The sequence below is a fragment of the Chaetodon auriga genome, chromosome 16 (genome assembly GCF_051107435.1).
Source record: "Chaetodon auriga isolate fChaAug3 chromosome 16, fChaAug3.hap1, whole genome shotgun sequence".
Lineage (NCBI taxonomy): Eukaryota > Metazoa > Chordata > Actinopteri > Chaetodontiformes > Chaetodontidae > Chaetodon > Chaetodon auriga.
Window position 1 is genome coordinate 17,684,389 of NC_135089.1, and position 107,120 is coordinate 17,791,508.

General features: G+C 42.5%; 3 protein-coding genes across 5 annotated transcripts in view; 1 reads left to right on the plus strand and 2 right to left on the minus strand.

Moving 5' to 3' along the window:
• Positions 1-9,878, minus strand: part of grb2b (growth factor receptor-bound protein 2b) — a 29,621-nt gene extending 19,743 nt beyond the window's left edge. Inside the window, exons 1-2 of the mRNA XM_076752987.1 lie at positions 9,724-9,878; positions 7,876-8,129 (exon numbers count right to left, since the gene is read on the minus strand). Coding sequence (XP_076609102.1) covers positions 7,876-7,953 — 78 coding nt within the window. The 5' untranslated portion in view covers positions 7,954-8,129; positions 9,724-9,878. The remainder of the gene's footprint in view (positions 1-7,875; positions 8,130-9,723) is intronic.
• Positions 9,879-11,254: 1,376 nt separating this feature from the next.
• mchr1b (melanin-concentrating hormone receptor 1b) lies at positions 11,255-13,981 on the plus strand. Of its 2 annotated transcripts, XM_076753112.1 has the most exons (3): positions 11,255-11,324; positions 11,478-11,577; positions 11,862-13,981. In XM_076753112.1, the coding sequence occupies exons 2-3, from the start codon at positions 11,511-11,513 to the stop codon at positions 12,863-12,865; spliced, it is 1,071 nt and encodes a 356-aa protein (XP_076609227.1). In that variant the 5' UTR covers positions 11,255-11,324; positions 11,478-11,510; the 3' UTR covers positions 12,866-13,981. The 2 variants fall into 2 exon arrangements, with proteins under 2 accessions (XP_076609227.1, XP_076609228.1); XM_076753113.1 differs by lacking the exon at positions 11,255-11,324 and having other exon boundaries at positions 11,433-11,577.
• Positions 13,982-20,099: 6,118 nt separating this feature from the next.
• On the minus strand, positions 20,100-79,732 carry usp43b (ubiquitin specific peptidase 43b). 2 transcript variants are annotated; one of them, XM_076752853.1, is made up of 16 exons: positions 78,795-79,732; positions 73,651-73,797; positions 56,380-56,483; positions 49,726-49,818; positions 45,542-45,677; positions 45,059-45,203; positions 38,351-38,513; positions 36,195-36,306; positions 29,373-29,476; positions 27,371-27,448; positions 27,120-27,249; positions 24,638-24,980; positions 24,275-24,433; positions 23,623-23,793; positions 22,219-23,358; positions 20,100-21,749 (listed from the first exon to the last, which is right to left on the minus strand). In XM_076752853.1, the coding sequence occupies exons 1-16, from the start codon at positions 79,419-79,421 to the stop codon at positions 21,739-21,741; spliced, it is 3,663 nt and encodes a 1,220-aa protein (XP_076608968.1). In that variant the 5' UTR covers positions 79,422-79,732; the 3' UTR covers positions 20,100-21,738. The 2 variants fall into 2 exon arrangements, with proteins under 2 accessions (XP_076608968.1, XP_076608967.1); XM_076752852.1 differs by lacking the exon at positions 20,100-21,749 and having other exon boundaries at positions 22,063-23,358.
• Between the last annotated feature and the right edge of the window lie 27,388 nt (positions 79,733-107,120).

A 107,120-nucleotide genomic window follows, 5' to 3' on the forward strand; every position in this document is an offset into this window, starting at 1 on the left:
GAGGGAAGGGGTGGGGGGGCCTTCAAAGAAAGTGTTGAAGTAACTGGCAATAAGCTCCATCTTCCTCTATATCTCAACCCCAAAAGAGGGATAACATGTCTGTCACAGGGTGACTTCAAAGATGTTTTACAGCACCAAAAATAATTTACTCTAATTCTCTTGCATGTGGTGTTTTCACTAAATTCCAACCATTTGTGTCAGACAGAACTGGGCTTCTGCTTCTCTGTGTAAAGTCAGTGCTGTAATGTGGTGGGTGCACACTGCAGAGTTGCTGGAGTCTGCTGAGGAGACACAGGAAGTTGCTGGGGGTTGGAAGACACATCAAACAGGATGTGAAACAGCTAAGCTGTGGTATTAGCACACACAGATACAAGGACACACTTGAGTTAGGACAGACTAAAGAACTTTACCACAGATTCTCACCCCAATTTGACTCTGGGCTTGAAACGGTTTGGGGTAGCAGGATGAGTGGATCCAATATAGCTTTTACTATTCTGCAGCACTCCAGTTTTAATGTTTTTCCTTGACCATGCAAGCCTCTTCACAAAGTCTGGTTTTGTTTGTAGTGTTTTAGTTTTATGTTGTTTCATCGCAATTTCAATCTCAATATTTAATTTCTCGGTACAGTAATAGTTTACATTTACAGCAGTTTGACATTTGCCTCTTATACTCTTATAATCACTGTCTTACTGTTCCATAAAGGCCTTGGCTCTATAGGTAATCTATTGGAAAGCGCTCATTCAATCCCTGGGTCGACTATAATTGGAGTTTTATGGCATACTGTTTCATTAGTGGCTGCAATATAACAGACTTTAAATTATAATTGCTTTGAATCTGTGGACGACAGTTTGCAGAAGTAGCGAGTCGGAAAGACGGATCTTAGATCATGCTACATGGGCAGAGTTCAAAGATCTGTTGATGGGAACTAATTCTGTCGGCTAGCAGTGCTGTTAATCTTTATTTATTTAAGGAGGAAATGAGAACAAGTGCACAGTGCTCAGGGCAATGGCCAGATTCTACTGTGGCCTGCACTTGCCTGCTGCATTGCCTCTAGATCTGCTTTCTGACGGAGAAAGTGAGCAGAATAATACCAGGCTAAGCACAGAAATTGACTGACGCGATTACAAGTGTTCAAAAATGACTGAACAGCTGGATGATTTGTATTAAATTTATGCTTGTGACAAAACCATCTATGTATTTGAGCAAAGAGACCTGTCAAAGACCTGTTTCAGTCCTACTGCTCTGTTCAAATGTTGCAATAACAGGTCATGTCTCATAGATCTGAAACCTGTTATAACAGTGGATCTCTAACTTCAATAAATGACTTTTCACTAATCTTAGTTAATCCTCTCCAATAATGATCTACTGAGGTCGAATATTACTTGTAAGGAGGTCAGAGTGATTTTTCCATGGCCTGTTACATTTCAAGAGCACATTTCAACTCTGAGTATGTCAAGTAGTAATGTTAAGAAGTGTGTGTGTGTGTGTGTGTGTGTGTGTAGATCTCGCGGTTCAAAGTCAACTTTTGTATGTGCATGACATAGTTGAGCAGCAGCACAAACGGCACAAAAAACTTACAGTATACAGTTCAAGAAAGTTCTTTGCTCTCGCAGTTGCAATTTCCCGTTTTTGTCTACGCATGATGGGAGATCACATTATGAAACTCGTCTGCATTATGCAAACTTGTCATGGGCCCACACACATTTGTACTTCAAGATATTTTACATACAAGCCCACACTTCGATGCTTTTTATATATTTCTATATATCCGGAATTTAAGACTCAAATAACAATCAGGCTCTATGTTGAGATTAAGGGAGAAGTTAAAACAGTTAAACAGCTTGAAACTGTCTGTAAAGATAAAACAGAAAGGTGGTTGCAACAGCTCTGTGTGCCATTTGCTGATAAAGAGCAGAAGTTACACGTAGAGTAAAAGCACACACACCTAATTACAAGATTAGATATATTGTATGAAAGATTAAATGGCTCTGACATTAAGGATACTGGATTCCTAAAAAGGCGAGCTAATGGCTAACCAACAGCTGTTTTTCATATGAAGGACGACTTGGTGACGGGTTGGAGCCTCTGTTGTACTGTAACAGTTTGCTTCACTACTCATGAACTGGCAAATGAGACAAGTAAATGTTCGGGTATGACTCAAGCTTGCAAAGTAAGACGGGAGCCTGGACTGGTCAACCAGTTGTGAGTCACAATGACACAGTGCTTGCTAACTGGCTGACAGTTGTGGACTACATATCTTGGAGGCACTGGACAAGACAGGCTTCCTTTCATCTAATAAATGTCCTTTTCTGTGTTGTAACACGGTTACATTCTGAATACAAGCACAAGTTGCTGAACAAAGAGTATTCAAATGTGTGTAGAGATAATAACGGATTTAGCATCACCTCCTTAATTGGAATGCTGGATAAAACGGAAATTCCCATAAGACATTTAATATCATTTTCATCTTCCTAAATGCTGGACAAACAAACACTTTGTAATCACCCACCTTTGTGGGTATTTTGACAAGTGATAAAAGCATCAGCATGCACACATTTCAGGATGATTAAACAGTTGGACACAACAGGATTTCGTGTCCCTAAAACAACCTTTCTATCCCTTCAGTGGCAAACACTGGATAAATGCTTACATAAAAGGCCTTTATGAAAGCAACTGAAACAAGGTGGAACATTGCTGTGTGGCATCAAGCCAGAGCTGGAACTGCCTAATATTTGGGCTTCATCATAGAGAGTTTTAGTGAGTCTCTCAAACTGTAACCATACTGCTGGTGCTGATCATACTTGCCACATAGCCCACTGTGTCTTCAAACCATACTGGCTTCCTTTCAACTATGTATACTGAACGGAGATTTTAAAAAAAGAATTACAATCGCTGGAATGTTGACGACAGTACCCAAGTGCCTATTTCTGTGGAGTAGATGGACGAAGTGAAAAACAGATGTTCGTGTATGCCAATGTGGGGCCCAGAGTTAGCAACACATCCACCGTCTCCCAGTGACACTGAAAATGGTGAGAAGTTAAGGATGCTACATACAAGGGAAGCCTTAACACGGGCTTGCTCTCTCATCAGAGGGACCCTTTGTCCTAAGAGCAGAGCTGTTTAGTATTAGTATCAGCAGACACATAGCACCGCTGATGGAAGCAAAGGAGCCACTGTGACAACACTACACCTCAGAAAAGGTTTCTTGAAGATGTACTACTTCAAATGCTTGTGCATAGCATGCTGTACAGCATCAGGTAGAGTGACAAACAGTTCTAAAAAAAACAAAACAAAAAATAGAGCCAGCATGTTTTTACTGTTTAAGTTTGTAAATCTGCCTATGTTCTTTTATATGTGGTAATGTTGTCAATTGACAGAGGGATTTAGTTTAGTATTATTGATGTTTAAACAACCGTTATGTAACCAAATAGCTAACTGGTCTAAAAAGCAGAGTGCAAAGAGCAAAGCGAGATAGTGAGAGAGAGACACAGACCAAACCGATGCAGGTTTATTTTGCACTGATTGCTTTGAAGTAACTAACTAATGCAGAGAAATTAGCAGGAAGAAATGTGTAGCAGCCACAAAGGTAGCAGATGCACACAGTGTATTGGTCTGTTGCACCGCACAAGATGATCTTCAGTACTTTGGAGACCAGGGTATTTTAAACTTTAAAATAATTAACAACAAAAAATGTGCAAAAATGAGCAGGTCTTCTCAGATTGATTGGTTGAATCAAAAATCAATGCTTACAGATGACCAAATGATATTGAGCTGAGGCCATATAGTTTCATGCTAAATAAGGTGTAGCGTGGGTCCACCTGTGTACCAAGATGTTTCAGAGTATGACAGGAGCTTGTTCCGTCCTGTTTCTCCGAAGTTACCTGAGGGGAAACATTCAGACTTGAGACTAATGTATGGGTACTGTGAGGAGGAACAAAAGAGGAAAATAGGATGAAAGAAATGGAGAGGGGAGATGGAATCTGACAGACATCAAGCTGATGCATTCTGTCTCAAAAAGTGAACTAGTCCTTTGGGCAAAGCAAGCAACAAATGATTCAGATGAAATGTGGACAGTGCTAGAGGCAACATTCATGCAGGCTTTCCTTCCCCATTTTAGATTCAGCCTTTGTCCAGAAATAACCTGTAAAGCATTTTTTGTAGCTCTTAAGGTTGTGCACTTACAGTACATTACCCACTGGCTGGGTCAAATATGGAAGGGCAGGACATGTGAATATCTTTTTTAATATTAATGCAAGGCTGCAGAGTGCAACATATACGTTGCATATATGTCGTGCGGCGAAGAAACAAATCAGTCTATGTGATCAATGAAATTACTGCAGTACCACCTGTGCGATACAGCTTTGCAATGTGTGTGTGTTAAACAGTCGGAAACTGTGCTAAACACTCAATTGCACAGAGGTCTTTTCATTTTTAAACACCATTTTAGAATGAAAACGTAGATGTAGCCAGAGCTGCTTGTTTGTGTATGAGGTGAATCAACGCTGCATCGACATTCTACTTGGTAGTTGTGCTCTATCATGCACTTAAAAACCACGTGCCTGTCTACGTAGAGTCACTATCCAACACCGCAAGTCATCACCACTCACTGAATTTCCAACCAACTTGATTTGATTTGTTACAAGTGACATGGAATTATGATACAGGACACTTGATTAAATTAAATGTGGGTTTTCATACCAAAATACTTTCTCTTGTGTTGATAGTAGCAGTAATACTTTTAGAATATTTTAAATGAACTTATTATATATGTCTCAGTATATTCTTTTTTCTTATTGCAAGTAAACTGGCAGACATGATAATTTGGAAATAAATGAAGACTTGAAATAACATAAATAAAAAATATAATAATAATAATAATAATAATAATAATAATAATAATAGTAATAATAATAATATTTCTATTGCATTTCCTACTATTTGAAAGGGTTAGAGACCTGCAACAATATGGTGTTGGCAGAGATGTACTTCACAAGTGGGACGCGCTATGTACTGTGTGTGTCTATGAGCGACTTGAGCTAGATAACATGACTGCCAACAGACAATGACTCGTTAAAATTGTAGGGCGCATGTAAATCACAAATAAGAGAACAAAAGCAGTTTACAGATTGATGCTTTATGATAAAGAAATTTACTGAGATTTGAAGTGCACTGTACAGCAAACTGTTTGTCTGAAAAGATTTGGACGCTGCCCTGTATGCACCATTAATGTTTCTTGTCAGTCACATAGCTGTTTGTGATGGGCCCGCACTGCTAATGTTTGCTTTGTGAGATGGTATCAGACATTTTACACTCACAATACAAATTTGTGGCTTATGCTATGAAACTTTAAGCCTCTGTAGCACGCGTGGTATGTTTACAAAAAAAAAAAAAAGTAAACTGGAAAGACATTGTGTGTAGCACTGATTGGCACCAAAGTCATACATTTTAAAACTTCACTCATAATGACAACTGCACGTGTTAATATTGCATGCCAGATGTCAAGTGGGACTGGTGGTATGATTTATTCTGTGAGACAATTAAGATATGGAAAAAAAGGCTTTGTCTGATATGGCTCTGTCTGTAATTACAAAATTAATTAAGTCACATCATTCAGTGTAGATTCTGTCAAGCTTCATAGTGCCAAGTAGAGCTTCATACACAGGATAAGACTGAATCTGAAAAATGAAGCTGTAGTGACTTTCATTTGAACACAAAATGCTCCATGCTTTTTATGTAGCCACACATACTGAGGCTTTGGGGAACAGAATCTTTGTGAAGGAGTTAGAAAACGCCTTGAAGCATCTTGCACGGAAGAGAAAAAAAAAAAAGAAAAAAAAAAGAGAAAAAAAAATCAAGAATTGAGAGCACCAGCACACTACACGTATAGGGAACTGAGAAGTACATTTTAGGCTTTCAAAATTTACCAAAATTAAGCAAGACATTAAATTGTAAAACATATAATACAAAATATTCAGTTTAGTCTAAATTACCCAGGCACCAGCATGAACATCTCATCTTTAATGATGTCAATTAAAGGAAAAAATCTGTGGCATTTCCCACTAACATCTTGGCTGGAACTCGGCCATTTGGTAAAAAGCCTGAGCTTTTCCAACGAGACAGCTAGCTGGTGAAAGTACTGAACTTTCTCTTCTCATATGCAAATTTAATAAGAACTCATATTTAAATCAGTGTTTCCAGAGGTACTTTTCTTTCCCACCCTTGAGGCCCCCCTAGAGAGATAAGAAATCTCTACAAAACTCCCAAAACAGCACACATCCCCTGATAGAACAGTCAACTTATCCATGACAGCTCACTTTTAAATTTCACATACATATCTATACAATAGTATAAAATCAAGGTATTCCACCACATTGATGCGAACTGTAAAGCAGTCTTGTATGCTGCCAAGTCATTAACATAGGGACAGTTTCATCTCACGTGGACTGAAAAGCAGAAGGTTCTGCAGAGTTAAGGTCAAAATTTTGTCTTAAGACAGTAAAACTATTTGGAGGAGATTTATTTGCTGCTCACTGCTGATCCCTTATCACTAGCTACAGTTCTCTTTTTCCAGTCTGCATTCAGCAAAATTAGTCATGGGCTTAGCAGTAATGATGACAGCATTCATATTCTAATTTGGATAATTAACTTTGGAGGAATAAATGAAATGAATATTACTAAATCCAAAATGTTGTGTGTTATATTGCATCACAACAATTTTCCAACTACCTGCATGTCTGGTACAGCAGATGTTGCCTGTAAAAACAATTAATTGTTATGATCAAAACAGAATGACAGGTTACACTGAAAATACTCACAGATCTGTGGTTCTTTCAAAATGTATCTTTTACAAAAGGAGTTATTCACTCTGTGGGCTCTTGTTCTTTACTAAAATGACTGACCTTAAAGCCACGAGGGGAAAAAAGGGATTCTTACAGTCATGCATTATCAAAATGATGTTTAAAACTGAGTATTTAGCTGCAGACATTTTCCTAGAAAATAAGGAAATATGAAGGTTTATCTATTTTTTCTGCACTGTCACCCCTGCATCCTGCCCATCATGGCTATGACTCTAAACAGAGGGATTATGATGATCGCATTTAAATCCTAAGAGAATCATTGTGTAGGAAAATTGCAGTATGTACTTTCTAATATCTTGACTGCCTCATCAAGGTCAGAGAATGGCACAAACACGTTTCAGGCAACCAGAAGGCATAATGCTTTGAATAAGCTGCTCATGCCTGGTGATCTGGGCAAGCCTGGGGTTTCACAGAGAGCACTAGAGGGAGTTCATAATGGAACAAAAACCTTGCATCCTTTGCCTCTTTAATCACTAGACCTTCTGCAGTGCAGTTGCTCCTTTAAAGTATATACAATAGGCAACACAGCATCTAAGCTTAAAACGATGTTGTGTTGTCACATATAATCACCATGTGCACCATCACATGATACAGCAGTGTTTTGGATTTTAGGCTGTAGGTCAAGCCTGGTGATCTTTTTCTCTTTTTTATATGTGGGTTTAAGTTTGACAGATACATATGGCAAGTGTGTGACTGTGAAAAAATTGAAAAAACAAAACAAAACAACACAAACAAACAAACAAAAATACTTACTCAATTTAAGATACAGACTTACTGCTGTAGCTTTATTTGGGCGATGATTTTAATTCTACAGATTTTATTTGTGTTCAGTAAAAATGATATTACTGTTTGAAACTCACTCACTCCCACACCTGATGGTACTTTCATTTAACACAGGACAGATATGGTTACCTACACAGGAAATAAACCTACAGCAACAAAATATTTTCTGGCATGTCATACTTATGAGTAATACAGACAAGCCTTAACATTAAACGATCAACTAGTTGTCACTTACCTTGAGGATGTCTCCACGCTTGAAACTAAGCTCATCATCAGCAGTAGCTTTGAAATCGTATTTGGCAATGGCCTCCATCGTTGTTGTTGTGTGCTGGAAAACCGCTTGGCTGTAGTTGTCTGGCAGGGGCTGAATAAAAAATAAAAACACTTATCCAGGCTTCTGTGGCCAGATGCTTCTCTCCGAGTCTCTCCTCCCGTCTATGACCCGCTCCTTTTGGGCTTAGACCTCACATAAAGGTTACAGTACGGTACCTGCAAACAAGACACAATGTGGTATTCACTCACTCAATTTAAAGGAAAGAAATGTTGAAAGTGAAGCAAATGTTTACTCTGAAACATAAAGACTTTTAAACAAAACGAAATTTTAAACAAAACTGAATAAATAAGTCAAAGAATATCGGGAAAATGTAAATATAAATTTTCCTTAGTCTGTACTCATCAATGCCTCTTAGTTTCACTCATAAAATGTTTTTTTTCTAATTGTTTTCCTGTGATCAGTGGAAAGTCATTTTGTGGTCTAGACGTCGCATGCTTTGTTCTCTTAAGAACTTACAATATCCAAAATATAGCACGCAATCAAAAATGGTCATCTCCGATGGAAAACCTGTGTGAAAAGGTGTCAAGGCCTACTGTCCTCGCTCTTGCTAACCTTGGCAACATTAAGAAGAGGACAAGGATTCTGATCCAAAGTTCACCACCATCAATGGCAATGCTTCCTGACTTTCTGGACAGCCAACGACCTGGCCCGACCACAGATAAGTGAGCAGCTTATTTAAGATGAGCTGACAGTGATACACTGGTTAAAGCCACGGTTACTGAGATAAATAGATAAAGCTAAGTTATCTCATTAAGTTGTTTGCTAACATGCTAGTTGCCGTGTAGCTCTGATGGGTTCACACTAATAACATACAGCTCAACATCCAATAATGCCATTAAAGCTGACAGCCAGCCAGACGACAAAATAAGAATATCAAACCTCGGCCAATTATCTGCAAATACTGACTTGGCTTTTATCGCTTTTTTCCAACCACAATTCGTGTCATCTCGTCACGGATAATCCTACCATGGGTTAGCTAGAACAGTCACAGCAGAAGATGCAGGACTCTTATCTAGAAGTCATTTGACAGTAACGACACAATAAGTCCTAAAAATGGGACAGTAGACATTGTTTACAGTTCCACAACTGTCAACAACTCAACCCATGGCCGATATATCAGAAGACAAATGAACAATAAAGCACGTCAGTGACAGAAGTAACGTTAGTCAAGACAAAGTAATGAAAAAGGAAGCTGAATTCCAAAGGGCGCAGACTGAAATAATCCTCTTTAATTCACGACCGTCTCATGATTTCATTTACTGCCAGAACAGTGTTGGACTTCAACACCTAGCAATAAGCCATTTTGAGCATCTGTCCGCGTTTTTACCGTATCGAACGAGTTCGAGTGGCTCGAGTCCGTTCCAGTCAACAGCCTGCGCCCAGTCCTCCGGAGCGCGAGAGCTAGCATGCCGGCTAACGGTCGAGTAACAATAACTGCGATGCAGCGTGAATATCAAACTTAACCCCATTAATTTATCACAACGGGCAAATTAACGATGACATTACTCAACACAAGTGACCAGTTTCTAATAAACATGAGACGTTTATGAATGCCCGAGGCCTGCAAGCTAGCTTCACGTTGGCAAATGTGAAAGGGAAGAAAACACCTTTTTTTTCATAGCGCAAGCTGTTGTTGCTAGCGGAGTGGCACAGTTAGCCCAGCTAACGTTACTGAACTTGCCTAGCCTGCGTCGCGAAAGGAAAGACTACACAAGTTTTATGAAAAGATAAGGAAAAAAGAAAACTCACCACTCGAGATATTCCGTTTCGATGCTGCCACCGTAACAAACGAAAACCCTGTCGTGTAATTATCCACTCCCCGTTTCCTCTTGAGAGGCAACAAACGTTATACGTCTGATGTCGCTTACACCCCGTCCTCGGAGCCTGAACGTAGCTACTAGCATAAGGTTTACGACGCTTATTTCCGCTTCCTTCCACAGTGCGGGGAGGGCGAGCCTGGCGCTGTGACTGGAGCTCCTCCCTGTCAGTCTGTGCCACTCGTCTGCCAAACGCATCAAATAACAGTCAGTGCCGCCTGAAACTGCCTTTAATTATCCCCTATGATTATTATAAGTATCTTCATACTAATACCTATTATTAGTTGGCCTGTGTACTTCGTGACATAACCCTATCTATCTATCTATCTATCTATCTATCTATCTATCTATCTATCTATCTATCTATCTATCTATCTATCTGTTTTTGCGTTTGAGCCAGTGACATTAGAATTAGAGGGTTAAACCACATGTAATCCCTATCAGTCATTAAATATTTATGACATAAGGCGAGGAGGTATATAAAGCTAGATAAGGCTGGAAGGCTTCAAGATTTATGTGTGTCAAAATGAAACTGTTGCCTCATCAGTGACTTCACTAGTTAGGTGATATAATACACAGGACAATGCACCATATAATGAATACAAATAATAATAATCATATCAATGACAAACTCAAGCTTTATGACTGGATATGTCATAAACAAAGCAGCCAAAAACAAACGCACCTTACACAGGCACTGTTGTTTTTTAACTGATATTTTTGCACCATTTGCCCTCAAAAAAGTAGCTCATATTAAACTTCTTCCCCTTACATGTTGCTCGCTGTTACCTTTATCCCACCACAGAACCCACTATTTGGTAAATAGTTGGCCGTCTTTCCCTGTTTTCATTTTTCGGACATCTGCTTTTAATTCTGAGCGGAGCATTTCATGAAATACTTTGACAATGCTGACACCTAGTGGACAGATTGAACCCCAGGAAAACAGCGTTAGTGTGAAGCACTGGGGGACGACAGCTTGCTCTGCTGCTCCAATCGTGCCAGAAGTTCCCATCAGAAAAGCACAGGCTTATGGGATAAATATAGGGATGTCATGGGGACTGTGTTGATATGAGACAACTGTAAGTTTATATGTTTTAAAGATATAATGGAGCTAACACTGCCATTGAAAAAAAAAAAGCATGGTGTGGCACTGCTATAGAAGAAACGCCTATATTTAGCACAGAGAGAACAGGTCGGCTAAATCTTTTCACACACAAAGGAGACGGCATAAGGAGAGAAAAGCAGCCATGTGTCTTTCATCTGATATCTGCCTTACTGAAGACAGCTCCAGCCTGTCTTTGTCCTGTGGACAGGAGCAACATGTGACAGGCAGAAACGTCAGCACTGGCTCCTTCACTTACTGTCACACATTGTCAGGTGCTGCCACTTTTCAGGCTGGCAGAATGACGAGGTGTGACGTCAGCTCCGCCTTTCCTCTTTAGCTGTCGCGTGCGCTGATGAAGTCCTGGACAGCACAAACATGCGCGCGGCGCTGCATCCCCTCCGGTCAAATCCATAAACTTATACTGCGAGGTGGTTATTTTTTTTTTGCTATTCAAACTAAATGTTGCCCTTTTATTTTTCTAGTTTATGTCTAAGCAGGCTTTATTTCGCTCGAAAACTGTGATGTAAGGTGTAGCTATTGTTATTATTAGTATTATTATTCTCATTATTATCACACTGCAGACTGTTACAGAGGAAGACCAAAAGCTGTTTGGGATGGACTTTTCTTGCATTCCGAATTCATCTTTTCCCTCCATCAGCTCCCCCCAGACTGTAGTAGAAGGTAGGTTGTTTCTTTCTACTCCTTTTAAAATGAACTCATAAGCTGAGCACGCGATGTTAGTACCGTGACGCAAATGCAAAATTGTTGTTAAAGAATTTAGGAATGGCTCAAATTCAGTGCCTTAGAGATAAATTCAAACAAAGGATAATTAGGGAAAAGAATGGCAGACAGCAGGATTTACTGTGTGATATGTGACTGACAGAGTATTCTTAAATCTCGTTGTACACCACGTATAATGACAATAAAGGCATTCTATTCTATTCTGTTTGTATCTTTTTTGGCAGAACATGAGCAATACAACAATGTGCTCATGTCCAGCATCTTTGGTGTCATCTGTTTCTTTGGGATCTTTGGAAACTGCATAGTAATCTACACCATTGTGAAGAAAACCAAGTTCTGCTCCCAGCAAACAGTACCAGACATATTTATCTTCAGTTTGTCCCTCGCAGACCTCCTCTTTCTCCTTGGCATGCCTTTTCTCATCCACCAGCTTGTGGGCAATGGCTCCTGGTGCTTTGGTGGCACCATGTGCACTGTCATCACAGCGCTTGATTCCAACAGCCAGATCGTCAGTACGTACATCCTGACTGTAATGACTCTGGATCGCTACCTGGCCACTGTCCATCCCATCCGCTTCAAACATGTTCGAACCCCCTTTGTGGCTGGGGCGGCGGTAGCTCTGGTGTGGGTCTTTTCTCTGGTCTCCATCACTCCGGTCTGGATGTACACAGGACTCATGCATCTCAAGGATGGCTCAGTCGGCTGTGCCCTCCTGCTGCCCAACCCAGCCACAGATACGTACTGGTTCACCCTCTACCAGTTCTTCTTGGCCTTTGCTCTGCCCTGGGTGATCATCTGTTGGGTTTTCTTCAAGATTCTCCAAAACATGTCAGCTACAGTTGCTCCGCTGCCCCAGCGCAGCCTGAGGGTGCGGACGAGGAAGGTGACCCGTATGGCAGTGGCCATATGCCTGGCTTTCTTCACTTGCTGGGCCCCCTACTACATCTTGCAGTTGGCCCACCTTGGAGTGCAGCGGCCCACCTTTGCCTTCCTGTATGCCTACAACATTGCTATTAGCATGGGCTATGCCAACAGCTGCATTAACCCGTTTATCTACATTGTATTAAGTGAAACATTTAAGAGGCAGTTTATTGTGGCTGTTCGACCGTCCCACAGGGTTTTCAAAGTCGCTCCTGCTCTGACCGACGGCAGTATGAGTTTGAGGTTGGCACCAGACAGCATTCATCCATCTCACTTGCACTCATGTGTGGCAGTGGCTGTGCACTGAGACATACACTTAATCTGGCCATCCTCGACCACTGCCAACCACCAACAAGTCACCACCTGCCATCAATGACTGCTCTCAAGCCCTCAGCAACTACTCCTGTTTTCATGAAGGCATAATGGGACTCTGCTGAACTATAAAGCTGCTTCATGTCCCCAGTGATGATGCAATCTGTGACATCTTAATGCATGTTCAATGTGAGTAATAGTTATATTAAGTCACCCTTTTACCAAAACGAGAAAAATAGATGACCATCTGGCAAATAATATATTTCGACTCCAACAGAAAATCAGCCAACAATGGAAAACAAAAAACACGAGCGAATTCATTATTGAGCATAATGAGTGCCTCAGAGCCCTCTGATGTTTACTCAATCAATCATTGCTGTGTATCTGTATCATCATTTAGATGCATTTTTGATTTGAGGGCCACAAACTCACAAAATAGATATTTGTCCACTGTGTTATTTCCCCCATTCAAAAAACATGAATCACGTTTCTGCAAATCTTGATCTTGATTCTGCACCTCAACATAACAATTTTAATGATGTGAAATATCACTTACACATGGTTTTTAACAGTATTAAAACAGTGTTAGCAGTCTGCAGTCAGTATTGTATTGTTGGATTGCAGAGTTTATAGTGCAAGCCTTTATGTTCGTCTATCACACAGTATGACATTGTGTTGTAACTGTGACCCAGACAGTCATGGCACTAATAGCTGGCCATCCTTTGAACAGAAAACACATTGTCTGTGTGATTCTTAAATTTATGACTTTTTAACTGTTGTAATTCTATCTATATTGTGGCAGAAAAACAGTCTCTTTTAACAGACGGTTTGACGGGTCATTGCATGCATATTTTACAGATGTCTCTGTGGTGTTAACTGGGCATCTTTACTATGATGTGACTACAAAGGAAATGTACTCTTTTTCTTGTCTGTTGTACTCTCTGCATGTTTAAACTCCTGGAGATACACAAGACTGTCCTCACATTGCTCAAAATGAAAGGACTTGTATTGATTTTGGTTGGCAGGCTGTATCTTTAGCAACACATGTTGGTTTGTAAGGTTAAAAAGAAAAGCTTGATTGCTTTTCTAACTTTTTTTGGCAAACATTTTCTTGTAAATGTATGAGGAGAAATCTCAATAAAGTGTTGAACTCAGCTGAAATATCTCAATTCAGTTGTTTGCAAGGTCATATATAAAGTGGGGGGTAGCAGAAATTTACAGACTTAAGAGGATGAAAGCAGCTCTGTTTCCTTTTTGTTTCTCCGGCTTTTCACAGTGGGGGGACTCGGCATTGCTGCTTATCCAAATGCCAGGTGGCAGGAATTAAAGTATCACCCATTATCTTGAAAAACACAGAGGAGTGGAATAAAGCCAGGATTATGTGGCATTGACATGATAATTCCATCATCATGAGGACAACCTCCCTCTCAGAAAAATAATGAAATGGCAAGGCAATTATTTACTTTCCACCCCTGAGAGGGAGCATTGTTGAGTAACAGCGGTAACTAGACATAAATAGGTGAATGTTTCTCTGTCCTTGTGGCACATCGTATTTTTAAAGTGTTTTAGGAAGTAAAGTCAGAACTGCTCATTTATTATTCTGCAAGTGGATATATTGTGTGCATTTCGTGTGTATGCACTGCTGTGAAGCAACACAAGCTAATGAAATAATGATGGATGTTTGCTGAATAAAAAAGTGTATGCTCCAGTAAGTCCACCCACAAAATCAGTGGATGAGAAATGGTGCCAATGATGTAATTCTTCCCATTTTATGCTGCAATTATTTGTTACCAGCGCAGTGCTTATCAGTAGGTACAAGGGAACAGGATGTTAGTTTGGGAATAAGGAGATAACAGTGTGGGAATTTAAAATGTAATTGTATGTAATGTGCTGGTAAAGTATTAGAACAACAACAACAACACAAATCGGGAAGAGTTGAAAAGAAATTTAGGTGGAAAAACTTAAGACTTAAACGAGTTAAAGGAAAAATAACACTTTTCAACAGCACAGGGATACTTCTATAATATTTGGTGGTGAAGTTAGCACAAAGCCACTCTCTATGGGCCCCTCCCGGCATCCACGGCTATTCATTCTAGTATCCGTGTGGGCCCTCCTCCCATCAGGGCCCTGTACACTCAGTCCTCTCTCCCCCCAGTCCCATGCTCCAGTCCCTGGCAAAATGTTGATGTTCGTGTGAACCATAGAGAGCAGCAAGCCATGAAATATCCCTGAGCCAAGCTTTCATGTGCACAGCATGTGAAAAGTCATAGAAGAGTAAAAGATAGAATTAAACCCAATTCACTGATGTAGTGGAGTGTCGATGGATGGATTACTGAACACAGCTTCAGTCTGAAGTGACTGTTCACATTCCTAGTCAGAGAGTCCATCAAACAACTACAAAGACATGCAAAACAGCCACAAAGAGATGGAAAATGAACCTGGGGAGATGCGAAAAGACTACAAAGTGATGCAAAACAACTTCACATGAAGAATGACCACAGAGACGCAAAACATGACAGAAAATGACCATAAAGAGAAGTAGAACAACCACAAAGAGACTCAGAAGGAACACCAGAGACACATGCAAAATGACCACAAATAGACACAAAATGAGATGCAAACCATGACACTAAAAGAGCAAAGAGAAGTAGACCAACCATAAAGAAACACAGAGTGACCACAGAGGAACACAAACTGACCAGCTGCAACAATGAGTACAAAGAAACACAGAGCAACAACAAAGAGACACAAAACAACTCCAAAGATGTCACCTCTTCATTTCAAGTCATCTTGCGTCTCTTTTCAAAATGACAAATGGCAAGAGAGCCTTGAACTGTTCTGTATAAATGATGCTCTGTGGGATTATGGCGAATACACACCTGAAACCTGACACAGTGTGGGTGTTTTGTTCTGCAGAGGCCAGGCGAGACTGACAAAAAGACAGATGGATGGATGAATGACCACAGACATCCGCCTGGTAATGGTTTGAAGTTCCTTTTGCACAATTGCCTCCAAATATATCAACAAATCTGTTAACTCCTCTGTTTCCCTTCCTTGGTTGTTGGTAGAGATTTAATAAAGGGAATCCATAAGGGACAATGGCTTTCATGTGGATTCAACAGCAACACATAGAAACAGCAAGGCTCCCTGATATTTTGAACAGTCATATTCATGCAGTTTGTCTTCAGTTAAGCTGTGATGAATAAGGTTGCCATTTCCACTAATTTGATTTCCACGATAAAGCTTGCAGGATATTATTGCCTTGGTACCACTATGCATTTCATTCTCCTCAGCTCGTTCAGCTCTTAGATGCCAGCATCAAGCGGGTGTTTCCGAGAGCAGCGAGCTCTTCCCAACCTGCCTCTCAAACCAAGGAATTCTTCCTCTGATGGTCTCTATGTAGGTTTGCCAGTTTTCATTTCAAATTTAATTAAGAGAAAACTCATTTTGGCCCATCGCAGACGATCGATAAACGGACAAAATTAGTGCTGCACAACGTTTCCTGTCACTCGCTGTCGAGCTTAACTGATAGGAAAAGAAGAAAACACGACTTTCCTTGTGAAGTCTTATTAAAACATGCTATAATGAATTCTGGTGATATCAGGTGTGTGTCAGTTGTACTTAATTCTTGATTGCTGGTGTTTTAATATACATGCAAAAACAATACACCTTAAAAACTGCATTATTTAGTACAATGGTTTGGACACCTGCAAAGCTTCAGACTTGATTGGAATAGATGTTGGAGTTCATACATATGGGCTCTAATATGAAAACACAAGCAGGTGTCCAGCTGCCCTTTGAGTGGGAATGATGACACCCCTCGGTGATGGTGACAAAGCAGCAACAGCAGTAATGGCCACAGGATGACAAAACACCGGCAGCCATAACACCACTCTCTGCATGAGCAAAGGCAGCAATTTCCCTCTCTATAATGAGTTTGGTGCTTTGGCAGGATCCAATCTCCTCTTCTGCTCTTTCATGCTGGCTCGTCATTGCAAATATGTGTTTTAGTGTAGCCATTAGGTAATTGATGCCACGCCATGTCAGTTAGCCCAGCAGATGATGAGTGGATGTTAAAAAAATGAGCAAATGCTGAACTCCACTGTGTGATCCCTGCCACCGTAGGCAGCATATGTTTTGTCATCTCTGAACATCTAACTAAATAATTAAGAGCACAATACACCCGTCTCTCCGAACAATAACTGATGTGTTAATGAAGGCTAATTAAACAGATGAGGAAGTCCTATACAGTGCTGAAGCATTTCCCCCTTGGCATATCTAAATGGAACGTTCTTGACAATATGAAGACGTGTCTGCGGAGATAACTCAAATCAAAATTAGGATTCTGCACATGATGCCAATCAGCGGCATCAGAGTCCACGTTCAGGCTGATGAAAACCTCTGCAGTGGTGTGCAGTGGGATGCATTCAATCTGTGCCATTAACAATAGGTATCCTCCATTTCCTGTGAATCATGGATCGGCACGTGGAGCTTTTTTGAGATGTGGACGGTGAATTTTCTATCCTCCCATCCATCATGGTTAGATGAAATGAGAAAGACATTCAGCGCCAAGAATAACAGGAAAAGCAGCGAGCAAGTCTGCAGTACTGAAAACGGTGCTTTCACGAATTGACAAGTGAAACGTGCTTTGGCGTCACATTTCACGTGCAGCCTGTGTCATTTTGAAGTTTGCTGGTCCAGTCTCCAGCCAGCCTACATTCAAATAAACACCGTTCTCTGTCATATAGGCCTGCTGTTTCCTGTGACATCAAATAAAGCATCGGAGGTTCAGTGCTGTTTTTCTCCAGCACACCTCCTCTCTATTAGCTTCCATTTTCTCTGGAAATATGACAGTGAAGGCAGTTTTTAGTCCACATTTGATCAGCAGCCCTGCTGTGAGTGCGTTCCTCTTGCTGCAGGATGGGGACTATAATGACAACGGACAGAGTCTGTGTTTACTTTCATAACTTTTATAACCAAAGCAGATGTTGGACCATGTTGGAACAACATATGGGGCATAGGGTGTTATGTTGTCAAGGTGTGTGTAGTATACACGTTCCAGTAAACACAGTAACTGGAAAATAGGTTTATAGCACAAGCTTGCACAGCAGGTCTTCTCCCTAAAGTTGATGATCTGATTCAATTTGGAGCAACCTAAATGCATTCATTTGCATATTAAAGGTTGGCCTTTCAAAACACCCTCCTTAAATGTTACAAATAAGCAACCAAGCAAATATGAAGTAGATAAGGATGCCTGATTGGAGGCTCAATCGGTGTTGTAATGGCTGATATTATGGTCTTATCAAATAACAGACTGAGACTCTTACAGATTAAATGGTTCGCCTAAAGTACATGGGACCAGTAGACCAAAATACATTCTGTGCCTGCAGGAGATGCAGACAGGCTGATTATCCGCAGCATGTCATTTACATTAAGTGTTGACACCAACCTACGGATCATTATATGTTGCTTAGTGTAAACTGTTTTCACACCACGATGGTGATTGCTTTGTGAGAACAGATTACCGGCTAATTGAAAACAATTAAAATAATGACAGAATAGATCATGAAATATCACACTGCATACAGATTTGCTGATTTCTGCTCTATACATGTTGGTGAGTGTGCACCTAGAAGAAAAACACGCTATAGCTGCCAATGATTGCAAGATTTGACAGTGAAATGAATAATTCATCTTTATGGAAATTTTCAGCATAATTGCAGTTTGCTAATCTATCCTGATGTTGGTGCTGCTTAATGTGACCTGAACTCATGTACTTCCCAGGAGGAGTACAGGAATTACAGGAAAGTACAGGAAGTACATGAGAGACATATAGTAAAATGCCCATTGACATTTCAGTCATGTGACTGCATTCATACGTATCAGCATATCCTTATGACAAGGACAATCAATCAACATCAACAGTAAATAAATACAGTACAATACAATATAGTGTACATAGGGCATAGGAAACTAATTTTGAGTGTTATATAGGTATGTGTGTGTTTTAATTACTTGGCTGCCCCCTAGTGTCTTGTTTATATGGCACCCACCTCATTAAGTAACATTTGTGCTTATTTTTTATTATATCTTTCGTGACCTGTTGATTGGATGTGTGTAAGACTTCTGAATAGTATTTATGTCTTTACTTATTTACTACTTAAATAAAGACATCCTCACACATATGAATGTGATTAGACACTCCCTGTTGCTCCTCTGCAGCCACACGTCTCTTTCAGCAGGTCCTTCAGTGCTGCTTTCCACTCATCCACCAGAAGCCCTGGGACTTTCTCTCCTTCCCCCTTCACCTGACTGCCCCACCCAACCACACACCTGCTCTCACCTCTGCTTTGCAGCTGCCTGGACTTCCCTGCCCACCTCCTCGCCTGCGAGTCATTCCATCATCAGCCACTTAAGACATAAAGCAGACTGTCTTAACTCTTTAGCCTCTGGTTTCATAGTGTCTTTCTCTGTTACCATGAGACTGGAATCTGGAACCTGTTTTTGCCTTCTGATGTTTGACTTTGGATTCCTGCGGGCTTCTTATTGCACTTGTTTGTGTGTGTTGGACTGTCTCTTGGTTTTGACCCTTGGTTGCCTTGTGACTATGTGTTTTTGCAACTTCCCCATTAAATCACAAACTGATCCCGTCTGTCTGCATTTGTGTCCATCCTAATTGCACCTGCCACTCGTGACAGTTTCCTCCCATGGGTGTTTGCCTGAGGAAGACCTGTAGTGTATCATTTGTAAAGTGAAGGTAAAAAGGAACTGTGATTCCCATCTGCAGGTACTCCTCCTTATCCTTATTTTTTAGTATCAGCACCAATATGGTGTTACAGTAAAGGGATGAAATCCAGTTCAGTGTCCTTGACAATTTCCTTTTTTCCATTTGCATTGGCATCTACTCTCATACACATCACTCATTTACTCTATTCATTCAAAACACCATGGCCACAAGTCAAGCAGAAGCTGCACTTTAAAAAGCCATGAAATGTCTCAATAGGCTGACCTCACTTCACCTTGTTTCATGGAAACAAGCCTTCATTTGAGCTCTGGAGAACTGCTGTTTCAGCTGATAAGTTGCTTTACATTAGCAGAGCACAATTAATTCAATTACTATTCAATTATTCAACAATTAACTAATTCAAAAGACGCACACCTACCTTGAATCCACAAAAAATACCACAGCCGAATGGTGAAACTTTGTCATACAGCGACTACTCCGAGAATCAACGTGAGAAAAGCTGTGTTTAATTTGCAATCCATAAAACTTGCAGTACATTAAGCAGACATTATGGACAGTCCAGTACAGGGATTTTTGTGTGTTGTGTCCAATTCAACCCCAACTTACAGTCTGTATTAATCTGACTTCATACAGTAACCTGAAACATAAGGTTTTAATCTGGTACTTAAATTACATAATTACACATCAGGTACAAAATGTAGACTTTTAAAAAAGTTAATAAAATATAATATAATCTAGCCATATTTCCCAAATAATGTCAGAGAAACATCCTCCATTTACTATCATTTCATTTTGGTAAAGAGTGTTGTTAAACAGTAATGTTAAATGACACAGCATGAAATGTGAACAGTTACAGTGTCGGCAAACAATCCCCCCTCACTTTGACATTCCCGAGTAAACCCCAGTGACAAATTTACAATGCAGAAGTAAACAAAACAGCGTTGTGCAGATACAGAAACTGTGATTATGGCTGAAGACTGTGAATTAAATATATGTTAGACTGGCAGCAGGAGCATGAACTGCTTCATAATCTGCGGTGGCTACGTTAAAACAGTTAATGTGAATAATGACAGCATGATTACCATTAGGGCTCATCACATCCCTGTCGCTGCAGAGAGAGAAGAATTGTGTGTGTGTGCACAAAGTGTGAATCCTCTGTTCAGAAAACAGCTTCAAATTGAGCTTTGCTTTTGCATATTATCAGCAAGTATTCAAATCCTGCTTTAGTGAAAGAGATATACGGTAAATTCACATTCTCACTCAGCAGAGGTAGCCCTCTTTTATTGCTCTGCAAGCTTTAGGGGTGGTTAATAGATGTTTTTCTTTTTAGTCAGAACAATAACACCTGCTTCTTTCTGATATAGCGCCAACTCATCCTCATCCCTCCACAGAACAAACCCGAACAAAAAAAAAAAAAGAGATTTCACAATTATAAAAATCTGTTTGTTACAAGTTGTCCATTACCTGAAACACAGAAATAAAACCCCGCGTTTTGATAATATGATTCAATGTTATTGTTCCTACATTAGCAAAGTAACTTAGCATGTAAGCTCTGGTCATGTAGCAAAATATAGAATATCTTGTTTCAAAGAGTGCATCGGTAATATAACATGAACATGAGAGTAAAAGACAAAGGAAATGATGAATGTTGTTGTAGCAGCCAATGTACAGTGCAGGTGTTAGTGCTTTTTGCAGTGTCTCACAATTTTACATTATACGTAAATCATAGAAGCTGAATGGGCTCCAATGCATACAGCTTTAACCAGCCACCTTGATTTCCTACCTCCTGAGCAGATGAAAAGTACAATGGGCTAAAAACATACAAATTCACCAAATCACCCTCAACTTTTCAAACACGGATCAGGATCTGAAAAATAAAGGTATTACCAGTGGACTGCTCTGCAAAAGAAAAGGAGAAAAAACACATTACAGCAGTATCTCTCAGTTAACTCAACTCTGCATAGATTTAGTTTAAGACACACACAGGTAGGAACTTATAACAGTACTATGATGGGGAGCGAGAAGACTTTCTTTCCAGCGATGCCTCTTGCTGGGAGCTTCCCTGGGTGCCGTGTGTAGAAATCAGTAGAGAGGTCCTAGTGTTCAACAGTCATTCTGGGCTGTCACAGAGGCACTTATAATGAAAACAAAAAAAACAAAAACAAAAAACAAACTCATCAGTCAAGATAATCAGTAGGATTCACATTAATTATCATAATAAAACAGGCTTAACTTTACACCGGGGCTGTATTTACTACAATTCAAAGCCCTCCACTTATTCTGTAAGACTGAACTCATGCCACGCTGTCAATTACCACAATACCATGACAGCAGCAGACAAGCTTCCAAATCAAGTGCTGTTTACATCGTCATTATATCTTTATTTACAACAGTACAAAGTTTCTGATTCCAACACAAAACTGGTGTGCTATAATTGCTGGCGCCAGAAGCAAAACCTCAACCCTGCGCTCTAATTTGTTCCTATTCGTGCTTGACGCGAGCCAAACCTCAACAGCTCTTGTAATTCTGTATTTAGCACGGTAACCTAGCTTAGCCTGCACTGCATGCTCAAAAACAGGACTAAGGGACAGGTCTGTGCCTACCCAGGGAGGTGGTACTATATCGAGTCCGCTGCAGAGTGGCGTAGCTGGGCTTGTCTGACAGCAGGATGCGGTGGGCTGGAGGGGCCACTGCTTCACCATTCCTCTGCAGGGAGGCACACCTGCGAAATGTCAGATCCAGCTTGGTCTGGATGTTACTGGAGCTGTGAGCACGCTTAATGTCCACCAGGTTGAGATTCCCAGCCTTCCCGTTGACTAGCTGCACCTTGCAGTTCTGGGCGTCACAGCTCGGGATGACACTGGCCTTCCTGTCTTCGAGGGCCACCGTGGCCAGCGTTCCATTGGAGAGCGACAGTTTGGCTAAATCATTGCTTGCCAGCTTTCCCAGTTGCCCGTGACCATTCATACGCCTACTGTCATGCCCCTTGAGTGGTGACCCAGGTATGTCTTTCTTCATGAAACCAGGTTTGAAAAAAGACAAGAGGCTGTCATGGCTGCGGCCCTCCTGTCCCATCTGCCTTCTTCTGTCCTCAGCTTGAATGACCATCTGTAACAAGTCTTTCTGTGGCCTGGAGGTCACCCCTGTTTGGACTTTGGTCCTTCTCAATGTAGAATCTCTGCTTGGGGGTGCACTGTGGCTGATATGACCCACTAGCATGGCCCCTCTCTGAAGCTGGAAGTCCAGGGTCCTGCCCTGGTCCTGCCTTGCTCTCTTGGATGACCTCTGCCTTAGAGAACCATAATCTCTGGCTTTGACATTGCTGCTGTTACAGACTGCATGGCTGATATTTTTCTCCACACAAGGTCTGCTCTGACCTGCTGGAATTTTGGGGGAGTAACAAGTGTCAGAACCGGGTCTGTCTGTACAGCTAAGACTGCTACCGCTCGGTGAGCTGCAGTCATGTCCTATGTCAAAGGTTCTTCCCTGGGCATTCCTTTGCGGTGGGGTGGCCACCAGTGTTATGATGGGGTCTTTGGTACATCGTGGCCGGCGCCCAGACTCCAGGTACTCCACCAGCTCTCCAGGCTGGGTCTGGGCTGGGTGTTTAATGCGGTCCTTGGAGCCAAAAGACCACCGCAGTGGCAGAACTTTACTCAGAGAATCCTTGGGCTTAGTTGGTGATCTCATGCTTACACTCCTGCCTTGGGTCCCACGAACAAACGGCTTAGATTCAAACCCATCTAGAGGAAAAGACACCATACATTACTACTACTAAACATATTAAGGTATATTTAGTATATGCTATATACTAAGTATACCTTTGTCATTGACATTGAGTAAAATATTGGTGTAATTGTGTACAACTAAAGAGAACTGACAACTAAACAATTGAAATGGTGAAACACAGGATGGCTTTAATTTCCAAGGCAGTCACACTATTTCAAGCTTTTTCTATATGTAGGAGTTAATTAAAATGTACTATACAAGCTACACTAGATACCTACTTGTCTCTAGTGTTTTGGGGGGTTCGTCTCCAAACACTGGCAGCTCAGGAGACTCTGGGACCTGTGCAGGCCCCTGAGGTCCAGGGGTGGGTACTCCTGACACGCTGCCTCTTTTACTGCCCCCCGCCAGCCGGACCAGCCAGTGGTCAGAGGCGGACGAGCTGGTGGAACCTGCAAATTTAAAAAAATAATAATAATAAATAAAAAATCACAGTCAGAGAGACAGACAACAACAGACAATGCTGCATCCATACTGCAAAATGAATGCAATCGCAGGGTATCATCAGTATTTCCATCCATCTGTGAATACCCTCATTATGCCTCTGTGCCTTTTTGCTGGGAAAACGTTTTTTTTTTTTTCTCTCTACGACCTTCGTAACCTTCATTTATGGGCATTTATAAGCAAAGAACACACACTGATGTGGCTGCAGTACATCAAACAATTCTGGCAGACTGAAATTACTTAGGGAAAAAATCGCATATTTTTGCAGGCCATACTGTAAATAATGATGGTGTGAGATGTAATGACACTCCCACGCGCCACACTCCCTCCATTATTTCTAGATTTTGCCAAAGGGATGTAAAGCAGATTCCATCTCATCTGACTATTCTCACTATAACAAGCCGCTACAGAGAACATGAAAGGACTAACCGGTGACTGAGGAACTGGCAGACCAGGGGGGGATGGTGTGTCTCCTCTGATAGAAGAGGATGTAGGCTCCACGTGTGCACACCTCCGCCTCTGGAACCGGCTCAGCGCTGCTGTCATCATAACTGTACCACTGGCCATCCACGGAGTTCCTACAGAAGGCTGCAATCACAGCAACGATGGAGAAGGATAAGAAACATGTAACTGGAGTAAATGACAGAAATCTCTTCTAAGAAGTGATTTCTATCTTTTTAACTTCATTGGTTTTAATTATTTTGTCGTCATCTTTTATGTTTTCATTTGAAAGCTGCTAGATAAATTCTCATTACTGCAGGTCTTTCCTCAGAAGGTATAAGTTACTCAGACCTGTGTAATGTCCTCCGTGCATTCCCCCATGGTGGTTGCAAACAGCATACAGATCGTACAGGAAGTCGGGAGGAACCAGGTCGGGTCGCCGGGGCTGTTTCCAGCCGGGCTGGAGAGGGGGCGGATGGGTGCCGTGGCTGCGGTTCACCATGTGAGGAGCCATGTCCAGGCCCGCCAAGGGGAAATGCACGAACGTGGTGAGCTTGTTCCTCCGCTCTCCCACCTGCCTGAAGCGCTTCAGGTGTAGGATGAGGATGTCCGGGAGTGTCCACAGGCTCATCTTCACCATGCCCTGCTGCAGCTGCTTGCAGTGGGGGCACTTCCAGGCATCATCTGGGGCAAGCTGGCGGGGGGACAGGGTGGGCAAGGAGAAGAGATGACAAAGTAGACCCAAAAATGCCATGAACAGAACCCTCTCAGCCTGCTCCTCTATTACACTTCATCCCAGTAAATCCAAGTGAAGCTCTTCAGTGTTTCCTTTTCGTATTCCACTTAATCACAATCTTGGAAATGATGTACGACTGAACACTGGAAATTCACAGCCCTAATCAGCATCACTCGCAACCATGAGCACATTTTGAAGCTGTTGCCATGGCTACTACTTTTGTTCACTTTTCCCGCCTCCTCATGATTACCATCTTGAATATTGAGCAGCAATGATTCACTGTATTCAACAAGGTCACCCACTTAAAGTTACACTCAGGACAAAATTATCTCTTAGCAAACATCCTTTTTCCTCTGTTGGGAGGCGTCATCAGCACATGACATGAGTACATAAATGGGTATTATGGGTATGACCTTCGAATTAAAACAAAAAAGACAGAGAATAATATAATGATATTATGTCTTCATCTAAATGACCCACAGCAGCTTGTTTTGACAACTTTGGCAAATATTTCCACTATTTCCACAAGTTGTGAGGGAAATGCTAATACTGTGATTGCAATATTTATGATTGATATTATTAATAATTTGTACCATCTGGGACTCTTGAAAAAAACATTTGAGGGAAAAATACTAAAAATAAAAATGCTAAAATAAGTATCTATTCATCACTCATACATGTCAGCGGTGCATGAGTAATTGTGGTTTGCTTATTTAACTGAAACGCTGTTAGTTAGCCTGTCCTGGGCGACGCTGGCAGGACCGGACTGATTGCAGACTGACAGCAGTGCGACCCTCGTGCCTGCAGCTCCACTGGGTGGTGACACAAGGTAACAACAGCAGCGGTGTCTCAGTCTGCACAGCAGCTGTCAACTGTGGCTGCTCTGACACATTCTGTGACCAGGTGTCAAATTTCATGAATTGTTTCCTCATTCTGAAACTCAAGTAATCACACCCAATTTTACACATTTGCACACAAAATTCCTTTAAAGCAGACTACAACTGCCTCACTGGGCCATACGACACTAAGCACCTTGTTTAGATTCCTCCACGAAAGACTTATTCCAGGTGAGGAAAGGTGGACAAGGCAGGACATAAAGACGACGTATAGTAGGCTGTACTGTGGATGAGAACGTGTGGCAAAAAATAAAAGCTACCTATTGTAATACGACTGCTTGTGATCACAACAAGACTAGAAGACTCTGTGCAACATATTTTCAACTGAAACTGATGACAAAAGTAAAAAGAAACTGCAAAGACTGTTGTGAAACTAACCAAAAAGTAGCAATTCATGCGGTCTTAGTGTGACACTGAACCAAATGGATGCTTTAACATGACGACCATAACCTACTCAAAACGTGTCTTTGCCTTTTACTGCCTGTGTACACACACACACACTCAACATGTAACGATAAAATCCTTTTTTCCTGGTTAGTTTTTTTTTGTCTTCTTCAGTCAAACAAAGCTCTTGTTATCTTATCTATTGCCCACATGTGCCACATCTGGGCTCTAGTTGAACTTCATTGTGAGTCTTCACATTGTGTGCAGACATTACGAACATGTTAAAAGCCTCTCACACCTCATAATACTGCCACAAACCTTAACTGCCTTAAATAAGCCTTCATTCCAACTTAATGATTTGTTTACACAATAGGGTCTATTCCCCTACACGTTCATCTTTTACCCACGCTAATTTTGTTTGACAAAAAGTGGCAAATATTCCTTTTCAACTATGGTTATTATTACCATCAAATAAAAACTGGTAGAAACTGATATATGTGATATATTCTTGAATGTTTGACTGTTTTTTTAATGTCCACTGTGTATATTGTATGCCTAAACATGCAACTATTTCACACTGTTCCTGTCAAAAAAAATCTAAATGTTCTGGAGAGTTTGGCTCAGAGTTGCCAAAATAAAATGTCTTGTCAATAATTATACCAGCTGCAGAACTGAAGAAACTGTTGTCACCATGATAACTTAGTTACCTGCTTACCCTGCAGAAACATTAAGTAAGGTTGATTAGGTGCGGCCTCAGACACACATGGCTCTTCGTGGAGCCGCTGGTTGTTGCAGGCATCATAGCAGACTTCATTACCTGCTCCTCTTTGGTGTACAGCTGGAAGCACTCATCCAGGGTGCAGCTGTACTGCTGGACGTGCTGCTGCTGCTGATTCCTCACGCTCTCGGCATCCTTCACCACCTCCTCCTGAATGTTCCCAAACAGGCTGTGGCCCAGGACACAATGGTGTGGTTACACAAACCATGCAGACAGTAGTTTTATGTCAGGTTAATAGAGACAAATTATAGAGTAAATAGGTGGTGGTTCGTATTAGAAAGCAAACCGACCAGTCTTTGATTCTGTGCTCCCACTCGATGATGAGCTTCACGTGTGGAGGTCCTCCTGAGCCGCAGAGCTTCAGAGCTCTAGAAGACATGGAAGGTGAAAGGTCATCCAGTGTAGGGGAAGGAGCATCTGCACAAGCTCCATTAACTGGTCCAACATTAGTGTTCTACTTTCTGAGACTGGCTTTTGCATTTACAGTAAATGTGCAGTACCAACAACCTTATCAACCATATTATTATTACCTTATTATTATTATTATTGTTATTATACCTTATTAAGCAGCCATTTGAGTGCACTTGTATTAGGTTTTTTTAACCACTGGGTGTCAGCATTACTACAGTACCAGGAACAATGGATGATATATCCTTGTTGCTTGTGTCTTATTTTGAGTGAGAGTGACGTGTGGGATTGTACTGGGTATACTCCACAGTTCACGGCTGAGCTACACGATTCTCAGTCACATCTTCATCAGATCACATAGTGAGAGGTGGCTGAAAGCTCAGGAACAAGGTAATAAGTGGGTCTTTGATTGAGATGATTTTTTACAAACTACTATTTCAAAAGTCAAGAATGAAATGTCACTCTCATCAGGAGTTAACTTTGGGGATTTTTGGGCGCTATGAGCTCTGAAAACGAAGTAAGGGAATCTAAATGTTAATATCAGCATGCTAATAATATATATATGTGGAAATTGCACAAAAAATGACTAAAAATGCTAATATTCTGATGTTTAGCACGAATAGTCTTTACCATGCTCACCATCTGAGGTTAGCGTGTTAGCGTGCTAACATTTACTCATTAGCAGTAAACACAAAGCTGAGGGTGATGTGAATGTCATAAGTTTTGCAGGTATTTGGTCATAAACTAAATGTTGGACAAATTTAAATTGTGACTCGATAATGCGAAAAGTTATCAGCAAAGTTATTACAAATCATCCTGAGGGGGGACATGAACTACTGGACAAAATTTCATGCAAACCATGCAGTTGCTGCTGAGAGAGCAGCAGACACTGCCATCCACTGAGCCACGTCTTCGAGTGTAAGAAACCCAGTGATGTATATATGACGAGGCACAGAGACACAGTTTACAGAGGCTGACAGGAGTGAGCAGTAGACTAAAACACTTGCGCTAGTGCATTCTTGTACTGTTTGATGTGGGCTGACTTGGGAACAGAGCATATTTCTGAATCATTAGAGTTCAAACACTATCATTGCATTAGTTTCTAGGATACAGTGTGCTGCACATTTGCGTTTCAAAAGATTTCGAAAGCATTTGCCCCCATCAGCACCATTCACCGGGTGAATGAACTGTTCTTAGGCACGACACAAATGGAAGTCCTTTCAAGACCTTGCCAAAAGGCCCCCCTTTGAAAGAGCAATTCACTTCTGCAAGTAAAAGCCATCAGACAGGCATTTGTGAAAAGGGATAAAATGTCTGCACCTTTCAGCCGAGGCTTTAAAATCAGCCTTTACAGCTGGTATGATAAACATGAAGAGAAGATGAAAAATTAAACATCACCTTCAGAGCGTCGGCATAGACATTGCCAATCATCCCAAACTGCTGGACTTTACAGCTTCCACAGTCATATTAGTGTGTAACATGTGTTCATGTCGATATGTCTTCAGTAACCAGCTGCCTGCCTGGAGTTGTAGCCTTTCTCAAGAAACACTATTAGATTAGAGCAGATTGAAATTGCATTAAAATTGATTACATTAGACTAAATTTGAATGAGCCTGTGGGAACACTGGGTCATTTTAGTGTTGAACGTTTCCACCAACACCAGTAATTCTACAACAAAATAACACATTTAAATAATCTAATAATCCTCTAGTCTAATAAAAGAAGAATGCAGTGTCCTGGCAGCCGGTCAGCTCGAAAGATAAGAGTCACTCTGGACTGTTTGCACCTGCAGGGAAACATTATACCACAGCAAACATGGAGGATGTAGACATATTTAGAAATCGGCCCTCCACCTGAATGTTTCGTGTTTTTCGACACCCTCACCTGTCGACGGCGGGGTGGTACAGTGGCCGCCCGTCCTGAGGTGACAGGTAGCTGTAGAATGCTGATCCTCCCACCACTCGGATGTTGAACAGCACTCTTGTGTTCTGAAAGAGGAACACAACAAAAAGAAGTCATCAGGGGTGTTTTTATGCTTTTCATAACCAGCCTATAAACAGCATTAAACTTTCAGGACAGTACGTCTCCCACTTGAAGCCTCCCTCACATCCTCACATACACGTTTCAAACACTGTGGACCCATTAGATCTCACTTTGAGTTAGCTGATCATTGCTGTAGTGTCAACTAAAGTTAAAACAACGCTGGTCTGGAATGTCGGACTTGACACTGGTTTGTCAAAAAGAAGCTGGTACCCCATAGATCTGCAACTTAACTGGGCTGATAAATACAGCACATACCCATACAACCCATTCAGAGCTGCACTGCGGTAGCTATCGCCCTTTTCCATGTGGTTCCAGGTTTACTCAACTAATCGGACATTTGTGGTTTTTAATGAAACGTTTCATCAACTATTTGATAAAATGTCATAACAATCCATGTTCCTTTCAGGATGAATCACTTTTGTGCTCCTCTGGCTTTTCATCTCATGCCATCATTGAAATTTCAAATTTCCCATCAGCCTCAGCTGTGCTTTTGTTTAGTGCCAATTAGCAAATGTTAGCAAGATGACAAAATTGGAACCAGTATACCTGCTTTAGATCAGCATGTTCGCACTGCCATTGTGAGCATGTTACACTACGCTGATGTTAGCCTTTAGCTCAAAGCAGCACTGTGATTAAATACAGCCTCACAGAGCTGCTAGCGTGGCTGTGGACTCTTCTCGTCTCGTTAAGGTCTAAAATGAGCGCTGCCACCACACTGATTCACCACCCTTATGAGAAATGTTGATGCTTGCAGTTTTGTGGTGTTATTTGCCCATCATGGTTTTTGCATAACCGTGATGAGATGGTTTCATTATGGCAAAATGAGAACACATAGCTCAGGATTTAGAAGGAGAAGGAGATGAATTACCCATGACTTTTGCTGTGATAAGTCAAAATGACCGCTCAGTTTAGAGACTTTGGAACATAAAATGTGGGCTGAGATGGTTTTATGAATCCAATATGTGTGTGCAGAAGAAGACTGACTAGCACAGTTTCATATGGTACATGTAAGTGCGTAAGTGCTCCTGTGGCTCAAAGCAGAGAACGTGCAGTTGTCATCGAGCTCCTCTGTTCTTCTCTCCATCTCCACCTGCATGCTTTCATGTCCTACCAAAGGCATGTTACTAACTTAGCTTCTTCGCCAGAGTCTTTGTGCTTTGTCGTCACACAGGTCCTCGTAGTGGTTGAACCTGGATTGTGGATTACAGCTACGTCTCCTGCCATGGCCCTGCCTGACATCCACTGCAACTGCTACTCCTATTTGTCATACTTCCATTATTATTACATCCATAGTGCTGTTTTATGCACATATATCACATACATAAATACAGTAGATCCCTGTCTATCATGCTCTCTCTCTGTCAATGATGAATCAGCCAACATTGTTTAAAACTTGTCAATTGTTTCCGGCACATGCTGATTGGAGTATTGTTTGTCCACTCAGACTCAAAACTATTTCAAAAATGCTGAATTGGGAGTGAGTCTATACAAACGTGGGAATATATTTACACTCTCAAGGTTATATTTAACAAGTCTGCTGTGAACAGGTTAAAGCAACAAAATGACAGAGGAGAACAAAGTGGGCCACCATGAAAAGTGGGCCAAGACCTGCACCTGACATTTTGAGCTCACAGCAGTTCAGCTTGAATCAACATGTAGCACCAAAGTTTTCTTGGCATTCAAAATATTGTTTTCCAGCAAAACAATAATATTAATAAAACCATAGATAATCAGACTACTCTCTCATATCACTCTCAACTGGACTGGAAAGCCCAAGTTGAGAAGAAAAAAGAAAGAACACATAAGAGGCTAATATCTTCTCTTGCTCTGAAGAATGCGTATATTACTCTGAGATCCTGGTAGATTGGAGGTGCTTTAGGAACGAAGGAGCGATTTGCAGAAATGAAACTGATCTCCTCTTGTTTCAGTGAAATCTAGAGTGTAGCTGCTGGCTGAGCTCAAACACAAACACCCACTCTGAGTCCTGCGAGGAAAGCTCGATCCAGCAGGATCTTTCTGATGACAAAGAGCGCACAACAATACTGATGTGCTGAATCCGCTGGAATGCAGAACCCTGAGGGGAAGTTACACAATATTTCTGAATTACTGCCTCCCATATGTAATAGACAGAACTGCTTATAGTAAGCGCCGGTCAGCTGCTGAATACTGCAGCTGATGTTCAAGTACCGTCTTGCTCTCATGCTTGGATTTTGTGTACACATGCAGAGCCGTGTAACTAAGACTATATTATCTTCTCTTCGGCTTTTCAGCATCATGTGTTTATGAACACTGCAGGCATCGAACGTTCCTGCTGTGCTTTTCCAGAGAACTCGTCAACTTTTCTGTGTTTCAATCTGCTGTGTAAAAAAGCTGTAATGCTAGATGACGGGTGTAAACTGAAAATAGGTTTTCTTTTCATTACAGACTTGCTTGGGCTTACTGTGAGTTCCAGTGAAAGGCTTGTGTGTACATGTGAGGACCACCCAAAGAGTCCTTCATATTCCAACTTCTCAGGAAAAGAGGGTTTTTTTTCCCGTAACAATGTTTAAAAAAAAAAAAAAAAAAAAAAAAACAAGGGAAAATTCCTTTAAATAAGATACATTTCCACACTTTTCAAAGGCCTTGCATGGCAAAGATACTGATTGCTTCAACAAGATGATTCAGGTCTACGCCTAACATGATCAGACTGAACTTGGTGCCATTTTCCAGTTATGGCTTAGCTTGACAACAGGCCTGTCAATCTTTGCATTTCTCCACATGTCGAAACAGTGTGCCAGGAGCTCTAATAAGAATGATACTTGAAGAAGTTTGGATGCTTTCTTTTTTCTTTTTTTTTTTAAACAGAAATGAACGGGAAAAGTGCAAGGATTGGGTTAAACAGCATTGCTCTAACACAAGATGCAGACATTAGCATGTCCCGCTAACCAGCTTGCTCCCTACAGTGCTAACTGAGCGTTATTTCAGAGGCCAGGGGCATTTCATACTACATTAGTTTGTAAAGTCAGAGATTAGCACATCCACCGTGCAGTATTTCCTAACTGTGGAACTCGTCGTCGTGTTGTCGTGTTACTTACTGAGTGTAGGCTCACATTAACAGCCCTCCAGCAACCTCAGCCAAAGTTATCTGTGGTAGCGTTACATTCACCAAAAACATGGTTTAGTTTTCATCCTAAAAGCCTTTTGTCTTTTGTTTGAAAATTCAAACAATGACGTCTACATGAAACCTCTGTAGAGCTTGCTCAAAAATGCCAGCTAAGCATAAAGCTATAGCCAGGTTCAGACCAGAGGAGGAAGGAAGCGCCGCCTGCTTCCTTTTGCGCCCATGTTAACCAATGAGCTGTTCAGACAGGACGCCCTGCAGCCCGCTCGTCATCTGCAGCGCTAGTTTTGGTTTTCTGCTCTATTTTCTCGGCGTGCCACGAGCAAATCTGGCAAGACAACACACAGATAATCTATTTTAAAAAACAGAAAAGATCTGAATCAGATAATTGATTGCTTGATGGAGTCTTTTAGTGTCATACCATGTTTGTAGTCTTATTTAAGACCCTTTTACGAGATCCTCTGGACTCTGGACAACAGTGGAAACATTCAAGTCAGCCGGAGACAAACTCATGAGTGTAATCACAGCTGATAAAATCTGTTAAAAACAGTTGTCTTTTCAGCTAATTAAACTGACGGTTGCCAGCTGTCTGAAATGAAGGTCTGACTGTTTTACAGATTATTAATAATTTCAAGGGATGACTCTGCCATCGCTAACTGAGTTGGGACTGAATAAAAGGTCAATTGTGACGGCTCAGACAACACTCCTTTGTATAGTTAAATACTGTGCCGTGTGCGTATGTATGCTTATTTATGAGCACATGTTTATTTTCCACCCCATAAAGGCAGATGAAGAGGAATACGCGAGAGTAACAATGAGTAATATGTGAGAAGAAAAAGGAACAAACGAGCAGATCTGCTCAGGCTCTCTGCTATGTCACCCCTGTCAGCCTGACTGCTGAGAAGTGGAGGGGAAAACCTGTGAAAAGTCATCTCAGCATCCTGTCAGAGGAGTGCATGAGCGTGAGGGCTCCGCGGACACTCGCGGAGACTCCATCGTTGGTCATATTTCCCCATGAGAAACTCCAAGGTTAATCACTTTTTGTGTTGAGTGAGGCTGGTGTGAGGGGAGGGGTGTTTGTGGCATTGTTTGTGCCTGACAAGGCAAAAGATCTCCGATTACAATCCATGCAAACAGAGCAGGGCTTCATTATGTTGTGAGTTGGAGCATTGTGTGCGTGTATTGAGGGATTTCTATTCACCACGCTCGATTCTTGTGCTAAAATGCTCACTCCGACTAAATCTCACATCAAATCCGGAGCAATCAGTCTCGACAAAAATGCCGTCCTACTCCGAGTCAGCGCCGGAGGTCTAGCAGGAGAAGGTGTGAATGTGTGAGAATGCTTGTCTGACTATAAGTACTGTAGATGAATGCGCAGCGATCAGTGTACTGCAGCGTATTATATTTCGAGGTGGGCTTTAGCGGCGCATCAAGCCAGCCGCTGCCAAAATGAAGATGTCAAGTGATGTCAGTAACAGGAAAAATGGCTGTCAGAGAGGCCGTGCTTTTCTGTTTTTGAATCGCGTCTTTGCTGAAGCTAAAATTAGACAGAGGCGGAAAAATCCACTCGTGAGTGTAATTCATTGATGCAAGAAAACTACAGATTCTGTTGAGATGAAAGATTTAGAGCAAACATCTGCTCTGAGCAGTACTCTTTTCTTGGCAGAGGTAGGCTCCAACAAACTGATTATACTGTACAAGCCTGGTTTTAATTAAATGGCTGACAGCATGAGGCACAAAGGAGACTACAGAGCTCCAGCAGAGTTACTGAAACTGCTGCACCTGACTCTTCTCTTCTCCTGGCACGTCTCAAAGAGCACTGAGTAATATGCAGCAAGCTGAGCAACAGTTTTCTTGCTCACCCCATGCTCTGTGTGACTCTTTACTGCAGTTGTGTGTTCACTGGCTCCACAAAGAGAGACACTGATGGGAAATGTGTTTGGTTACATGATTAACAGCACGCTATAGCACACAATCATGTGCTGAAACACCAGCCCAAGTATGCGGTACAAGCGAGTGAGCAAGCAGAAGCAAGCAGGAAAATGGACCCTTTGGCTTGAGAAGTACATAATTGATTTGACAGTGACATACAGATGGGATGCAGCTCGGCAAGCGACGCTGTTTGACTTTTCTAGGATTATATCCCATGTTTTACAGGTAAACAATCATGCTTCTTTTTAGCCATGCATGGAGGCCTGGCAGGGCAACGTCTCACCTTCTGACCCAATCAAATCTCAAAAGCACACAACAGCTTGTCACAGCAATATATTATGTAAATATGTCATGATGTACACTGTGAAAATGGAATCAGGATGGTAACTTGTGATACAAAACCATTAAAAGCTCCAATCTGTGATGGTTTGACTATATAAATTAAAGGTTTATTAACATATAAACCTGTCAAATGCAGCATTTTGTGTGTTTATCAAATGATCACTGTTGAACACATACAGCAGCCCCCAGCAGGGGGGCTGGACATTTTATTTGCATTTGAATCACTGACTGTTCCTAAAAAGTAGTTCCCAACCTCTGCTGTCAGGATATCACTAGATATAATGTCTTCCTGTAACTCTAGCTTTATTCACTTATTCCTAAAGTCCTTTTCACTGCCAGATTCCATCCTGTGTACATTCAGGAAAGAACTATGACTGGAGTCTGTAAAACAGCCTTCACTGAAAAGAGCTTTAACCCCCAGAGACTGACACAGCAAACAGACCAAAACAGAAAAGTTATGTTTCCTGGACAAACATGCCATGGAGTCACTGAAATGATTTCAAATTGACCTCTGCAGAAAGAGAAACTGTTTTGTCCACAATCATTTATTAACACACAAAACAGTGTACGTGTCTCTGTATCAGTGAGACTGTCCCAAACCAGTTAGCCTGACTCTGGTATGGTGTCCCAGTGCGTGCAGCGAGAGGAAACCAATTTCTCTCTGCCTCCAGCTGGCGCTTAAAGCTCTCCCACCTGTACTATGCAACGTCCTTGTGTGGGCACGCTTCGCCCTGCCCCGAGCCAATAAACCTGTCTTGGAACAGGTGCGCCAGCCGGCATGGCAGGAGGGAACCATGTCCCCTCTCTGCCTCCAGCCGGTGCTCAAAACAAGCTCGCCCACGCGACGCGGCTATCAAATATATGTTTTAAACGCGCCATGGAGCAATTTCTACTGACTTATTAGACAGGGCTGTAGCTTTAGTACAAGGGTGTTCTGGTTGTGGCTGCAGTGAATGAATGATAATAATAAACAATAAATAAGAAATTCCTCCGCTTTGTTGTTGATGTTATGACAGTTGCAGTAGATGTCCAGTATGTAACTGCCATACTTTTGTCCTCATAGTCTGTATCTCACTGCAACTTTTGAGTTATGTTTTCATATCAGTCTTTGTCCTTAGACTGGATGTGAACAGATCACCAGCGGTTGGCTGGCAGGGTTTAACCGGAGGACATGGTTTCAAGCATCTGCTCTGCTAAAGAGTCTGTATGTGAGTCCATGTGTGGGTGCAGAGAATTGGATTTCCTTACATGGATCAATTGTCACATTTTCATTAGTAGCTGTCCAGTACCTGTGCCTGAGCTCCATTGATCATCAGGTAATAAAGCTTGCTGAGGATGCTCTGCTGCAGCTGGTCCCAGGAAATAGACCGGTCCTCCCTCATTAGGAATGGAGGTCCAAACCTTTAACAGGAATAGAAAAAGTTCAAAATGACAGCTCACAATAGCTCGACTCATCCAGTCCACATTAACCCTGACTGGTTCACATGTCTACTTAGCCTATTGTGATGTAAATAATCATTTATTAACATTATCAGCAGGAATTCTCATTACAGCACATCTATGGAAGGACAGAGAGATAATAAGGAGTGAAACTAGCCGATGAGGAGAGGGACAATCATCCTTCTGAAAAGATAGATCACATGATACATTAATCATAACACACATTTAATTGAGGGCTGCCCTCTATTGTATGCTTGTGATTTATTAGTGTGAGACCATGTGAGCTTGTGTGTGTACAAGGAAACAAAGACACACACACACACACACACAGCGAATGAGGATGGGTGCTATAAAACTGTAGATTAGACAGTCAGAATAGAAGGCTAACAAATTAAAAGTAAGCTTTGTTGCATCTTGTAAAGGCAATATTTTTTTTTCGATTCTTGCATTTAAACAAAGCAGTAGAAATCAAACTGAGTCATACAGTTTTCCCATTACATCATACAGAAATACCACGGAGATTCTCAAAGTAAATTAGGATGGATTACTGTTCAGGATGGTAACCATTAACATTCTGTGGTGGCTGAGGAGCAACAGCTGCAGCCAGCACGACATGGAAAGAGACAATATCCACAGCAAAATGAGAGGGAAAATGACTTAACTCTGTGGAGCGAGGGGGAAAAAAGCCATTCTTTTTGCTGGTTTGGTTTGTGACAAATGGACATAGCGTGCTAAATGCAAAGGCCTTTACTTTGCGTTAGCTCTAGCTCCTCATACCCACAGCGAGTGTTTCAATTACCTCAACCTACAAATGAATACAAAATTGTTAACTTCCACGAGCAGCAATGCAAAAACAGTGAACATTTGGGCACCACACACGAAATGTGAAACTTTCTTAAATCCTATCTACTGCTATCGATTGGTTTCACAGTTTTAACAAACAGACCAAACCGTGAGTTTTCACACTTCGCTGATTTTCAGAAATGCAACTGTGATGCTCTTCTACAGACAACCAGAGCGAGAAACAAGTATGTGACTCCAATGTCATTTACTTGGCACAGACAAGTCCTCCAGCTGTCAGGGAATGAGAGTGAGATGGGTGGGTGGTCTGATCAACGATGGTGAGGCGTTTGAAGGAGAAACCCAGACACGGATGGGATTGGACTTTGCCACAGCTGTGTTGGCAAGCTCACCTATATTGATCTCTCTGGACTCTGTCAGGGAGACAAATGTCTGATCTCTATATCGTGCCAGATGCAAGATTCCTCTGCTGATTGATTTTGAAACTCATCTCATAGTGAGATGTGTGTCCTTTAATGTGACCTTGACATTCAGAGCATGGCTAGATGTAATGTGGACTGAGCTGCATGTAGAGCTACTGAGAAGCTGTTAACAGTGAAACCAACAAAAACAAAAATAAAAAAATAATGACGGACAACCAAGTCAGAAAAGGCGAAAACCCCGTAAAAGGGTTTGCAACATGCATAAGACTACATACATGATATAATGGTAACAGGCTAAGGCAAAAGCTGCATATCCCAGGCAAAAATCCTGGCATCATCATCACCAGCTGATGAATAAAGGAGACACAGTAGAGCAGTGTAATCCCTGTTTGGCTGCAGATGCTTGATTGTTATCTTCCCAAAACCAAATAAAGAGCAGGACAGAGCTGCTAATGCTAGCTTACACTCACACATTGGCTACCACAGGGTGGATGTTACAGTCCTGAACAGGTATTTTTCAAACATAACCTCTAGTTAGCTGATGACATGCCCCATGGATTTGGATAATGCTTAGTTACTACTGTAGGTAATAACTTGGTTAGTCAGGCGTGCTAACGTTAGCAATTTTTGTTAGAGCAGGCACACAGTTGAATCTTTTCCCTACAATTTTGCTCTTTCTTTTTTTTAGTTTTTGTAAAAGCAAAAAGACAACACCCTCTAGACTCTCGAGATACTGAGCATTTTATCTTATTAGAGCCCCATGAACACCACCATATAATTACCGAACAGCGTGTTGGCCTGCCCCTCCAGCATTGCACACCAACAGCAGAATCTTGACAGGGACGCCTTGGTTGAGGAACTCTGACGACAAAGTCCCCGATGAAGGTAACCTCTGACCCTCAGGACCAGTGGAGTACGGGGACGATGGGAGGCTGTGATGGTAACCTGGCAGAGGAGGAAGGACACGGGAGAAAGTCAGAGCGAGGGTGTGAGGGCAAAGAGGATAGAGGTAGTAAAATGAGTCACAGAAGAGGACAGTTTCTTGATAAATCCTGCTGATGCTGATCATTTCACGCTCTTTTGGTAAACAGCTTACTTTCAGAGATGTTCCACTGATAGCTGACAGCATGAAGTGCACGATATTTCTCTCCTTGAAAGGAAGATGAACTTTTCTCATGCACTGAAAACTCGATCATTGAACTTAACACCTCTCACGAGGAGCGAGGAGGAGAACTGAGATATATAAAGTGGCAAGACAGCAGCTTTCTATTTGGGGAACAGTGATTCATAGGGGAGAACAGATGGACCAATGGCTGCCTGCACTCTCAGCAGGAGGTATTATCTGATGCAGCTTCTGCTCCACATCCTGTCCTGGTGGGGTGCCAAGCAGCACCACTTCTCTTCCGTTCCCCTCGTCTCTCAGAGGAGTGTGACTGACTGAGTGAAAAGCTGAGATTACAAGTTCCTTGTGAAACGTGACGTAAGCAGAGCTGCGCTCCGGTCGCACAGCTGACAGACCTCTGGGCTTAGCATGCAGGTCAGCCCCTCAGAAGTTCACGGTGATAAATCACATGGTAAATTACACTCGCAGACACAGGTATTGATTGACCATGGTGGCTGTGCCTTCTCCAAATGTTTCATTAAATACTGCTGTTTACACCTGAAGCATGATTTGTCACTGACAAAGCAAATGCCACCGCTGAGCATCCTGTTAGTGGGACCCTTTCAAAGTAACAAGCCTCTGTGTTGGCACCAACCTCCTCCTACAGAAATAATTGGGGTGTGAGGACGTTAAGCTGTGCGCCGTATGAAGGGCGAGACCTATTCAAAACTAATCAAAGTCTACATTTAAGCCACCAGAGCTTTAACATTGAAACCTCTGATTGCAGTGTCTTGACCCTGAGAATGAGAGTAATAAGTATGCACAGCTTTTCATTTATTAATGTCGCTCTAATCAAGCAAGTGATAAAACTTGCTTAAATCATGTGCTGCAATTTACATGAGTAGTGACCTCTGACAGCCGTGGGGATGATTAATGGGGAAAAGATTCTCCCTTTAAATGCCCACTGAAACATGTTCATGAAACAGCAGTGAAATGCAGAGGTCACCTCTTGGCCCATCCCGCTAAGATTTATACAGCGATGCCGTGGAGCAGACCACCCCTCGTCTCTCATTAAATCATCTTTTATGGCTCACTGTCAAAAACCGTACTGTTTCTAGACAGTTTTTCAAGGCTTCCCTTGTGATTTTTTTTTTTTTTTACCTTGTTTACGAGATGAATAATGGTGGAAGTATGAGATGTGTGTGTGCTTGTGTTTCCACTTGTGTAGATGTGCTTTAACACTGTCTGTCCACAGCTATGTCTTAAAAGCAGTGCCGTAAAAAGGCATGTGAAAATGTTTAATGCACAAAACCTAGGAAAAGTTAACTTAATTTAGCCTGCCGGTTGATTTTATCTCTAATTATCAAAAAGCCTCTAACTAATTCTAAGAAACCGCAGGAGCCTGTGAAGTCATCGTTCCTCTGCGCTCTCAGGCTTCTTTCATTGTCAAACAGACACACGGGATGAGCCAGACTAAACACAGGCTATGTGAAAGCCCGTAATTAAACACCTCTGCCCCTACAGGGATCGACTTTACCCACAGCTACAGTGCAACTACCCTCCAATCCCATTAGCTGTCTGCACAGTCACATTCAAGGTCTTTCAACAAAAACAGTGGTTAGACAGATACATGCACATGTTTTTTAGACGGAAGCTTATTTTGATTTTCTAATGCAGACTTGTTTTTTTTTTTAAATTTTACACAATACATAACTTACTAAAAAACCCCCCCCAAAAAACAGTTTACAGACTGAGATGCATGTTGCGCCTTTGCCAAAGGAAAGATGAGTGAGATGCGTGTTTGATATGTGATTTAAGGTAGAAAAAAAATAGCTACCACTAGTTTATGGTTATTTTTCCTTTGTGGGACTGAGTAAACATATGTCATTCATATGTAATCTCCTCTCCAAAATTACTTAATTGTCACATTTAATTGTTTTCCTGTTTGAATGGAGCAATGGAGCCCCTGAGGGTTGGTTGGATTTATGATACATGTGGCAAATGTGTCATGCACAAACTGGCGGCGTGTGGCAGGCTGATAAAGAAAGCAAACTCTGCTAATAATATTGTAATACTGCCAGTTATCTGATTTGAGCTAAATCTCTTGTTAAACAAGACTATGAGTCTGTAGGCGAGAGACTCTGCAGGGCTGTCACAGTGGTGCTAAATGCTAATGTCAGCATGTTAACATATAATGGCAATGCTAACATGCAGGTGTTAATAATGTTTACCAAGTTCACATCTTATTTCAGCATGTTAGCATGCCAACATTAGCTGATCAGAAGTAAACACAAAGTACAGCTGAGGCCGATGGGCCGATCATTACTTTTGCAGGTTTAAACTAAAGTATCGGACAATTTGTGACTTGATAATGTGATAGAAACAGGTGAAAGTTAAGGGGTCACCAAAGTCATTTCAATTCATCCTGAGGGGAACATGGATGCGTGAAAATTTTTCTGCCATTAGAGCATTCAAAGTTTGACTGACTGACTGTGAGTCTACCTAAATTACTGCGACACATTGATCAGATTTTGTATATCAGCTGGACCTGAAATATCCTGATTATTTAGAAGCTAAAATGGCCAAAACACTAATACCTTGACAGGTGGAACAAGGGCCACTGGCATGATACAGTACTGTAGCAGCAATAGATGAAACTCCTCATGGCAGGAACGTGCAGAGTGGGAGAGCTCAAGTCACTTGACCTTGTGGTGGTCTCTGCTGTTAATCATGTAAAATTGTTATTGTTGTCTGCAAAAAATAAGCAAAACCCAAACTCCAGTATGAGGGATGATCTCATTTTACTGAAAACTGGGCAGTGAATGAAGAGGAGGAAGAACCTGTTCTCTGTTTGTAACAGAGATAAAAGAATGTGAAATGGATACTTGACTGTGGAAGCCAATTATGTGCTTCCAAATATTCTTTGGCAGGTGATCCTACATTCAAGTCTCGTCTTTGGCACTCCACACAGTGTTATTGTGCTTATTCATTTCTGCACCATCCATTTCCAAACAGAAAAGGCTTCTTTCTCACATGAAACTTGTGAACAACACTTTAAGATTTTATACATTAATTATTTTTAAAGTGAACTTCGATTAATGGTTGCCAGGTGGTATGCACATGAAAATGCTGCAATCACTCAGTACAGCAGGTCGGGTCAAACTTTCTATTTCTTCACATATTGAAGCAGCTCTGTTCTGGATTTAAAGATTTTGGAGGGTGGTGTCTTTTTCCTCAGCCTTTCCAAAACAAACACACAAGAGCATAGAGAGAGAAATTTGGGAGGCCGTGGCTCAGGAGGTAGAGCGGAGACCACCAATCAGAAAGTCAGAGGTTCGATCCCTGGCTCCTGCAACATTAACTAATTGGAATTCCACTGTGCATGTCGAATTGTCCTTGGTAGGGCAAGGTACTGAACCCAAAAATGCTCATGATGCTGTGTCATCAGCGTGTGTGTGAGTGGGTGGATGTCAAGCAACTTTGAGTGTTCAAAGCGCTACATAAGTGCAGTCCATTTAACAAATAAGGAATGAATTAATCAGTGTTTTTGTCTGCTCTAACATAAGCTGCAGTTGTTAACATGCCTGGCTAATTAGCTTACTAGTTACTGCTACTAAACATTGCTTCCAGAGCAGAGGAGTACACCATTAACTAGAGCTAATTCCATTGTTTTGTGGGTTTACGGCAACCAGACGTCCCAGTTTGTTTGTTTCTAATGACCTTCTTTCATAAAGAACCCAACAACACAACAGCAACATGCTGCCTTCATGCTGTTGAAAGGTGCCTTCGGTAGGTGTGCTAAGGGCTGAAATAACTGTCCCCTACACTGATGAAAGCGCCTATGGTGTGTGTGTAAGTACATACATGCGTGCCTGCATGAACATGGGTAAAAAAAATATGGTCTCACTAATGTCTAGTTTTAACAGTAGGACTAGCCTATAGCTCTACAGTTTAATAGAAGAACGATGTTTCTTTATTTACATGTCTTCTTCATAGATCATCAGCCAGTAAGGATGCTGATGACAGGTAACTTTAGCCTCAGGCTTTCAGCATGGTGTCATGTACGTGGCCATTAAGTGCATATCCGAGACCACTTCATAGGGTTCTCATTTTGAAATGCATCAGCTGAAAAATCCATTCAGCATTTTAATCAAATACACGGAGCTAGTGTTGGCTTAATTAGCAACCCAGCCAGGCTAATAAATCCTCTGACAAACAGTTGACATTTTCAGCCTGATGTTGGCTAGACATGAGAGATCTGCTCGTCTGCCTCTGTTTGAAATCAAGCACCTATTGTTTCAAGGATTCCGATGGTAAATCTACCATCATTATAACCTGAACATGTGCTGTGTGAGAAATGAACCAATGGGTGTAGCAACACAAAAGTTACCAATAACCAGTAACAAGACATGCTAGGTTGATCGTTTGCAGCCAACATTTTTCTGACCCCGCACGACCTTGTCAGACAGCCAGCGCTGGGGAATGAATGAAATGATGATTTCAGTGGGTAGACGAGAGGTGATACGTGCAGTGGTGAGAATGTGATGTAAGAGATTAATTTTAAGTACAGCAGGGAGGTTGGGAGTCAGAGTGGGAAGGTCACCTCATCATTAGTTTGCCTCTGGCGAGATCCAAGGGTATTTAATTTTTTCATTCATAGCAGACACTGAACTGCTCTTTACTGAATGCGTCACGCTTTCTCTAACAGTGCGTGAAAACCTTGAAATATACTGAATGCTGGTGAGACTCAATCAATCAAGTGTGTTACGAATAACAAGGAAGCACACTGGTGAAGCATAATAAAAAAGGGTTACGCTAAGATTTCACTCCACGAGATGTGTTGGCTCTGCATTTGTCAAGCAATCAGGGAGCTGCTTTCTCTAAACTCCGTACTTAACATGAGGCGTAATTTAATGCTGAAGGACATAATCCACATTGATGACCATTCTTTAACGTTACCACTGCACATGAAAATGCTTAGCTTACCAGACTCAGCTTTAATGAGACCCCTGATGAGTTTGTTATTCTATCTCATATCGAACCCACAAGACTCAGATTTTAACTTTCATTTAAACATTTATGGACAATTGATTACGGGTGTCTCAGGGATCAGACCGTTTAGATTTAGTAATTACAGGAGGGACATAAAGATCCCATTTTAATGGCTTCAGACACGCTAAAAGCATTACAGATCATTGTTGTGAGTGGATAGAAAAAATGTAATAAAAGGTGCATTTTATACATCAATAGGATCTTGTAATGGCACCGTTTACTCACATGCTATTTTGATTTTATAGCTTTGATTAATCACAGTGAGGCAGAAAATACTTATGGGCTGTAGTTGAGTAAAAAAAAAATAAATTAAGTAACTCAATATTTCATTTATGTACATACATAATTTAAGAGAGCCTGGTGGGATATACATCAATCGGGAAATGCTCTTTTCAATGACGTATCAAAACAAGCTCATGCTGCCTTTTTGGTATCGCATCACTTTGGCTTTGCTCATTCTTTTGTCTGAAGAAAGTTACATAAGAAAACTAAATAATAGAGATGGAGGAAGTCATATGAAGTGGTGCAATGCTTTAGTGGATAAGTGTTGCACATGTTTGACTTCATCGAGTGAATAGATGTTGCATGAGCACATTTCCTAAACGTCACTGTTCCTTTGAAGATGACAATATATTATATGTATTCTCTCAGGACAAACATATCAGTGTGAAAGACAGGACGATCTGCAAAGCACAGAGAAGTGTTGAGTGATGATGAAGAGTTTCCATATCAACCCCTGCAGGCTGAGCCACAAAGAGCCCAGAGGGTTTAGTCTGTGCCAGCATGCAGACTGTCAGGGGGGCCTCCTTTTAGGCAGCACTGCTCTGTGTGGCCACTGAACTACATAAATTGAAGCGCACTAAAAGTCACATTTTTCAGGTACAACAGCAGCAATGACACAGTGCTGGGACTACACTTACAGCCCTGTGAGACAGGACAACAGAGCAGAGCCTATTTGTTTGCACCGCAGAGCGAGAAACAAGGAGATGCTTTGCACTGAAGTACCTCTGGGCACACATTTCACATCACCAGTTGAAAATCAGATGAAATGAAGACATAATTCATGGAGCTCTGTATTAACTTATATACTTCTTAATGTGCTCCCCAATGGCCCCTTGCAGTAAGGTGCACTCCCTGAGGGTTTCATTAAGCAAAGCACATTAATAACATTAGTTTGTTTGTTTTCAGATCTGTGTGCACACCCACAATACAGCAGGGAAAAATATTAATCTAATACCACAAACTGCTTATACTGAAGGACATCCTGTGTTATGTTGTATCTAAAAATAGAGCGTTACACTCTGACTTTACTTCCCGCCTTCAGTCATGCAGCTACCTGAGATCCGTGCAGAGCCTCCTCTGATGTAGAGGGGTGGAGCCTGGAAGGCGTAGATAATATCATTCTCAGCTATGCTGGTCAGATCCTCTTCATCAAAGAAGGAGCGCTGGAAGCCTGTGGAGTAAACCTCTGTCAGGATCACCTGAGGAAAGGCAAATGTACAAACACATACACGTTAGTTTCCTTATCACAGTGCCATTACATATCTTATAATGCCGTGTGAGGGAACTCTGAACCCACTCGATGGAACGCTAACCTTTGCACTATTATTCCCCTTAATCTCAGGTCCAGCTGAATGCAACAGTAAATTTAAGCCAATGGCATGCAAGGAAAGGTCACAAATAGGACCCACAAATCGCTGTAATCACACTTGTGTGGCAGCAAAGGTGAGCTGTGCTGCTCTGTTACAGAAATTTATAGTTTGCAAGAGGAAAATCTAAGAGACCACACTACTTAGTATTTAGTCCTGCCTTATGTTACCTGGTCTGGGGAAAGCTTCCCCTCATCAGCCACCATCCTCCTCAGGCAGGCCACGGAGCCAAACAGAGGCACAGCCAGCCCGACCCGCAGGTACCTCTGTCCTTTGGTGCTGAACACCAGAATCACACACAGCGGCCTGCCACAGATGAAGACACACAATCAGGAATGGTGGGAAACAGAGCGGCCTCTATTTTGATTTCTGTGCCATTCCTAACGGCAGCCCCTGCTACGGACAGGAAGGGACAAAAGAAGACTGTCATGAATAAATCAATGCATTTTAGCATTAATAATAGATCATTAGGACTTAGTTTTATGTGTGCCAAATAATGGAATCTCTATTGCATTTTTAAAAACGGGGAGCACTCGGCTCTGACCTCTCCAGAGGCAGCGCTGACATGAGCAGGGTGCTGGGACATAATGGCTTCTTTGAATAACAGCACACTGAGGAGATGGAGAGGAATCCTATCAGGTACCTGTGGGAGTGTGGCTGCAGCTCGTGACATAAGAAGACACGGCCAAGAGATATTATATGGAGAAGCTGATTTTTGTGTTTTATGTTACTCAAAATAGTAAAAACAATGAAGAGAGATTTATTGATCCATCACAGGGATACTTAGGTGTCACAGCAGCAGAGGGAAGCACAAGAACTTCTGTAGAAAGAACTCTTTTATTTTTAATTTATCTTGGGGAATAAAGTGAGAACATTTTCCCCTTAAAGATAAAAATAAAAGGCAAAGTCACATCACACAAAAACAGAAACGTCCAACCCAGAAAAATGTGCATGAAGTAATTCTGTTTGTGAGTTCTTGATGGTCACACAATGAGGCTCTGAGTGATGCGGAGTGATGGCAGAGGATGTCACGGCGCACAGGTGAGTGCAGAGGACATCCAGCAGCGGGACAGATGACTGTTCACAGTCTGCAGCACAAACTCAGGATAACCTCCACTCTGCAGCCAAGGAGGCTGATCTGCACGCTCACAATGTGTGCACTTGAATACACACTCAAGGTCTACGAAGGTCTGCCACATGTCAGCGAATCCACCTCCAGACTGCTTCAGTTTTAGTAGCACGCACCCTAAATCAAAGATGTATGTTTTTGAACGACCTCAGGTGGGGGCTCCCAACCTTTTTTGCACTGTGGGCCATTTTTCTACTAACTATATCACTGCAGACCTGCTGACCAGCCGACCAGGGATCAGAATCGCTGAGTGTAATAGCTCTATAAACTACAGTGAAAGGGTTTTGACCAGTAGTTCACGTGCTAAGTTCTGATTCAGGCTTAATCTCACTCTCTATTTATCCCCCAAACACATGAGTAAGGCTTCACTCAGTGTCAGAAAGTGACCAAAAAGAGCAGACGAAGGAGTGGGTAACATGAACAAAACTCCACCGTCACCTTATTTGCTCTGTATTTCATTGTACTTACTTACTAAATAAAAAATATACAGATAGACCTCTCAGGAACATTAGTGGCTTCACACAGATTTCATGTGCTACAGCTGGATGCTAAATGGTGGTGATGGACTGGTTATCCGCATACAGATGACTTGTAATTGAATTGTAAATCAGTATATTGTTTTGGGGGAATGATGACAAAAAAATGCAGCACATACTGCACCAGTTTAAGGTAATAACCACGTAAACAGCCTGTAATGGTCCCTGCGGTTATACACTTATTACTCTGCTGTATTTGTTGCCAAATCATGCTTCCTCATGGTCCAGTAGCAAATGTTCATAGGCGCGGTACAGGTCTACAGCCTCGGGGTTGGGAACCTCTGATTTATAGGACCTAAAGGGTTTATTTTCTTCAAGCATATCAGAAATGTATTTTGGCCCTGAGCCACGAAATGATTTAGAAGCTAGCAACACGTCTTTGAAGTTCTGTAACTAACTGGACGCCAGTTTAAAGATTTAACAACATGAGTTATCTCCAAAACTCAACTGGTTCTTGTTAGGCTCACGTAGTATTGTTAAATCTGTATATGTGGAAACTGCTGGACCGACTTGTTTACTTCTGTTCCGCTGATTCCGGTGGGGAACAGGAAACTTCAAAAGAGCACAGTCAAACAGGCTCCGGTAATTGGCAGCACTAATCAAGCCACGGCTCAAGGAGGTATCCCCAATTTATGCTAATTACATTTTTCATACCAGAATGGACAAAAGAGAACAGTGAAACTGCTAAACCCTCTGCAGGGGGACTGGATTGTACCCTCACTGAAGGCTTTTATTTCAGCGCTATATTTGAGACAATGATTACCATTTTCCTGACTTTTTTTGCTTCCATCTCATGAAATAACTTTAAAATGATTTCTAATGGTGACTCCTGTAAATAGCAACATTGCCTATAGATATTTACAGCCCTAATGTGTTACTCAGCTACGAATTTGATTAGTGGCTGCAACCACTGAGCTTGAATATTCAGGCTCTACAGTGTAGTGTAAACAAAATCATCCAACATGCAAAGAGCACATGATCGCCATGGGACAGAGCCCAGTGTTTGGACTGCTGGGCCCAGAAACTGTTTGGTAACAAACAGTATGTGTTTATGGCTTACAGACATGACTTGGCTGGGAGTGAGCTGAACTCTTCACACAGAGAAATGCATTAAAAAAATGCTTCAAAAGGCAACCCATCTGTTTTCCCCTCTGTTTATCCCTTCAGAAGTGTTTTCTCTCACCCTATCTGCCACGCAGTTAAAAGAAAGGATGGTAACTAAATACTCTTGATTTGGCTCACTGTCAGAGCAAAGTTCTTAAAAATAATTTCCCAAATTAGAGAGGATGCTGGCTGAACTTGTGCGAACTCCTTCAAAGGCTCGAAACTAAACAGAAGGAAATAACTAGAGAGAAGAAACCTTGGCACACCTTAAAATAGTGATCAACACACCTCTATGTGTCAGTCATCAAAGAGTCGAGTTTAGCTTTCAGGGACTGTGCTGAGTTAAAGCTGCATTTTAGCCCAAAAATGTTTAGGCTTAGGATAGACATGGTAGTAAACCACTGATGATCACCTTCATGTGTTCAATATGGACCTTTACAATGGCTAAATTAACCATAAACTACTCCTAACAGCCCACCTCCACAGGATGAGAGAGGAGAGGATGCGAGTTGTGGGAGACAAAACATCTGGTTTAGTTTCTACAGCATGAGCAGGAGCACAGGCAAGTCCAGAAACAAGCACTGTAAGGATGTTATGAGTATCTAAGTAAAAGCCAGTGTTTAGACTACTAAACAAAAGCCACAAGTTTGCATGTGTGTGTGTTTGAGAAACAGACGACCACATAATTAAAGTCAGAGAGGTGCCGGCCGGCGCAAAAAAAGAGTGAGTGGGGTCTCCCCGCTTGAAAATGTCAGGATTTCCTGAACTGGCCCTGTTGACCTGTCATGGAGGCTGAGTGGCTGTTGTGATGTGAAGTTGAATACGACATTGTTCCTTGATGTTGCGAGGGTTTTCCACCAGCTTTTCCTTTTTGAGACCAGCCCTACTACTTCACAATTACTTATGTTCCTACTGTATGTGGTGCGTAAACAAAGCTGGGTGTTGTCCAGCCTGTTTTCTTACTTTTTTGATTGCCTCAAGATTATAAAGTTAGTTTGACATGTTTCTTTCTTGCAGAGAGTTAGATGATACTGATCGATACTGCTCTCATGCCTGTGTGGTAAACATGAAACTACAGCCAGCAGCTGGTTAACTTAACTATGCAAAGGTAACACAATACACTCACCAGCACCTCTAAAACTCAGTGAACATGTCATATGTTGTTTGTTTAATCCCAACAAAAGTGTAAAAATGTCAATTACAGGGTGTTTCATGTCAGACTATTTCTTGGCAGAATGCATTAACTTCAGAGCCAAGCCAGCTGTTTTCCAGTCTTTGTGCTAAGCTAAGTTAACCAGCTGCTGGCTGCAGCATCACAGAGTGGTATTGATCCACTCATCTAACTCTTGGCAAGAAATGGAATAAAATGTCAAACTATTCCTGATAGCATGACCTCATTACCTAATGGGCAGTGAATGACCTATTACAGTGTTTGTTAATGTTGTTTTGGAGACAAAGCACAGGTCAATCTATTCTCTAAAATAGATGCAATAGTTTGTTTGGGACAGTTTGTAACTGTCTACCCGAGAGGAATCATGACTTCAGATGATAGACCCAAATCTGGATTAAAGACAGCAGTGCTCACCTGGTCTGGCGAAGAGGAATGGGGAGTGAGATGCAGAGGAACGGGTCAAAGGTGTTGCTCTGTTTCAGACAGTGGGGGCATGTCAGTGAAGATCTGAGGAAAAGAAAGCAGAGTCACATTAGTCTTGAAAAAGAGGCTTGGCGCAGACGTCCAAATTCGAAGTCCTGCCGATTAAGTCTGGCAGGACAGGAGATGGCTTTATCTTGTTATAGAAGTGAACAACACTGTCAAAGTGAACACGGTGTTCCACCCGCTAGCCCTTGATCTGATTGTGAGAACGGAAAAGACGAGTGATGTAACTGGTGAGAATGAGGGAGACAAGGGGTTGAGGTGGGGGGTGGTGGGAAGTACGAGGAGAAGCCCCCTGGGATAATTAGGGTTATAAACGGGAACCAGCAGAAGCAGTTTCCATCTTGTTGCATCACTCTAACCTTTGCTGCTAATGCTCATGTGATGCCATTACGGGATCCCAAGCAGAGAAAAGTGGGCAGCTCTCCTAAGCGATGCACAGGACACTGAAATGTCCAGATGTGTACGGCCGTGATTTTCTTTTCATTTCCATTCATTGGTGATGAGTTCACTTATTTCAATGAATCCCACTTAATATCACTGGAGGGAATAACCAGTATATTCCAGTCAGCTAATTGCCTAAACAATGAGTCAGAGGGCCGGCTGAAGTTAATAGGCTGACTGCAGGAAGTGATTTTGTCTGCAACTAAGTTCAGTGTTTTGTCCAGCATTTAGAGTTAATCTGTGCAGGATTTCCTGGACAAGACTTTGTGTAAATACACAGTAATTACAGAAAGTGAATCTTGAATAGTGGTTTCTATCAACGTCTCTGAGCATCAGTGGGGGTAGACTAACTATGTATACAAGTGGATTGGACATTAACCAATCAGACACATAAAACCAAATATGGCCTTAAATATAAAATTTTTGATGTCCCGCTCCAGTCAAAAATGTGTTTTCTTCTTCTTCTTTCTGCAGTCCAATGTTAGAGCTTCACTATGCAGACTGACGTATGTTCAGAGTTTGACACTATAAGGCTGTTTTCACTTTCATCTGCTGAAAGTGTAAATTTTCTGTGTGCTCATTGAAAATACGATTTTAAGAGGCACACCTACATGGCTGACTTGTGTGACGTGGAAGCATGAAGCACCCACTGCACAAATACTGAGAGCGAACTTTATGGTGATGTAGGAGACATCTAGCGTCCAACCGTTGAACTTGTTAGACGAAAAATATTTGCATATTCATAAATTCAGGAAGCAGCATTTAAAAAATGATTCGACTTTTGATGAATGTGATAAATGCTTTCAAATGCTCTTATAACATACACAATCATTTCTCTGACAATATTTAACCTGGCAGATTAAACTGATGTTAAATTGGTCAATTCTGACTGATCTCTGAGTGGTTTCTTACTTGTAGAAGTGGGGAAATCAGTCACTGAAAACTAGAATTACCACCTTGTGCTTGTCTGTGTCCACCAACCAGTCAAGTTGCAGTTTACAGACCCAGACTCATGTAATGTAGTGAAGACTGAAGCAATTTACAAAAGGTATTAAGTGTATTTTTAGGTGGAATGGATGATATAATTATATTGATATGCTGTCTTCACTTAGAGACCATTTTTCCACAGGGGCACAGAGGACTGATAGAGAGCTTCATCACATGGAGCAACAACAGTCACCTGAAGCTCAACATCAGCGGAACCAATGAGCTTGTGGTGACTACAGTGCTTCAAATATGGATGTTGCTGCAAAGAAGCCACAAACTGAAAAATGTAGATGCTTCATACACATCTGCAAACCGACAGGACAGAAGATCTAAACAATCAGCACAGTTTGAAGGTGGGCGCACAAGATTAGAGTCACCAATTCAGTATCTGACCAAATGTGAAATATGGTCACAATCTGCCTTCTGTTCCTGAGTTAACATTATGACGTCACAGTGAGGCTGACCTTTGACCCTTTGGATATAAAATGTCATCACTTCATTATCTTATCCTAGAAGAGTGTTTGTGTGAAATGTGATAAAATCAGTGTATGAATTCTTACGTTATGGTCAAAAACATGTTTTGTGAGGTCAGAGTGACCTTTGACCATCAAAATCTAATCAGTTCATCCTCGAGTTCAAGAGAATGTTTGTGCCAGATGTAATGAGATTGCAGCCAGGTGTTCCTGAGATATCGCATTCATGAGAATGGGACAGACGGATAAGACAATCTGAAAGCATGTCTCTGGCCACGAACACCCACTTCTGTGTTAAACAGATAAAAACAAATGACACTGGGAGTATAGCCTGACAGGACAGTAGGAGGACAGTAGATAAAAAAAGGTTGGGAACCACTGTTCTAAATCACGCCAGCAGTTAACTGGCTGGTCCGTCCTCTCGGCTTCAATCAACCTTAAATCATTCTGGCGGCCATATTGGAAGCCCAGAGTTTGCAGAAGCAACCTTGTACATTTTACTTCAAAACCAGCTTTTCTGTTCAAAAGGGAAATTAGAAAAAAAAAAAAAAGATTCTTCTGAGTGCAACTCCTCAGTCTTAATATAAAAAGATAACATATGATTGACTCCAGCTGCTCTGACAGTATGCAAAGCACTGTGCTGCACATTACTTGATAATAGACTAATAACCCAGCAGCAATAAAGCACATACTGAGTGCTACGGGAGACTTAAATCTCACATAAAGAAAAATCAGGCTTTCTTCATCACGATGAACGCATAGTGCCATTTAATCAAGAAAATGAACTTATTCATTTCGAATGCCAAATTGACTTTTGGTGTCATGAACCGTGCCTAAAAATACTCCCCAGCCTCTTCCTAATCCTCATATCTTTTTCATTGGCTCTGGAGGGAACATTTTAACTCCCCGAGCTTATGTGTGTTTACATGTGAACTTTCCGACCTTCACACGCCGTCCGACCACGGGAAATTAAGCCATAGATGAACTGCTCAAATGTGTTTTCCTTATAGGAAGGCACCTGACAGACCCAGTGGGGGAGGAGAAGGGGGAGTGAATAAAGCTTTATTCAAGCAAACCCAGCTGACACTGGCTCTGAGTGGATCTCTCCCTCTTGGCAGAGCAGAATGGCTGCCCTACGGATGTCTTATTCTCGCCAGGAAACAGTGAGGGTAACTGCACTCCATGCATACAAATCACACTCAGGCTCCACTAAAACATAGATGCGCCCAGCACTGCTCTAAAACACTTAAAAAGAGAAAAGGAGCAAGGGAAGAGGTGATATTCTGGTGATGCTCTAATGGAGGAAGCGTGCAGTGCTTGAGAGGTACGTATCCTGTCTGGGATGCAGCCATGCTGAAGAGACTGTGAGCTGGATGCTCTGCACTACCACACACTTCCAGAGCTTTGACTTTCACTGAGTAACACATGACCCAGGTGTCTTTCTCTAACTGATTTTCTTTCCTTAGAGAGGCAATTAAAAAAAAAAAAAAACCCCAGTCTCAGTAGGTTAAAATCAAATAGACTGGTAGCTAATTCTTCTCACTAAGCCTGGCAGCTATCCTCTGCTGGGGGGGTGAGTGGTAGTTTATTCACCACACTAATGCGCTGAAAAGGAAAAGGCATGAATCTCAATATGTGTGTCATAACTCTCTGATTGGAATAACAATATACACAATAATCTGACCCACTGCTGTACCAGTTGCTCAATCCTGCAAATCTTAACAAATCAGTCAGCAGATGTGATCAAAACAAAGGACTGATTCACAGACGAGACGCGGGGTCTGTCAGAAAAAGCGGCATCGCGCACATTAAGGCGAGCTGCTTCGAAACAGCACCACGAGCGCAACGCGGAACGCTCGGCTGGCCGTCACTTGGCTTCACTCTAATGAACAATGCTTGACAGACATCTTCATTGCTGTCTCTGCAGACTGCAGCGTGTGACTCACCCGCGTGGAGACAAAAGACAACAGATTTTGATCAAGCAAGGAAATAAATGTGATCAAAGCCGGAAAAGAAGAGCAATGCAATAGATTTACAAATCAGTGATGATAGACTGAATCTTCTGCCACAGAGGTAAGACCTGTGTTTTATGTTGCCCTGAAAGTGACACCAAATTGAAGCCTGAACGTACACTGACCTAAAGTTCAGCTCTGATTTTGGTCCGCTCTAGCATGCGATGACAGATAACACAAATTAAGATCCAATAACTCCTGGCTCGGCTTGCTTGGATTTAACTTGTCTGAACATATATAATGGCTGTGATGATTGCAAAGTGACAAACCAGGCTATTACAAGGATAATTCTCCGGTCCGTCAACCCGGGATGCTGTATCACATCGGACACTGTGTTGGGAAGTGTTATACAGGCAGCGGTGGCGCCTCAGGACTCGGAGGAAAAGAGAGGGACAGGAGTCGAGAAATATTTGTTCAAAGTCAAACGGCAGCAGTGACGATACATTCCCAAAAGCGTTCATCTCCATTTAAAAGCTCGCAGCCTTGAGATGCACGGCTTTTTGCATTGTTAAAACAGACTCAGACTGTACACTTACTGTATATGTTAGAGTTCTTTTGTAAAGTTTGTGCTTAGCCAACCCAGTCATGTATACATATTCCCTCGGTACCATCTCACCCACTTTCCTTGGCTAGCACAGTCTCTGAGTGGGTGAGAGGAACAAATTCTGCCTTCCAGCCTGCGAAGGCTGCTGCTTTCTGTCTAGACACACCCAAGGTGTCACAGCTGAAACATTTGACAGTGAGGGTAGCAATTAAGAGATGCGCTCTGACAGATGTATTACTGGCAGTCGCACAGAGCTGCCAATTTTGCGAGGGAATGGCAGATGGAGGATGGCGCCGACAAACAAGATATTAGCGGTTGAGTCTGGAGGGACTACTTTTAAAAACTGTTTTAATTAAAACATGGATCAGATTTTGGTGTTGAATCTAAGACCTCGATAATCGGTCAGTGTGGTCAGTGGTTTGTAGATGGAGTCCAGATGGTGCTTCTGCATCGGCATCAGGAGCTGGATACAGAAGATACAGCTGCCTGGGGCGAAGAAGTTGGCACCATCAGCGGCCTCTGAATTTTTAAACCGACTGGATAAGATGGTATTCATTGCAACGTACACAGTGCAGTACCCTGTAAAAAGCTGCGAGTAATTGACCACGGTGTAAACGTCTTTTAACATGACCATGCCGTCGACAAATCTGCTGTGTGAGCTTCCTCATGTTTTCTTAGAGGCGAGAAAAAAAACTTGAAAATGGCACACAGATGAGTTGGCCAGATAAACTCGACATCTGAAAGGCGCTCAGCTCCCAGTCGGCCACAGCTGACAGATGCATATATTATGTGAAAAATTAACTGCCTCTTTTATCTCCTGGTTGACTGATTGATGGGAGTCATGAGGACATCCAGCTGCATGAGAAATGGTGACAGTTGGCAGTGAAAATCCTGCTTTTGGGGCTTTGCTGTGTAGAGCAACAGTAACTAGTTTCATCAAGAAAAAACATCTCTTTGTGATCCAAAGGACAGCAGACGAATTCAGAGGGTATTACAATGGTGAGAATACGTGATCATCAGCACAGCTAACAACCAAAATTACTGTATTTCACCGGGCACAAATGGTAAGAAATCTCTCAAAAAGTACTTGTTCTAGAGGGGTTTCTACTTCCCTGGGAGACACAGAGGTTAGGGTACCAGGGTGCCTTTTCATCACACTTTTTTTTAGTACTGCTGCTCTTGCCTGCTTGGTAATTACTGGAGGAGCTGTGTAGATTTACTGGGCTTTAGAGCCAGGCTTCTGTGTCTCTAAGGACCTCTGTGTAAAAGAAATAATGGCAGCCCCATTACATCAGCTGTATCTGGCAGTTACACTATAATCTGATCAATGAAGCCTAAATACCATACAAGCATGGGTGGGCTTTGTGTGGTGGACCTGTCTCTTTGCAGGTGTTACACAAATACATTTCAGCCACTTCTCCAAAGAAACATTGTGTGGCTGTAACATCTGGCTTGGACAAAGCCCAGGGCTGCTCTTGCATGTGTTTGCAGTGGTTGTTTGGGCTGTGACCTTTCTCTTGCAGGGCAGTCTGACATTTAGACCTGACAGTAAAACAGTAGAGCTGCTGTACAGTAAACAAAACTCCCAAGACACTTCATATAATGATGATATAATGATATGGTGCAGGTTGATTTCCTACATATAGATGACAGTACAGCTAATATCAACACAGGATTTAAAAAAAAAAAAAAAAAGTTTTTGAACATATCTTTATTTGCCAACATACCCCAGTCCCCTCCATCTCCACGGTGGCATCTTTCTTAATGGAAATATTATTCTATTAAGATTCATTTTATCAGCGGTAGCATCCTGTCAAGCTAACGTTAGCTTCATGAGATTTTCATGTTTCTAGCTGACTAGTTTAAAATAAGAACCTTGATGGATATTAAATATGCATTTCATGGCTAAATATTTGTGCTTAATGCTCCATTGTCAGGCCACTAATGTTATCCTACACACTGATAGAGCAGCTCCAACACCGGCTCCCTACAATGGGGGAAATCCAGATTCACTGTACAGCCTCACCCGTCATCAAGACATAAGAGCCCTGTTGCTGGTGTTTTTATATTTGTAGATTTCATTTCTGGTAGGTGTGAGTGTGGTATGTCACAAACCGAGACTCACTTGTACTGTGCCTGGAAATGCTCCTGGACAAAGCTGTGCAGGACACTGGGCTGCTGGGACTGGGACAGGTCAGGAGACGGCATCTCCTCAGCTCCACCGGGGCCCTGCAGCACAGAGGAAGGCAGCCATAAACACAACACTGTCACGCTGTTGGGTTTTTCGGAGATCCATCATACACGTACGTCATACATCACGTAGGTTTCTATTGCCCAGGCTGTGGAGTCATCATTCTGAGAGGGAACTCATTCTGTGTATGGAAATGGTGCAAAATTTTTTGGGAATTATTACTGAGGCTCCCGTAGAATGCAGCCTTAGCAATAAAGAATATGAAGAATAGACATATATGACAATAAAGTCAGAGAAATGCTGTGCAAATGTAACAATATGTGTGCCAGTGTTGGGGCAGTGGGGACGGCTCACGGAGTTCAGTCGTATTACCTTGACTGTGTGTAGTGTAGCGGTCATTTGCCCATTTTTAACGCGTCGGGTATCATTTAGGGGTTAGGGTTAGTGGCAATCTTCATCCCCTGCCACCTCAGCTAAAAGAGTGCCAAAAGTAATAACAAACACTCATGCTGTATCACTTTGGACATCTCTGTACAGAATCAACTCCATTTCACACCTTCCATCTGGAGAAATTGCCCTGAAAAACATTCTTTCAGTTACCAAGTGGTTGTGCTTAAAAGGCCATCATGTGGCACGCAAGCACCTTGTTAGCATTTCTCTGCTCTCACGCTATCAATCCCACAATAGCCAGTGTAAAAATCAGGCACTTGAGAGTGCATTAAGCCATCATATCATTTCAGCTGTGCTTTTACTGTGGGCTGGCGGGGCCAAACGGAAATGTGCTCTCCGAACCGTCTCTATTGACACACGCTCTCTCTCTCTGTTTACTATTCCACTGATTTCTAGCTCCTGGTCCCATACTGGCTGCCACTGTTCCCAGGCTGGCAGCTCGACCATGACCTCTGCTAACAAACAGAGCTGAAAGGAGGTTTAGAATTTCTAAAGGGGAGAGGGAAGCGGAGGGCGTGTGCGTCTGAGAAATCAGTGTGTGACACAGACAGACAGGAGAGTCCTTTACAGTTCACCACCATTTCAAATCCCGACTCTATTCTTCTAAGAGCATTTGAGCTTTGCAAAGATCGAGCGCGAGACTGAAACCTGACCTTCCTGCTGCACCGTGCTTCAACAGGCACGTACAATGACAAATGTCCGCCCCCTCTTACTCTCCTCTTTGCATGGATGGCAGAGTTTTTTTTTTATCACTTTGTCATATTGTGCTGAAAAACATCAGGGGGGTTCAGCCCAGCTGATCCTCCTGTTACTGACTAAAACATGCAATGTGTAGTTAAAGTGAGAGAGGTTAACAGTGCACCACTTCAGATTTTCTTTTTTAATCAACTGCACTGACATCAGGTCCTGCTTTTCACATTCTTTTTTCCTCCACATACTGTACTTGGGAATGGATTTCATTGCTATCTATATATAAAGATAACAAAGCAACATTGAGGCCACAGAGTGCAGACACAGCCGGTCTTATCACTTGTCAGAAATCCACGCACAGCTCTGCCCTGGCCAAAGACTGCAAGGCGTCAGCTGTATGTTAACAGTAGCTGTTGAAGATGCGGACATTTAAGCACAGCGAGAAACTTTGACGGGTTACATGCCGAGTGACGTGGTTCTGATAAGGTCTCAGTCATCTAAATGATCACAGCCGGATAGCAAATCCCATGGAACAGGGCTGTGACTGCTGCTGGTCCAAGAAATTGTTTTAGAGGTTGTTAAGTGACCCGGACGGAACAGGGGTCCCTCTCAAGAGGTGGCATGCGCCGGTCTGAAATTGAGATGCTATCTTTGAAATTGGTTGTCAAAAAATACGCCGACTTCAAACTGATAAAATGCAACTAAACAGGCAGGCAACAGACGGGAAAAAAATCTGAGAAGCTATTTTTAGAGTCAGGTCCGACGGGTAGGTGGCGACCATAAAGGGGGGAGTGTAGAAAGCAGAGGGTGTGAAATTCCATTTTTTACCTGTACACACTAATATGTTTCTTCTGTGCATACCGTACAACACCCATTTACACTGAAACGTAGACATTTTGTTGCTTTGGTTTGATTTTTCAATTTGCAGCCTATAACGCATACACACACACCTCTTGCCATGCAGGTTCTACAGTACTGATGCAGCATCATTTCCTGTAACATCAATATACTTAGTAACTGTTTAAATACTTCATGTGCAGTATGAAATTAACAGCCTTTGAATTGAAAAGTTACTTTTCAAATAAAACATATTTATTGACACTAACACTTGGCTTGTCTCCCCTCATTATCACATGCTTGGAGCTGCTTTGTGATAAGTGGGTGCTCTACCAGGAGAAAAATATTGCAGGAGTTAGGAGTAAATTAGCCCATGTTGCTACCTCCTGTGGCAGACACAGTGGCTGCTGACTTGGTTTATCTTGGAGGAGTGTAACTGCAGATTGGTTTGTTGATTTTGGCATAGCTATTTTGGAGCTATTCACCAACCATTTTGGGAGGTGAACGTGGTAGATGCTTCTGTTTGTGCCAGTTACTTCCCTTCAGCATAGTTTGTTGGTGAGGGTAGCATTTGGTCTCCTTTTGACCTACCTGGACTGCAAGATGATACACCAAACCAACCACTGAGGGGAGGCCTTATTTCGGCTTACAGGTCACACTCAAAAACTCAAGAACTAGTTTGCGCAGCGTGCTGTCCAACCATGCCAGAAGGCAAAAGTGTTAATACGGTAGCTGTTCCAAACACTTGAAGACGCAGTGAAGTGCCAATCTTCATAGACGGGGGATAATTCTTTAAATACCGAGATTTCATTCTCTCCTGGAAGGCATTCATAGCGTTGCACTTCTTTGTGCAGCTTCCGAGTTTTGCATGCATTGTTCAATCAGACTGAACTCTGTACAAAACGAAAGAGACGGTAGATCCTTTTGATGGCAGACATATTGAGCCACTTCCAGGATTTGGTATTGTGCATGCTGGCTCACTGGAGAGGCTTCCTGGAACACTTAATACAACAGTGCCATCGTTAATGTTAGTAGCTCGACCTGTGCTTTTCCTGTCATGAAAAGGCTGGACAAGAATGCACGTTGCCTGGTTCCTAAAATAAATCGAGAGACAAAGTCCAATTTTACTACAGCATAACAGGTGCATCCACGTTAAGCTAACAACCCTAAATGACTTCAGACTCCTGAAAAAGACGATAAAAACTCTGCAGCAGAGAGAGGGGTTGTAACAATACACATCATAAACTTCACAAACTTCTATAATGAGGTTTCTGGAATATCAAAATTTATGGAAGAGTGGGAAGTCGTAACTCTGAAGGACTGAAGTTAAGGGCTGAGCAGGGAAGATTTCCCAAAATGAAACGGATCGACACTATTTTGCGGTCAAACCAGTCATATCTGAAAAGGTAACATGGAGAAATATAAACAGAAAAATGCACAGCTGCTAATATTCCAGATATGTAAAGCCAGAGAATTGTCTACCTCTGCCTAATCCATAAGCCTCAATGCCAGGATAGGAGTGTGTGCCAGTGCCCGAGGAGCAAGGAGAAAATTAAAACTCAAATCCCTCACCCTGGCACCTTAGCGTGCTGTAATTGATTTCTGGGATTTAGATAAATGACAAAGATACAGCATGCAACTGAGTGGTGGGCTGGAGCCTGGCCGCTGGCTCAGCACTGTCAGCGGGAGGCCAGAGTTCACAGACTGTGATTTTTAAGCTGACTTGAAGGGGAAGAGAGAGGGGCCAGATTGATGGAGGGAGCCAGACTTGATTAGCACATTGTTGTGCAGCTGGCTGCTGAGGATCAGACAGCTGCCTCAGAAGTGTCATTTTCTTCAAACAATAGAGAATACCAGCTGATATGACTGTATTTTAATAGGAATACCATTCTGAAATATACTGACAGTCTGGGGAATTGTGGTTTTTAGATAGTTATTCATACTGACAGACAAACATGGCAAATGGATTCTTTTTTCCCCATTAATATCAAAATTAATATGAAAATAAATACAATATTGACTAAACAAGAAAATGCTCCTTCTGTTATCTGCTAAGAAATCACTTATTTTATTTTGCTCAGAGAATTTTCCCACACTGAGATCAATGTTATTAAAAAGAGATTTGGCAGCTTTGGAAACAGCACTGCGTTTACTCATTATCCATTTGAGCAGCGAGGATGCAAACACAGATGAGCAGCTCACTACCAAGTCTCTGTTAAATCCAAGACTGTTGACTCCTGGTCATCGGTGCTTCGGCACGAAAGCCTGAAATCGTACAGATTAACGGTGCACTCTGTCCCAGTGGGGAGGCTTTCAATAATTCACCCCAAAAATGTTGCTGGGAGTGATTCATCTCGTCTTCGGAGCTGATCCACTGTAAAGGAACTCAGGCACTCTCACTTGACTGTGGTGAAAATCCAGGAAACGTGGCCCCCCAGCCCTCACAGACCACCTGTCTCATCCTGATGGGTTTTCAGGGACGGAGGGGGAGATAGATCGTCAAAAGACGGTGGGATGGGGGTCGAGCGTTCCCAGTAATGGCCCTGATGTGAATAATTTAAACAAGCCGTGGAAACACACAGGGATGGATGTGTGCTGCTGCTGGAGAAAGCACTATAGTGGAGTGATTGAGAACAAGACTCAACAGCACCTAAATCCCCGCGGTGATCGTAACGGGGAGAGAGAGACGCACGAGGAGAGACAGAGATGTGGGGCAGGCGGAAAGAGGCTGCATATGTGTGTGTGTCGATATATAGACCGATGGAGGCAGAGCGAGAGAAAAAGAGTGTTATTGAGTAACCGGATGACTCAGAAAGTCAAAGTAGTACATGAAGCTGACATACAGAGCGTTGATAAATAATGGACAGTCTCCTTCAACGCTGCCTCCTGTCGCGTGCGCACCTCTCTAAAAATAGTCCCAATGACACTGACGATGGAAGCTTTTCTCTGTGACCCTTTGGCCCATTATTCCCTGTGGCTGATCGCTCTGGGTGGGGTGCGTCTGAATGGTCATGCAAAGTGGCCATACAACGGTGTATGAACTCAGGCTGACCTCAGGGCTGTGAGGGAACGGAGTGCTGCATGTACAGTAGCTATACTGCTATGTATGTTAAGTTCAATCACACTGACAGGACAGGAAGAAGGACAGACTGGCCCTGACCCATGTTAGTACATCCGTCTACAAGCCAGCTACCAGTGAGGTCATATGTGGCATCTTTATAACAGCTTTATTCTGGCATTACACTGCCCTCTGTGACCACCATGGTGACTCGCTGTGAGCATGCATCTGCCTCATAGATTTTGCTCAAACTGCTTTTGAGCAAAATACCAAATTCCTTACAGGCTCCATGGAGCCTGGCCTGCGCTCTGACCTCCCAGTGCCAAGGCACAAACAACACAATGAATTTCTCCCAAAGTGATCAATGGAGTATCACAAAGTCAATTTTGTTCAAAGAGCAAAGATGAGTTGCCAAGAAGTTGAGGCCGCTTTGGAATAAACTGAAGATCATCCGACGTGCTGAAGCTGCCTCACTGAAACTTGAAACATGTGAAATGGTTCTTCAATTTATGCCTCTTTAATTCTGGTCTAAAGCACATGATTACCGAGCAGTTTTTTTTATCCCTGCTAGTAAAGTGTGTCAGTCCACCACTTCGGTCCATCAGCTATTTGATGGATGACATTTTGAACAGACATTCGTGGTCCCCAGAAGATGAAGCCCACTGATGTTGGTGATCCCCTGACTTTTCCTCTGGTGCCAGAGGAGTTTGACATTTTTGGTTTTTAGCAACATGTCTTGACAAGATGTATAACCATAAAATTAGATACAAATATTGATATCTTAATGTCCACTTGTTGTATTAATGTTACACCACATGTTGTGCGTTCGTGGCTCCCCTGATCCCTTGACTCATGGCTCTCTCCATTGCCACATTTGCTGTTTTGAGTGAAATGTCTAAACAACTATGGGGTTGGATTGCCAAGAAATTTGGTTCAGAGATTCATATTCCCCTGCAGAATGACAAATAATCAGCCAATCACCCACTACTGACAACATATTCTGTTACTAAAAACAATACAAGCATTAGCATGCTGACATGCTAAACTCAGATGGTGATGAATATTGGCTGTTTAACATTAGCATGTCAGCACTGACATTCTGAGATTTTTAGCAAGTTGATGTTAGCATACAGCCTTGCAGAAGTGCTAGCATGGCTCACTCCTGTTTTACATTACATTAACTTTGGCAGTGACCAGAGTGCCTTGGTAGCCGAATGGTTTGTGCCACATAATGGCAACGTTGCTGGTTCAGTTCCAGCTGGGGACCTTTGTTGCATGTCAGAACGACATCCATACTCTGGAGCCTCGCTATTGTATGCAATCCCATCAAGACAGCACTTCAGTGAAACTTCACATAGAGTCTGTACAATCAAGTTAAAGATGAGATTTCATCTTGTGCGTGTGCATGAGGGCTCTTTAAGGTAACTGGGGCAAATCGAAATTGAGCCATGGCCAGCTTTGTGATATCAGCGAATATTATGTCGTTCAAAGAATCGATATAATATCACATCGTGATTTACAAGTAGCTTGTTTGGAAAAATGCTCTTGTTCTGTTTTTTCAAAGTTTCACACACTCCGACTTCAACCTAGTTTCATTGGCCAAAATCCCCGCTGTCGTCCTTGACATTTCCTTTATCCCTCCAGTCAGCAGTCAACATAGATGACCTGAGACTTTTTTATGAGGGTGAGATGCGGCACGACTTATATGATCCACAGCACTTTTTTAACAACGATGTCCTCCAAAAGGTTTTGGAAGGACATCGGGGAGCTGCTGGTAGAAATTCAGGAGTATATGTTATAATTCCCCCCCAAAGAAAAGAAAGAAACTAGTTCTTCAAAAGGACAATGCTGATCAATTCCATCTGTACAGCACGTGATGGAAATGTTCAATATGGTTCCAAACTGAAGTGTCAGTCCAACATGAAATTGAAGTATGACGACTTTGACGGTTCTACACTGGCAGCGGGGGAATCCTGTTCATCATGGGAGGCCAGTCAAAGGCAGTTCATTGAATCCTCCTCTCTGAAGGTGAGAGATGAGAGGAGGAAGCCATTGTGGTGGCAGCGTGTATGCTGCCTCTGCTAGCCTGAGAGCAAGAACCTAATGACAAGAGAGCGCAGGCCTCAAAATGAATTTCATCATCGCCAGATGGAAATGAAAAGGCTTTCAACAAGAGAAACGAAATGAGACAGAGGGGAAAAAAACGTGATGGATCAGACAGACATGGTGACAGGAACAAAGACACGAGGAAGCCAAGATGAGAAGCTGGTCAGGAGGGAGGCTCTATTCTTGTGGCCTGAAAAGTCGTGATGCACTGTCAACACACTTCCTGACTGACGGCGTGTGCGCTATAACAAGCAGCCGCACTGAGAGAACTTATGACAACAAGCTGCAAATATTTCTTTGTCTTGGGTGGGATATGAATGAGTCACATCTTAAAAGCAGGACATGAGCAGAGTGTTGACTGATGACTGAATATGACATCGACTTAACCGAAAGCCCTTTACTTACCACTCAAACGATCTGACCTAAGAGTGAGTCACAGAGGACTGACTGAGGCTGCAAACACTGAGTTTGAGGAAATATAATGAACGTAGTAACTTCAGACATGAGAACAATGAGATGAGTCTTGGCAGCTGGTTTCTCAGCACACTTTTCTGAACACTGTTTGTCCTCAGCAGTTTTACTTCAGTGGAAATGACCCAGACTTTATTACCTGTCACTGTCTTCTCTCTGTCAGAGTTTACATGGACTGCTGGGTTTCCACCGTTTCTTACCACTATCCAAAAAATGGTCTGCAGACTCTAAATTGCTCGCAGGTATGAATTTGAGTTTGAGTGACTGTGAGTGTCTGCCTTCAGTACTCCACCTGCAGTGGACCGGCACTTTGTTATATTGTATTTGTCCAGTGCGTGCTGGGATAGGATCCAGCTGTATGAGTTTGTTATACAAATATAATGGTGATGAGAAGGGATGTACCGCATCAGGGCCAATACTGACCTTTTTAATGGAGCTAAAGCTCACTATACATACCCGCTATAACACATCATGTTTGTTAAATTGTAGAAATACCAAAGTGTAAAAACGTCACCGGAGGAGGAGCTGTTTCCAGTCTTTGTGCTAAACTAAGCTCACCAGCTGCTGCTGTGACAGGCAAACGAGTCAATCATAGTTATAGTTCAAACGGGCGAACAGTCGAAGTTATCTTTATTATGCTCGATGCTCAAAACTGCAAAGCTGATTTAAAACAAGTCATGTTTGTCATCCTTAACCGAAACAGCAAGTGGACTTCTAAGATGAAATAAAGAGTGGATGCTGTTTCAATCAGCAAGAGGAATAACAGAAAACCTGGATGTACTTTACCAACTTTCTTGGCAAGGATCCATTTTGGTTCCTGGGAATACATTTCCAGGTCTTTTTGGGATTGGGCACAAATTTTTGGACCCAGGAAGACCTCTACCTTCTACAACCCCGATTCCAAAAAAGTTGGAATGCTGTGTGATCCATAAATAAAACAGATCATCCTGCCATCATTTGCTAACAGCACAAAGACAATCCATTTATTGTTTTACCTCATCAACGTCACTGATTTTTAGAGATGTAGGACAATAAATAACACCAGATAAAGAGCAGCAATCAACAGGACACATTTGTTTCAGTGGAGAAGCGTCGTGTCATATCAGCAACATATAACAAACCATTAAGCTCACTGGGTCCAGTGGAGCCAATCAGTGCCCACTGATGGCATGTTTATCTGCCTCTCGACTGCAGTCCTCCTCTCAAAGAGACAGAGGACACAACACAGACGCTGGCTGCTTAAACTGCATTCTCTTAAAATCTAAAAATAAACTTGGGAGGAATTCACTGGAAATGTTCTTGGTGGATATGACTTTGTGAGACATCTCTTAAGAAGATTTATCCCACCTTTAAGAGAGCAGCAGCAGAGGCTGAGGGGGAAATTAATTCAAATGAAGGCGAGTTGTCCTCCTGAGCCGATGAGGTTTATTATTACCCTCCTGCTTCTGCGGCTGCTGCTGATGACTGTGGTGGCACAGATGAGGAGGAAATGACTCCACACATCAATCAGCAGAGACACACGGGAGCCTCTTGTACCTGCCAGTCAGGTAGAGTTTTAATGGCCATCACAAACAACAGTAAGTATGTTCTGGGTTGAAGGTATAATGCAGAAATCCAAACTTTCCTACATGATTAAAGCTCTCTGTCTAAACTGGCATTTGTTGGTGAGGCCGGATTGATAATTATTGCTTTTTAAAAAATCCATTCATCTTCGCAGGCAGATTCAATTTAACTCAAGATCACACATTAAAACTGGACTTGGCGTGACAGGCACGTCCCGCTGCTTAAATTATATCTATCAACAACTGTTTAAATCATTCCAGTCAGCCTGGTTTCAGCCAATTGAATTGACATGCTCGCTGGAAAGCCTCCACTCAGCAAATCTGAATCACTTAAATTGTTGGGGTCGGCGCTGTCTGCCAATCAGACTCAGCTGGATTGCGAATAATTGTGTGTGAGAGATTTTTTTTTTTAATATGAAATAAAGAATCTGTTGATCGAACTATATTTCTTTGCAAAACAACTTCATTCTTCTCAGGCAAAGCACGTTTGAAGACAAATCTATGAGAGTTCAAACAATGACTCTGAAAGCTTTGTGTGCTGCTGATTTATAGTTTGGAGAATATTTGACTTCTTAAGCAATTACACCATGTAGACTCTCCGAGAAGTCAAAATCCCATAAAAGCAAATGGTAATTTTGTTTCCTTTTATTTTAAAGCTCTCCAGAACTTAATGAGAAAATGCTTTCTGGGTTGGGCTCCCTGCAGAGTGCTGTTTATAGAAATGTCCTTTAACTGTTCTTTAAACCAGCGGTGATGCATTGTGTTGTCTGGAGCAGTCAGACGGTTGCATCTTAATTGTGTCTGTGCCACAGTCAGCAACCCCAGCCAGCAAAACCAGCTCCTTTTTTTAGGATCCAACCTCCATGACTGAGCAAGGTATTGACTATATTTAGATGCATTAAGTTCATTTAACACTCATTTCTACACACAGCAAACTCTCGTCTTAGCATCTGTTGGGGGCTTAAGGCTCTTGGCCAATCAACGCCAATCTGGGTCAGAGGTGACGGAGGACCTCAAACACAGAGTGGTCATATTCGGACCCTTCCCTCCAAGCTGCTTTTCCAGCTGGGTGGATCTGAGCCACAGGAAGCCATTTCAGCTTGGCAGGGCAGACAGAATCAAAGGCAGAGTGGAGAGGAAACACACACGTGCGCGCACACACACACCCAAAAACATTCAAGAATCGCAAGAGAACTCTTCGCATCCAGCCCTGACAAGAGAGGGGAGCGGCACTGACCACACACAGGCAACTGCAGCGCCCGGCTGTGTGTTTAGAGGTGCATTTATGGTCATGTACTGCTAGACTCAGTGAAAAGGAGGATGAAATCTCGATGCAACGTCTGGGTCACTGTCTGCATGCAGTGTCTAATTTCAGTATACAATCACTCACATGATACAAATCAAATGTGCAGGCAGAGGAAGGGAAGGAGAGCACAAGTAATGACCAAAGAGGGGCCACACAGTGATGGTTGTGCTGCTAATCTGGAGGAAGAGGAGGACCAGGCTTATCAGCCCCGATCATGACGTTAAGAGAACACACAGCGCAAACCTACTGACTGAAAGCTGCTCTACAGATGCTCTTCACTTACATCAGGACAGCAATGATTAGCTGAGTATTGTTTTATTGCCATTAATAATCAAACCAATGCAAATCAATGTCAACTGGCAACACAGAACACAAGGGACGGGCAGTATGAGAACGTGCTTTTGGTGTAGTACCGGATTAGGTCACTAGGTGAAGTAAGACCAATTCAGCAATATTGTCGCTAGATTTAGCAACTTCTGATCCTTTTTTTTTTTTTTTGTATCAAACAGCACCGAGCAACAAATTTATCACATGCTTAAATGAATGCATTTCCCCCATTCGTGTTGTTGCATCTTAGCAAGCAAGCTAGCAATACATCACATAAAACAGCAAACTACGATGATTCATGTGTGGTTTTATTGCAGGTTTTACTATGTACCAAGAAACCTGAACAAAACAAACCTTTGATGTCTTGTTTTAATAATAAAAATATCTGATCATAAAAAATGTGTTGTTTTAATATTAACAAACTAATCCAACTACACATTTTTCTCTGCAGTCAATTTGGAGCCTCTTTCTGTGTAACACGATGGTCCACTGCCTTCCATAGATGAAAAATAATCACGCCCAACTGAACACATTGTGACAGCCAGCTAACTCCCCGGACTGAGCAACCAGTTGAGTACAACTGTAGAGCTGTGGCAATCCCATCACCTTGTTATCTGACAGCTGTCCGGGGATGCTGCTATCCAGAGGCTCATGCTAACACCAAACTACCAGCTTCAACAGAGCAAGCTAACAGCTGCTCATCACTGCACGCCAGAAGCTTCAAGAGCATGGTACGATGCTGATGCTGAAGACAAGCACTGCTTTTCAATGACATCAAAACAAAAGTCATTTCTAAGTGACCTTCTTTGGGTGTAAATCCCATTAACATATGCAGGTGATGCACGATTGTATTTGTGCATTTCTCCGAGACATCTGTCCAATCTGAGCAGATGTTTAAAAAAAAGGGGGGGGGGGGGGGTTAGAAAATTATGTACTTCTCTGCCCAGCATGTTCAAACTCATCTAATTTATGTCCTCCAATAAAGCCTGAAAGTTGTGCAGCAATAATATTTTAACTTCGGGCATTTCTTGAAGGGTGACAGAAGAGAGTTAGAGCACCACAGAGTGAAGGCATTAGTTTGTTATTATAATTTCAATGATGTTTTATTCATTGCTCAAATATCTAAGTCACTTGCACTTTGCAGCGATTATCAACTGTTAACACATTTAATAATCCATTAAGGAAATTCCTGACATTTGCATCTCTACTCTCAATATTAAGTTTTGTCCTATTGTCTGGGTGCAGGTGCTGTTGTTCTTATGATAAATTAAGTGTCCAGTTCAGTCTTTTGGTAATCTCCACTCTGTGCAGAGTCTGACCTTGTAACAAAAACTATACTTTTGCGGGAGCAGACACATTTGTAATGGAGAAACATCCACAATCTACCATTTCTACTGCAGGTTTTGCTACGTAGAAGTAATTTCTCTCTCTCTGTTACTCCATCTCTCTGGCTGTCACTACTGCCTACTGTTCCCCCCTCCACTGCCACACGATTGAAGAGAACTCGCTCTCACCTCTCCATCTCTGTACTGGGGCTACACAACAAGTGTCTCTTTCTTCCTGCGACTTACAAAGAGCCGCATTCATAGAGCCAAGAGAGGGAGGGAGAGAGAGAGAGAGAGAGAGAGAGAGAGAGAGAGAGAGAGAGCTGAGAGGGAGAGAGAGAGAGAGAGAGAGAGAGAGAGAGAGAGAGAGAGAGAGAGAGAGAGCTTCACACTTGCACTGTGTTTCCTAAGTAATCATCAACAAACCAACAGAGAATGTACGCCACATGAGTCCAAGCCACGGGGAGTCAACGGTAAATGATTGTGAACTGTCACCCTCCATTACAAATACAAAATACTTCAGCTCCAGCTACTCTGACGCTCACTGCTTGCGACTACATAGACAGCCCAAGGAGACTGTGGATGGAGAGAGGGAGTGAGGGGAAGGGGGGGTGGGGGGTTGTTTCAGGGTCCCTCTTCCTAACTTTCTACTTTCTGTTTGGGCTCTGTCTCCCCTCTGCAAAGTGCTAACTAATAACACATGCTCAAAAACAATTAGCATAGCCCCACAGGCTCCTGAATTAGCAGCATAAGAGGATGGAGCTTGCAGACTCCTTGGCTGAACGTGCGTGGACTGGTAAACGGGCACTGACGCCTCCCATCAGCCTGGCTGTGACCCTGGATGACTCTGCCAGCCAGCCAGCACCACCACAGCTCTTGCAGGGTTGCAGCAGAGGAGATTAACACCAAGGTGAACAACAAACAAGCAAGCACACAAACCATCACGGACCAAAAATGATCCTGAATGGTTCTTAAAAGTTGAAGAGGGGTGTTATTTAGACACTTTTTCTTGCAGCTGGCCTTCTCCTGCCCTCAGTGAGGCCCTCGTTGCCCCTCACAAAGCTCCTTTGTGGGTGGGGCAGTGATAGCAGACTGCATACCACAGCGTTACTGTACATTCTTACAGAGGTACAGTGTGTAAGAGACAAAGCAGAGAATAAGACAAGGAGTAGACTATGATTCACTGGGAGGCAGAATTAGCGGAATGATTTCCCTCCTGCTCCTGATATTGAGCAGAGGCCTATGTGCCTGCATGTTTCCTCACTGATAAAACCGAAATCCATGACAACCTTGGTGTTTGCAAAGAGCCCACACTGGCTGATGGCACAGGGCCTGGACAAACATAAGAGACAACTGTCACAAGAGATTTTCTGCTCTGGACAGAGGCCATAGCGCTGCTCTCCTCTTCACTCTCTCACTCACTCCAAAGGATATTATTCATGCAGAATATTCTGTTACAGCAGTGTGTGCTTCTGAAGTGATCCCTAATTAAACATGTCAGAGGTTTTCAAAAAATGGCACAAAGATTAACAAGGGAATGGCCTAATCATGGACTGTACAGTACAAGGAGGCTAATAAACCATTTAAAGCTAGACTATGCAGGATTTTCCTAAAACACAATGAATAAACTCTCTCAGTCATCACTTATGAGCCACTAGAATTGTGTTGTGGTGTGTTTATCTGCAGAGGCCCTGCCCTCTGCTTGTGTTTTCTTATTTTTGTCTTCTTTTGCCATGTTCGGGATGTTTCTGGCCTGCACCTTTGTGCAGCGGGTGTGTAGGTCCCAGCCAATAACAGCATGCAGGTGAGGTCAGGACTTTAGAAAAAGGTAGCAACCAGGTGCCAGACTGTAAGCAGCCCACATCCAAGAGAAAGCTATGAATATGGTGGGCACAGAACTGAAAAACCTCAAATACAGCGCGGCAAAACGGCAAGTGGACAAAATGAGAGTGACTTTGGGGTTGGCTGTCACTCGCTGGTGAGCACTGAAGGAGAGGATGAGGATGAAGAGTGACATGGAGTTGACCTGTTTTCTGGAGGACAGGGAGGTGCTGGTGGTTAGCTTAGTTGGCTCGCTTGGCCTTTCCACTAAACCAAATGTAACATTCCTACAATAGCAGCTTGCAGTGTTCATACAAGCAGTGCTCTTCTGGTGCAGCGAGGGAGGAAGGGCCAAGTTTGAATGATGTGTTTATTAACAATAACTGAAAAACTGCATAGTATACCTCGAAGTTTTCATACAAAGCTGTACCTACAGCAGTTTAAGACCTACAGGTTATTCCAGGCATCTGTTGACCTGCAACATGTTGCATAAATGCACTTATGGTGCAACGATGAGCTGCTTTGCAAAACATGTCATCCCATCACTACATCATAAACTGCATTGATCACATACTTTGCAGACTTAGTCAGCACAGTGTGAACCACCTCATCTCAGAGATATAGTCACCAAACCTGAACGTTCCCAGGCTTTGCTAATCAACACTCAACACAAAGCACAGCTGAAGCTAATGGCCATGTCATTGTTTTTGTAGGTGTTTGGTCATTAACCGAAGTACTGGGCACAATACCAATTTTACTTGATGATGTTGCTAAATGGAAAGTTAGAGGATTTCCCTGAGGTCGACACAAATGTGTACGCCAAATTTCATGACAATCCATCCAATAGCTGTTGAAACATTTCACTCAAAACCAAAAATGCCAACCTCATGGCAGACCAAGATGAAAAGTCAGGGGTTCATTCAAGTCAGTCTTGGATTTTGAGTATCGCATTTTCAACAAGTAGAACTCTTAGAGCAACCTTGTATGTTGACTAGCATTTGGATTAGAAAATGAGTGTCCCCACCAAGATACTACTGCTTGCGTAGTAGATAATCAAATCACCATGGATAAAGGACTCCCTGTTTAGTTCACACTCAACTAATCATCTCTGATTTGGTAATCTGTTTCTGAATTATCCAACACTCTACCTCTGAGATCCCACGAGCCTTGCTTTCATCCTGCCTCAAATAGTCATGTCTTGTGTTTTACAATTCGAGCTTCTCAACTTTAGCCGTCGTCTCCACTTTTTGTTGGCTTTCACCCAATCAGGGACAGGATTTTGTTCAACGTTAAATCCATTATCTAGTTCTCAATGGGAGGAAGGCTAAATGTTGAGAGAAAGACTCATGCTCCTTATATCAAATAAGTCGAGAAACCATCATATAGCAGGATCCAGGATTATCTTTTTAAAGGTTTATGTCCTCCACACCTCACTGGCTCCTTGGGTGTTAACAAGGTGCGGCGACATTTTCCCTGGGGTGCTGCAGACTCATCATGACAGACCTTATCAGCAGCTCTCCAGTCCTAACCTCCTGTCATGTCCTCTGCGGAGCCATGTACGTTCAAAGACACAGTCCAGACTCCCCCTTACTCCCAAACCTCACCCCATCGCTCACTCTTATCCGGCATTAAAGGGCAACTCACAAGGAGATTTAGTTCATGTGATATTCTGTGTGAACACCAGAAACATACACAACCTGGGGGAGCTGGCAAGTAAGATTTTCATTGATATGGGGAGCTGGACACCCACAGATGATGAAGGTGGACTGTTAAAACAGTCCCACACTCATTTCTGTCACTATCTCTTAAATTGTCTCACTGCCTCAGTTAATCACTCACATGCCAATGGAAGGACTGAGCATTAGCTGCAGTTGAACGGAGGAGCAAACTTCCAGACCAGCCAAAATCCTCAATATAACCTTGGTTGTTCATTCTTTATGTTGTGCATACCCTCCTGTTCTTTTCAGAAAGAACATAGCTTTTCTTTTTATAATTGTAGTATTCAATGCAAGGTTGCATGTGGGTCATACCAGCATCACAGAAAAAGGGATGTCGTATCTTAAATTATCCAATGTATAGCCTTGGGAGTGTAAGACTTCCTGATCTCGATATCTCCCAGTCCCAAAATGATGAAACAACAGAATAAATCTCTGCAGTTAGCGCCTCGGGAGACACAAGGGCACTGAGTTTGAGTAGATTTATTTGCAATGACTCACCAACAGCAAGTATAGCGCTTCTCATAAATTATACCACGAGTTATCACCCCAATAAAGCTACAAAAAAGAAGGATGTCTATTTCAGAAGTAAAAACATGTATTTAATAATACATGAAAATTCTGCCTTAATGGCTCACAGCGGAGCAGTTCAAAGTTCCATTCAAGGAGTATCAGGATGCAGCGCGCCTGCAGGCCTACCTCCAGGAGACGACGTGCTGAGAGAAAATCAAACACCAAATCGCCACACTTGTACTCTGCTTGTCCACAGGCAATGCATTAAGACACGGAACAAGGCTGCACAGCTTCGGCTGCCACACTGGTTTCAGCGGCATGAAAACTGCATTGCAGAATGAATCCTGAGACCCGTAGATAACCTCTGGAGAGTTAACTATAATGTTGCTATCTGTTGAATTATCAAAAACAAAGAAAGAAAACCCACTGAACATCCTCATGAAGGAGACTTGCGAGCTTGATAATAAGCAACACAAATGAGGACGTCAGTAATGTGAAGCACTGGAGGAAAACACCAGAAAACATTTGCCATTGTGTTGTATGTTACTACAGATATGATTGGCTACATTGCTGCATGCAATGCATATTACCTTGAATTCATGCGAGAACGCTGGCTTGAATATGCTGCAATATTCATATGAATTTGAATGTGACAATAGTGGAAAAATGAGATGCACTGGTCTGAGACACTAACCTGTTTAAAAATAACGTGATTTCATGTTAATTAATGTGTCTTAAGTGTGAGTTATCATTCATAAAGTGATCTCGAATCACAAGAACTAATAATGATTTCACCATATATCAAGCCACAGGCGTTCTTGTATAATGCATTACTGCATTTAATCATAATGAGTCATGTATTAGTTATGCATCAATTGAGCATGCAGTTTGAACCTGTATTATAGATGCTACTATGGGGGGGGGGCTGTTTTCTGATCAGTGACACTGGGAGCTTTTCTTAGTGAGAAGCAGAATTATCATGTCGCCTGCTGCTACATGACCCAACAGCCCTGCAGATTCTTACCTTTCCGGGACCTTTGGCCTTGTTGTTGTTGTTGTGGGAGGCCAGGTTGACGTCTTCATGGACGCGGTCCAGCAGCCACAGGAGGAATTCCAGGGCGTCGTGCTGGGAATTACCACGAAATTGTGATCCGTACTTGGACACTATAGTCTGGAGAGGGGGAAAAGCACACATGATGAAAGTGTCATTTTTCCACAGCTACATAATTATTACAGTGTATTTCACAACCGGGGAAGATGGTTCAGTGCTTGAACAGTACTGATGTGAAGTTCTGATGATACAGCCACTTTACAGAGAAACCTGCCAAAACTCGTGACTGTATACATCCTATTCAGATTATCCTAAAATTAACTTGACTGAAAAACAGTAGTGGATTAATTAGCCAAACTAAACTGCCTACTCAGATGCCCTTTCTGAAGAACTGTAGCACAAAAACATGTGAATCTCCAGCACTCGTTTACTGCTTTTGACAGCTGGGGTGTGCTCGCTGGGCAGCTCTACCCCTGCCTTCTCCACAGAACGCTGATCAGAGGAATCCTAGATTTGCAAATTTGCGCTGACACTCTTCACGCTTTCCTCCTCTCCACCTGGCCCACGCTTTGACTGACGCACAGTCATCTCACATTTTGGATTTGCAAAATATGCCTTTGTCTGAAAGTACTGCCTTGTTCTCCTCGAGAAACTCAATTTTGAGATTTTTGACATAAAAAAAAAAAAAGAAGCCGTGAATAACATTCTTCTTAAAAGTAGGTTGAAGACTACTTAAGCTCACATGCGGTATTATGTGATTTCAGATGTGAATGGCACCAAACTCAATTAGGCAGGAATTAGCTGCATGAACCGCAGCTGGCAGCCCGGAGAAGCAAAGGCAGCGATGAGAGATTATAGCAGAGGGAACAGCAGACTGTAATCATCGCTTCATAATGCACTAATATGTGATACGCTTCTTGCTATTACACCATAAGGTGATGTAGGATGTCTGATGATGAGGTCGGAGGCCTGTCACTGAAGAGCTGCTGGTTCAGTTCTCCAAAAGATGGGCAGAGATACCGAATTCAAACCCTCTTTGTAGCATGTAGCTGAATATTCCTCTAGCGCAGCAACTCACACTAAACACAGACCAGACCAGACAAACCCAACTCTTCTTTCAAAACATTAAAAGTGAGCCGTTCAGTATGGCTGGTGCATCAGCTCAGCGAAGTAGAGCTCGGGCTGCATCTTCAAAGTAGGTACTGAGACGTGGTTACTGACAAGTGCAAAAAGTGAACATAAAAATTCATAAACAGAAAAAAAAAAAAAAACTGCTGGTGGAGTCTTGGCGAAGCAATAAGGTTCTCTAATCTCCCCGTCTGATCTTGTCTTGAAAGTGAAAGTGAAGCCTCCTTTGCCTCGTAGACCTCAAAGCTAAAAAGTGATGAGTGTTGTCATCCAGCACTGGATCCTTACAGTACTTTTAACATAAGCTTGTCACAAAATATGAAAAGTTAACCGATATAGAGCTACTTTTATAGCCAATATGACTGGACAGCCGGGTCTCTCTGTTGAGTAATGTTTTCATTACATCAAGAGTGTGCGTGACTTTCTTTTAAACTGCATGTGTGCGCCAATATTTTCACTTTGCTCTTTGCTTTTATTGATGACACACTGAGAACTTTTAGGTTTGCTCTGAATTAAGATATTCTCAAACTTAAATGTATGCGTTGTTTTATTTTCACACACACAGTTTATGTTGTATACACCCACCCAGACTGTAGGTTTAACGTGGCCTAACTATCACGCTTGACATTTAAACAAATGTTTCCAGAATGAGTGCAGTGCAGCCGCTCTGCTTTAAATAAATGCTCTTGAAACATTCAGGGCTGCTTTTGCAAAAAATGCTCTGACATTAACCATGAGAATAATGGACACACACTGGCCTGAAGCTGTTGTGCAGCAAAGTAATAACAGTAATTACCATCAGCCTTTTGAAGGTGGCAATTGTCTCGGTGATATAATTGAGGTGGTGGAAAATGCCGTGTTTTTTTATTGCTCTCTGCGGCATAATGGCCACTGGCCACTTTGTAATGTGGGTAATCATCAAACTAACAGATAAAGAGAAAATAAGAAAACACTCTTCTATCCTCTACATCATTTAGCCAGTGGTAAATATTTCTAACATGTATCCATTACTTTTTATTTAACTTTTTCAAGTGTTTATCTGAACCATTTCAACCATTTACCCAACAGTCTTCACCATTTGAACTGTTTATCCATCACTGTTAGATATCTATTTTAACCATTTATTGGTAACTTGTAGCTAGTTTAACTGCTCAGACTTCTCTGTTTGCTTGCTAACTGGTTTTCTCAGGTTAAAGATCTACTGAAAATAGCGCAACACGATCCAAAATTTGCCTCCATTGATTATCTTATCTATGTGATAAGAGCGAGTCACTTAAGGTGATTAAGGGTGCATGAAGCCGAGCCCTTGTTAGGAGTCACCGCTCTGCTGTACATCTTCCATGAGCTGTCTGACCCACTGCAGCCAGCGACATAGATAATCATTAAAGATCAACATGGAGACGGCAAATATTGACACATACCAGAGCAAGACTCACTGTCGTCACAACATATTAGCTTCCAAAATATGCCCATCGATACACAGCAGAGAGAATGACATTCCTGTCCAGTAATCAAGCCTGCTCAGCCCAACTCCCGTCTTTCTCAGGCCTCTCATGTTATGGAAACTGATAAATTGGCTGTTGAGCAACTGTTTGAGTTTCAGGCTTTGTCCCTGTGCAGGCCCCTCTGTGCAAACACGCCATCCAGCCAGCGGGGGATGCAGAAAATGCACAAGTCCTGTCCAGATCAAAGGCACACATCTGCTCCCAGGTTAAAGAGGCTCAACCAGACATTCACTTGCTATGTCTGAGGCGCATCTGTGAGCGAGGAAGCCCTGGACACTGGGGGATTTAAAACATCCCAAAGCAGCACAGCCATATCTTGTATAAGTGAACATTTATAAAAGCTGCCTCCCTCCTTCCACCTCTACCAGCCAGGTGGTGCTGGAATGTGGCAGAGCGCCAAGTATTCGGCAGGACTTTGTTGTTGTTGTTGTTGTTTTTTTTTCTCCTGCCTGGGACTCTGCAGCCAACTGACCTGCGAGGAGGCCACTGCTGATTCATCAACTTTGAAGAACATTTGATCAAACAAGGATGATTCTACATTCACAGAGGAGGTGCACATGAACAGAGTTATTCATTTAAAATGAAAAGTGCTGCACTGTGTAGCTCCTATTGGAAGGGTAATTGTCAAAAAAAAAAAGAGATCCCATTCAACACTTGCCCATTTATAATTCATTATCAAAATTCCTGTGGCGTGCAGATGGGTGCTATAGGTAGTCCCTTTAATTCATTTTAGTCCGGCTGCTTTAGCTGAATCTGTGCAAAACACGTCACTTTCAGAGGCATGCAACCACTGATAATCAATTTACTACAACAATAGATTAATTGAGCACTTCATTAAAGACTGGTCCTTTTGGAGGAATGTTGCTGAATGGTTTGTGCTGTCTGGAGTTCCTGCAACTGGGAGCTAATTTTGCCTCTCAGACACAAGCCTTGGAGCTATCTGATTATTTTATAATGCCTCCCTTCAGGCAGCTGTGGTATTACCCAACAGGCAATTTCAGAAGGCCTAAGCTGCATGAACTCTGGACCTCCTATGGTGACAAACCACAGCCAACAGAATCAGCAGTGTGTGTGTGTGTGTGTGTGTGTGTGTGTGTGTGTGCTCGAACACAGGAAACGTCTCATCACATAAAAGGCGGAGTGTTTAGTGTTTTTCTTTGAATCTCAGCAAGATGTTTCCGGGCTGCTCCCTCTGATTGTTGTCCTGAAAATATCTGATCTCTGCGCCCTGTGAGACACGAGAAGGAATGAAAAGCGCGGAATTGGGGAATTATTGACAGTAAGGATTCTGGCTGACGGGCAGAGAAGAGCACAGCAGACGGGACGGCAAAAGAGAAAGAGAGAATCAATGTTAAAATTGATCGGGACTGTCAACGCTGCATTTCATATGCGGCTACGAAACTGCCAGCACTTAGATGGCTCTCAGGTGAACTTCTGGCTTCCTCATTATGATATATTCAAGTGTGAGGAAAGTCAGCCTGTACAGCAGGGCAGCAGGGGTCAGTAGCTATACATATACCATTTTCTTACAGCGTAATTAGCATTTCCAAGAATAGGTCCATTGTGGAGTTTCTTTGTTCGCTGCTCCATATTATCTGCTTCTTGCCTTGAACTATGGCTCAGAGAAATCCAGAGCAAAGAGCTGCAAGCAGATAAAGTATGGGTGCCCCCCCCCCCCCCCATCATCAGCGTGGGTAGAGGAGGAAAGCCTGAGGGTCTCCTGATGGGGCTCAGCTCCTGATCCTCAGGGAAGATGATTCTTAATAAATCATCTTCTTCCTGTGCCAATGCATTTCTAAATAAACACCAATGCACAGCTGAGCAGTCATCCACGCTTCACTGCGAGGAAATAAAGGACTAATCTAGTTCCTGCTGCAGCTAGGAAGTGATGATTTACTTAAAATCATCACATACCGACTGGGTTTGTTTAAAAAATTGATGCAGGCTGTGTTTGGATCAATAAAGTTTTTAGCGTTGTCACATAAGGTGTTCTGCTGGGAAAAAAAAAAAGTCCAGCCTTGCTCCGGGGGTCAGGCACCCGCTGACCCCGCGACCTCAGCCTGCAGTGACACAGAGCAGCGGCCTCATTATCACCAGGCAGGAAAACACTGGAGTCACAGGGCAAAGCACTGTACGCTTGTTAGCGCGTGAGGGAGGGAGAATGGTTTCTATACTGCTGGCAATTACAGCAAATGATGTAAGACTTGTGACACCCTTCTTTTTGTCCTACAGTCAGGCCACTCCGTGCACTTCTTACTGCTGTTTATGGCATACTGTGTGCAAAACATGCAATTAAGTTTGACTCAACACTAAGTTCACTCAGCACTGATAATGCAGCAGGCTGTGTTTAGTCAATGATAACCACCTTTTTTTTTTTTATATATTACCTGCACTTCTCATGCCTGAACCTACTCTGCCCTTAAGGTCACATCCACCTGTAGACTGTGTTTCTCAGGCTGACATTTAGTGGGCTTCTCTGTGTACCTTGAAGTCAACAGACAGCTGTGGGGTATACTCCAGAGTCCACAGAGCCCTGACAAGTGATGCCAGCTGCTCCGTGACTTCTCCCTTGGCAAACCGCGTCTCATCACTTCTCACCAGCCCGTTTAGTCTGGTTTGACTCAGGTCCAGCTTGTACCGCTCCAGCCCCAGGTACTCAGCGAGCAGGTCCGTGTTGCTCAAACACTGGACCACGGCGTTCATGAAGCAGGTGTTCCCGTGGTTTTTCAGCCCCAGCACACCTGGGATTTTGTCTCCGTAGTGGTAGAGCAGTTTCTCTCTCCCCGCGCACAGGGAAGAAGACGTGCTCGAAGTGTTTTTCACCGCGCGGTCCCAACACACCTGTGCATCCTCTCTGACGACTCCCGAGCTGGCGCTGAGGGTGCAAGGTGCGCCATTCCGAAACCCCCCATCGTCGTCCTCCGCGTCATGCGCGTCAGCGTCTCCAAAGTGAGTGAAAGTGCCTAAAGTTTTGATGATTCTGTTCATAAAGCTCCCCACAGACTTCAACGATTTCTTTCGGAAAAGCTTCCCGGATTTGGGCTTCTTCTCTTTACGCTTCTCCTCCTTCGACGTCGGCATGTCCTCCTTGACTCTGCTCTGTTTCTCCATGACAGTGCCTCTACTCCCTCGCCCGTCTATTCTCAGACTGATAACTGTGTAAATTCCGACGCCGGTGTGTCACTTCTCTGCCGGGGTCCCCTGTCCGGATAGCGGAGGGAAAAGCGCACAGAAGTGACACCATCGCGGAGCCAGGAGGCACAACGGCACACTGTTATTCCACCCCGCGCTGACAGTAAACCTTCCTCATCCATCCCAGCACTTACTGAAGGCGTTCATTATCACTCCGACACCGCTGTCACACGCAGCGTCTCGTCTCTCCCAGCACAACACCAGCCGCTCCGGCGTCCAGCTGCAGCACTGAGCGCTCCCCTCCCATCGCGCCCAACTTCGCCTGGATGAAGGCTTGTGTTTGTGTGCCTGCCCCCTCCCACTTTCCAGCACACGCGGGAGATAAGAGAGCAGTGTACGGCTTGGATTCATGTGGTCAGCGTTCACAAGCAAGTCTGACTCACAAATGTTTGGATTTTAGTTTGCATCAGTGGTGGAAAATGTACTCAGATCCTTTGCTCAAGTGAAAGCACCAAATGCGCCATTCAAGTCCTACTTCAGCATATGAACAGAGGTACTGTCAGCAAACTACTGATTCTGCAGAAAAATGACCCCAGTGACGTAATAATTGACATTGTTAATACAGCTGCATCAGAGCATTATGTGAAATGTCATTATTGGTCGAGGTGGAATTAGTTTGAACTACTTCATGTGTAGTCCAGGCATCATTTCAACTAGACACTGCTTTTTATGTAAAGGGTCACAAGGATATACGATTAATCTGAAAAGAAACTTCTGTCAAAAAAAAAAAAGTGCTGGAGTAGGAAATGCAGAGAGTTAGAGGACTTCAAAGCTGTGCTTGTAGTCCAGCATAAATAAATGTACTTAATTACAATCCACTACTGCTATCCTCAGATCTGCTATTTCATGTTAGATTGCCACACAGACACTGAGTAAATGTAACAGGATTTTCACTTTGAAATGCCGCACTTGCATCCTTCAGTACTCTCTGGGGATTCCCACCTCATGTTACTGTCAGCAGACCTGAAAAACCGTCATACTGTCTACAGTTTTTTTTTCTTTCTTTTTTTAACAGAGCAGGTGATTTTCCATTGTATAGATGACATTAAATGAAACAATTTCCAGTGAGGGAGAAAACAGCTCTGTGGGACTCATGTAGTGTTAAAGAGCTCCACACACTGTCACCTGGTGTCACTTTTCTGTTACTTTTCAGCTTGTGGGTGTTATCTGTCATCTACAATACATTAGTTTTAATACAGTTCGGCTGCTGGTTTGCATTCATACTATAGCGGCAGAAGCTACACATTTCAACCATTTATCCATTCCTCCTATAGCTTTCACACACTCTGAATCACAACCTTTGGTGTTCAGGAATTACTGCTGACTCAATATGTGACTATATATATATTTAATCACATCATAATTTCAATTTATTTCAAATTAGTTGAGCTACTCTGCAATCTTTCCACGCACCATCTGGCAACTGCAGAAGTACCCTCTGGGGTACATGTACCTCTGGTCTACTGTACTCATTTCTTTCAATTCAGAATAAAAAAGGCAAGAAGAGAGCATATCTTGCATGAATATGTGTGTGTGTGTGTGTGTGTGTGTGTGTGTGTGTGTGTGTGTGTGTGTGTGTGATCCCAGCAGCCTACAGGGGAAATTCATTAGCTAAAGCCTTTAAAGGCATTTATCACAGGTTACAGTGTCCTGGATTATTACTATCATTCCTAGGCCATGAAGTAGAGGAGAGCAGCACTGCTTATCTCCTTTGCTCACTACATAGAAATGTTTAATCACACAGGCCTGTCTTACTAACTCTAAAACACTGCAGATTTATTGCAGCAGTGAGCGAAAGCATTAGGACTGACTCTCCTCCTCGCTGCTAATGCAACCTGAAGAGTGACTGAGCCAAGTCTTTGCTCAGAAGGCGGGCCTCCTACTCTGCCTTCAGAGTGGTGCTGATGATGGTATGGCATACCTGTTGTTGTTGGGAGGCGATAATCCCACCAGCAGAGAAGAAACAGCCATGAGTGCACACAGCAGAAGGGCCTGAGCTCAGAATAGTGCAACCTGACTTGTGAAGGCCTGTGTACAAACACACAAAGCCTCTCCAAAGACCTCCTCTCACAACATCATCTGCCTCCAAGAGCAGGAGGCAAACAATCATTTTCTCTCTGACACTCTATGTACCAAATATGCCAACTGTTCATGTGAGCCGTCACTGCAGACTCAAGTGGATCTAACTTCCATGAAACAGGTTTCAGATTTCAGATTGGGACCAGCAAGTCTTACCTGCTTTAAGATACTGTGATGATCTACGGTACCTGGGGGACAATGCATGCAGACACCTCCAGCAATGGACAAAGAGGATCTCCCTCTGATACAATGACCCCAGACAAAGCATAAGGCTCCACCCGCACAGGAGGAGCTACTCTTAGGCCGGCTGACTTGGTCCTTGTCTCTGGCTGGTTTTTTATGCCTATGGGTAATATGCCTATGGTACAGTCATTGACAGCAGAGGGGAGATGTGATGAAACTGCTAAAAAAGCCACTGACTGGAGTATTTTCATCATTCTACTCCAAAGGACTAGATGAAACATAGCTTTTTAAACTTAATGACCCCGGGGCACCTCTGAGCTGCTGCCATCTATCACACACAGTACAGTAGCACCGTGGATGTTTGAGAGTTTGTGGCAAAACAATAATCACCTCTGGATTTGGCAGTTGTCTCGTTCTTATTTTGGTCTCTGCTTTTGATGGTATTTTTAGAGCAATTTTGCATTTTTTCCTTCCAAGGTCAGGTACCTTTTAAAATTTCTCCTGCAAAGATTTCTCCCATGACTAATACTAGCATCTAATTTCATATCATGTGCAAGTTCCTCCCTGATGAAAAGCGAGCTGCACCTTGGTACAGACATGGATGTGTCTTTCTCCCTCTATGTGTGGTCTGTATTTTATTGTCTTTGATGTGAGGGAACGTCTCATACAAAGCACAACCCTTTGAACATTAATGTGCTACCAACTCAAAGTTATGATAATACAAACAGACAGTATTTCTGTCTTTTGTAACGCTGCAGCACACATAATTAGATAAGTGTTGCTGTGTCGTAGCCTAATAGTTCAGTCATGCTATGCCTGTAAATGGAGAGGTGGTTTGCCTGACACTTTTCTGTGCAGAGAAGGAAATGTCAACCCCAAAGATGAAGTAGGCAACAGAGACCATCTGGTCGCCTGAGTCATATATGCCGTCTGCTCTGGGAACACACACTCCCTCAGCTAAAAGAACAATGCACTATGACTGTCACACTGCCCTGCTATCGCTGCCTTGGTACAGTAAAATATGACCAGAGGCAGGAGCATTACAGTACGCACATGCAAGCTTTGAAGGTTTTGCAGCATTGACTACTTCTGAACTTATATGCACAGCTCAACGTAAGCTTAAATGTTTCTCCTGAGTTTCTGTCACTAACAATGACCTGTGTTTCATGTGGGAGGTGCAGCAGACAGTGCTGATCAGTGTTACCCAGGAGCACCTGACTCCTCACAAAATGCCTACACAGACAGGCAGAGTGACGAAACAGCACGCCCCGGGAGGAAATCAATGCTGCTTCATGCGCTTTTACAGCGCTGACTAAATACGATGCTCTACAAGCGATTTGCTCGGTTTAGCTAGACGATCGCCTTCATCAGAACTAAATTGATTTAACCATTCCTGTGATGTGAATTCGTTTCAGCAGGAAAAGAAACAGAAGGGGTTGAGTGGGCGAGTTCTGGCTTCCACCAGGTCCCAGATTATGCAGGCCCCATCTGAGCTGGCAATAACACATTCCTTGTCAATGCCTTTAATCATAATGTATTTGGCAGAGGCCTTATGCTTTCTCATGGATTCCAGGAGCTTGTGAGTCCAGGGCAGGATCTCCCACACACTTGCAAACACACACACACCTGGACGGAGAATAGACAGCCATCGGCTTAACAGCGCACATGAGGCAACTGACACAGCACTCCCCCCAGAGACTGCTGGAGCCCAGGCTCCAGAGCTATTTCTATTCCTGCCCTATTTCATCCACGACCAGTCCTACTTTCACTGTATCTGAACTGTTATCAGTTACAGCAGGAAACTAAACACACACGTGCAGGAAGGAACCAAACGAGCTCACATGTAGCACTGCTGCAGAAATGCATTTTATTCCTGCCTCACGGGCCTGTAGTCTAATCATGATTTTTTTTGTGTGTGTGTGTTGAAATCCCCTGGTGGGTTTATCTCTTCTCCCCTCCTAATTATTCTCCCACTATCTCAGGTGGTGGAAACAGCTGTCAATCCCAAGCTGTGGGCTGTGTGATCATAAAGCTTCCTCTGTCCCGTCCCAGCAGTAAACACATGAATTCTAAATCATTCTTGGGTGCACAAAAAAAAAAAGAAGAAGAAGACAGGTGCTGGAGGTTTATATGTGCATATGCTTAGATGGACCTCATTGATAGGAAGCTGTAATTATGAGCAAATCATAGCGTAAAAAACATCGAGTTGGCCCCTAAAAAGAGCATGAACTGCAAAAAGGCTGTCTGATTCAGGGGGTCATGAAAGCTGCTGCTTCATGCTGCTTCCATCTATGAGGAAGTTCTGCAAGTACAGGACTTGTAAAAGTCAATGACATCAATATTTAACTCGGTTACTTTCATCATTCAGGAAAATGTGCATTTCTACTTGAAAGAGGACACACAGGCTGGCAATCTATCCTAAATAGAAGACATACAGTGCCTCGGGCTGTCTCTCTAACTTCAGATGACTTGTGTTATAGCTCCCTCTAGTGGCAAGTTTTGAATTCGACAAGCCACTCTATTTTAAAAAAAGGAGCCAAGAGAGACAAAACAACAAATAAATATATTTAATAGATGATGGTGACACTGTAGCAGCACTGTCATCTGTTACCCATGGAAATTAATTTGTCTCTAAAATTCCTCTGCAGGTGAAGATTTCTGCTGAATCAGTATGTCTGCACACTACTGCCCCGTGCTCTGCAGCTACAAAATCAATACACCTTGTCGCTCGCACAACAAAATGCAACCTACGATGTTCTACGAAGCGAGAGAAAATGGAAAATGGATGGACGATGTTCTTCAAATCTAGTTTTGCGCTCCTGATTTCACGCATACAGAGATGTTAAGTGTCTGACTTCAAAATGTGAGAGCAGAGTTACTGAAAAGGGACACAATCACTGGTAGAAGATAAAGATGTGAGGAACCACAGCTAATAAATACCAGCATGCCAGCTGATTCGTGTGTTGCATCATTTTGGCTGATGATGTTGTTACAGACCCACAGTGTTTCTGAGATATAAACTTCAATTCAGCGTTCAAGGACATGATGTCCATACTGTACAGGGCAGAAGTTTGGTGCACTGCTGCTCTTTACAGGTTGTTCTCACAGCACACATCATGATCTGCCATAGCAGGAAAAGCACATGTTACAACCAATATTCACAACAGCTGTGATCTGTGCAGGTGTCCCAGTAAACAATAACAGTGAGCCAGCATGCATAATGCCAGGACCGTGAAACTGAAGCAGCTCAGTGGAATTAGCCATTACTAATTTTACTATTCACACCTTTGCTGTTCCTACTCTCAAAATGCTTTGTGATAAAGGTCAGTTCGTTGAAACTCGCTGTCCTGTTGCCTGGGTTTGCAGGGTTTGCTGCTTTCCATACAGAGTGGTAAAGCAGCAGTTTGTGCCCTAAATAATTCAGTCTACCCAAAGGCGCAGTCCATGATCCACTGACTTGTGTCTGATGTAACAATCTGAATAACATTTCTTTGTTGTGTTGGTGTTATGGTAATATTTCTCAGAGGGCCTCCTTCAAGATCCTAAACTGAGTTTTCCAATAGGGCAGTAATTCTTTCAACATATGATTAAACCGGCACTGAAGTGGCTTCAAACTGCAGGAGCGAGCGAGCAGCACAACCAAAGCCTGGTTCTGAATTCCATAAAAGATTTATTGGCTGGAGATGATAGCTGCTACGATGCTCCCCGTCCAACTTGGCTGAACATGAGCTAATATCCAAGAATGCAGCCAGGACGACAAACAAACTTAACAATAGTCACTGCCATAGATGCTTCCACAAAGCACTGACTGAAATTTTCCTTTGCCACATATTTTGATTTATTTATTTATAAAACATCAGCTTGCATGCTTGAATTATGTGTGTACCTGGAGTGTATTGCATGCAAACCCTTTATGAAAAGCTGAATTTTATCAATGCCTCATTTTTCAAGATTTCATCCCGAGAATAATGAGCCTCTTGCAGGAGACACGATGACTGACCAGCACTGAGGCAGCATCTGCAACATCTTCTCAACAAAGAACAAACACAATATGAAGAAACAATATGTACTGTATTTGTGAAGTTATAGCTACAGTGAACACAAACTCTTATATTTACTCTCAGTTGACAGGAAAGCCATTACGCTCCTCTGCTGATCTGCAGTGTCGTGTTTTCCAGCCTGGTCATCAAGTCAGAAGCCAGATTCCTGATCTGATGATAAGATTCACTACAGTTCTAACCTCCTGAACTTATATAAAATGATATATCACACGTTACATGTCTAGTTCATCAGGTACAGCCTCAGAGGCTGCAGGGCTGATGCAGGGTGAACCAGTTAGAGAGTCTCATGTCATATCAGCCTCCGAGGCAAGTTTTCAGGTGTCAACGCTGCAGAGCAGAAGGATTCAGTTTGAAACGCAGACTGTGGAACAGCACAGGTAGACTCAGCTGACGCCTTAGCTGCGTCCACTTCGCCTCAAAACAGTGCTTTCACTGACAATACAAAGTGTCTTCCTTGAAAAGCATGATCACAATGCAAAACAATTAACAGGAAGAGAGCAGGAAAGACATTTATGCTGCACAAAATGTGTTTTTTTTCTTGTGAATTATAGGATAATTTTAAATGATCAAAACTTTCTATACTGATTATGAGTTAGCACAGATAGATGAGTTTGTATGCGTGTGTGTAGGCAGCTATAAAAAAAAAATATAAGTGGGTTTTATGTGTGTTTTATAATATTTAAAAATGTCTAACTTTTCAGCCCTACCTGCCTGATGGTTCCTCCTTCAGCGAGAGCAGATCAGCACCTGAATTTAATGAGCCTCATTTGATGTACCTGGATGTGGCATGAGTGTGTGGGCAGAACCAACAGGAACAAGAATTTTCTTTAAGGGTGAAGGAAAAGAAAGGAATTAATTTCATATGCAACATCCCTAACTCTAACCTACATTCAAGTAGACCTTACTGCCCTTGTTGCAAAAATACTTGAAGCTGATAAATTTGAACAAATCCGTTGACCCCCTGCCCCGCCCCGCCCTCTCATTTGTTCCAGTCCATCACAGGGTTTTTGTAAGTTGTAAATCTATTGAACCCAAATGTAGGCTATTATAAGCCTGGATCAGATTTGGCCCAGACCTGGTGGGCAGCAGTAAAACAAAAGGACATTTTTAAGTGATCTCACATGATCTAGCAAGTCAGCTTAAAGTGTGTGGAGACTAAAACGGGATGACAAGGCTTTTAGATGCAAGATTCTCGCTGTGTGGGCCGTCACATATGGAAACAATGTCAGCATTAGGGGGAGGGGTTTATTTCCCTAAAACCTCTTTCCATTCAGTAAAAAATAGGCCTTTTTCACGGAAAACAGTTTGACATGTCACAGTAAGAAAACCACAGGTGTAATAATACAATAAATTATGAATTCTCTTCAGCTGTTTTGGCTCAGGTAACATGCTAGGCCCAGTTTGAGGTTTGTCCTGTTTTGTCCATTAGCATCATGCTAATGAAGCTTTCTGTCTGAACAGCCCCTTTGGTTAACATGGGTGCCGAGAAGCAGCGGACAGCATTTCATGGTGCTTTTGCCTCCTGTGTGTCCTCGCTGTCATGCACATCTCATGGAAGGTCGTATCCTCGCAACCCAAGTTACACAGTGCAAGTGTTTGGGAGTCAGAGTGGGAATGAGAGAGGAGCCAGTCTCCCTTGTACAAGTCAGTGTAGCATCAAAATGATTTTGAAGCTCTTAGTTTAAGGTAAAATAGTTGCGTAATGCTGCTTTCATGCCTAATAACACTGCTGGGAACTTCTCTATTGCTGATCCACTGGCTGCACTCTCAACACTGGCAAGCAGCCACCTCATGTGTGCGTAACTTTGAAGAAAAAACACTTGTGTATATCTTATCAATTACTATTTTGCTTAAGGAAAGGTCACCAAGGTCAAGACTGATGAAACGTGTAACCCACATCACACGGCTTGCATGGCAGTGTTTTTAAATCTGACACATTTGGGTTTTAATTGTATGTTTGTCATGCAGTTTATATGAATTCAGACTGATGGCCCAAGAAAGATTTTCTGTCTTCATTCCAGGACAAAAAAGATGGCAGTAAGTGACATTTCATTCAATAAGATACAAGTCAGCTGTGATACTTTTCAGTAGCAAACAGGCCTTCTATTTTATCCTCTGTGCTTTGCATAATGTGTCGTGAATCAGTGCCCCTTGACACGTCAACAAAAGTGAGGTTCATGCTAGAGCAGCCGCTGTTCAGAGTCGCTCGGCACAAAGGTCTTTATAGGGGTCACATTCAGCTTTGCGGACCACCCGGCTGTGTGGGTGGAAACACACATTCATGACTATGCACCCCGAGCTTTGCCATGATGACAGATGAGGAAAAAATCGTCATAATTCTTTCTTAGACATAGATGACCTGTGCCACCTCCACTGAAAGAGTCTTCAGTCGCACTCTGCAGCTGATCTCCAGGGTGGCATCTCAGCAGGGTGAATTATGTCAAACATGAAAGGCACACAACTGCCTTTTAAACTCCCTGCATTAAACATTAATCTCTGAGTAGGAAGCATGACAAAAAAAACACTGTCTCCTTTTATGCACATCAGTTCAAAAGCACACTTATTGTTCCCACACGCGAAGCAGTGCCGCTTCTTCCCTGCAGAGGACAGTATTTAGATGAGAATGATGGGAGAATATTAATGTGGAAACGTCCCTTGTTACTGGGAACTGAAAATAAGATCCACGAGGGTTAACCACAGAGGTGGCCCACAATCACCATGTCATAGGCTTTGACACAGCTCATCCTCTAATTATGACTGACATCAGGCAAATTGTTGTAATTTGTGCTGCCAGCATGTCAGAGTCAGTCCAACTCAGTGGTTTGTCTTTATTTGCAGGATGTTTTATCGACCACCAAGTCTCATCCATCTTTATTATAATGTTTGAGTGGAAATACGAAAATAACAGTGCAAGAACCCTCTTGGTTTAGTGTTTCATTTGGGGAACTGAGTTTCATCAAAACCTGAAATTCTATGTAAATCAAACAACATCTGTGTCTGCAATGTAGTCATTTAATAATAACATTAAGAAGCTCTTAACCTGCATCTACTAAATCCAACTTTTTCTCATCTTTTTTAAATCTGTGTGTGAACAATGAGAAAGACACAGTGTGGGGTCTCTCCGAGCAGCAATAACATCATTCACGCCTGAATTATCTAAGCTTTCCCCTCTCTAATACTTGAATTCAGCACCAGTTTGAGAAAGGAGGCGTTAATTGAATATCAGTTTGTGAAAAACAGAGGACACCTCTCACTTTTCTGTGTGGCTCTACTGATCTGTGGCGGCCCGGCAGCACTTCCGTGTGGATGTAGCGTTTAGATGTGCCTGATTGGCTCAGGCGGTCTTAGCACAAGGCTAATTGGATAAGCCTCTAATCTTCACACCATTGCTATGCTGCTGGATCCTGGGTGAAGGACTGCATAGATACCACTGGATAAAATAGTTTTTTGAATTAAGGTTGTGCCAGAAGCAGGTGGCCTGTGGAGGTTTTTATTTGTACAATTATCAAAAGATGTGATGCAGACACGACCTCCCAAAACCTGTGTTTTCACTCTGTATTCTTTGGAGGTTTCCCCTATTGGATTAAGGTATTTGATGTTATTGTGGCAGGACATAAAGCAGACACTGTGTGTGTGTCGGAAAACTTCGGTATGCACTTGTATCACCTCTGTTTATAGAATTTCACATGATTTAGTGGCGGCGCACAGCTATGTTTTTGCAAAAGCACAAAATAAGATTTTCCTCATTTCACCTCATTGGCTGAGCTGCGCTCTTCAATGGACATTCACCAGCCGTCACTGACAAAACACAGAGTTGTTTATGTAGTAAAATCCATGCATGTAAAACACTGCGATCCATAACTGTGATTGTATCTTTAGTGTGTTCTTCGAAGTTATTTTGTTATTATTACGTGCTTCACACTCCCTCTCTCTAAATACTCTATTTGTCAAAGCTACAGATGTGAAACCAGGTGTAGGAACTTATTGTGATACATGATATTTACACATTACACACAAATTACATACAAAAGAAGGTAATTATACTGACCAGGAACGCTATGCTAACAGCTCGTACCAGGACATCTTTGCAAAGCATTCCCATTACGGAAGGGTGGTGCTCCTTTTCCATGCCACCCATTTGCTGGAGATGTCCTTGTGAATGTGTGTGCTTGTACAGTGATGAAGTCCACCTGAAGCAGGTCCAAGCATATTTCACAAGGTCTGAAGCTGGTTACAGACACTGAGTTACAGCAGATGCAGTGGGAGTCCTGTTGAAGACTGAGACCAAACCAGGCAAGGAATAGTCTTCATGTCTCTCCAAAAACATTAAGACTAGGTGGCCCTAGTGATAGCTGGGTTATTGTCTGGTATGTGCACTTCCAAATGTTAGACTGGCAATATGTTAAATGTCAGGGGAAGTCTATGGCGCAGCCCAAAAATACCTTAAGGGTCTCCCAAGGGAGAGGCAGGTCTGTCTTCAGAGCTCTGTCCAGTACTCCTCATCCAAGTTCAGTGCATAGGATTTTAGCCAGTGATGCAAGGAGGCTTGGTGCTTTACACTGGTAAAATCAATAAAATGTGTTGAGGAGACAGTAAGGAGGAGAAACAATGGTGGTTGCGGTTTTGAGTGAGATGGGTCGACAACTATTCGATGGACTGCCATGACATTTCATACAGACGTCCACATTCCTCTTTGGATGATTTGTGATCACTTTGGTGATCCCCTGACATTTCATCTCTAGCTCCATCATCAAGTCAGATATTAAATTTGTCTGAATTTGCTTGGCAAAATACCTGCAAAACTAGTGTCATTCCTTCACCTGTACTTTGTGTTTAAGGCTAATCAGCACTATATTGTAGCATGCTAACACGGCAAACTAAGATGGTGACATGGTGAACATTATACCTGCTAAACATCATCATGTCAGCACTGTGCAAAATGTGTGGCCATTAACATGCCATTGTTAGCATTTAGCTCAAATCACCGCTAAGTACAGCCTTGTAGAGCCTCTAGCATGGCAGCAGACAATAAAAAGTTCAGTCAGGGGCCAACAATAGCAGAGAAAAAATTTTGTACGGTACCATGTTTCCATTTGTGCGTTTACGCTGTGTGTGCACAGAGGCCTTTGAGGTATTTCAGGAACATAAACTTGGCATTAACGAACACCATTAGAGACGATCGTTTAGGGAACACCAGCAACTAGGTGCAGCAAAGCATTGCAAAAGAATGCAAGATGTAAGTCCAAGTTAATCAGCTCCTCTACTGCTTTTCTTGGCGTTGGCTGGGCCCACCACAATGCCGCAGCCCTAGAGGACAGCATAATTACAAGCTGCTATCTTGCTAAATAGTGCTCTCGCTCCTCTGCAGCACAGTGATGACATGATTAGTGTTTTCCTGCTCATCTAGGCCTTGTGAATGCAGATGATGACAGCTGTATGTGGTTGGGGAAACAGCGCTAGATTGTTCCTCAGTGCCTTTAAACACAATAACACCTACCACAGTGAACGCTTCTTGTGTGAGCTGCAGATATCCAAAGTGTTAATAGAAGAACAGCAATCTGTCTGCAATCCCTCATTAAAAGCTGAATTTGCGGTCTTTGGTATCAAATGCATACATTATTTTTTTTTTAGTGAGCAGCAAATGAAGACAAATTGCGCTGTCCTGTGGTGTGATGAAAGGTGTGTGAGAGGAGGACATGTTGGCTACACACTGTACAACTAACATTTTAAGTTACACTTTAGGGCCATCTATCGGCAGAAATTGAATATAATAATCATAATCCTTTTTTCCTCCGTGTATAATCACCTGAACATAAGAACTATTGCGTTTTTGTCACCTTAGAATGAGCTCTTTATATCCACAGAGGAAGCACATCCTCGTCCATGGAGGCTGCCATTTTACACCGTCATGTTTCTACAGTAGCCCAGAATGGACAAACCGTATACTGGCTGTAGAGACCGCCTTTCGAGTTTTTCGCAGCCACCGTAGGTTCACCGACGTGCTTGGGGTTATTCAGTTTTTTGTAATCTGCAAGCTTACCTCTGGAGGCCACTAACTCCTGCACACTGGTCCTTTAACGCAACACAGATAGGACGGTGTTTTCTTACTTTGAGTTAAACACATGATAAAGCTCTAAATTATGATGATGAACAACCAGCAGAAGTTCTATGAACTGAGCAAAATAGTTTGCATTTGGTTTTACAACAGAACCGTCTAAAAGTCAAGCTCTTATAGTCTTCCTTTGCTCCATATTTTAGATCTTCTGTCCACTTAAAAAGGAGCTTTTATGGAAAATTTTCCATTTAAAGAAGAACCCTGTTCTATAGCATCCCGTTCCCTGACACCTGTAGAAATATTAAAGGGAACTTTGCACTCCATTAAACGTGAGGCCCGGTAAGGAAGTGGCGGGTCCTGTCATCAGAGTAAATCCTCAAGTGCAAGCAAGGCCTTTACCCAGAAAGGCCTGACCTGGGATCTGCCACAGCGTGAGTTACTGGCACTCTCCTCTGTCCTGCAGGTGCTGGTTTGTGTAGCTGGGAGCTGGTGGGAGCTGGCTGAGGTCGTTGGAGGGGGGGTTCTTGTAGGGAGTGAGTGATGTTCGATCTAAACAGCATGTACAAAGAAGTCAGAAGGAAATGGTTTTGGCCTGAGCGGTGAGGAAAGAGACTGTTAACAGTGCGCTCCAATAATATTTCCATTAACGACGTCTCATTAAACTCCCTCTGTTTTCAGCAGCTAAAAGAGGCTATAAGCTCCCTGCATTACACTGGCTCCGTTTCAGCATTTTATTAAAATATAAGGACTGGGGGTCTTTTATAATGTATAACCCTCTTTATCACATAACTCATACAATTTTTCTAACTCGTGCTTTCCTGTTGAGTGGATGAAATCTCTTTAAAGTGGTTTTATAGTGTCAGTGCAGTGCAGAGGTATTCCATCCCAGGCGAGATTTGCTCTTGTTATTTTTAAACTCCAGAGGTTACATCGATCCATAAATCACCTGGCCCACGGTGTCTAAACGTTCCGGCTCAGCCTGCCTGTCCGATGGTGGATTTATGATCCGCGGGTGTAGCAGCGAGCACCGGCGCGGTCTCCTCTGGGCTCACTGGCGCTCTCCTGTGCACTTGTGTACATATTTAGAAAAAGTGTGGGGTGGCTGAGTGCTGTTCTGTTGCGGGTCAGACCACCTGAGCTATCTGTTATGATGCTGCTGCACCTCTCAGGCTGCTTAATGAGATACAGCACTAAAAGCTGAGTGCACATCCCTGCAGGAATTCTTTATAGGTGGGAAGAATCAACACTAAGAGACTTGGGTTCAGGACAACTAGAAGCACACAGATAATATGCAGAGCTGAAACCTGAGGGAGGGCTGGGTGGTGGTAGAAGCTGTTCTGTAGAGTCTTTTTTCAGTTTCACATTCATCTTGTGAAACTATGTGCTTTCAACAAAGCTTGGCAAAGAGGTAAATAGCAATAAAAGGGGATTGGAGTGTACATGTTTCCCTTGCCAAGTGTTGGAAAAAAGATATTCCCTACATTGAGTGTCTGGCAACAGAGCTTTGGCTGGTGATGTCATCTCCAGGTCCACAGTTTCTGTTTGTTTCACCTCCATTATATGTGAAGGTTCAGCAGACCTGAATCTCTTGTGGTTTCTACCCTGAGACACTTTTTCCCTCGTTTGGTGTCCAGTTTAGGCCTTGCAAGGCTTTTAAAGTTGATCGAGAAAAAGAAAAATGGGGCATATACAAACCTTCCGTCTCTGTGACATGTTTCTGTGATTCCATCAGCTGTAATGCCTCTTCTCTTCTGCCATTCATGCCTCAGGAAATTTCAACATGTTTAGTAGCCCAGCAGATAAGACATGGCTTTCTCTCCACTGGCAAAGATGGCAGCTAATAGAATTAAGAGCAGTGACTTAGAGTTAAGTAATGTATTAGAGGAAATGGATGATTGATGAGCTTCAGGCCCACAGTGGTAAGAAGTTTCAAAGAGGGTAAAGTTTGGCCATGCTGGCAGCAGCATTTGGTAAACTTATAAAAGCTACTTAACATGTTGCTCAACATTAGCATGTTATTGTTGCCTCTGTGAGCATGTTAGCATGCTTTTATTAGCATTTAGTCAGAACATGCTGTGTAGTTGTGTGCAGCTTCAAAGAGCCGCTCACATGGCAGTAGACTCACAGTCTTCTTCAAACATGACAGGTATACCCAGATATGGAGATTTCTACTGGAATATGTATCACCCATCAGAATCTGCCAGCTGAACATACAGTATTTATATATTACACTGTGATGTGTGACGACAGACGAATCTGACAAAATGCCCTCTTACATATTTACATATTAAGTGCATTTCATGTATTCAGATTTATTTTCATTGAGGTCTGTCATGAAGTAAAACTAATGGTCACGTAGAGGCTGAAGTGATGCTCAGTAGGACACAATAAAAAGAAAAGAACGAAAGTTTACATTAAGATTGTATCTGTTTTTTTCAATCAGAGCTCTACACGCTGCCACTGTGAGGTTTGATTCCTATGGTGGAGGTATAGCATGTTTACAACCATGAGTCCTGTCCATGATGTCAGGAAGAATTTGTCCTTTGCTGCACTAATGTGTGTGCAAGAGGATGTATGTTTCCTGTCAATGAAGAGTAGTCTTCTTATTTCCTGTGTGGATGTTTTAAACATTTCTCCACAAACATTTTCATTGGCCCCAGAGCTGATTTTCACAACAAAAAGCTTGGACATGCCAGCCGCCGTGTTTCCTCAGCTGGTGGATAACCTCCATTCCTCACGCATCTCTCCCTCTGCCATCCATTTCCTCCTCTCTGACTCCTCCTGGCCCATCTTTCAGCACTTCAGTGGGCAGTCAACATGACTTACTGTGACACACAGTCTGTGCTGTGAGCTAAAGTTAAACTGAATCTGATATGATGGACAGGAAAGAAAACTGTATACTCAGCTAACCAGTCTTTTTGAGATGACTGACTGTTTGCTAAACCCCACCTCCCAACAGTGATTATCCAATTGAACCCTCAACAAGTGTAACTAGGTACAACAGGCCTGTCAAGCTTTGACAAGAGAAATTTAAGCAACTGCTATATTTTGTGAGCCGATAGGTTGCAATAAAAAATGCATTAAATCCTGACTAACATGTCCAGTGTGACATTTCTCCACTATGTGGAAGCTGGTATTGGATGGCACCGATCATATCAGGGTTTAGTGCAAGATTACCAGCTCTGTTCTGTTCTTTGGATCGGGGGATGTTTACCCTCCAGCAATGCCAGCCAGTGTTACCCAACATAGTGTTATACTTGTCAAACAGTCCTCATCCTAAAAGCCTTTTCTCCTGTAATTATAAGAATGAAGACATCCTGTTTGAAAAATACCAACAAGTTTGTAAGATAAGCTACCAAACAGGCTTGTGATAGAACGAAACAACAGTCTGATCTGATCTGATCCCTTTTCACACTTATACTAGCACCAAGCTCTCCAAGAACAATACAAGAACAATGCTGATTCTTTATGTCCATGTATTGCACATGAACCATCAACTGAGGATGCTGACTCATTGCCTGGAACAGGTTACTTTAGTCTCAGTCGTTTAGCACGATATCATGTATCGAGCCATTGAGTCAATATTCAAGACCTTACACAAGGTTCTCATTTCAAAACGAGCCAGCTTCAAATGGTAAAAAGTCAGTGCTTTCAGCCAACTCATGATGCTAACTTTAACTAGAGATGGGAAGCTGCTTTTTGTCTACTTCTGTCTGCAGTCAGAGACTTGCTTAAGAAATTAATAAGAATTTCAAGTGGTAAATCTGCCAGCACTGTGTGCGGTGAGAGGTCGGAAAACTACAGGTGCAGCAAGAGTAACCAGGGGAGATGTGGCTGAGCGAACCGTCAACAAGGATGTAGTTTGACATTTGAAGAAATATGCTTGTCTGCTTTCTTGCTTATGTGCAGGACAGTAGTGTAGTAACTTCCTTTATTTCCTGCAGTATATACAGACGCACTTTCATTACTTAATCCCTCTCTCCAGCATCAAAGCACATCTAGACGCCCACCTCAGTGACCTCAGCCTGTGTGTCTCACTCTGGCTACGGCCAAGAATCCAACTATGTGGCAGGTTAGAGATGAGAAAGCCAAGGGTGAGAACAACGGTCTGAGTGTAAGACTTTGAAGTTCCTGTATGCTCTGGAAACAGGGCAAGGAATCACCTGCCATAAAGAAGAGTGCGTAACCGCCGAGCTATTTGTTCTGGTGCCTGGGTGGTTACGGGTCCCCAGGGAGGGCTGGCCCGGGCCCCTGTGAGATCACATCAGTGTGGACTGGGCGGGAGTCCACCCGGAGGTGGAACTAATGGGCCCATGTGTTCGCAGACACTTCTAAGAGCCAGATGCTGGGAAGAGAGACGTACATCGAGTTTTTCACAGCACCTCCCCTGGAGAGAAGAGAGGGGGAACCCAGTCAAGCTTCACACACACGTTGACATTGAAATCAGTGTATACAGATACACATACTCTGTTCATTTAGTTTTGTGCAGTCAGGAATGCTCTCTATTACACACACACACGCACCTTTAGTTTGTTGAGTCTACACGGAGACTGTTTCCACTCGTCCTCTCTTTGAGCAGCACGCAAGGTGAAATAGTCTATTAAAAAGGATTCAGGGCTCACATCTATCTATTCCATATGATCTGCCCGCCCCAGTAAAAGTCACGTACAGACTCTTGTGTCTGCGGTTCACCGTGTTATTGATGCAATCTTGACCTCTCTGATCTGACGTCTTATTCAGAGTGGTTAATGATTACCATCTTTCAGTGCGTTTCAGCTGTCGCACCGGTAATCCCCCCTGCTCCATTGGAGAGATTGTTGCTGTGGATGTGAAGGTATGGACACAGTTTTGATACTCATCTCTTCCTCCAAATGGTCATTAGCTCATCTGTCAAAACTGATGTGACATCAACGACAAATCTGATACAATGACATGGACATGAAGCATGGAGTCTTAATTGGTGATATTGTGAGAAAGCTCCATGCGTTATCGAAGTGGAATGTGTCTGTCACCAGTCCCCACGCCGTCCCATCCAGTCCAAACCGGAAGACTGGCGCAGTCCAGAGAGCACATATAATGTGACGCCACCCTCTTCCTTGCTTGTGTAAAACATCCTGTAGTTCTGTCTGGATGAAAGCGGAATCGGATCACACGCATCCTCAGCACACCCCACAGAGTGACAGTCTGGGGGCTGTCTCAGTGTCGATGAGGGTCAGCGAGAGCGATGCCTCTGTGCCCGAGGGAGAAGTTTGGCTGCTGAAAGTGGTGGAGGTGCTCTGCACGGAGGAAAAACAAGTATTAGTGAGGGAAGAGGTCAGCAAGGCCTCTCTAATGATTGCTTAATAACAAAGACAGAGGTGAGAATGAGTCAGAGAATGAGAACAAGATAGGAAATAAAATGTGACTCAATCCTGAGCCATTGTTTGCAGTACAAACTATGCAATGTCCGGGGGTGGGTTTAGAAGCTTTATCTTGGGGGTGGGGGGGTCAGACTGGGGCACAACTTTAAAGAAGGAGGCAAAGTCATTTAGAGCCCTGGTTCTAGGCAATAATCAAGTCAATAATCAGTTCATTATTAATAGTTCCATTAATAATTGTTTATAGTTGTTTTGTGTCTCTTTCTAGTTGTTCTGCATCACTTTGTGGTCGTTTTGTTGTCTCATTGCACCTACTTTCTGTCATTTTACGACTTTGTTCGTGTTTCGTTTTGCATCTCTTAACCTAAACAGCTTCAACCTGCATGAGAAATTAGTTAAATATATGTTTGATGAATATCATTGTGTTTAGATGAGGATCGACTCCAGAGGTGGAAATATTGAGTTTGATTGAGTTAATTCAAATAATGATAACATCTAAGATATTTTTATTTACAGAGAATTCATTCATTAATTGTGGGTAATTTGCAGGACACATGCGTGTAGACACAACTTATTAAGGAGCTAAAAGATTCACATCTCCGCCTGTGAGATGTGAATGTATTGAGATGCACTGACACACTCTGGTAATGGGTTCGTGTCATTTGAAGTACTCGGTTTATCAACGTTTCCCTCAACCACATGAGGACAGCCTAGTTATTAAATTGGTCTGAACATGGAGTGCTTGTTTTCTCAAGCAAAACAAATCTGGGACCTGTTGATTTACAGGCACGACAAGTGATCTTGTGAGTGCATGTACCAGCCTGTGTGGCATGTCTTGCATTAGACATGCCATGCTCATAGCTGTAGTATTTCTCAGGCCAGGTATCTTTTTTTGGTTTTAAAAACACACACACACACACACACAAAAAAAACAACAAAAAAAAGACATAAATTTCCCATGCAGGTTTACCACATTCTGTCCAGTCTTTCATGGAAAAGGGAGCTGTTGTCCAGATGGGAGCAGACAGCTCACATCACTCAGGAATCTTAAACATGATTGGATGAGCAGAGAATGTGAGTCAAGAGCACTGAGCTGTTTTCCTTTCCTGGCCGCAGAGGACGAGTGTAATGCCAAGGGCTGGACGGTCTAAGCCTCTGGTCAGCCACTCGCAGCAGGGATCACAGTGCTTTCCCTTAGATGGGCCCGCAGGAGTTTTTTAAGACTTACATTGAAATGTCCCTCATTGTACATTTAATGGTGCGCACAGTGCAACAAGTGGACCTGCTCACACACTAACTCTTTACTGGAGACCAGGAGGGACTGAATGAAACATCCACCTGATGACACCTGAACAGATGGTTGGAAAATCATGCTACTTTCATTCAAAGTGTCTCAGCAGCAGGCTTGACTTGCTAGTAGCATGGCTGCATGCATAGCAGCTCCATAGAGCGCCATCATCAGGTTAAAACTGCAATTTATCCAGTCCAGCCAACAATCCTGATAATAACGGTGCAGCATGAAGACCAAGGTCACCATCTTGAAGGTGAATCTGTATGCGATCGCTGTATGTGCAGGTATGTGTAAATTGATTTCCTCCAGGCTGGCGGTCTGACCCGGGTCGTTCTCCTGTGACCCTGTGGATGATTGCTGCGACTGGGACGTGTTTGATCCCTGCGCTGATGCTGTGCTTTTGATGGCCGCCCCACTTTGATGCCACAGCAAGATTGAATCCCACCACCCTCTGTGACACACACACACACACACACACACACACACACACACACACACAGTTGACCAAATAGCAAAATCATACCTTGTATCTAAACAGGAGGTGCTATTTCTTTCTTCTCTCTTTGATCCGGAGCATTGATATTTGTCGTATTTCTGACATTCTGCTTCCACCCTTTAATATCTTGCGAGAAGGGATTTGGGCTGCAACCTTCAAATCTCAGAAATATTACATTTTATTATCTAGCTATTTCTTTTATTCCTGTGGACATAAATTGGTCTTCCTCTGAGACCAATTGATGCAGTGCTGTTTCTTTACACACAAGAAATGCAGAAAAGTCGTGGTCTTGCTGTAAGATGGAAGTTTTCTCCTGTAGTTCTCCACCGGATTTTACACAACAGCTCTGTTTCCTGAGCGTTTGATGTCTTCCTGTATTAATCCGAGCAAGAAGCCTGATTTACTAGCAACGCAGGACCACTTTGCTTTTACTCTGCTCTTATGTCAAGTTCTGTACGATGGAACAACACTCGGACTAATGGCGAAAGCAGACCCAAGCCTCTAAAACATGCAGCTTGTTGAAATGAAACTCCAAAGTTTCTGGTCATATAAATACATGACGACATTTTCATTGAACATGATTTATTGATAAAGCAAAATTTTGGAAACATTTTTGGAAATAGGTTTACGCATTTTCTGGCAGACAGAATATGAGGCTATAGCCAACAGCCAGTTAGCTTAGCTTTCCACCAAGAATGTACATGGGGGAACTGCTAGGCTTCCTGCTAAGCTAACCAGCTCTTGGGTGTCACCAGATATTTAATGTAATTAAAATTTTAACTTCTGGAGTATTTTGATTGCCAAAAACAAACAAACAAACAAACTGTTTGTTCTTATTTTTCTGGAAATTTTCCCAAAGTACAAATACTAATCATGATTTCCTGTTCTTGTACCAGTGAGTCAGAAACAAATTGTTGCACACCAGCTTGTAAGGCTCGAATCATTTATGAGAGAAATAGCTTTTGTGTTGCAGCCACTCTGGAAGCTAAAGTGAGACGTCCTGAGAGTTACAGGTCTACCTCGACAACATGCGCGGTTTATCTAACACTAAATCTCAACATAGGTCAGCGATCTGTTTTCCTACATTTCTGTCTCACACTCGACCCAGAACTGTCTGGTAGCTTCTCAGAGCTGTATGGATGGGCAAGAGCAAAGAGGGAAAAATGGTGATAGAAAAAGTGATTGTGAAATGTGGGAGCGAGGAGTGTTTGGCAGGGTTCATCTTGTTTGCTCAGTAAACTCCCGAGGCCTGTGTTTTTCGCTGAGGGAAATGCCCGCATTGTTGGGCCCGGAGACCGTGGTTACGGGCCAGCCCGGGGCCCAGCCAGGCAGGTTGGGACAAACAACAAGACGAAGGTCAGCTAATATAGCAGTTAATTCCACTTCCTGGTCCCCATGACACCCAGGCAGGGTTTATTTGAAGATCCCAGACCCTGAAGTCACTCTGCACTTTGTTTAGTCCATGAGTATTTTTGGTCCGAGCCAACACTTTCAGATATTAATGTATTCGGATGAGAAGGAAGGGAGGGTGAAGGAGAGAAAGGAAAGGGGGATGCAGCCAAGTACTGTGGAGGAAAGTTCCAGATTTCCATGTCTCTCATGCCAAATTTTTCCATGTTTTTTCATAATTTCTTCTGTCACGATGAAAATATTACATTGAAATAGAATAATCATTTTCACATCCTTCAACATTTATATGCAAATGATGAGCTCAGGATTCATTGATATTATAGCCCAACCTGTACTGGACATTTTTAGGGCTTAAACTCTCTCTCTCTCTCTCTCTCTCTCTCTCTCTCTCTCTCTCTCTCTCTCTCTCTTTCTCTCTCTCTCACACACACACACACACACACACACACACACAAACAATTCAACTGATTTGTCACTTAATTCCGATTGACAGACCCAGTGTATATAACAAAACAATTACTAATTAAGATCAGCAACATAATTTCACTGTTTTAAAGCTGTGATCCTGGTCAGTTTGACAATGCAGTGCATATCCTGGGTCTCACAATAAAAGCCACCCTTTGTTTCTTTTGATGTGAACTAGCATCAGAATGAGCAGTAATTGAGTACAGTTCTGCTCTTAGTGTACAGTGAGGCTAACATAAATGAGATTAGATTACAGTACTGCCAGAATGCATGTTGCATTGTTTCCTGTGAATTTGTTATGCTAGGAAGGCAATTTCACAATCTGGCATTGGAGTGGCCGACTCCACCACAAACAATAACCCTAATTTCTAAAAAGTTGGGACACTGTGTAAAACATAAAAAAAACACGTAATCATTTGCAAATAAACTGTGTTTACTGAAAACAGTTTTCCAAAGTGTTCCTGAGCCCATGTAGAAATCTCCTTTATCCAATCATGTGTTCTCAAAGTGGTGAACCTCGCTCCATCCTCACATGTGATCGACTGAGCCTTTCCAGGATGCTCCTTTCATACCCAATCATGATGCTATGACCTGTTACCAATGAACCTGTTTACCTGTGGAATGTTCCAAACAGGTGTTTTTGGAGCATTCCACATCTTTCCCAGTCTTTAGCTGCTCCTGTCCTAACGTGTTTGAAATGTGTGGCTGCATCAAATTCAGAATAAGCAAAAATCAATGAAGTTGATGAGATCAGACATTAAATATACTGTCTTTGTGCTGTTTTCAATTGAGCATGCATCAAAAGGGAGGAACAAGTAATCACATTATGATTTATTTCCATTTTAACAAATCATTTTTTGGAGTCTGGGTTGTACATTGACTGGCTTTTATGGAAAAATGCCCATTCATAAATAGTATAGAAAATGTATTTGATATGATGGAAATATTAAGGATTGCAACTTTAAAGTCACATTTAAACAGCGGTAAAATGTCAAATTGCTTTCCATGTTGGTTAAATGTTGTTTGGTGTCCTTTTGTCGCTGTTAAAGCCTGGAGGGTGAAAACAGGGCACTACTGTGAGGCAACTGAAGGACTCTCCTCATGGCGCAGACTCCAATGAGATCCATCCACTCCGGCATCCTCTGGACCTGGCAGCGTGCATGAATAGACATTAAAAAGAGCTAGTTTATGAGCTGATTGTCTAACTGATCATTTTAACTCGGACCTCGAGAATGCAGCGGGGAGGGGCCGGGATGGGTGAAAAATATAGTCGACACCATCCAAAAGCCAAGTGGCTTAATCCTGTATGGAAATGGTAATGAGAAAAAAGAGGACTAACTATGTCTGTGTGCACTCTCACTATCCAGGATGGGATCGAGGCCTCTCTAGTGGGGCTTCTCCAGGATGCATAAGAAGAGCCTTTGTGCTCCAATCTAGTAAGCCAGAAATACACCTTTTGAACCATGTGCATGGCAAGAAAGAGGGAAATGGAGAGGCAGTTTGGAGAGAGTGAATGAGTGAGTGAAGGGGCGGGGGGCTGGGAGGGCTCTGAACGTGTTAGTGTCAAAAGCAGAGGGTGTAATGCATTTGTACTCCTAGTTCTGTGTGTGTGCGTGCGTGCACATACATGTTTTTTGGCAGTATTTTTTTTTGTACCTGTTTGCACCCATGTATGTGTGTATGTGGTGGTCGCACAGTGTGCTGATATCAAGCACCTCTTGAAACCCTCCTTCCATCTCCAAAGGTGCTTCAGGCTTTGTTTCATGGAGCCCCATTTGCTCATTCTGATGAAGCCTGACTGCGAATGAAGGCTGGGAAGCAAAAGAGCGGCCATCGACAGATGGAAGGCGGCGGTAAAAAAAAAAAAAAAAAAAAGGAGAGCGGAAAATGCAGCACACCACCTGTTTGTGTGTCGAGATTGCAGTCAAATAGGTGACAAGTGAAAAACAGTTAGCAGGGACAGAGGGGAGCGTGTTGGTGCCTCACGTTATGTCAAGCCAAGTTCCAGAGGTTTATTTTGACAGTATTGATTATTGTTTATTTGGTATGTTCTGGCAATCCTCATGCACATTTTCATGAATTGAAATTAGCTCCGCATTTGTAAATCATGTGACTGTTTTCTCATTTTTGAGAGAAGTAAACAGGGTATGGAAATACATTTAGTCAGCTGAGAAAACACAGTGTTATATTGTTCTCTGTTTAGTCGGGTGCTTAGGAGCAAACAAAACAGCATCTGTGATACAGCTCTAGTTTTAGGGAGGGTTAAGAAGAAGGAGCAGGAGGCCAAGTGGGCTTCAGAGAAAAACAAAAGACCATGATTGCATATAGTTTTCCAGCTCAAAGTGTTGGTAGTATAGATCTCATGCATGAAATCAGCCTTCGAATCTGGTGGGACTTGATTGAAATGATTGAACCTCCCTGACTGAAATGAAATGTGCTGGCACTCAAGCAATGTGAAATGAAGTCCTTCTGTGGCAGTCATGCAGGGCTCGTGTGTGAATAGAGATTAGAATTGGTGGCGCTAAAGGTCTGTGGCTGCTGGGTAATACAAATCAGTCCCTGTGATCCCCTCTGGTGTTCCTCCTTCTTCCCAAACAACTAATCCACTTAAGTATCACAGGCCTCTCAAGCTCTTGGGTAGACCTCAATAATTAGTTTTCACCCTCCCTGTGTAATAAAACACCAATCATAGTCATTAAAACATTGTTCATTTACTCTGAAGTTAATGAATGTCTTGCCAATACACTGTAATTACCTGCTAATTAGACCGTTATTGGACAATCTGAATACCTCCTTTTTCACTTGTCCTTGCCTTTTGATGAGGGTGTGTGAATGGGATTAAGCTGTCTGTGACGCTTCCCTTCATTGTGGTCAATTGTTTCATCAGATTTTCAGGAGTTTTAGGTTCATCCACAGATTTCTGGATTTCTTTTCTGAGACAAAAATAGATAGAAGGGATTTAAATAAACCTGCAGAGTGCGGTTTGTAAAATAGATCTGTTGAACATTTCCTTTCTAAGTTGCTTTACTAATTTGTGGCCTCTTGGGTCTAAGGACCTCAGAGTTTGCTATAATGGTCTCCACAGGGTTAGAAAATGCAGCTCGGCGCATGGCAGTCACAGAATCTCTGATGTGATGTTGTTTCAACACCGCAGACAGCCACAGCGGCCTCGTAACACTTAGCGCTTACCTTTCAGGGAAAAACAAGGGGGTAAGGAACAATAAGGAAGAGGCAATAAATCCAAACCCTCCAAATGTTTTCATGGGCTCAATCTGACAAAGAAATCAGCCTCCTTTCCATCCTGTCCTCATCAGGAGACGTACAGAATACATGCCATGGGAGTTCAAGCCATTTCACTCAACCACTTGCTGTTTCCATTTCCTGGCAGCTGTCAGCGCAGCATACAATCAAAGGGCAGAGGGCCACCCTGCCACCAAAGCTAGGACAACCTCAGCGTGTCGCATCGCCAGCGCTCGACCTGCCTGACTTTGTTTTCCGAGGAGTTCTCTCACTGTTAACAGGGAGACAATGGCAGCGGAGTGACTGGGGGATTCGTCTGTGTGGAAAGTTCCAAGTTGGTGCTGCCGATGGAAGCCTGAACCCTGCGTTCAGCCTGCTTCTGCGTCGTATGCCTGCCAAAAACTTCGGTCATGTCGTGTCTGTGTGTTTGTTGTTCCAGCTCGGTCTTTGCACATACTGAGAGGGAAGTTCGCACACACCCAGATCTCTTTTCAACTCTCCCATCCCGCCCAAATCATGAGAGGAATCACGGTCCCATTGCGGGCTTGTGCAACAGTCGGCCTTCATGGGCTGGAGAGAAAGTGCTCATGTCCCTCTGAATGACACTGTGACGTCATTGTCAGAGAACAGGCACGTTAAATATATACTTATAAGAACAAAACCTGTCATAACCCACACATGCACTCATCCACTGGCCTCTCTTCATCCTCTCCTCCATCAATAATCAGAGCGGTTTTGTGGGTAATAATCCTGGTGGCCTTATATTAATGGAGAACACAGCTTAAACTTTCAGCGGTGACTGCATAATTGGTTGGCCCCTTTGGAGCATTTTGCACTGGGCATTGCGGGAGCAGTATATCAATACCCTGTTCTCGATCCAACACAGATGGACTCTCATTTGGAGCAGGTTCAGAATTTTTTTGCGTAAAAGTCCCTTAGGAATAAGTTAAGGGTTTCCACCGATGCCAAAACCTCCCAGCTACAACAATAACATCTGCGGTTTGGATTAGACACGTTGGTGATATCACCCTTTTAGTAATATGCCTGCGTTATAGCAATCTTACAGCCAGTCCTTATTGTCTGTGAAGTTTATGGAGGCACAGGATCCAACACAAATGATGATGAGCGCTGCAGGACGAAGTTCTTTGGCTGCAGCTAATGTTTGAATTCATGTTCTTCTAGCGCTTAACTATTGGCTTCACATTTTTTATGTCACACTGACAGCTTGCCTTTAGAGACATATTTTCTGCGGTTGAAAAAGTTCTCAAATCATTTACTTAAGTCAATATCAACATGACAAAGGGATAATAATCTGTGAAAAGGAAAAGCAGTGCGCTGTCTTTCTTCTGCATTCACACAAATGACACTGTTTTTCAGATTCACCCAGTAAATGATAAATAATTACAGGGTGTCCTTTCACAATAGCTACTGACGGGAAATCCAACCATGTGTGGCAGTTTCACTTAAAAAAAAAAATAAAATCATTAGAACCTTTAACATAACAGTGAAAGTGGCAAAGAGAGACTGTTTTATTTCACTGTTATATAGAAGCTTTCTCACACATTTTTATGCTTGGTCTTGATTATACTGTATATGATGAAAGAAAGTGCATTTGGCTCCTGAGCAGATTGTGATCTGATGATGTGACGGGATGTAAAATTGTATTTTTGTTCCCTCAGCTATCAGCTTTGATCATTAGATGTTTTTTGTTCTCCATGTACTGTATTTTAGCATCATTTTAAAGACAGAGCTGTTTTATGGCTTTTTATCACTTTAAAGGCACTTTAAAGTCCTCAGTTTAAAATAAATGATACCATCAGAAATGGCATTGCAATATGGACAGTACCTAGTGTTAAGTTTTTGTCCCATTTTTCTTGGCTTGTTACCAAGTGATGATACCATACCAGACCATAGCTATGAAATAGGTACTCAGCAATTAAAAAAAAAAATAAAGACTTAAAGTGTAATTCATCCCCCTTAATCGTCTATAAAACCATGTTATTCCTGGTCTTCTTAGCTTGTATTTACATACCACTTATGTACCCAGTAAGTGTAGTATTTATATTTTGGATATACTAAATAGTTGTATTTACATGTGTGTAAGTGATTACAACTGACAAAACATGAGGCAGGAAGAACCAGGACCTCAAACTTGAGTTCATACAGTCACAGTCATTTAAAGGTCTGCGTGTGGTGTGTTGCAGTGTTACGAAAATAAAGACACTTTTTGATTCCTGGAGGAGAAAAGAATTAAAAACGTAATTTCAACTGGGATCATCCTCAATTTGTTTCATTTTTTTTTTACACAGCTTTATTTCAGATGAATTAATTTTCAGTTCTACCGGGCTGTTCAAAAGCCAAACACATATCTATACTTCTCATTACAGCCATCTACAATTCAATGCAAAAGAGTAAAAAATAAAAGGTCGAAAATAAAAACCACAAAAGCCACATTGGTTCATGTGTCATTAAATATATTCATTTGTGATAAACATAATATATTAGTATTACAAGACATTACACAACCATTTGCAATGGACACTGCTAAACAACATTTACAAGCCAATGTATAAACATGAGCAGAGATAATTATTCAGATATAATATTTATGGAGAGCAGAGGTCTGGTAGGGAGTACCTTTCTGCAAACGTCTGCAAGTGTGTCGGCACAGATGTGTTGGCAGAGACTTTAGAAGTGCGTTGTAGTTTTCAAAGACATACAGTATGATGCACAGAGTACTGAAGTGTACCCTCGTATTCATGTGTGTGCGCGTGTGTGTGTGAACGTGTGTATTTGGGTGTGGTCCTGCGTGTGCTGTGTATGGTTTCTCTCAGTGCGGGAGAGAGTGTGCGATCATCCGGGTGCTCACTTAAACATGAGACATTCATTTATTTGTCTTTCCATTTATTAAGCCTCTAGTATTTAAAACTCTGGTTAAGTTCACATGATGATAGCTCTAGTTAATGTTTAACAAAAAATAA

What these genes read in the sequence shown, in the direction of transcription:
- usp43b (XM_076752852.1), bottom strand. Translation starts at nt 79,421, where the DNA reads ATGGAGAAACAGAGCAGAGTCAAGGAGGACATGCCGACGTCGAAGGAG. An exon ending in GGAAGCTTTCCCCAGACCAG is followed by an intron (nt 45,204 to 45,541) that starts GTAACATAAGGC and finishes GCCTTTCCTCAG; the next exon opens with GTGATCCTGACAGAGGTTTA. An exon ending in GCACGGAGGACATTACACAG is followed by an intron (nt 24,434 to 24,637) that starts GTCTGAGTAACT and finishes CTGTGATTGCAG; the next exon opens with CCTTCTGTAGGAACTCCGTG.
- mchr1b (XM_076753112.1), top strand. Translation starts at nt 11,511, where the DNA reads ATGGACTTTTCTTGCATTCCGAATTCATCTTTTCCCTCCATCAGCTCC. An exon ending in CCCCCAGACTGTAGTAGAAG is followed by an intron (nt 11,578 to 11,861) that starts GTAGGTTGTTTC and finishes CTTTTTTGGCAG; the next exon opens with AACATGAGCAATACAACAAT.